General features: G+C 45.5%; 2 protein-coding genes across 6 annotated transcripts; one reads left to right on the forward strand and one right to left on the reverse strand.

Annotated features, from left to right (window-relative positions):
* Positions 1-6,900: 6,900 nt before the first annotated feature.
* Positions 6,901-78,630, forward strand: VWA7 (von Willebrand factor A domain containing 7). 5 transcript variants are annotated; one of them, XM_030197434.1, is made up of 17 exons: positions 6,901-7,230; positions 35,824-36,066; positions 42,187-42,468; positions 43,485-43,581; positions 44,126-44,248; positions 46,459-46,654; positions 47,780-47,949; positions 49,676-49,788; positions 49,877-49,993; positions 50,357-50,545; positions 51,913-52,054; positions 68,762-68,914; positions 71,036-71,128; positions 75,416-75,690; positions 75,829-75,965; positions 76,421-76,586; positions 77,382-78,630. In XM_030197434.1, the coding sequence occupies exons 2-17, from the start codon at positions 35,839-35,841 to the stop codon at positions 77,757-77,759; spliced, it is 2,859 nt and encodes a 952-aa protein (XP_030053294.1). In that variant the 5' UTR covers positions 6,901-7,230; positions 35,824-35,838; the 3' UTR covers positions 77,760-78,630. The 5 variants fall into 5 exon arrangements, with proteins under 5 accessions (XP_030053294.1, XP_030053295.1, XP_030053298.1 ...); XM_030197435.1 differs by having other exon boundaries at positions 6,901-7,226; XM_030197438.1 differs by having other exon boundaries at positions 6,901-7,125.
* A 921-nt stretch (positions 78,631-79,551) lies between these two features.
* Positions 79,552-110,247, reverse strand: SAPCD1 (suppressor APC domain containing 1). Its single transcript, XM_030194735.1, has 5 exons — positions 109,863-110,247; positions 97,978-98,114; positions 87,610-87,744; positions 85,973-86,078; positions 79,552-79,622 (listed from the first exon to the last, which is right to left on the reverse strand). The coding sequence occupies exons 1-5, from the start codon at positions 110,245-110,247 to the stop codon at positions 79,552-79,554; spliced, it is 834 nt and encodes a 277-aa protein (XP_030050595.1).
* Between the last annotated feature and the right edge of the window lie 5,459 nt (positions 110,248-115,706).

A 115,706-nucleotide genomic window follows, 5' to 3' on the forward strand; every position in this document is an offset into this window, starting at 1 on the left:
TACCACCAGCCATAAACCTAGCGGTAAAGAATTTGGGTGGTAAAGACCTACGTGTGCCAGATGCCACTTAGAGCGTGTCCGCTACATGGGCCAGAAAATAAAAAAATACTTTTCAGACACGTGTATCGGACGCATGCCAAAAATGAAATTACTGTAAGAGCCACACGATAACTCCAATGTGGCTCCTATGCAGCTTAGCAGGGCCACCGAGAGGGGGGGGACAGGGGGGACAAAAGTCCCGGGGCCCGGGCCTCCAGGGGGGCCCCGCCCTCTGTCACTCCCAGAACTAACCTTAAGCCTCCTTTCACTTTGCAGCAAGCAGCAGCAGGTCAGGCCACTCCTTCCTTCCATGTCCCGCCCTTGCCCGACGTAACGTCCGCGAGGGCAGGGCACGGAAGGAAGGAGGAGAGGTGTGCCCTGCCGCTGCTTGCTGCGAAGTGAAAGGAGGCTTAAGGTTAGTTCCGAGGGCCCAGCCCAATAGCGGGTGGAGGGGGGACCGGCGACCTCGGGTAGGTGGGCGGTGGGGGGCCCGGGGGCGGCCTTGTCCCTGGCCCAGCTCCAGCTCTCGGCGGCCCTGCAGCTTAGTAAAAGGAGCCCTAAATTTGCACCTACAGGGTGAGGCAAAAAAAAATGTAACCACCTAGAGTTGTTTTTTTTTTTGTTACTGCTTGAAATTGTACAGCTTTATTTGTTGTTACTATCTATGTTTATTTGCTGAGTGGAATGAGATTATTTTTAAACACAGCCAAGTTACAGAATTTTTAGTGTGGCCACCCAGTGATTTTCACGTGTTCAAAAATGTTTGCACTGTAAAACTCAAAGTACAATACAGGGGAATCCTCTACGATGACGAATCACAGAAGAAAAAAGTAGAGGCTGGCTAAAGATGATTCACCACTGGAGACTTGAATCCAACAGTCTTTAACAGTCTGCCCGCCTCGTCTTCCGCCAGGGTCGCTTTACTCATACTACCCCTCTCCTCAAGTCGCTTCACTGGCTCCCTATCCGTTTTCGTATCCTGTTCAAACTTCTTCTACTAACCTATAAATGTACTCACTCTGCTGCTCCCCAGTATCTCTCCACACTCGTCCTTCCCTACACCCCTTCCCGTGCACTCCGCTCCATGGATAAATCCTTCTTATCTGTTCCCTTCTCCACTACTGCCAACTCCAGACTTCGCGCCTTCTGTCTCGCTGCACCCTACGCCTGGAATAAACTTCCTGAGCCCCTACATCTTGCCCCATCCTTGGCCACCTTTAAATCTAGACTGAAAGCCCACCTCTTTAACATTGCTTTTGACTCGTAACCACTTGTAACCACTCGCCTCCACCTAACCTCCTCTCCTTCTTCCTGTACACATTAATTGATTTGATTTGCTTACTTTATTTTTTGTCTATTAGATTGTAAGCTCTTTGAGCAGGGACTGTCTTTCTTCTATGTTTGTGCAGCGCTGCGTACGCCTTGTAGCGCTATAGAAATGCTAAATAGTAGTAGTAGTAGTCTTGCAACAGAACTTTTTTGCAAGTTCTGTTCCCGCAGTGGTTGCAAGTCTTGATCCATTTGAGTTTTTAGTTTCAACACATTTCGAAAGGTGACAGCTTCGCCTTCCTGCAGAGCAGCGGCTCCGTGCTTTCATCCGGAGTATATCATTTGACCCCTGATGTAGGCGTGGCCCGTGTCGGGTCCTTCTTTTATTTATATCAATAAAGACTGTTGGATTCAAGTCTCCAGTGGTGAATCATCTTTTTTCTTCTGTGCACTGTAAAACTACCATTATTCGAAAAAAAGAAAAGAGGTACCAGGTTACTGTTAATGACGTCACAGTGACGTAGACTTTTTGTCTGGGAGGCATATCACAAGCTCCACCCATAACCGCAAACAATCCCCAAACTCAAAGAAGCGCTGCAGATGATCTGGGACAGCCTGCCACAGGGAACTGATGGACAGGGCTGTTAAGAACTCCCCAAAGCTGAGGGTGGACACTTTAAGCATTCACACACTGACTGCAAAATTCTGACACATTGTTAAGTGTATTGTCTGAATGACGTTATTTTACTGTGTTTTAGCTCAAACGTTTTTAATGCGCAAAAATCACTAGGTAGTAACGCTAAAATGTCAGTAACATCAGCATAGCTTAAGATAAATAAATGTTGTTTAAGAGTAATACGTAAGTCTGATGACTAAGTACATAAAAATTACTCTTGGAAATTCAAAGCGGTTGCTGAGAAAACTGGAAAAAAATTGTAAGGAGGTTGCTTTTGTTTTGCCTTACGTGGTAGTTCATTATGCTGAGGTTTATGATCTTCGCTTTTGCCTTTCCCAGTTCTTGCACCCCTGTCCCCCTCCACCTGGTTTTCTTTTAAACCGCATCCTTATCGCTCTCTTCTTTGTAAAATGTCCTTTCTCCCCCTCCTTCCCTTTTCCAGCTTGGCTCCGCTCAGCTCTGTGGTTTTCAGTAGCAGCTGCTTATGAATATCTCATGAGGGCTTCGCTCACGCCCTCTGTCTCTCTCTGCTACCCATTCTCTCTCCATGCCACCTGCACTGCGGTGGCACCTTCCAGCGGATCAGCCAGTAACAAAAACAGCAGTTCAACAGCCTTGGGGAAAGGGGGAAACCCTGTGGCTGAGCTGAAAATGAGGTCTTTCTCCCTCCCCTCAGCTTCTCATTCTCTGCAAGGTGCATATATAATACAGAGGAGATGAAAGGGTTATTCCTGAGCTGAGGGGGGAACACCCCTGCTATTTTATATCGCACAGTCCCTGTGAGGTTCCCCGACAAGGCACCGCTACATAGGAGCCAACTTTTCAAAATTATTGGGGGTGCTAAGCCCAATGGAAATAACCCCTCCCTGGACACATACAAGGAATTTTCTCAATATTGGGGGTGCTCAAGCACCCACAGCACCCACAGAGTCGGCTCCAATGCCGCTGCTTTGCAGGGCCGCCAAGAGACTGGGCCGGTCCAGGGCCCCACTGTCGCCCCCCCCCCCTCCGAGGCCGCCACGCCGCAGTCCCCGGTCTCCACCCGCCCACCTCCGGCCCCGTTGACAGCCCCCCTCCATCCGCCACTGAGCTGGGCCCCCTGCATTCAAATCACAGCGCCTTGCCTCCGTGTGAAAGCGCAGCAGTGGCAGATCGCCTCCCTTTGGGCCTTCCCTCCCTGTGTCCCACCCTCGTCTGATGTAACTTCCGCAAGGGCGGGACACAGGGAGGGAGGGCCCAAAGGGAGGCGATCTGTCGCTGCTGCGCTTTCACACAGAGGTGAAGCACTGTGATTTGAATTCAGGGGGCCCAGCCCAGTGGTGGATATTCAACGGAGCCGCGGGTGGGTGAGACCAGGGACTGCGGCGCTGGGCCCCCCTTGGAGGCCCAGGCCTGGGGAATTTTGTCCCCCCTGCCCCTCCCTCGGTGGCCCTGCTGCTTTGCTCTACTGTACTGGTTCAGAGTGGAGGTGGAAAGCACTGGTGATCCAAGTCATAAGAATATAAGAGAATCCATAGTGGGTCAGACCAATGGTCCATCTAGCCCACTAGTATCCTGTTTCCAACAGTGGCCAATCCAGGTCATAAGTACCTGGCAGAAACCCAAAATGTGGCAACATTCCATGCTACAAATCCCAGGGCAAGCAGTGGCTTCCCATGTCTGTCTCAATAGCAGACTATGGACTTTTCCTCCAGGAACTTGTCCAAACGTTTTTTTAAACCCAGATACGCTAACCACTGTTACCTCATCCTCCGGCAAAGAGTTCCAGAGCTTAACTGTTCGTTGAGTGAAAAAATATTTCCTCCTATTTGTTGTAAATGTATTTCCATGTAACTTCTTTGAGTGTCCCCTAGTCTTTGTACTTTTGGAACGAGTAAAAAATCGATTTATTTCTACACCACTTAGGATTTTGTAGACCTTCTCAACCCCCTCCTGGAAGCACAGTCTGATTTTCAGGATTACCACAATGAATATGAATGAGAAAGATTTGCATTCAATTTGTCTCCAGAATCTGCAGGTTTATCTAGAACATAAGAGTAGCCATACTGGGTCAGACCAATGGTCCATATAGCCCAGTATCCTGTTTCAAACAGTGGCCAAGCCAGGTCACAAGTACCTGGCAGAAACCCAAATTGTGGCAACATCCAGAACCCCAAAGAGTAACAAGATTCCGGAATCCCCAAGAATAGCAAGATTCCATGAAGAATCTCAGAGTACCAACATTCCATTCTACCAATCCCAGGACAAGCAGTTGCTTCCCATGTCTGTCTCAATAGCAGACTATGGACTTTTCCTCCAGGAATTTGTCCACACCTTTTTAAAAACCCAGATATGCTAACCGCTGTTACCACATCCTCCGGCAAAGAGTTCTAAAGCTTAACTATTCATTGAAAATATTTCTTCCTATTTGTTTTAAAAGTATTTCCATGTAACTTCCTCGAGTGTCCCCTAGTAAAAAATCGGTTTACTTCTACTCATTTTACATCACTCAGGATTTTGTAATAATCTTGAAAACCCGAGTGGTTAGGTGTGCCTCCAAAAGAGGGTTAAGAAACACTGCTCTAGGGTAGGTGCTAGCTCTGGGGGTGCATGGGTACCCCGATATTCTTAATTCTACTTTATTAGATGTGGAGCACTAAAGTCAAAACTTAGTGCATGCCTTTCTGCTAGTTAGTGTTCTGTAAGAGGTGATTTACCCGTGTTCCAGCCACCTAAAACCATTTGGTTCCTTATTGAACGTGTGCTGAGTTGAGCACCCCCAATCATTTTGAAATTTGGCTCCTCTGGCCCTAGGTCAGGAGTCCTCAACCCAGCCCTGGTTTTCAGGATGTCCACAGTGAATGTGTATGAGATCTATGCGTATGCAGTGGAAGCAATGAATGCAAATAGACCTTGTACATATTCATGGTGGAAATCCTGAAAACCAGGCTGGGTTTTTATTTATTTAGTTATTAGGATTTATTTACAGCCTTTTTGAAGGAATTCACTCAAGGCGGTGTACAGTAAGAATAGATCAAACATGAGCAATAGGCAGCTACAGCAGTAAAAATATTCAAACAACAATACAATAGTATGGCATGGCATGGTGTACTACTTGCAATGAAGAAACTATGCTTGGAATAAACTTCCTGAGCCCTTACGCCAAGCCCCCTCCCTACCCATCTTCAAATCCTTGCTCAAAGCCCACCTCTTCAATGTTGCTTTCGGCACCTAACCTTTATACCTGTCAGGAAATCTAGACTGCCCCAATTTGACTGACAGTACATTTGTCCTTTAGATTGTAAGCTCCTTGAGCAGGGACTGTCCTTCTATGTTAAATTGTACAGCGCTGTGTAAGCCTAGTAGCGCTTTAGAAATGTCAAGTAGTAGTAGTAGTAGTAATGACAACACAATATGTACTAGAACATTATAATCGGTAGTGAGGGGTAAGACAAAGTTGTAACATATAGATGAGTAAGAAAGTAGGAGGGTTGTGGACCTCATACCGGGTCAGACCAATGGTCCATCTAGCCCAGTATCCTGCTTCCAGCAGTGGCCAAGTCAGGACACAAGTACCTGGCAGAATCCCAGCTAGTAGCTTTAGCTGCTTAATCTTTGACGCCAACAGTGGTCTTTTTTTTTTTTTGCTTTATTGCTGACTAGTAAAACATGCCCGTTTCTTGCGGCAATGAAACGGGCGCTAGCACGGTTTCCGTCCGGACCTCCCCCCTCCCTACTCCCCCCGTCGGCGTTCATCCGCCATTGTTGTGGACCTCGGCACGCCACCTTCAATCTGCTGACATTGCTCCACCCTCGACGTCATCACGTTTGACACAAGGGCGGGGCCCCAACACAGTGTTTCGGTGGCTTCACCACCACGAAGGCTTTGAACTGGAAGGAAGTGCCCGGAGGACCTGACAGTGACGTCAGTGTCCTCAGAACATTGAGGGTGAGTTTTATTATATAGGATGCTAGATTTGGACAATTCAACAACATCTTTGTTCTTGAAGATACGTTCCACAGAGCACTTGTGACCCCCCCTGAGGCAGGCGGCTCTCTGCCGAAACATGGTCCCGTGTCAGGTCTGTTTACTGTTGGTGCTTTGTCAACAAAAGTGTGTTTTTATACCTGTTGTATTGGAAGTTTCTTGGCCATCCCCTATGTGTCTCTTTTTTTGGCATTTTTACCAAAAGGGGTTTATTTTCTCCTTTTTTGGTTGATATTTTGAATCCCAGATAGTAGCAAGATTCATGTTACTGATCCTAGGGCCAAGCAGTGGCTTTCCCCATGTCTCTCTCAATTGCAGACTATGGACTTTTCCTCCGGGAACTTGTCCAAACATTTTAAAAACCCAGATACACTAACCGCTGATACCACATCCTCTGGCAACAAGTTCCAGAGCTATTCCTTGAGTGAAATAAAACAAACATTTCCTCCTGTTTTAAAAGTACTTCAAGGACTGGATTTGAGAACCCCTGACCTAGGGGAACTTCAACCTTACACACCTTTTCAATGAATCTTTAGGCCCCCTAGCCTGAAGCAGCCCCCAAGAGTTTGATAATTCAACTGTCATGGTCACCTCAAAAATTCCTAAGGTTAAAATATGTGCTGATGGTTCTTTGAATTTGTTTGTCTGTGTCAGGGATCTATTGGTTTTGCTTTGACTGTAGCTGCTCGCCAGGAGCTGCCACCCGTGACCCCACTGCATGGCTCTGCACTTCCGAGTGTATTAAACCTTAGCTGCTCCTCACCCACTCAGTGCTGTAGCCTGACGGGATCTCCCTGGAGCAGGACCTAGGGCAGGAATTTGACCACATTGCTCCCCCCCCCCCCCCCCCCCCCCGCCCCTTTCACTCTGCAGGCAGCTATCCAGGATTGTCACATGATATTGGCAGGTAGACCTTGGCCGTCTCTTCTCTCACAAGCTCATGATTTTCCAGCCAGTTCTCGATGTAATTATAACAGCAGAGACGGGGAGGGAGCAAGTGCCTGAGGCCTTTTATTTATAGAGCAAGTGAGGGAGAGGACAGGGAGGGCTGTGCACAACAGAGAGAAGAGGAAGGCACCAGGATCTGGGGGTGGGAGGAAGAGAATGAGGAGAAGGTATATATTACCTGAAGGTACCCAGGAGACTGCTAGGATTACCCAGTTCTCTCCTGCAGGTGAGAATTCCTGAGTCACAGGCAAGGGAGCCACTGCAGGGGTGCCTGCCACGCACAGCTGCCTGTTCTGTCTGAAATTCTGTCTCTCACTGCGAGAAAAGGCAGGTAAGCCAGCAATATTTATTTGTTACATTTGTACCCCACATTTTCCCACCTTTTTGCAGGCTCAATGTGGCTTACATAGTACCGTGAGGCGATAGCCACCTCCGGTAATGAAACAAATACAAAGTGATGTTATGGCGGTCGAATGAAATTCATGTGTTACAGACACATTAGGGAGTCATAGAGAAAAAGAGTTATATAGTGGTTTCCTTGTGTTGCAGGGTTCAACGCACTTAGGTTGAATGTATGTGTGTTTGTATACCCCATACACTCCTTGATGTTATCGGAGCAGTAGGGCTGGCAAAGGAGCTTTCCTAGCCATGCACCAGCAAATTCAGCTGTAAACTGTACAGTAGCAACATTTCTGGACATTGAATGTGAGCGTGTGCTCGATGCAATTCTTAAAAAAAAAATTGTTTTTGTGACTCAGTGATCTCCAAGGGGATCTGACAGTCGCTGCGGGATGGGGAGGGTGATGTGGGACTGGGTGTAGCTTGTGCGCCTAAAGTTGTTTCTTGTAGCTGCTGAGGGGTACAGGGAGTGTATGTGGGGTGAGGTAATGTGCCGTTGGATAATGAGTTGCACACACCTCAATCTTATACTCCGCCCCTCCCCCCCCCCACACGCACTCCTTGCCCCATAACCCCCTCATCTTTGGCTGGAATGGATCGGGGACCCTCGACAGCCCCATCTGCCCTGCCGCATCCATCTAAGAGTCATGCTAATGGTCGCTCCTCAGATAGGAGCCCCTTTTACTAAGCCGCTTTAGGCGTGAACGTGCCCCCCCTAATGCACCTTAAAATGGAGAAGCTTGGGGCATGCTCCAGTGTTCCGTGGTAACTCTCAAATATGTACACACTAACCACACATTAAAAAAAAATTTCAGGGGTGGAGAATGGCCCTTCCTGGGCTAACCAGTTAGCACATCTTAATTACCTCATGCCATAGAACGTGGTAAAGGCGGTTAGCTTAGCGGAGTTTTAAAAAGGTTTGGCCGGCTTCCTAAAGGAAAAGTCCATAGACCATTATTAACTTGGACTTGGGGGAAATCCACTATTTCTGGGATAAGCAGTATAAAATGTTTTGTACTTTTTTGGGATCTTGCCAGGTATTTGTGACCTGGATTGGTCACTGTTGGAAACAGGATGCTGGGCTTGATGGACCTTAGGTCTTTCCCAGTATGGCAATACTTATGTACTTATGCACACATGACAATTTTGCCAAATGGCTGCACACTAATGGCAACATTAGCACATGACACAAACCCTCAGAAAACAGTAGACTATCACAAGCGAAATAATAACAATTGTTTTTGTTTCAAAGGACAAAAGACCTCATATGGCTAGCAAAATTATTGCATCACCGACAGGCAAATGAATCATAGTACATAAACGCCCAGCTGTACTCATAGGTCAAAAACTCCCCTTATTTGGAAGTGTCCAGTGTTAATGTCAACAACAAAGCACTACTTACCTTCACGGTTAGTCCCGGCGGGGATCTCCATTTCACCAAGACAGCTTCCTCAGTTGACTGTTGAAGAGTTTACCGACACCCCGAACATGGAAAGTTATTGAACCTAAATAATGGTGTAACATTACTGTAGCAGCATTTTTGATTCATCCCCTGAGGAAGCCATCTTGATGAAACGGAGATCCCCGTCGGGACCAACCATGAAAATAAGTGCTCATTGTTCTGAGGCTTGTTTTTGATAATACTTGAACTATAAAATTGGGCAGAGTGGAGAACTCTTTTGTTAAAAAAGATTTTAAGATAAAAGAAGATATAACATTTAAAAATATTGCATATTGTTGTGGACACTGGACACCTTCAAATAAGGGGAGTTTTTGACCTATGATTAAAGCTGGACGTTCTACGATTCATTTGCCTGTTGGTGATACAATAATTAAACAAAAACAATTGTTGTTATTTTATCATCCTCACTTTAATATTCCCTTAGCTCATTTGTCCTAATTACATTGTAAGCTGTGTCGAGCAGGGACTGTCTCTTCATGTTCAAGTGTACAGCGCTGCGTACGTCTAGTAGCGCTTTAGAAATGATAAGTAGTAGTAGTTATTGTCATGGTTGTGATACAGGGCCGCCAAGAGACTAAGCCGGGCCCAGGGCAAGGCTGCCCCCAGAGCCCCCCTGCCCCACCCCCCGAGGCCGCTGCTGCCCCCCCAATCACTACTCAGGCCACCGCTGCAGTCCCCGGTCTCCACCCGCCCACTCCCAGCCCCGTCGACAGCCCCCCTCCTTCCGCCACCGGGCCCCCTGCATTCAAGTTGGCAGCACTCACCTCCATGTCAAAGCGCAGCAGCAGATTGCCTCCCTTCGGGCCTTCCCTCCCTGTGTCCCACCCTCACAGAAACAGGAAGTTACATCAGATGAGGGCGGGACACAGGGAAGGAAGGCCCGAAGGAAGGCGATCTGCCACTGCGCTTTCACACGGAGGTGAGGTGCTGCCGATTTGAATGCAGGGGGCCCGGTGGCAGACGGAGCCTAGGGCGGGCGGGTGAGACCGGGGACTGTGGTGTTGGGCCCCCCTTGGAGTCCCAGGGAATTTTGTCCCCCCTGCCCCCCTCTCTGCGGCCCTGTTGTGATAACTTACTGTTTTCTGATGTTTTGTGTTTTGCACTTTGATTGATTCAGTGGTTTTATCATTTTTTTGTTAACATTAGTGCATGACCATTAATACAAAAAAATACAAAAAAAGGCATTTTTAAGGGTGCAGTAATAATGGCCTTGGTGCGTGGGGAAGGACTCATGTAAGGACATGCTAAGGTCACCTTTTACCACAATTTAGTAGACGGGATCCCTTAGATTGTAAGCCTTCTGAGGATGGGAAATTACTTAGGGGTCCTTTTACTAAGATGCGCTGAAAAATGGCCTGTGTATTGGACGCGCGCAGGTCCATTTTTCAGGGCATCTGCAAAAAAGGTGATTTTATTTGGGCCGAAAATGGACGTGCGGCAAAATAAAAATTGGCGCACGTCTATTTTGGGCCTGAGACCTTACCACCACCCATTGACTTAGCGGTAAGGTCTCAAGCATTAACCAGGTAGTAATCGTCAACACGCATACACTGCCAATTATCGCCTGGTTAGCGCCATGCGGTAGAAAATCAAAAAATATTTGCGGATGCGCGTAAGAAATGCAATTACCACCAAGGGCATGCGGTAGTTTATTTATTAGGATTTAATACCGCCTTTTTGAAGGAATAGACAATTACAGCAGTAAAAATATTCAACTAACAATACATAGTAGAACATTATAATTGATAGTGATGGGTAAAGGCAAAGTTGTAACATATAGATGGGTAAGAAAGTAGGAAGAGTTAGAAAGTAAGGTGACCAATTTGAAGAAAGTTGCACATGAGATCAGAGAGATGGTTAAATATTATCTCAGCTAGGCAGTGGCGTACCAAGGGGGCAGTGGGGGCGGTCCGCCCCGGGTGCATGCCGCTGGGGGGGTGCCGCACGCGCCTGTCCGTTCGTTCTATGCTCCCTCTTCCCCGGAACGAACGAAGGACAGGCGCACGCGGCACCCCCCCAGCGGCGTGCACCCGGGGGGGGGGGGGAGTTCTTTTGTGGGGGGGTGTCCTTTCGCCGGGGGGGTCGCGCTGCATCTGGGGGGTGGTGCGCATCGGCGATCCGCCCCGGGTGTCAGCCCCCCTAGGATTGCCACTGCAGCTAGGGTAGGAGTGGATAAATGTGCAGCCCGTGTCACTCCTTGTGTGTGTGAGTGAGACTAACAAGTTAGTTACTTCTTCCAGTAGAGATAGTCTTGTGTTAAGCGGAGCCTTTCAGGGAGTGCATTCTAGAGTGTAGGGGCTACTCCGGAGAAGGCTCGCTTACTGGTATTACATTGTGTAACGTCTTTTGGAGAGGGTGTGGTTAGTGATCTTCCTTGAGAGGACCCTAGTGTACAGTAAGAAAAGATCAAACATGAGCAATAGGCAGCAGTAAAAATATTCGAAAACAATACAAAGTATGGCATGGTATACCAGTGGCGTAGCCACAGGTGGGCTTGGGTGGGCCAGGGCCCACCCATTTATGGCTCAGGCCCACCCAACAGTAGCATATGTTTAGTGGTACCTGGTGGGAATCCCAAGCTCCGCCAGCTGAAGATCTTCCCCTGATTGTAACGAAAATGCTACTGTCCATGACACCGGCACCTGCGCATGCTCAGTTTTCAGTGCATGCCTGCTGCCAAGGTAGAAAGAAGCGTTTTCCCACCAGCTTAGATAATCTTTTTTTTTTGGGTGGGTGTGTGTGGGGGGGGGGGGGGGGGGGGGGGAGAACACTTGGTGCCCACCCAATTCTTGCCTAGGCCCACCCAAAATCTGATGTCTTGCTACGCCCCTGTGGTATACTACTTGCAATGACAACAGAATACGTACTAGAACATTATAATTGGTAGTGAGGGGTAAGGCAAAGTTGTAACATATAGATGAGTAAGAAAGTAGGAAGAATTAGGAAGTAAGGTGATTGATTTGAAGAAAGTTGCACATGAGGTCAGAGAGATGGTTAAATATTATCTCAGCTAGGGTAGGAGTGGATAAACATGTCCCGCTGCAGTATGTGCAGCCCGAGTCAATCCTTGTGTGTGTGTGTGAGTGAGACTAACAAGTTAGTTACTTCTTCCGTTAAAGGCTTGGTTGAAGAGCCAAGTTTTCACCTGCTTCCTGAAGTACAGATAGTCTTGTGTTAAGCGGAGTTCCAAATTGACGCACATTGGACGCGCCTTAGTAAAATGGCCCCTTACCGCACCTGAATGTAGCTTGTCTTGTTCTACAACTGAAAAAGGCCTGAGTTAAATTTAAACAAAACAAAAAACAATAACAACAAAAATCCCTACATGTTAAAAATACCCCTCTACCTAGAAAACAAAATAAGGTTGCAAACGTTGATTCTCATGGAGGTATGTAGAATGGAGGCCTAAGATAATGGGTGAGAGGTTCTGATTTGCGAAGCGAGGAGTCTGCCTCAGAGTCCCTGCTTCTTGGGACTGCTCAGACCCAGACCGGCCACGGAGGGCCAGTGACTGCTACTGGCACCCTTCAGGCTGCGATGGTTACTTCTAACCTGTGGTCATGCCACTGTGGATGCAGGATAGCATACCTGGAAAAAAAATGTTGTCAATGTTGAAAAGAGTCCAAAATTTAAACACGCACCTCAGCAGGTCCTACTGGTGGTCCCTGGTGTCCTGTGGCACCTACCCCCTCCAGGCTTGCTGGCTCATATTCTGGGTAATTCTGGTTTTTGACCTGGGAGCTGCTAGCTGCTGTTTTCTCACATGCAGGAGACCCCCAACAGCTTCCTCCTCCCCCCCCCCCCCCCCCCCAATTTGTGGCTTTGACTGGATGAACCGAGGCTTCCCACGGTCTCCCTCCACAGCACAATTTAACCACCTCTGCTCTGGGCTCTGTGTAAATGGCTAAACACTTGTGAAGGAGCCATGGCCCACCCCTGTACACCAGTGCCTTGGCCTCCAGAGGGAGGGGCCCTTGTTTTCATATCTTCTAGAAGAATTAGGAAAGCTTTGTGTCTGTGGAATTCGCTGGAGGTGATGAGGGGGCTGAGTGGCACAAGCCAGCTGAACAAGAACACTGAATGTTGAATTCGTTTCCTTATGGCATAAAGTGGTGCTTGTTATTATTTGGAAACCTGTAGATGATCTTATTAATAAACTACATTTAATATACTGCAGTTCCAGCTGTTGGAGGAAGACGGGTGGAAAAGACCTTACGGGGTTATAAATAAAGGGACACTCTTCCCTCAGAACCAGTACTAACCCAGTGTCCCAGTATGGTGTAAGGGACAATCTTTCCTCAGAACCAGTACGGACCCAGCATGGGGAAAGGGAAATGGGACTTGATATACTGCCTTTCTGAGGTTTTTGCAACTACATTCAAAGCAGTTTACATATATTTAGGTACTTATTTTGTACCAGAGGCAATGGAGGGTTAAGTGACTTGCCCAGAGTCACAAGGAGCTGCAGTGGGAATCGAACTCAGTTCCCCAGGATCAAAGTCCACTGCTAACCAAGAGGCTACTTCTCCACTAGCAACATTCCATGTAGAAGCCTGCCCTTCCAGATCAGCAATGCAGCCGCACAGACTTCTGTTTCTGTGAGTCTGACGTCCTGCACGTATGTGCAGGACGTCAGACTCACAGAAACAGAAGCCTGCCCTTGCAGGCCTGCGCGGCCACGTTGCTGATCTGCAAGGTCAGACTCACAGAAACAGAAGCCTGTGCGGCCACGTTGCTGATCTGCAAGGTCAGACTCACAGAAACAGAAGCCTGCCCTTGCAGGCCTGCGCGGCCACGTTGCTGATCTGCAAGGTCAGACTCACAGAAACAGAAGCCTGTGCGGCCACATTGCTGATATGTGCAGGACGTCAGACTCACAGAAACAGAAGCCTGCGCGGCCACGTTGCTGATCTGCAAGGTCAGACTCACAGAAACAGAAGCCTGTGCGGCCACATTGCTGATATGTGCAGGACGTCAGACTCACAGAAACAGAAGCCTGCGCGGCCGCGTTGCTGATCTGCAAGGTCAGACTCACAGAAACAGAAGCCTGTGCGGCCACATTGCTGATATGTGCAGGACGTCAGACTCACAGAAACAGAAGCCTGCGCGGCCGCGTTGCTGATCTGCAAGGGCAGGCTTCTACATGGAATGTTGCTAGTGGAATAGCAACATTCCATGTAGAATGCAGGAAGACCTTAGGAATTTGGAAGAATGGACATCCAAATGGCAGATGAGATTTGATGTGGACAAGTGCGAAGTGATTCACATTGGGAAGAACAGTCCGTCATAGTTAATTGATACTGGGTTCCACCCTGGGAGTCAGCACCCAAGAGGGAGATCTGGGTGTCATCGTGGACAGTGCGCCAAGGTCTCTTCTGCTCCGTGTGTGGCGGCAACCAAAGGTGGAAACAGAAAGCTGGGAATTGCGGGGAAGGGGATGGAAAATAAAACAAAGAATATTATAATGGCTGTATATCACTCCATGGTGTGACCACACCTTGAATATTGTGTGCAATTCTGGTCGCCGTATCTTAAAAAAGATGTAGCAGAATTGGAGGAGGTTCAGGGAAGGGCAACCGGGATGATTAAGAGGATGGAACTCCTCTCATATGAGAAAAGGCTAAAGAGGTTAGGGCTCTTTGGAAAAGAGACGACTGAAGGGAGCTATGATAGAGGTCTACAAAATACTGATTGGTGTAAAATGGGCAAAAGCAAATCGATTTTTTTTACTCTTTTAGATTGTAAGCTCTTTGAGCAGGGACTGTCCTTCTATGTTTGAATTGTACAGCGCTGCGTAACCCTAGTAGCGCTTTAGAAATGGTTGTTGTTGTTGTTGTTCAAAAAGTACAAAGATTAGGGGACACTCAGTGAAGTTACATGAAAATACTTTTAGAATGAACAGGAAGAAATATTTTTTTCACTCAATGAATAGTTAAGCTCTGGAACTCGTTGCCAGAGGCTGTGGTATCAACGGTTAGCGTATCTGGGTTTAAGGGAGGTTTGGACAAGTTCCTGGAGGAAAGGTCTGTGGTCTGCTATTGAGACAGATATGGGGGAGCCACTGAATGTCCTTAGGATCAGTAGCATGAATCTTGTGGGCTAGATGGACCACTGTTCTGACCCAGTATGGCTATTCTTATGGGACACTATATTTTAAAAGTTCCTATGTTCTGTTAATGCGTGATGATGTAACTTACGATATTATATTAACTGTGTGTTATATTTATGTATTAATCTTTGATGTGTTTACTATATGTTAAAATGCTGTAAATTTTCTTTGGGCATGGAATGGTAGTATTACATGTAAACAATTTCACCTGGGAGCAATTTCTCCAAATGGGTTTTTTCATACAATAATAGAAATGAATCTCACTCCTAAGCCAGGTGAATGATCTCAGTCTCTCAAATTTAGTGCTAATGTGTGCTGTAAAACTTGCATCATTCCAAAGAGAGCGTCCCTCTTGAGTTCATAAGATGTGACCAGTATAGCAACCTATTCAATTGTGTTTGGAAATTCTTTTTTTATCAAGCTCGTGGCACCCAAAGCAATGGGAAATATTTTGATATCTTTCTGCTACATTTTCTTGGTCTCAGACTATATTTCTTGGTACTAGTGGATCTTCTTTTCTCCATGCGATTCACAGAGACTAACACCTCTATGACTAATGCCATTCTTGTGTCTTTCTCTTTTACCACTATGTCTGGTTTTCTTGCATCCAGGTTTTTATCCCTCGGGATGAGATGTCCTAGGTGATTATAACCTCTTTATTTCCCACATTTATTTTAGGGTCATGAACCCGAAGCTTTTCCGGAACAGTGATGTTGTAACGTTTACAATGAATGAAACCGATGAGGAAGCCATGATGATCTCTTTTAAAAGTTAGTTGCTGACCCTGGTTGATGCCAGATCTGGGACTTTGAATTAACAAAGTGTCCTCGGAGTTTCTTTCCACTGGGGAGGCTCCAGAGAGGCAGCTGAAGAAGACTGAATGTTTAGTCTCCCTCCAGCCCATCCTTTATTCACATCATTTATTATTTCTGAATAGTAACATAGTAAATGACGGCAGATAAAGACCTGAACGGTCCATCCAGTCTGCCCAACAAGATAAATTCATTTTACATGGTATGTGATACTTTATACCCGAGTTTGATTTGTCCTTGCCATTCTCAGGGTACAGACCGTAGAAGACTGCCCAGTACTGTTCTTGTACTAAGTTCTGAAGCTAACGTCGAAGCCCCTTAAAATTTACACTCTAGCCCATCACTATCTATTCAGTCACGATCAGGGCGTAGACCATAGAAGTCTGTCCAGCATCGGTTTTGTTTCCCAATTACCAGCGTCGCCACCCAATCTCCGCTAAGATTCTGTGGATCCATTCCTTCTAAACAGGATTCCTTTGTGTTTATCCCACTCATGTTTGAATTCCATTACCGTGGAGAGATAGGAGGTGGGAGGAAGAGAAGCTGGTGAATTAGCGTCTGAAGGCAGGAAAGTCTGGGCCTGGAGCGGGGAGAATGAAAATGTGTAGTTCGGTGAGAAGTGTGAACACGTGAGAAAAAGTGTGTTTATGTGCACAAGAACATATGTATGTGTTAATGTGTATTTGAGAATTGTACTCATGTCTGAGGGTGTGTATTTTATTTATTTATTTATTGCATTTGTATCCCACATTTTCCCACCTATTTGCGGGCTCAGTGTGGCTTACAATATATTGTGAATGATGGAAATACAATTTGTTGCATTATGATTATGGGTTACATTGTGAAGAGTTATGGGAAGACAAAGTCAGAGTCAAAATATCATTTGGGGAATAGAACAATGGAATGTAACAATGGGGAATTGACAGGACGATAAAACAATAGCAGGAGGGTAGAGTTTTAAGTGTGGTGAAAATACGGGGGAAGAGAACTCAGAAGAGAGTGTACTGATGCATTTCTATTAGTTGTTATGTGCGTTCATGTGTGTGTTAGGGATAGATGTGCTTTTCCACTGCCGTATAAAGGAAACTGATTACAATGATCCAGATACCACTAGACTGGGATTTCTGATGATGATCATTACAGCAGCACCCTCTTGCCGCTGCATCTTTTCTTTCTGCATACCTAACTCCGTAGGTTACCTCTTGTAATTTGGTATTCTCTCTAGTTGTATACGAAGTTTTGTTTCTCAGGCCTTAGGTGTAACTCTTGCCACGCCCCAAGCACGGAAAGTGTTCTGATCCTGTGAGAAGCCCAGTGACTGTTTTCTTTTAAATTCCTCTGTTGATGTTTGACCTTGTCATCTATCACCACATAGCAAAAGGTTGTTCACATGCTTTACGTGATAGAGAAATGAAACTGTGGTCTAGTTTGCTTTGGGCCTCACATGCTATGCAGAGTGCGGAGGGGGAGTCATGACAGAGGTCAGTTTCTCAGCTGGAGAGCTTCCTTTCTTTGGAAGTCGTGTGGTCAATGGTGGGCCAGACAGTTTGTTCTCAGCTGGCCCTTTTGTGGCGAAAGAACCGAACACTTCAGTTCTCTCTTATAGAAAGCCCATTGTGATGTTCAGGGTATTACATACAAAATCATCTCCAAAAGCTCTGCCATCCTTTTAAAGATATTCTTATTGTTGGGTTCTGTTTTTTCATGCTTGGATTCTTGTACAGCATTTGTGTTTCTAGCTTCCCTCTGTATTTTTTGCTTCTCCTTCTCTCTTGTCACCCTCCTTTTCTCTATCTATTTTATTTTTGTTACATTTGTACCCTGCGCTTTCACACTCATGGCAGGCTCAATGCGGCTTACATGGGACAATGGAGGCTTAAGTGACTTGCCCAGAGTCCAGTGGCGTACCAAGGTGGGGGCGGTCCACCCCGGGTGCACCCCGCTGGGGTGTGCCGCGCACCGGTCAGCGTCGATCGTTTCTATGCTCCCTCTGCCTCGGAACAGGAAGTAACCTGCTCCGGGGCAGAGGGAGCATGGAAACGATCGACGCTGACCGGCGCGCGGCACCCCCCCCAGCGGCATGCACCTGGGGGGGTTCTTTTGCCGAGGTGGGGGGGTGTCCCTTTGCCGGGGGGGTCGCGCTGCACCCGGGGGGCGGGGCGCATCGGCGATCCGCCCTGGGTGTCAGCGCCCCTCGGAACACCACTGCTAGAGTCACAAGGAACTGCCTGTGCCTGAAGTGGGAATCAAACTCAGTTCCTCAGTTCCCCAGGACCAAAGTTCACCAAAGCCTGCCCTTGCAGATCAGCAATGCGGCGGCGCAGGCTTCTGTTTCTGTGAGTCTGACGTCCTGCACGTACGTGCAGGACGTTAGACTCACAGAAACAGAAGCCTGCGCGGCCACGTTCCTGATCTGCAAGGGCAGGCTTCTACATGGAATGTTGCTAGTGGAATAGCAACATTAACATTCCACGTAGAATCTCAAATAGTAGCAACAGAATCTCAATAGTAGCAACATTCCATCTAGAATCTCCAATAGTAGCAACATTCCATGTAGAATCTCCAATAGGGAAAGGGAAATGGGACTTGATATGCCGCCTTTCTGAGGTTTTTTGCAACTACATTCAAAGTGGTTTACATATATTCAGGTACTTATTTTGTACCAGGGGCAATGGAGGGTTAAGTGACTTGCCCAGTGTCACAAGGAGCTGCAGTGGGAATCAAACTCAGTTCCTCAGGACCAAAGTCCACCACCCAAACCACTAGGCCACTCCTCCACTCCACTCCTCTATAATCTCTTCTTTTTCTTTCTGCATTCAATGTGATGTTTTCCTGAGGTTGGTCCTGTTGCTTCTTTGATACATTGCTAGGCTAAAATAGAAGTGAGACATTTTGTTTTGATTGGGTGGGGAGGGAGCATAGTTCAGTACCTCTGTGGTAGCTGGATCATTCTTGGTATTCTCTGCCGACTTCAGATTGAAATGAAATTCAAAATACAGCAGTTGTACTGATATGCTGCCCTGCTGAGTCACGAATGAAGGGGAGATATCTGCAGCTTTTTCAGACTGCAAAATGAAATCTTTTTGGCTCAGCTGAGCGAATTTAGATAGTGAACAAATGCTGCTGAACTTTGTGGAAGCAGAGGATATGGGAAAGAGAGCCTCAAATAAAGGCTGGGGTGGGAAGGAAACTAGGGGCCGGTTGCACTAAACCTAACGAGCCAGCAACATGGTTTTTAAACTAGTTATAGCTGGTTTAGCGAGCAATTAGTAAAACGAGACATGCACAGAAGAGTTCTCCAAGCCATTTTCCTGTCACAGTAGCAGCTAACGAAAACGGAATGCAAAGCTATTATAATGAGCTAATTACTATTATAATGTGTATGCAAGGCGATGCACAGCCGTTTCCGACCCCATGCACAAAAGCAGTCTCTACCTTTACCATGTAAATTTTAATGGGAGGTCTGGAGCTGTCGTTCTTCATTGTCGCAAGTAGGAGAAGGGGAGCAACAATGCAGGGAAGATGGAGCACAAAACAAAAGTACACCGGTTTACACCCAGTTTCTTTGTGTGTATGAAAGCCGTACCATGCTTCTTTTTCAAATGACATTTTACTGGCAAGAAATTGGGGGGGGGGGGGGGGGCAGTACCGAAATGTAAAGTATAAAAGTAATGTTGACTTACCAAAAATGCAAGGAAGACAAGTGTCCATCAAACAGCGTCTGTGGGAAACAGCATCCCCCATGCTAGAAGCACAACAGAGAGGGGCTAAACCAATTGGACAGTGTCAGCCTGGGATGTCCCACCCACTCACTACTGGAGTGGACACCAGGAAGTTCGGATCCAATCAGTTCACAGCTCTAGAGTGATGTTATCAGAGAAGCCCTGCAGGGAGGAGGAGTTGGGATAGCAGCCAGCCAATGAGAGTCCATCTTCAGGGACATGGGCGTTCTAGGATGTCAGCCGGCCAATAGAAAGAAGCAGCAGGAACAGCTGGGGGGTGGAACCAAGCCCTGATGCTGATTCCTCACAGAAAATGAGAACCGAGAGCAGCAGAGAGGTTTTTCCCACTTTTTAGCAGTAGCGGGAGGCAGGGAGCCCCAATACAGGTCTGCCCATCCAAAAAAACAAAAAGCGCTTTTGTGCTTGCAAAAAAAAAAAAGGGGGGGTCCATCTACTGCTTTCATAGATGCAGCTTGTCTGCGTGTATGGGAGCCATCTGTAGCATGCACAGAGCAGCCACGCATAGCGATTGACTGTTCTGCGCATGCTCAGCTCACCAGCTGGCTTCCCCTATATTGCATGCAAGTGAGCTGGGTCGCAAAAGCGACGAGCAGCTGATTTGCATGCGATTCTCTTTGTGAATCCCTCTGTGTTTCAGAATCGGTAAATTTTTGCCGATTTGGAAATATAGACGGATTCTTAACGGGACCTTTGCGCATCTGGGCCTAGGGCTGGCAACAGGCCAGTCCAGTCTGGGTTTTATCTTCATGCTTGGTGATACACTATGCCTTTCTGAAGACATGGATGGAACAAGCTGTCATCCCTAGAAATAATGGGGCAGAGCTTCAACATAAGAGTGACAATTACTCAAACATGAATTTTCTTTTTCAGATCTTGCCCATTGGGGATGGCGTTTGGATGTAAGGTGGGGAGATGGGTGGAAAACTGGACTTCTGTAGGTGGTGAATTGAATCGACCAACCTTTGTTTAAGGGGTGGAGAAGAACCAAAATAGCATTATCTTTGAAATGATTATTGGGAATTGATTGCCCAGTCTTGGACTCATTGGGAGGGATGACTAAGTGAGCACTGAAGGAAGGAAACATGCAGTTCATGGGGAGAGTCATCTTACTTAACAGATATTCTTAGATTCTATATTCCACTGCAAGTCGGAAAGGGCAGTTCTGTGCATTGGCGCTTAAATTTAGGTACCAAGGGGGAAATTCCATATACAGCGCCAAATGTTAGGTGCTACTTTGGCATGGAAAAAGCGTTGTAACAGATGCAAGGTGTTGAAACAGGACAGAAACAGCAAATACGCACGAAAACACACTTACACGCTGATTTAAATGCTAAACCCCTTTGAGAAAAGCTGCACTGGATCCCAAAATCTTCAAAATCTGCACTTTGATCCACAAAATTATCTACGGCGTAGTCCCAGGATACATGACAGACCTCATAGATCTACCAACCAGAAACAGATAGTATCATCATGATCATACCTAAACCTATATTACCCAAATTGCAAAGGGACTTCAATACAAAACAACTTAGCTTCTCCTACATAAGCGCACAACTATGGAATAGACTCCCAAAAGCTGTGAAAACAATCCATGACCACCAACTCTTCAAAAAGGCCTACCCCACCGATCTCCCGTAAATCCCCACACCCAGCAACACAGCACTACCAATGATCGCACTGGACAATATACAGTCTTCACTCCCTTTGACCCTCATGGTGCCTGATACACACCTACCTCATTCGACCACAATTTAACCTTGTATTTGTTATCAACCAACTTGGCGAACGCCATTACGGGATTATGTAAGCCACGTTGAGCCTGCAAAAAGGTGGGAAAACATGGGGTACAAATGCAACAAATAAAATAGCAACATTCCATCTAGAATCTCCAATAGGGAAAGGGAAATGGGACTTGATATACTGCCTTTCTGAGGTTTTTTGCAACTACATTCAAAGTGGTTTACATATATTCAGGTACTTATTTTGTACCAGGGGCAATGGAGGGTTAAGTGACTTGCCCAGAGTCACATGGAGCTGCAGTGGGAATTGAGCCCAGTTCCCCAGAATCAGAGTCCGCTGCACTAACCACTAGGCTACTCCTTCACTAGCAACATTCCATGTAGAAGCCTGCCCTTGCAGATCAGCAACGCGGCCACGCAGGCTTCTGTTTCTGTGAGTCTGACGTCCTGCACATACCTGCAGGATGTTAGACTCACAGAAACAGAAGCCTGCGCGGCTGCGTTGCTGATCTGCAAGGGCAGGCTTCTACATGGAATATTGCTAGTGGAATAGCAACATTAACATTCCATGTAGAATCTCAAATAGTAGCAACATTCCATCTAGAATCTCCAATAGTAGCAACATTCCATGTAGAATCTCAAATAGGGAAAGGGAAATGGGACTTGATATACTGCCTTTCTGAGTGTTTTTGCAACTACATTCAAAGCGGTTTACATATATTCAGGTACTTATTTTGTACCTGGGGCGATGGAGGGTTAAGTGACTTGCCCAGGGTCACAGGGAGCTGCATTGGGAATTGAGCCCAGTTCCCCAGAATCAGAGTCTGCCACACTAACCACTAGGCTACTCCTCCACTAGCAATATTCCATGTAGAAGCCTGCCCTTGCAGTTCAGCAACGCGGCCGCGCAGGCTTCTGTTTCTGTGAGTCTGAAGGACTTGATATACTGTCTTTCTGAGTTTTTTTGCAACTACATTCAAAGCAGTTTACATATATTCAGGTACTTATTTTGTACCAGGGGCAATGGAGGGTTAAGTGACTTGCCCAGAGTCACAAGGAGCTGCAGTGGAAATCAAACTCAGTTCCCCAGGATCAAAGTCCACTGCACTAACCACTAGGCCACCCCTTCACTCCAGACCGTCCCCTCCAAACCAGTAATAACCCAGTGTCCCAGCATGGTGTAAGGGACACTCTTTCCTCAGAGCCAGTACTGACCCAGTTTCCCAGTATGGTGTGAGGGACACTCTTCCCTTGGAACCAGTAATAACCCAGTGTCCCAAGATGGTATATAGGACACTCTTCCCTCTGAACCAGTACTGACCCAATGTCCCAGCACAGGGGTTGTAGGATCTCCTATTGTGTGGGCCATTCTTTGTTTAGAAAAGTGGTGCAGAAACTTTTCTAAATATATAAATAGATGGTCTTGGGGGGTGCTCTTCACTCCCTTCCCCCCTTCATAGTGGAAGAATGTTCCTTCCACCGTGCTGGGACACTGGACCACTATGAACTGTGCTTATGAAGTGGGGAAGGAAGGGAAAGGGAATTGGGACTTGATATACTGTCTTTCTGAGGTTTTTTGCAACTACATTCAAAGCAGTTTACATATATTCAGGTACTTATTTTGTACCAGGGGCAATGGAGGGTTAAGTGACTTGTCCAGAGTCACAAGGAGCTGAACAGGCTGCACAGTAAGTGCTGGGCTGAAGTAACGCCCCTCCTGCCCTTACCCTGAAAGAGTGAAGGTGGAGGTCCCTTGTGGAACAGAGCTGCTGTCCCTTTAAGGCTTCAGGGAGGGGAGGGGACCTGTGCATGTGTATCCCAGTACATTTGTACATGCTCCAGTGATAAAGAACAAGTGCATGAGGGTGGGGCTGGCTGCGGAGATAAGCCTAAGGCGACCCTTTCTGCCCCATTGCTGGCTCTGTTATGCTTTGCTGACTGGTTTGAGAGATCTGGGTCTGCAGTGTTGTTGAAGGCAAGGTACGGGGTATCTCCACTTCTTCTTTCAAAGAAATGTCAGCGTAAGAATAGGGACCTAGCAAGTTAAGTGTGAACTTTATAGAAAAATTGTTATTTAGCACTTGGGGGCATTACTTTAAACAATACAGTCGTGCTATGATTATATGCCTGGGCTTCTTTTGAAGACCAGTGGGTCTGTGTTTGTCCCTTGGAAACATATGAGCATGTCCCTATATTAATATGAAATACATTTTTTGGAATGATCTATGAACGTTTATTGTCAGCACTATGTGTTACTTCTTTGCATTAGATAGGACTCGGAACTGTACAGGGTAAATATAGGGGCAGGTGCTGGGCAAGGTATTAATCTGAGTCTCCACCCTTTGTAGCACCTGCATCTAAGCATTTACCCATACATTGTGCTATCTCTGTGATTCTTGGTACCATACATTGTAAGCCGCACTGAGCCTGCTACCGAGTGGGAAAGAGCGGGTATAAATGCTATAAATAAATAAAATATTTCCAGCCCCTGTGCTCTCTGCATTTTGCTGGAATCTCATTCTGTATTTTCAGCCTCTGCGCTCTTTCCATTTTGTTGAAATCTCTTCCACTATTCTTGAATCAGCTATTTTGGCATCCAAGATGTGCCGTAAAACTTGCAGCCTCCAACCACTGCTCTCTTGCACAGAAATGCTGGGCAGGGTTGGCGTTAGAGGGTAACAACTGAGGCAACAGCCTTGGGTGCCTATGCCTGAGGGGGCCTCACACATGCCTGAAGGTGGGTCTCCAGGGCACCCTTCACAATTTTTGCCCTAAGGCACTGCATGTCAAACAGGGTCCTGATGCTGGAAGTGCCATTTGAAAGTATTGTATGGTGTTTTGTGCAAAAGTCCTGTTCACCATGCCCTTGTTCCAGCCCTTTTTCCTCGCTATTTTCAGTCCTTGCACTACACATTTTACCATCTGGAGTAGAGAGGTGTGGTAGCTGTGTTAGTCCACTTTTAAAGGTAATCAATAGAAATAAAACATGGAAAAGAAAATAAGATGATACCTTTTTGTATTGGACATAACTTCATACATTTCTTGATTAACTTTCGAAGGTTGCCCTTCTTCCTCAGATCGGAAATAAGCAAATGATGGTAGATGACAGTACATATAAGTGAAACAGCAAAGCATTCCAGTGACAGTCTAACAGGATGGGGGTGGATAGGTGAGAGATAGGAAGAGTTGGGTGGATGAGGGACAGGGAGATATGCATGGAGATAGGAGGGTGACAAAGCAGTACAATTTTATGGTTTATAATGGGCTAGAAAACCTAGATCTTTGTTAAGTCCTGTCTGGTGGGTGTCAAAATATTTAATCTCACCTATCCACCCCGATCCTGTTTGACTGTTACTGAAATGCTTTGATGTTTCACTTATATATACTGTCATCTACCAACATTTGCTTATTTCCGATCTGACGAAGAAGGGCAACCTTGGAAAGCTAATCAAGAAATGTATGAAGTTATGTCCAATACAAAAAGGTATCATCTTATTTTCTTTTCCATGTTTTATTTTGTTTGATTTCTGTTGATTACATTTTATCAGAATCTCCAGTTGTCTTGTTTTCCAGCTATGATCACTTCCGAAAGCTCCAGCCCTTCTCTGTAAGATCTTTTATCTGTCTGGTAGAAAATATTTAACTTTTCACTGCTTGCTTCTGAAGCTTCACCAGTCCACTGACAGCGTATTTCCAGCTCCTCTGTCTGTACTGGTTTATCTCCCATCCCATGCCTGTGACACAACTAAAGTACATTTCAGCAAAAGCCAAACTCTTTATTCCTTGTCATTTTCTGGACTTTGGTCTGAATCTGCTACCTAAGAAAGAAGGTTACTCACATGAAGCATTTAAAACAATTTGCATACCTTGAAGCTCATTAGCATATGAATACACCTTAATTTACATATGAATAAGATGGTTCACAGTACGGATGCTGTAGCTTGGGGAAACGAATAACTGGGTCTTTCATGAATGTGGGAGACGGCAGAAAACACAAGTCCGCTTACAGAGTTCTTGCTTTTGTCCCATGGGAGGTTGTAACACAGGGGCCTCAGGACTTTTGCAGGGTCCCTGCTGTCTTCTTTAAAATATCTTGCAGGCCCTACATAAGTATTGCCACACTGGGATAGACCAAAGGTTCATCAAGCCCAGCATCCTGTTTCCAATCCAGGTCACAAATACCTGGCAAGATCCCGAAAAAGTTTAATACATTTTATGCTGCTTATCCCAGAAATAAGCAGCGGATTTTCCCCAAGTCAATTTAATAATGGTCTATGGACTTTTCCTTTAGGAAGCCGTCCAAACTTTTTTTAAACCCCGCTAAGCTAACCACCTTTATCACATTCTCTGGCAACGAATTCCAGAGTCAGAGCATGAAGTCCACTGTGTCTCATCAGGGACCCATCTGGGGCATTTACCCAGCTGATCCTAAGGGGAAGATCCTTTTTCTGGTTGCTCACTCCTGAAGTAAGAGATGGGCTCATCTCCCAGTGCCTTTTCAAACCTCTTTTCACACCCAGCTGTACTCTTCACCTCATCCTCCGATGACAAATTCCACATCTCTCTTGTATATTGACTAAAGAAAATGAAGAGATTGCAGAATACTGTGACAGGGATTGTGGAGAGGGCTCACAGGTTTGATCATGTTACACCTCTGTATTTATGTTATCATTGGTTACCGGTTGTTTTTAGGGTTCATTTTAAATTGATTGTGCTTACACATCAAATTTTTTATGATCAGGTACCTTCCTCCCTTTCTGCATTATTAATACCGTATGCTCCTGGACGCATTTTGCATTCCATGGATTCTTTGCAATTTGAAGTTCCTTCTTTAAGTAAGCTAGTTTGGTTGTGACTAGAAAGGGACCATTTTCTTGTGTGGCTCCTGTATTGTGAAATGCACTCCCACAATCTTTGCGGGCAGCACAGTCCCTTAAGCATCTTTTACATAAGAACATAAGCATTGTCATACTGGGACAGACCGAAGGCCCATCAAGCCCAGCATCCTGTTTCCAACAGTGGCGAATCCAGGTTACAAGTACCTGGCAAGATCCCAAAGCAATACAATACATTTTATGCTGCTTATCCTAGAAATAAGTAGGGGATTTTCCCCAAGTCCCTCTTAATAATGGCCTATGGACTTTTCTTTTTAGGAAGTTTACCAAACCTTTTTTAAACCCTGCTAAGCTAACTGCTTTTACCACATTCTCTGGCAACAAATTCCAGAATTTAATTATATGTTGAGTGAAGAAATATTTTGTCTGATTTGTTTTAAATTTACTACTTTGTAGCTTCATTTATTTATTTATTAGGATTTATTTACCGCCTTTTTGAAGGAATTCACTCAAGGCGGTGTACAGTAAGACTAGATCAAACATGAGCAGTAGGCAATTAGAGCAGTAAAAATATTCGAACAACAATACAAAGTATGGTACGGTATACTAATTGCAATGACAACACAATATATACTAGAATATTATAATTGGTAGTGAGGGGAAAGGCAAAGTTGTAACATATAGATGAGTAAGAAAGTAGGAAGAATTAGAAAGTAAGGTATTGATTTGAAGAAAGTTGCATGTGAGGTCAGAGAGATGGTTAAATATTATTTCAGCTAGGGTAAGAGTGGACAAACATGTCCCGCTGCAGTATTTGCAGCCCAAGTCAATCCTTGTGTGTGTGAGTGAGACTAACAAGTTAGTTATTTCTTCCATTAAAGGCTTGGTTGAAGAGCCAAGCTGTCACCTGCTTCCTGAAGTAGAGATAGTCTTGTGTTAAGCGGAGCCTTTCAGGGAGTGTATTACAGAGTGTGGGGGCTACTCCGGAGAAGGCTCGCTCGCGGGTATCACATTGTGTAATGTATTTTGGAGAGGGTGTAGTTAGTAAAAGTCCTTGGGAGGACCTTAGTGTCCTTGGCGGTGTGTGGAGGATCATCCTATTCAGATACTCGGGGCCATTTCCTTTCAGGGCCTTGAAGATCAGACATAGAGTTTTAAATTTAGCCCTGTATTGTAGTAGCTAATGAAGTTTTTGCAAAAATGGTGTGATGTGGTCACGTCGCTTGCAACCTTCTGTGAGTCTTGCTGCTGCATTCTGAATCAACTGGAGCTGGTGCAGGCCCTTTGTAGTGAGACCATTGTATAGTGCATTGCAGTAATCCAGTCTTGATGCTACCATGGCATGCACAACTGGGATAAGATTTACCTTCTTGATGTAAGGAGATACTTGATGTAAGGAGAGAGGCAGCGTAGCTGTCGCAAATAGTAGAAGCAGCTCTTGAAGGTTACTTGGATTTGGGGAATCAGAGTAAGTGTTGAATCTAACTGTATTCCAAGGTTCCTGACTTGTGATTTGAGGGGGAGTTCATACTTCCCAAAAGGGATTTTGATGTCAGGTATGTATCCACTTGTGTTAGGGACCCAGAGAAGCTCGGTTTTAGTGTTTGTTGTGTTTAGCCCATTCCATTCTTGAATTGATGTTAGACAAGTGATCAGTTTATTCAAGGTTGTAGGTAAGTCAGGTTCAATGGGTATGAGTAGCTGCACATCATCCGCATAGATGTAGAACTGAGTGTCCATTGACCGAATCAGCTGAGCTAGTGGCTTGAGGTAGATATTGAACAGAATAGGTGACAGTATCGATCCTTGTGGTACCCCGCAGGTCAGTGTCCATGGTGGTGATGAGTTGCTGCCTGTCTGATAGATAGGATCTGAACCAGGCAAGTACTGTTCTATTGATACCTGTTTCTGTCAGTCGTGCTAGCAAGATATCATGGTCCACAGTGTCAAAAGCTGCTGAGAAATCTAACAGTACTAACATCGAGGCAAATCCCTTGTCTCGGTTTCTGTGAAGATCATCTAGCAGGGATATGAGGACCGTTTCTGTTCCATAACCAGGTCTGAATCCAGATTGGCATGGATCTAGCCAGTTACTCTTGTCTAGCCATTGATTAAGTTGAACGCAGACTGTTTGTTCTAGGAGTTGGATACTGGCCTGTAACTTTCAAGTTTGTCCTGGTCAAGGTTGTTTTTCTTCAGCAGAGGGCGAACCACTGCCCTTTTTAATGCTGTTGGTAGTTGCCCATTAGAAAGAGAGGTGTTCACAATTTTTGTGGCGCCTTCTACAAGGCCCATACTTGCCTGCTGCACTATCTTTGATGGGCAGGGATCGAGGGAGCAGGTAGTTGGTCGAAGGTCTCTTAGGATTTTGTCAAGGCTCTCCTCTGTCATTAGGTTAAAAGTGTTCCATCTTTCTCTGTTAGGAGGGAGCGAGTTTGTGCACCCCTGGTTGACTGGTTGGGCACTGGGTGGGATTGCCTGTAAATCCTGGTGGAGATTTTTAATTTCGTTGGCAAAGTATGCAGCAAAATCATTGCAGTTCAGTTTAGACTGGGCAGGCTGGTTTTGTTGTGGGGGTTGCAGTAGGCTGTTTACTATACTGAACAACTTCTTGGTTGGATTGGCAGCCTATGCAATGCATTGAGAGAAATACTGTTTTTTTGGTTGCTGTTAAGGCTTGGCAGTGCTTTGCCCTGTGCTTCCTGCAGTTTAGCCTGTCTTCATCCAGGTGAGATACTGCTCTCCCTGAGGGTTAGAAGGCTTGATGCTGAGTGCCTGTTGATGTTAAAGTTTGTCCTATTTGCTGATTCTTTTAAAATATGATTTCACTTTTATATTATGAATTGGAGTTCTATTCTTTTTCTTGTTTTCAATTTTTAATTGTACACCACTGTGATGTCTTGTGAACCTCGGCGGTATATCAAGTTTAATAAACTATAAATTATAAATACTTTGATCTCCTTATACTAACTTATGGTAAGCACTAGCATGTGCGTGCCACAGCTAAAAAGGGCTCACCACGGGACATGCTGAGGCATCCCGCAAACCACACACTAAATTTTATTTTTTTTTTAAATATTTTTATTGAGAGAATTTTTCAATTACAACAAATAAAGAGTCAAAACATAAAGCAAATTAACTATGCCTTCCATGTCTAACAAAAGAGATGTATATATGCATAAATCCATAAAAACAACTCACGACATAATTAATTTCCGTAAATTATTGAAACGCAATCTATTCAAAAAAGCATACCACAATTAATTCCATCCTAATTTAACAGTAAACAAATTCACACTTGATCCACACAATAACGTAACTCTATTTTCCTAATTGTCCATACTAATTTTATCATAATTTGAAGTTTATATTCCTATTGTTCATGGCAATTTACCACGTCTGAAGTTTTACCCATTACCTTTTTATTTCTTATTATGAAAATGAACTTCCTATTTGAATACTTTAACCCACTCAGTCTCCTTCACCTTAACTATGTATTTCTCTTTTCCGAAATTGGTGATCACCATTACAGAACAATTGTAAGCCACATTGAGCCTGCAAATAGGTGGGAAAATGTGGGATACAAATGCTACAAATAAATAAATAAATTACAATATATAATACGTTCATAGAATGAAACATGAGATTATAGGACGTTTAACCGTGGTTCTTAGCTTGAGTTTCAAGGCAAAAAGAGTCTGGAAGGGCCCAGATTTTCGAAGTCAGTTTGGTCCGATGGTGTTTATAGGCCAATAGTGTTTCATATTTTCTGATCATACATATATAACTCCACCATTCGTTAAATTAATTTTTATTTTTCCACAAAGGGGGCAAAGATTGAGCAGAATTCATGTGAGAGTCCTTTACCACCTAAAAATTAGGTGTCAGTAAGTGCTCATGAGCTAATTTTATTTAATGGCAACATCAGCACATGGCCATTAATTAAAAAAAAAAAAAGAAAATCGGCCATTTTCTGGCTGCATGGCCTTAGCATGCAGAAAAGACACACATAAGGGCACATTAAGGTTACTTTTTTGCTCAGCTTAGTAAAGGAGCCCTTTGAACTGGAAATTTGGAAATGCTAAAGCAGCTAAAACGGCTAGGGCTCTTCAGCTTGGAGAAAAGACGTATGACAGAGGTCTATAAAATAATGAGTGGAGCGGGTAGATGTGAATTGTTTGTTTACTCTTTCCAAAAATACTAGGACTAGGGGGCATGTAATCAAGGTACAAAGTAGTAAATTTAAAACAAATTGGAGAAAATATTTCTCACTTAATGTGTAATTAAACTCTAAAATTTGTTGCCAGAGAATGTAATAAAAGCAGTTAGCTTAGCGAGGTTTAAAAAAGGTTTGGATGGCTTCCTAAAGGAAAAATCCATAGACCATTACTAAAATGCACTTGGGGAAAATCCACTACTTATTTCTAGGATACACAGCATAAAATGTATTGTACTGTTTTGGGATCTTGCCAGGTACTTGTAACCTGGATTGGCCACTGCTGGAAGCAGGATGCTGGGCTTGATGGACCTTCAGTCTGTCCCAGTATGGCAACACTTATGTTCCAACTAAATTTGCTACCTGTTACATTCATGGTGGTCCCCTAGTCCTGCTTCTGTTTGAAAGGGTGAACAACTGTTCCTTAATTACCGGTTCCCACCCACTCATGATTTTGTTAGACCTCTGTCGTATCAGCCTTAATGTACACACAGGAGTAAAGGTCCTGCTGAGGTTTGTCTGGATTTCGAGATTATGCCAGAATGAGGAAACTGGTTAGAGAAAGATGAAAGAGATCCAATAGATGAGTTCAAGGTGAGCAGGAGATATAGTTATAGTTTTATAGCTTATTAAAACTTACTATAACGCTCAAACTGACGATGCAGAGCTGAGCACTGTACAGGCTAAACACTGACATGGGAAAGGAACTCCAAATTAAAATAGGACAGGAACTCAGTCACACAGAAGTAGGAATGAAATAGGGAGAGAAATGTGGATTATGGATAGAGTAAAGAAGGGAAGGGGTATAGTGGACTCATGTCAGACGATCCAGGGGTTCAGCTTTAGGTGTTATAGGCTTGATTAAAAAGCCAAGCTTTAAAGTCCAATTTGAAGCTCTTAAATGACAAGTTACAACGAATTGAAAGAGGGAGGCTGTTCCATGTAAAAGGTCTACACCCAAATAAATGGAAAAAGGAAATCAAAACACAGTAGCAATATTAACTCTTAAGATTCCTATAAGCAATGTGCCAAAAACTTATCAGCAAATGCATATTTAAGACATGTATGTGTTAGGGGAAAAAGAACTCAAGGGCTCTCATGGATCTCAATAAAGAAACCATGGAAGAACCTCACATTTGCATCACCATCATCGGTCCAAAAACCCCTTATTTATACTATACACATAAACTCATATAAAGCATGCATGAATTCTTACTAATATATAATGCTCAATCACAATTGCTCTTACTATTGCTACAGTGACTGTAAACACTTATCTTATGGGACAAACCTGATGCTAAACGGAGCCGTCCATTTCGCCTCAAAGGTTTCATCTGGAGCAAAAAAACTGTCACAACACATATTATGGACAGAAGAACCACCAGCGTATCTTATAAGTGGCCAGAACGTCACCTGAAACCAAAAAGTCCATGTAAGCCTAAAGAAACACCAAATGTATATAAATATAAAAGCATTGGACAGAAAATATATATACACAAAATCACCAAAACAGCCTAAGATAAAAATTACTTACAATTGCCCCTCTACAAGTTGTTGGTGAGGCCCCACTTGGAGTATTGTGTTCAGTTTTGGAGGCCGTATCTTGCTAAAGATGTAAAAAGACTGGAAGCGGTGCAAAGAAAAGCTACAAAAATGGTGTGGGATTTGCGTTGCAAACCATACGAGGAGAGACTTGCTGAACTGAACATGTATACCTTAGAGGAAAGGAGAAACAGGGGTGACATGATACAGACGTTCAACTATTTGAAAGGTATTAATCCGCAAATTAACTTTTTTCGGAGACGGGAAGGTGATAGCACTAGAGGACATGAATTGAGGTTGAAGAGGGACAGACTCAGGAGTAATGTCAGGACATATTTTTTCACGAAAAGGGTGGTAGATACGTGGAATGCCCTCCTGCAGGAGGTGGTGGAGATGAAAACGGTAATGGAATTCAAACATACGTAGCATAAACACAAAGGAATCCCGTTTAGAAGGAATGGATCCACGGAATCTTAGCGGAGATTGGGTGGCGACGCCAGTAATTGGGAAGTGAAACCGGTGCTGGGCAGACTTCTACAGTCTGTGCCCCTTAAAATTTACACTCCAGCCCATCCCTATCTATTTAGTCACGATCAAGGCGTAGACCGTAGAAGTCTGCCCAGCACTGTTCCTGTACTAAAAGTTCTGAAGATTCTGGAATCCTAAAGACTTACAAGATTCCGGAATCCCAATTAGTAGCAACATTCCATGTAGAACCCCAAAGAGTAACATAGTAAATGATGGCAGATAAAGACTGTACGGTCCATCCGGTCTGCCCAACAAGATAAACTCATTTTACATGGTATGTGATACTTTATACCCAAGTTTGATTTGTCCTTGCCATTCTCAGGGCACAGACCGTAGAAGTCTGTCCAGCACTGGTGTGTGTGTTTGGGGGGGGGGGGGGGGGGTAACGTTCTTTCCATCCTAGCCCATTGGGCTGCTGCTATTCCCCCCCCCCCTTGCCCAGCACCACCGTATTTTAAAAATAGAGGCCGAGACTTCCTGCGGAAGTCTTGCGAGACTGTTGAGACCCACAAGACTACTGCAGGAAGTCTCAGCCACCATTTTGAAAGCATGGTAATGCCAGCAGGCAGGGGAATAGCAGCAGAGAAGCAGGCAGAAAAGAACATTCCCCCCCCCCCCCCCCCCCGCAGAGGCCACCAGAGTACTAGGACCGGGGCAGCGGGGCCGGCAGTTGCGGTGACAGGGGCGGCAGGGGGGTGTCTGGCAGCAACCGGGCGGCGTCCCAGACCACCCTCAGTCTGCCCCAGGTGCCACCTCAGGCCCCTGCCTCAGTTGGCCTAATGGTAGGGCCACCAATGCCTTAGGTACAGATCTCCGGTGCTATGTACTGTTGTATACATGACTCCCAACTCAGAGTGCCGTTTATAGAACAGCGATCACCGCTCATTTTTTTCAATGCCCAAATTTGGGCGGCATTTACTGAATTTACGCCTTATCACATTTTCTCACAGTGCCTAAACTTTTGGTGTCCTTTTTTGAGAACTGACCGCACTGTAGCCTACCTTCCTGATTTCAGAACAAAAGAGAAGCTGTTGGCAAAAGCGAGAAAAGCAGGCTCGATAATACAATAAGCTTGAAATATTCCCGTTACTCTGCTGAGAGGAAAGGAATTTCACAGAGGAACCATGTTTGTGAGATCTGCTTAATTCAAAGATAATGGGGATTCCCGTTTGATCTGATTTTTACTGCCAAGGGAGTAACAAAAGAGTACAGTCACCAGAGGATGCCTGGAAAGCTTTACTTCAGCTGAAGACAGATGATATACCGGGAAGAAGCAAAAAAAACTTGTGGCCAAACATCCACCACCACAACCAACACCTCAGTGGCAGAGGGTTGTGAGAGATAAAAGGCTTAAACGTCTTTCAGACCGCACCTCTCAGAAAGAGACAGTGGCACACCAGTAAAAGGAAACACGATTGTACTAATAACGTACTTGGTGATTATAAGTTCTCTAGGGAGGTGTGTAGTTATTAAAGGAGAACTTTGGTTGTTTTATTTATTTGGATTTTGCTCACATCTTTTTCAGTAGTAGCTCAAGGTGAGTTGCATTCAGGTACGCTAGACATTTCCCAGTCCCTGGAGGGCTCACAATAAGAACACTAGAGTAGCCATATTGGGTCAGACCAATGGCCCATCTAGTCCAGTATCCCGTTTTCCAAACAGTGGCCAAGCCAGGTTACAAGTACCTGGCAGAAACCCAAATCGTGGCAACATTCCAGAACCCCAAGGAGTAACAAGATTCCGGAATCATAACGAATAGCAAGATTCCATGAAGAATCTCAAAGAGTAGCAAGATTCTGGAACCCTAAAGAGTAGCAACATTCCATGCTACAAATCCCAGGGCAAGCAGTGGCTTCCCCCTCATCCATCTCAATAACTATGGACTTTTCCTTCAGGAACTTGTCCAAACCTTTTTAAAACCCAGATATGCTAACCGCTGTTACCACACCCTCCGGCAAAGAGTTCCAGAGCTTAATCTAAGGCGCTTAATAATCAGCTGGTGGCGATCAGTGTTTTGATGATTTCCACTGGTGTTATCCCTGGAAATTCAATGTCGGGCTGTGTCCAGGCTCTGGCATTGAGGCCCTGATGCTCAGAACTCCCACAGTAAGCGCAGAAACCATACCGCTGGAACAGCACGGAAAACTAGCTTGTGAATGCTTAAAGGAAATGATATTCAAATTAGATGAGTGTTGTAAAAGCGAAAGCAAAGGGGAACATGCTTGGCATATGCGCAGGAGAGTTTCACCATAAGCCCAGCTCCTGTGTACATGTGCCAGGCAAACCCGAACGTGAAGTACGTGTTAGCGTCTGTTTTCTGAGCCTTTAACTATAAGCTTTTCAATTTTTTTTAAAACTTGGAAGGCTTATTTTTAAACTCAGGAAGCAGGCGCCGATGTGTGCTTTCATTTTCGGCTTTGCTCGAGCACATTTGTGTTTCTCTACTGGCGCTTAGGGGCTTGTAAGGGCTTCAAAATGAAAGAGAAACCAGCAGATTTATGCAAAGGGAGGGTGCGTCTTAGAATCGAGAAAATATGGTATTATTTTCCATATGAGAAAAAAAAATAAGAAAATGGTAAAGTATTCTTTGCCTCTAAAGAGTGACAGCAACATCAGAAGGGGAGATATGATAGAGGTCTATAAAATACTGAGTAGAGTGGAACAGGTAGATGTGAATCGCTTGTTTACTATTTCGAAAAAAACTAGGACTAGGGGACATGCAATGAAGCTGCAAAGCAGTAAATTTAAAATGAATCGGAGAAAATATTTCTTCACTCAATGTGTAATAAAAGTCTGGAATTTGTTGCCGAAGAATGTAGTAAAAGCAGTTAGCTTAGCGGGGTTTAAAAAAAGGCTTGGATGGCTTCCTAAAGGAAAAGTCCATAGACCATTATTAAAATGGACTTGGGAAAAATCCACTGCTTATTTCTAGGGCAAGCAGCATAAAATGTATTGTACTTTTTTGAGGTCTTGCCAGGTACTTGTGACCTGGATTGGCCACTGTTGGAAACAGGATGCTGGGCTTGATGGACCATGGCAATACTTATGTATTTATTTAAGAGTTTTCTAGACTGGACCATATTTTTTGTTTACTTAATGTAGCTCCAGGCCAATCTGCAATATATATTGATTCTTGCCATATATGGACTTGTAATTCACACGTCCACACTTATCAATATGGACGGATTAGTCTATAATCCTGTCCCGTGACAATTACGTTTAATTGTAGTGCCTCGCTCTGTTGACTTTTGATTTGAAATCATTTCTTGACTGATTTTGATTTGAAATCACAACTGGCTTGCTGATTTTGATTTCGAATTCATTTTGAACTTAGTGATTTTGATTTTGATGTGAAATCTTTGTCAACATGATTTTACCCCACACTGTGCTTATGTGCATAACTCTCAATTATTGCCATCAATTGTGTGTGTACGTGTTAAAATACAAACACTGTTGGTGCTACAGCTTATCAAATTGCTTTTTTGGTCTTTTAACATAGTTTAATTGTTGATCTTTTCTCTTTCTTTCTTCTCTCTCAGATAAATGCATGCAATATGGCACATTCCCTGGCCTGGATCCTCCCTCTCCTTTGGGTCCTAGTGCTGCTTCCTCGGGGGACCCACAACTTCTTCCCCAACTTCTGGTCCAAAGTTATTTCCTTTTCGTGGGGTTCGAGGACACACCAGGACATCACAGAGGAGGCAATACTGAATGTGACCCTGGAACTCCTTCTGGACATGCCCCATCCCCTGGGGAAGACCCTTAAGAAGGAGGACTTTGTGGTGAGTACTGGGCAGAAGGGTTGTGGCCTGGAAAACCCAGATCTGCTAAGTCTGCCACATTCAGTGGTTGACTTCCGCTGGGGAGCCAAAATCTCCCACTCAGCAGCCTCCCCCTCTGTCGGCAGCAGGAGATGCTTTAATAAAAAATCATCTCCTGCTGCTGCGGGACCCATGATACATAGTAACGTGGTAATATAGTAGATGACGGCAGAAAAAGACCTGCACGGTCCATCCAGTCTGCCCAACAAGATAAACTCATACGTGCTACTTTTTGTGTATACCTTACCTTGAATTGTATCTGCCATTTTCAGGGCACAGACCATAGAAGTCTGCCCAGCACTAGCCCCGCCTCCCACCACCGGCTCTAATACTACTACTACTACTACCCTGCCACCCAATCTCTGCTAAGCTTCTGAGGATCCATTCCTTCTGAACAGGATTCATTTATGTTTATCCCACACATGTTTGAATTCTTTTACCATTTTCATCTCCACCACCTCCCGCGGGAGGGCATTCCAAGCATCCACCACTCTCTCTGTGAAAAAATACTTGCTGCCATTTTTTTTGAGTCTGCCCCCCTTCAATCTCATTTCATGTCCTCTAGTTCTACCGTCTTCCCGTCTCCGGAAAGGTTCATTTGCGGATTAATACTTTTCAAATAGTTGAACGTCTGTATCATATCACCCCTGTTTCTCCTTTCTTCCAGAGTATACATGTTCAGGTCAGCAAGTCTCTCCTCATACGTCTTGTAACGCAAATCCCATACCATTCTCGTAGCTTTTCTTTGCACCGCTTCAATTCTTTTTACATCCTTAGCAAGATACGGCCTCCAAAACTGAACACAATACTCCAGGTGGGACCTCACCAACGACTTATACAGGGGCATTAAAACCTCTTTCCTTCTGCTGGTCACACCTCTCTCTATACAGCCTAGCAACCTTCTAGCTACGGCCACCGCCTTGTCACACTGTTTCATCGCTTTCAGATCCTCAGATACTATCACCCCAAGATCCCTCTCCCCGTCTGTACATATCAGACTCTCACCACCTAACACATACGTCTCCCGTGGATTTCTATTCCCTAAGTGCATCACTTTGCATTTCTCCACATTGAATTTTAATTGCCAAACCTTAGACCATTCTTCTAGCTTCTGCAGATCTTTTTTCATGTTTTCCTCTCCCTCCCGGGTGTCCACTCTGTTACAGATCTTAGTTTCATCTGCAAAAAGGCAAACTTTACCTTCTAACCCTTCGGCAATGTCACTCACAAATATATTGAACAGAATCGGCCCCAGCACCGATCCCTGAGGCACTCCACTACTCACCTTTCCCTCATCCGAGCGAATTCCATTCACTACTACCCTCTGGCGTCTGTCCATCAACCAGTTCCTAATTCACCACGTTGGGTCCTATTTTCAGCCTGTCAAGTTTATTCCAGAGCCTCCTGTGGTGAACTGTGTCAAAAGCTTTGCTGAAATTTAAGTAGATTACGTCTATAGCACGTCCATGATCCAATTCTCCCGTCACCCAGTCAAAGAATTCAATGGGATTCGTTTGGCACGATTTACCTTTGGTAAAACCACGTTGTCTTGGACCTTGCAACTTATTGGCTCCCAGCAAATTCACTATCTTTTGATTCAGCATCGCTTCCATTACTTTTCCAATAACCAAAGTGAGGCCTGTAGTTTCCAGCTTCTTCCCTATCATCACTTTTGTGAAGAGGGACCAATCCCACAGAACCTCTCCCGTCTCCAAGGATTTATTAAGCAAATCTTTAAGAGGACCCGCCAGAACCTCGCTGAGCTCCCTCAATATCCTGGGGTGGATCCCGTCCAGTCCCACGGCTTTGTCCACCTTTAGCTTTTCAAGTTGTTCATACACACTCTCTTCAGTGAACGGTACTCTATTCATTCCATTCTCATTAGTGCTTTTGCCAGTCAATCGCGGTCCTTCTCCAGGATTTTCTTCTGTGAAAACAGAACAAAAGTATCTATTTAGCAAATTTGCTTTTTCTTCATCATTATCTACATAGCGGTTTACAGCATCTTTCAGTCTCACAATTCCCTTTTTAGTCATTCTCCTTTCACTAATAAACCTGAAGAAATTTTTGTCACCCCTCCTTACATTTCTAGCCATTTGTTCTTCCACTTGCGCTTTCGCCAGACGTATCTCTCTCTTGGCTTCTTTCAGTTTCATCCAGTATTCTTCTCCGTGTTCGAACTACAAAATCTCACAACCTTGTATGGTATTGCCCCTGAGCTGTTGGCAAGGTTTCTCTTCATCTGTGATTGAAATTATAAAAACTGCAAAGTAGATTGCGATTATTTCTAGCTACAACTGCCTAGTGGATTTACATGATTACGGGATTATCATTGGCGATACGGTGGTGTCCGTGTTAAACAGTGGATTCATCAATACAGAAGCATTTGGTTTTTCCTCCTCTGTTTTAGAACCCTGTAAACGCTCTTCTTTCAAACACTGATGGACAATTTATCATCAGAATGGACGTGATTGTATACCAGTCCAGAGCATTGATGTATTATGAGAGGATTTATTCAGCATTGGAGGAAATGAACAGAATGTGGGTTTAAATTTAGGATGTAACATATGCATTGATTATTTATTTATTAATTACATTTGTATCCCAACTTTTCCCACTTATTAGTTGGCTCAAAGTGGCTTACATAGTTCCGGAGAGGTGGTTACAGACTCCGGTGTGAACAAATACAGTATAGGGGTACTATTACAGTGACAAGTACAGTAAAGAAGTATCGGTAAATAGGTTGGGGTAATTCAGACAAAATGTTAGGGTGTGATCATGCGTCAGGGTTGAAAACTGTCCGTTTCCTGATTAAAATGCCATATTTCATTATTCGGTGTTTATGTCAGATACTGTGGGGCAGTGGCGTTCCTAGGGGGGCTGACACCCGGGGCGGATGCCAATGCGCCCCGCCCCCCCAGGTGCAGCACCCCCCCCCCCCGGTGCAGCGCGACCCCCCCCCCCCGGTGAAAGGACATCCCCCCGCGAAAGAACTCCCCGCCCAGGTGCACGCCGCTGGGGGGGTGCTGCGTGCCTGTCCGTCGTTCGTTCCATGCTGTTCCGGGGCAGAGGGAGCATGGAACGAATGACGGACAGGCGTGCGCAGCACCCCCCCAGTGGCGTGCACCCGGGGCGGACCGCCCCCCCCCCCCCCCCCACTAGGAACGCCACTGCTGTGGGGTATGCCTTCTTGAACAGGTGAAGTTTTAGTTTTTTTTGGAATTCTATATGATTTCTCGTAGATTTCAGGCGTTTTGGTAGAGAATTATTTATTTATTTATTTGTTGCATTTGTATCCCACATTTTCCCACCTTTTTGCAGGCTCAATGTGGCTTACATTATGTTGCAATGGCGATCGCCATTTCCGGCATGAGAAATACAAAGTTAGTATTACATTAAAGTTCATAAATGTTAAAGTACAGTATAAAGTAAATTAGATAAACAGTTCATATCGGTATAAGAGATAGGGGGTAAAACATTCATGTGCATTGGTGACAGATTAATTAAAGCAATCAGAAGAAGAGAGTTCAATTTTATCTGGTTCTATTAGAGTTTAGATTATAGGTGACTGATGATGGGTCATTATGGAATGTCTTCCCGAACAGTACAGTTGTTTCACTAAGAAATTTTTGTTGCACATTTACGTTTACCCACCTATTGAGTACCGAAGGTCAAGTGAAGAGAACGCACCATTGACCAGAGGAATGTACGAGATCAGCCCCAAGCTAAGTACTCATTTAAACTAGTTTGTCATTTTGAATGTCAATGAGTTATAATTCAGAGAAAACTAGTATATAACTTAAGGAGAGAGGGAGGGCTGAAGTGCAATGATGTTGTAATTATATTTATTACATACACCTCATCAGCTGACCAGCCGGGGCAAATAGGTGTCTTACTGAGCACTTTAAAACATTAGTAACACTATATGATTTAGATCACAGCAGATAGAAAAAACATTAAAAAAATAAGGAAGTAATTAACAACAGTTAAAATTTAATGCCAAGAAATGTAGAGTGATGTACTTGGGGTGCGGAAACCCAAAAGAGAGATACCGGATAGAAGGGGAGAGATTAGTAAGCTCAACTCAGGAGAGAGACCTTGGGGTGTTGGTGTCGGAGGATCTGAAAGTGAAGAAACAATGCGACAAGGCGACGGCCATGGCCAGAAGGATGCTAGGCTGCGAAGAGAGGGGCATAACCAGCAGAAGAAAGAAGGTTTGATGCCCCTCTACAAGTCGTTGGTGAGGCCCCACCTGGAGTATTGTGTTCAGTTTTGGAGGCCGTATCTTGTTAAAGATGTAAAAAGACTGGAAGTGGTGCAAAGAAAAGCTACGAAAATAGTATGGGATTTGCGTTGCAAACCGTACGAGGAGAGACTTGCCGACCTGAACATGTAAACCTTGGAGGAAAGGAGAAACCAGGATGACATGATACAGACGTTCAAATATTTGAAAGGTATTAATCCGCAAACGAACCTTTACCGGAGACGGGAAGGCGGTAGAACTAGAGGACATGAATTGAGGTTGAAGGGGGGTAGACTTAGGACTAATGTCAGGAAGTATTTTTTCACGGAGAGGGTGGTAGATATGTGGAATGCCCTCCCGCGGGAGGTGGTGGAGATGAAAACGGTAATGGAATTCAAACATGCGTGGGATAAACACAAAGGAATCCTGTTTAGAAGGAATGGTTCCGTGGAATCTTAGTGGAGTTTGGGTGGTGACGCTGGTAATTGGAAACAAAACGGGAGCTGGGCAGACTTCTATGGTCTACGTCCTGATTGTGACTGAATAGATAGGGAGACTTCTACGGTCTGTGCCCTGAGAAACGCAAGGACAAATCAAACTGGGGTATATATATATAAAGTATATCACATACCATGTAAAATGAGTTTATCTTGTTGGGCAGACTGGATGCACCATACAGGTCTTTATCTGCCGTCATTTACTATGTTACTATGTTAATTTGAAGAATAGTTATAGTGTAGCTCCCAAAACATTTATTTGTTTGTAAATTGCCCCTGACTATACGATGCCCCTTGTTACTTTGCCTTCTCGCAATTCAATCTTTCATGCAAGAGACTACCTGCGTCTTTATTTGCCTAGTAGTTTATAAATCTATATATTCGGATACTTTTTCATATCAAGGTACTAAAGGGTGGAATTCCTTGCCGAAAAATATAAGATCCCAACATGATTATTTGGTTTTTCATAAGTTTTTAAAATCTTTCCTGTTCAAAAAATTTCTGTCAATTAATCCTGCTGCCTAATCTCCCCCTTCCATTCTCCCCATTATGCTTTATTATTGAGGGGTCCTTTTACTTAGGTGCGCTGAAAAATGGCTTGCGGCAGTGTAGGTGCGGGTTTTGGGCACGCAGCAGTCCATTTTTCAGTGCGCCTGTGAAAAAGGCGTTTTTTGGGGGGGTTTTTTGCCAAAAATGGCCTTGCGGCAAAATCAAAATTGCCGTGCGTCCGTTTTGGGTCTGAGACCTTACCGCCAGCCGTTGACCTAACGGTAAAGAATCCAGGTGGTAATGACCTACGCGCATCAAATGCCACTTGGCGTGCGTCCATTATGCACGTCAGAAAATAAAAAATATTTCAGATGCGCGCCAAAAATGAAATGACCGCAAGAGCCACGCGGCTTAGTAAAAGGGCCCCTGAATTCTTTATATATTTACGATTCTTTCCTTATTGATATGTGTGGGTTTATGTATTTTGTTTCATATTTTGTCATGACTTCTTTTTAGCTTGTTAGCCACATTGAACTCGAAATTGTACAGTACAAATGTCATAAATAAATATGACAGCAGGAGTTGATGTTTTATTAAGGCGCCTCCTGCTGCCTGAGGGCGAGGCGGCTTGAAGTCTGTCAGGGAGAGGAGTGCGTGGGTCTGGGGTCGTGACTGGGCAGAGTGGGGAGGAGCTGGAGCATGGCTTAAAATCTCCCCCTCAAAGCTTGAGCCCCTTGGCAGTTCTGCAAACCTGTGACGTTTAGAGAAAAATGGGGTTGTGATATTTAGAAGTCGATGACGCTGGGGTCATGGTCCGTAGAGATGCAGCCTGACCACCACCTCTGTTTGCAGGGCCGAACACTGGTGCCGGATGACCTCCTGCGAGCTTATCGTGGTGCAAAGGCCTCGCCGAAGCCTTTCCGTGCGGCGCTGATGGAAGTTGTAAACGCCAATGCTGCCATGGACTTCCTGAGCTCTACCCGCAACAATGCTGCCCTGCATTTCGACTCCGAGAACATCAGGACAGCCAACCAGTGGCTACTGCTGACCCGCAAAGAGATCCTGCAGGCTGCGAGGGCTGAGAACTATGAGGTGGCCCGTGAGAGGCTGGGATGCCTCCTGCATTCATTACAGGTAAGACAGGACCAGCTGTAACCTTTATCTTGTCTTCCTCTCTTCAATAGTCCCAGTGGCGTCACGAGGGCAGCTGACACCCGGGGCGGGTCGCCGCTGCGCACCCCCCCCCCCCGGGTGCAGCGCGGCGCAACCCCCGCCCCTCCGATAACATACCTGGAAGGCGGTGAGGGGCGGGCGGGAGAGACAATCCGCTGAGTGCACGCTGCTGGGGGGTGTCGGCGCCTCGCTGGTTCCCTGCTCTCTCTGCCCCGGGGCAGAGAGAGCAAGGAACCAGCGAGGCGCCGACACCCCCCAGCGGCGTGCACCCGGGGCGGACCGCCCCACCGCCCCCCCCTTCCTACGCCACTGAATAGTCCCTTTCCTCATATGTCCTATCTGTCTGTCCTACCCTTATCCCTTGTTTGTCCTGTCTGTCTGTCTGTCTTGATTTGGATTGTAAGCTCTTTTGAGCAGGGACTGTCTTTTTCTTCATGTTAAATTGTGAAGCGCTGCGTACGACTGGTAGCGCTATAGAAATGATTTATAGTAGCAGTAGTAGTGTATCGCAGCTGTCATCCAGCAACTGTACCTGAGTATGAGAGGGGTGACTGAGAGGGAGGAGGCCCTGTTGCCTCAGCCTCCCAGTAGGCGAGACAGTACCCCAAAATTGTGAGGCTGTTCTAGAGAGTGTGGGTTCCCCCTTCCATGTGTCCCTTTGATCTGAAGCTGAACCAGGGATAGAGATAACTCTTTGATATTGGGTGGGAATGCTTTCGTGACTGTGGGCAAGTCACCCCTCCATTGCCCCAGGTACAAAATAGTACCTGTATACATGTAAACCGCTTTGAATGTAGTTGCAAAATACCACAGAAAGGCAGTATATCAAGTCCCATTTCCCTTCCCTTTCCCTTTCTTCTCTTTCATGCTCCATTTCCCTCTGTCTACTACTACTACTACTACCATTGTCTCTCTCTCTCTCTCTCTCTCTCTCTCTCATGTGCTTTCTTGTTATTTCTTGCTTTTTCCTGTCTCAGGATTTTTACAGCCACAGTAACTGGATAGAGATGGGATACAGGAAGGCCCATCCTGACCTGGTGACAGTAGGAAAAGACATCTCCTCCATTGCAGATGGTATGATGTGAGATCTTCAGTCATTCTGGTAACCTGTTCACTCCCAGGGTGACCACAGCTTGCCAGGGCTGGATGAAGCAGGGTGTGAGAGGTATCTCCTCTCCATGCTTCTCTTGTCCAAGGTTGCCTCCATCACATGCACCTCTGATGCGTCTAGTGCTAGCCCCTTGTCTCCACGCTGAGCTTGTGGGAGCAAGGGGAGGCCATTTCATGCCGTTCCACAGACATTTCTGGCATATTCTAAGATGCTACACATTGACAGCAGGGGGTGATGGCTGTGGGGCTTGCTGTGTTTTCTGTTGCTGGATTTGTGCTGATGGGCGTTTTGCCCATTCTTGGGTCTCTGTGCATGATGTCTGTTGCTGTGTCTTTGTGGCCAGTGTTTTGGGGCATTTGTCCGTTTGTGAAGGGGATGACATGCTTTTATGGGCAATGCCTTGACGGTGTGTACTTGTGTTCTGGTGTCTGTAGGTGACTCCACAGGGTGTTCTGAATTTTATACCAGCTCTCTTCCCCCACCCCCCCCCAACTTATTTATCTCCAGCACAGGAACACACCTGCAGTGACTGCTCCGAATGGACCTGCAGGGACAACATCCTACCCAGTCTGAACAAGAGACGACGCCTGACAACTGGCTACTATGGATCACACCCCAAGAAGCCCCTAGGTGAGTGCCAGCAAAGCTGACTCTCAGTCCTTTCCTCATCTGTCTCTCTTCAGGAAGCCCTCATAGTTCAACCTCTCTCCTTTCGTCCTGCTCTCCTTAGGAAGCTGTCATGCCTGCCTTTGAATTTAATGTAACTGAAATTGAAGTCTTCTACAGGAAAAATCCACAGATGGCAAATCCCCCAATAATTTCATTTCTTTTATATGTCCTTGTCTGCACAGTGATTAAGACATCAGTCATTTTAATGTAATGGTTAATTTTTACTTTTATTCATATCATTTATCAAATTACAATTCATATAATATGGAAAACTTTCAGACATTTTTAAGTATATTTCTCAAATATGTTATCATTATCACATTTTTATATATGCCTGGATGGGTGTATTGGTATTTTTGTATTCGTTTTATTTCTTAGTTTTAATTTTTATTGCCGTTGTGTCTTTAGATTATTTTGGATGTTTTCATAAAATTGGAAAGAAGGTTTTGTTTTTAATTGTTAATTTTCTTTGTGTCACCTATATAATTGATGTACATGGTTTTTTATATTTGCAAATTTTGTTATATATATACATAAGTTTGTATATACCTTGATATATTATGTTTCTGTTTGATTTTAGACCCCTGAAGAAGGCCAGTTGGCCGAAACACGGACCGTGTAGGGTCTTAATAAAAGATTTTTTGGTGCTCTTACTCTTTGCGATTTGTATCTGGTCTATCTTGGTTATCTTCCGTTCTTTTTGTTGTTTCTTGTGGTTTTTACGGGAGACTTGGACCTTCCTTTCGTTGGTTTGAATTTAACGTAACTGAAATTGAAGTCTTCTACAGGAAAAATCCACAGACGGCAACCTGTTCAATGTGGATAATGATAAATCCCCCAATAAGAATAACAGAAAGTTTCCATCCAATACAATCCTATTTTCCCTCACTTACACATAATAGATTCATACATTCACCCTCACACTATTCCCGTACTTCATTCTCCCCTGCCGCTCCCTCAACAAACAAAAGACGCCGAACATAGATATGTTTTAAAGCCTAAAACCTGAACTGCAATGTTTAAGGCTGATGAGATCCATCTTAAAAAATGGTCCGAAGGTAAAGGGCCATGGATTTGATATACCGCCTTTCTGTGGTACAACCAACGCAGTTTACATTTATTATAGAAACATCCAAATCTCAAGGGGGCGTATCGGAGGCGTGTTCGAGGCGGGACTTGGGTGTTCCTAAGACTTGGATGTCTTTGAGCCATAATGGAACAAAGCAAAGTCACCCAGCACTAAAACTTGGACGTTTTCACCCAGACCTGTTTTTATCACGAATAAGGCACAAAAAGGTGCCCGAAATGACCAGATGACCACTGGAGGGAATCAGGGATGACCTCCCATTACTCCCCCAGTGGTCACTAGCCCCCTCCCACCCCTTAAAAACCATGATTAAAAATATTACTTGCCAGCCTCAGATGTCATACTCAGGTCCATGACAGCGCATGCAGGTCCCTGTAGTAGTAGGTGCAGTGCACTTCAGACAGGTGGACCCAGGCCCATACCCCCCCCCCCCCTACTTGTTACACGTGAAGGAAACAGCGAGCCCTCCAAAACCCACCAGAAATCCTCTGTACCCACTTATAGGTGCCCCCTTCACCCGTAAGGGCTATGGTAGTGGCGTACAGTTGGGGGTAGTGGGTTTTGGGGGGGGGGGGGTTGTGGGGCTCAACACACAAGGTAAGGGAGCTGTGTACCTGGGATCATTTTATGAAGTCCACTGCAGTGCCCCCTAGGATGCCCGATTGCTGTCCTGGCATGTCAGGGGGACCAGTGTACTACAAATGCTGGCTCCTCCCATGCATAAATGGCTTGAATTTGGACGTTTTAGACTTGGATGTCTTTGCATTCGAAAATGGCCAAAAATCAAAGACGTCCAAATCCAAGGACATCCATGGTATTTTCAAACACAAAGATGGACGCCCATCTTTTTTCGAAAATGACCTTTTCCCCGCCTCTGAATTTGGACGTTTTACAAAGTTGTCCAAATTCCAACGTAGGCGTTTCTTTTGAAAATGCCCCTCGAAACCACCTTTAGTATCATAACAGCAAGAGATTGACAAGAGAAAAAGGATTGGAATCCAGAGCTTTTAGACCGACAGAGAAGAGAAAAGCAAAGATCAGTCAGTGTCATTCCTGCTCTGTCTCTCTCCTTCTCCCAATCCAGGGAAGTGTAGCCATGGCGGATACTTTGATGACAGCGTGAAGGACAGCGCCACAGGTGGCATCAACAAAGACAGCAAATCCGAGATCTTCTCCCCACACCACTATCTCCATGCCGAGGCTGCCAGGATTGCCAAGGAAGCATCGGTGAAATTCCTGCGCGAACTGCGAATCCATCTGGGCGATAAGCACTTCTTAAGGTACCCCTAGGGCAGGTCTCCCTTCTGCTTATGTCAGTTCTAGCATGAAGAAGAGGACAGGTTCCCTTTAGTGGCGTGCTTAAACAAGGTGTGTCGGTGGCGAACGCACACCCCTGTCAGACACAGCCCCCCGCCCCACCTTAAAATCATGTCTGCAGTACCGCAGTCTTCACACAGGCCATGGGCAGCCCATAAGTGCAGCTGCCTGGGTGAAGAGTGCAGCAAGAGGGTCCCAAGAAACAGCAAGGCAAACGATCCACAAACTCCAAGATGGAAAACAGAAAAGCAGATCAGTTGTAGATATATATAAATTTTATTGATGGTGTTTTATACAAGAACATTGCCCGACACAGGCCATGTTTCGCCCAGCAGGGCTTCGTCAGGGGCTATTGAATGTATACTGTATTGTAGGATGCTTGTGTAAATGTCGTTGTTTATTCCAACAATTGATGATCGTCAGCTTCACCAAAATCATGAAAAAACCCCAGCATGGGTCGTAATCCTACAAATGAGGAACGACCTGGAATCTGGGCAACAGCCACACACGTGAACAGGAACAACGTGAAAAGTCGGACCCCCCCCCCCCCCCAAGGAAGCCTGTCGAGCATCGCAGTACAGAAGAGAGAAAACGTGGAAGACTTAAGAGTTATCAAATCCCTTCTCCTATCCTTTGTAGATCCCGCCACTAATCCAGGTCGTTCCTCATTTGTAGGATTACGACCCATGATTTTGGTGAAGCTGACCAACATCAATCGTTGGAATAAACAACAACGTTTACACAAGCATCCTACAATATAGTACATTCAATAGTCCCTGACGCAGCCCTGCTGGGTGAAACACGGCCTGTGTCGGGCAATATTCTTGTATGAAACACCACCAATAAAGTTTACATAGATCTACTACTGATCTGCTTTTCTGTTTTCCATCTTGAAGAGTGCAGCAGACAGGATTTTAAGGTACAGGTGGGGGGGGGGGGGGGGGGGGGGGGGGAGGGAGACACAGGGTGGTGGTGCTACAGGGAGGGGAGCAGCATGGGGAGGGGGGAGACGCAACCCCTGTAAAAATTTTCTTGCTACGCCCTTGTTTTTTAAAAAAATAATAATTCTGCATTTGCTTTGTCCACAGACTCCTAGGGCTGGGGTCCGGCTCAGGGCTGAGCTTTGTCATCGACACAACAGGGAGTATGGGAGAGGAAATCACAGCAGCCAGGCTGCAGACGCGGTCTATCATCGACCAGCGCCGCAACACTCCAGAGGAGCCCGATTTCTATATACTGGTACCATTCCATGATCCAGGTACATTACTACTACTACTTATCATTTCTAAAGCGCTACTAGACGTACGCAGCGCTGTACACTTGAACATGAAGAGACAGTCCCTGCTCGACAGAGCTTACAATCTAATTAGGACAGACAAACAGTACAAACAAGAGATAAGGGAATATTACAGTGAGGATTATAAAATAAGAGTTCTGAACAAGTGAATAAGGGTTAGGAGTTAAAAGCAGCATCAAAAAGGTGGGCTTTTAGCTTAGATTTGAAGACGGCCAGAGATGGAGCTTGACGTACCGGCTCAGGAAGTCTATTCCAGTAATATGGTACATACAGTTCTCTCCTCCCAGCTCTGAATCAGAAGCCTCTCTGAGAGGCCAAAACAGAAAGCCTAAACCTGTGGTTACCGTGGGTTGAGCACAGTTGTACGCACCGAGCAATGCAGAGAGGGATTGAGCGCGAGTGTTAACTTAGGCCGCACGTTGCATTAAAATGAATGCAGATGAAGCCATTGCGCATTCCACAGCAATGCGAGGAGGAAAATGGAGGCTTTTGATATGCAGTTACTGCGAGAATTATTTCTCCAATTCCAGGCAGGGCCGCCGAGAGGGGGGACAAAATTCCCCAGGCCCGGGCCTCCAAGGGGGGCCGGGCGCCGCAGTCCCCTCCACCCACCACCGGGCCGGGCCCCCCTGAATTCAAATCATAGCGCCTCACCTCGACCTTGCTCCATGTGAAAGAAGCGCAGCAGCGGCAGTCTGCAGATCACCTCCCTTTGGGCCTTCCCTCCCTGTGTCCCGCCCTGCTGCGCTTCTTTGACACGGAGCGAGGTCGAGGTGAGGCGCTATGATTTGAATTCAGGGGGGCCCGGTGGTGGACGGAGGGGGGCGGCAACGACGACGACCTCGAGGGGGGGAAGCCTTGCCCCAGGCCCGGCCCAGTCTCTCGGCAGCCCTGAGTCCGGGGCCGTGTACAAGAGTTTGCAGAGAGGATTTCATATCAGTTTTTGAGCCGAACTGCCAGTTGTGTCATGTTTTGCAAGCAGAAGGAAACCCCTGAAAGTTTCAGTGGCAGACAGGAGGTAATAGACATTATTCATATTGGGCCGAATAGTGATTTAAATTCAAATGCGAATAATCCAGGGCTCTACTGTGCTAAATCCTACTGAAATAAACACTTGATCTCTGATTTCACATTGCTTCTTGTATTATTTGTTCTGTTAAAACTCAATGCTCGTTATTCGTATTCAGTCGAATAATATTTTCATTATTCATATTCGGCCAAATAGTGAAATATGCTATTCGGTACAGCTCTGGTCTGAACTAAACTGAAAGTGAAAGCACATTAGTATCTGTTCTTCTTGCCTAGATATGAACTTTGCAAAAATTGTTCACACATCAAAGTTTTGTGAGGCTCATATTTAGGTGCAAGATGCTTTTCTATTTTTGCTTAGACATGTGCACAAGAAGCTGCAGATTCCACAAAAAATTGTGCGAATTTCCCCCTCCCCCGATTACAACGCAAGTTCTGCTTGCATAAAATTAAATTTAACTACAATTAGCTTTCTGCATGGTGCTGTCAGCATTACCCTGGACCATAACTGATAGATGCAATAAAAATGCTTCACCGCACGGCTTTCTGCATCAGCCCCTGAAAGCCACAGGACTCCCAGCAGCCACAGACATCTCTAAGAAATGAGGTCCTGATAAAACATCTTATGCTCTCTTTATGCCCCGTGTTATCATTCCAGACTTTGGACCTGTCTATAAAACACGAAACCCCGATGTATTCTGGGATATGCTGAGCAACCTGACGGCCCTGGGGGGAGGGGACGAGCCAGAGATGAGTCTCTCTGCCATCCAGGTACAAATCTGAATGCTCCTCACCCTGATCTCAGAACAACTTGTTCTCCTGATAACCTCTTCTTTCCTTGTGTTCCCTCTCCATTCAGTTAGCCCTCCTGAACACGCCTCCCCACTCTGAGATTTTCGTCTTCACTGATGCATCCTCTAAAGACGCTGAGCTGGCAAACTCTGTGGAATCTTTGATTCAGGAGAGAAAGTCCAAGGTAAAATGTTTGCAATGTCACTTGTCTATAGGGTACTGCAGAGTGGCAATGGATTAGTTAGCTGGGCATGTGTTCTCCATGTCACAGTGTAATGGTATCACATGAGCTGTAAAATCCCTCCAGAATCTCTGATTTAATCAAAACATTTGTGTTGTGTAGACAAGATTGTTTTTTGTTGTTTTTTTCTGAGTATGTATGTCTCTCTCTCTCCTTCCCCTTGTGTTTCTCATACTAACACAGTAAATAACTGCAAATAAAGACCAATTCACCATCCAGTCTCCTCTTTTTACCTTTCCAATTTTATCCTTCTCATTCTCATTCATTTTAGTTTGCACCAATCTTTCGCCTTTTCTCTCTCCTCAGGTCTCTTTCCTGATCACAGAGGACCCCTCTCGGGCCCCTGGCCGGGGACGAAGGGAGGTCCTTTCCCCCCACAGGTTTGACCTCTATGCCTCCCTGGCCCAGAAATCTGGCGGAGAGATAATATTCACGAACAACCACGACATCCGGGAAGTCTCTTCCATTATCCAGGACTCCACCAACTCCGGCATGGTAAAAACCTCTCCCCCTAGCCATCACCAGTCCACAGGACTCCATCACCCCTCTCCCAGAACCCACCACCTCCAGCCCAGTTTTGCAGTCCTCCTCTTTCCTTGCGCCCAGACTCAAGCACCTCCAGCTTGGTACAACTCCCACCTGCCCCCTCCAGACTGCAAACTTTCTGGCATGGTATGACTCCTCAGTACCCCTCCCCCCTCCCCCAGCCTCCAAGTCGGACTTTCTCCTCTGTCCCAGAGCCAGTGTAAATGTAGTGGGCACCCATGGCGAACCTTCAGCATTATACCCCTCCCTCCTGAATTAATTTTCAGACCTCTATCTGCAGCTTCCCCAAGACTTTGATAATTAAACTCAACAATCATGATCGTCATATAAACATCACATATAAAAGCAGGTTCAAGTATGTGTTTAATGTGCTGATAGTTCTTCGAGTTTCTGTGGCTGTCAGGACCTATTGTTTTGCTTTGACTACAGCTGTCCGCTGCTGCCCTAGGCTACTACCTTATCTTGCCTAATGGGGGGGCCCGGCCCTTCTCCATCCCAGTCAACCTGGGACTCTGTAATCCAATGCTGAGTTTTCTCATGCCTTTTCTTTGGATTTGCCTCCTTCCTGCTCAGAACCACAAGCCCTAGGATGCACAGAGCCAAATGCTGTAAAAAAATAACTTGGCTAGGGCATCAGATACTAGTGACATGCACAGGGTCTACAGTCAGCTGATTCAGTCCTGGTTTTCTGATTTTCTCTTCAGAAGAGCAGCACAGAACTACAACTCCCATGATTCACTAGGGAAATAGCACCAGGACTGGATTAGACTTGATCTTGGAGTGAGAGGATACTTCCAGGGTTAATAGGCAGGGCTGGCATTAGGAGGGTGCAACCAGGACAATTGCTTTTGTCCCCCCAATGCTAGACAAGATTTTGGGGCCCTCTTCCAAATTTCTTCCTTGAGCTCCAGCTTGTCTAACACCAGCCCTTTTAATAGGAGAGGCACAAATTACATCACATCCTTGCTGCTGCCTGATTGGCCCATTTTATGTACCTGTCTGACATCATAACCAGTGTGGCCCAATCAGAGTACATAAGTATGACTTATCTGGCAAAGTGCAATATGAACATTAACTGAAGTGGTGGGATACTGACTCAGGAGTCAAAGCCTCCTGGGTCCAAAGTATTATTGGCTATGAGGTTCCTTCTGGGGGAAGGGGGTAGCTGTGAGGAATGGGGGAGAGAGTTTGGAGGGGTTTGTTGCTGTAATTAGCTTCACATGTTGATGTTTTCAAGTATCGATGGTGTATGTTGATCAGAAAAATTTCAATAAAATTGTTTGAATAGTGAATTTTAACTGAAGTGTTTCCTTCAGATTACTCTGTTCCATGTTCAGAAGAAGGAGCCTGGCCCCAGGGACTGGAAGACTTACAACTTCCACTTGGACAGCCTGCTGGAGAGGGTCAAGATCCACATCCACGGAGACATAGATGACTTCCAGATCATTGGTCCAACAGGTAATGAGTGAAAAAGTGAGATGGGACCTACTTTTTTGACTGATTTGGCTCCCTGCTGACCTGGTATACTGCAAAGCTAACTTAGCTGAGGAAGACCAGGCTGTGTGTGGGTTTTTTTTTTCACATTGATATTATTCCCCATTTACTTGTGGCAGATATTTTCAGATTAAAATATTGTTCCTTTCTGATGTTAAATTCTCTTCATTGCCAAACTGAGTGAACAACAATTATAGCTATAATTGTTCTTTTTACATACCAACCATCAGGCAAAAGACTGCAAAAACAACCCCCAGATACAAAACTACACCCCCTATCCCCCACCTCCCTTTAATCTCACTGCCTTGTTCCACAGTCTTTGCAAGTATATCAAGATACATTGTTGGTATAACAATACTTTTACGTATTCAATAACAGATACAGTGGGGGAAATAAGTATTTGATCCCTTGCTGATTTTGTAAGTTTGCCCACTGACAAAGACATGAGCAGCCCATAATTGAAGGGTAGGTTATTGGTAACAGTGAGAGATAGCACATCACAAATTAAATCCGGAAAATCACATTGTGGAAAGTATATGAATTTATTTGCATTCTGCAGAGGGAAATAAGTATTTGATCCCCCACCAACCAGTAAGAGATCTGGCCCCTACAGACCAGGTAGATGCTCCAAATCAACTCGTTACCTGCATGACAGACAGCTGTCGGCAATGGTCACCTGTATGAAAGACACCTGTCCACAGACTCAGTGAATCAGTCAGACTCTAACCTCTACAAAATGGCCAAGAGCAAGGAGCTGTCTAAGGATGTCAGGGACAAGATCATACACCTGCACAAGGCTGGAATGGGCTACAAAACCATCAGTAAGACGCTGGGCGAGAAGGAGACAACTGTTGGTGCCATAGTAAGAAAATGGAAGAAGTACAAAATGACTGTCAATCGACAAAGATCTGGGGCTCCACGCAAAATCTCACCTCGTGGGGTATCCTTGATCATGAGGAAGGTTAGAAATCAGCCTACAACTACAAGGGGGGAACTTGTCAATGATCTCAAGGCAGCTGGGACCACTGTCACCACGAAAACCATTGGTAACACATTACGACATAACGGATTGCAATCCTGCAGTGCCCGCAAGGTCCCCCTGCTCCGGAAGGCACATGTGACGGCCCGTCTGAAGTTTGCCAGTGAACACCTGGATGATGCCGAGAGTGATTGGGAGAAGGTGCTGTGGTCAGATGAGACAAAAATTGAGCTCTTTGGCATGAACTCAACTCGCCGTGTTTGGAGGAAGAGAAATGCTGCCTATGACCCAAAGAACACCGTCCCCACTGTCAAGCATGGAGGTGGAAATGTTATGTTTTGGGGGTGTTTCTCTGCTAAGGGCACAGGACTACTTCACCGCATCAATGGGAGAATGGATGGGGCCATGTACCGTACAATTCTGAGTGACAACCTCCTTCCCTCCGCCAGGGCCTTAAAAATGGGTCGTGGCTGGGTCTTCCAGCACGACAATGACCCAAAACATACAGCCAAGGCAACAAAGGAGTGGCTCAGGAAGAAGCACATTAGGGTCATGGAGTGGCCTAGCCAGTCACCAGACCTTAATCCCATTGAAAACTTATGGAGGGAGCTGAAGCTGCGAGTTGCCAAGCGACAGCCCAGAACTCTTAATGATTTAGAGATGATCTGCAAAGAGGAGTGGACCAAAATTCCTCCTGACATGTGTGCAAACCTCATCATCAACTACAGAAGACGTCTGACCGCTGTGCTTGCCAACAAGGGTTTTGCCACCAAGTATTAGGTCTTGTTTGCCAGAGGGATTAAATACTTATTTCCCTCTGCAGAATGCAAATAAATTCATATACTTTCCACAATGTGATTTTCCGGATTTAATTTGTGATGTGCTATCTCTCACTGTTACCAATAACCTACCCTTCAATTATGGGCTGCTCATGTCTTTGTCAGTGGGCAAACTTACAAAATCAGCAAGGGATCAAATACTTATTTCCCCCACTGTATATTAAGATATTCAATAAGGTACTCCTTCCTCTGTAAAGTAAAATGATCCAAAAGGGCTCCTGAACCCTTTGGAAGCCCTCCAGCTTCCAGGCTGTTATTCATCAACAGACATTGTCTCCATTACCATCATCTGGAATAACTGAATACGCTACTGAGTCTTATTAAGTCAGAGCTTCCCAAATGGGGTCACAAAGCCCATATTTGGGGTCATGACCGGGGTGGGCTCTCCATAGTTTCATGAATATTCTGCACCTCCGGGGTGGTGTCACAGTCTTATTTAACTGGTGGAAGCTGGAACCCCTGAATGCAATGCTTATCAATCTTTTTTGTGGCTGTGATTCTATGATTGCAGTCAAGTTGCATCAGAGGGAAGACTGTGGGGCCAACATGAGTAGTGTGTATTAGTTGCTGTTCGCTGCCAGTGAAAAGCTGCTATTTAAAAGGTATGCAGGGGAAGGGGGATGTTTGAGAGACCCTATGAAATGCAGGCGAGAAAGGGAGAGAGCAAATCACTTGTGGGACAAGGCGGAGTTCTTCTGGCCACCCATCTTGGGCCCAGGCCCACCCAAAGTTGGGTGTCTGGCTATGCCATTGGCCCTAACGTAGCATATCCCAACCCTACATGTCATAATTTTAATGTTCAATATTCTTAACTCGGTATGTGATGACAGATAAAGACTTGCATGGTCCATCCAGTCTGCCCAGTAAGGCGCCAAGATCCACTCCTGCCACGCCATCCAGGTTACACCGTCACAATCAAATACTGCATCACAAAAAATGCAGTCACACAGTCATGGAAAAGTGGTGTCGTAATTCTGGATAATCACATTTATTGTGAATACTAGAATAAGGGGCCCTTTTACTAAGCCAGGTAGGCGCCTACACGTGCCCAATGCACGCTGATTTGGAACTACTGCCCAGCTACCGCTTGGCCCAGGTGGTAGTTTCATTTTTACGCACATCCATTATGCGCCCCATTAAATTTCTGGCGCACGGTGCTAACCGGGCAGTAATCGGCAGGGCCACCGAGAGACTAGGCCGGGCCCGGGGCAAGGCCGCCCCACCTCCACCCCCCCCCCCCCCCCCCCCCCCCGCTGCTGCCGCCCCCTGTCGCTCCCCTCCGCCGCTGCAGTCCGCGGTCTCACCTGCCTGCCTCCACGGCTCCGGGCCCCCTTCATTCAAAGTGGCAGTTGCAGATCGCGTCTCTTCTGGCCTTCCCTCCCTGTGTCCTGCCCTCATCTGATGTCACTTCCAGTTTCCGCACGGGCGGGACACAGGGACGGAAGGCCAGAAGAGACGTGATCTGCAATTGCCGCTTTGAATGAAGGGGGCCCAGAGCCGTGGAGGCAGGCAGGTGAGACCGGGTACTGCAGTGCCGGCGGCCTGACCCCGACGCCAGGCCCCCCTTGGAGGACCGGGCCCGGGGAATTTTGCCCCCACCTCTCGGCGGCCCTGGTAATCGGCATTGTACGTGCGCTGACGATTACCACCCGGTTACCACTAAGTCAATGGGTGGTGGTAAGGTCTCAGGGCCAAAATAGACATGCACCAATTTTCATTTTGCCACACGTCCATTTTCGGCCAAAAAAAAGGCCTTTTTTGCAGGCACACTGAAACATGGACCTGCGCACGTCCAATACACGCGTCCAAACAGCGCAGGCCATGTTTTAGCGCACCTTAATAAAAGGACCCTAAACCAGCCATCCAACAATGTTGCAAACTGACATTTCACTCACTATTTATTTATGACATTTCTATCCCACATTATCCCGAGGAGAGCTCGGGTTCAATATGGCTTCCAAACACTATAGAATAATACATAATATGAAAAAGTAGCAGATCAAATAGTACAACATTATGCATTGTAACATCATAGACTAAACAGATAAAGTAAGGAATGACTAATCAGAAACACAACAATTTTATGAAACTGATTGATTGACCTGAGCAAAAGATTAAGTATTAGATGTTCTGGCAAGTAAGTTATATTAGAAGAATGAATGAAAAGGGGTTTAATTTTCCAAGGTAGGGGTTATTAAAGAGGATACGATTCGGGGAGTAAGTGTCAGATGTTGAATCAAATTCAAACAGAGTTCGTTGTTTTGTTGAAGGCAGAACTAAAAAAGTAAGTGTTCAATAAACTTGAAAATGACATATAGCCGTTAGTGTGTTGAATTGGTTCAGGTAAGTTTTGGTGCGTTAGTGTGAGGAGAAGTTTGCATTGTGAATTGTTTTGTAGATTACATTCTTATTTATTTATTTTATTAACTTATTCATGACATTTATACCTCACATTAGCCCGAAATAGACTCAAGTTCAATGTGACTTACAAACAAACGACGAAGTGAATAAAACATAATAATGTACAAAATACAGGGCTTTTTTTGAGGGGGTACTTGAGGGTACTGAGTATCGGCACCTTTTCCATTGTCAGCTAAAACTGACCCATGGAACCCATGTTTTAATGATAGAGCTCAGGTTCTACACACCAATTCTATCTTGTCATAGATTCCGTGACTGGTTGCAGGGGGCCTGGCTATTATGGGGTGGATCCCTGCAGTGATCACCCCACTCCTGAAGGGTGGCCTAGCATTTGAGTACTGGCACCTTGTTTGCTAGAAAAAAACACACTGACAGAATATAACACACATTACAATAAGTTCAAGAAGCAAATTAATCAATCAGTTTGGGAAATGTAAGGTGAGATATTCTCTGGATGACAATTCAATGAGGTCATTCATATAAGACAGGGACATGCCGTACAGGATTTGGTGAATGAGAACACATAATTTGAATGATCAACTATCAACCCTTAAGTGAATATGACACAAAAAATGCACACTTGTTCTTGATCTGTCTCTGCTATATTCGGGTCACAGAGTGTAGAAGTCTGCCCGGCACTGGTCCTAATTCCCAATCACTGGAGTTGTCGTCAAAGCCCACTCCAGCCCATGAGAACGTAAGAATAGCCATACTGGGTCAGACCAATGTTCCATCCAACCCAGTATCCTGCTTCCAACAGTGGCCAATTCAGGTCACAAGTACCTGGCAGAATCCCAAATAGTAGCAAGATTCAGGCTACTGATCCCAGGGACAAGTAGTAACTTCCTCATGTCTATCTTAATAGCAGACTATGGACTTTTCCTCCAGGAACTTGTCCAAACCTTTTTTTTTCTAAATCATCCTTTTTATTCAGACAGTTCAATAAATTTTCACAATTAAAATACAATACAACTTAATATTCAGTCTGCCTGAATTTTTTGGAACATTTCTGAACACAACTGTTCCCCCCCTCCCCCCCTCCTACCCTCTATCCCTATTCCCCCCCCCCCCCCCCAAATCCCTTCAAGAGTTCAAGATTTTGCTTCTTGCCACTGGTGTGAGAGTGTCCCAAATTGGAGACCAAGTGTGACAAAACTGATCACCTCTCTTAGAAGCTAAGTCTCTTATACCTTTCTTTTCGATGGCACAAGCTTGAATCATTGCGGATCTCCAGTGTGCAATACTCGGTTGATCTGTTACCAACCATAGTTGCAATATGACACGTTTTGCCATTAATACTGTCCTCTTCAAGAATGCCGTGAGTCCTGCCGGCGCAGGCCGCTGTATGTCAAAAAGATCAAACAGTTGCTTAGGAGTTGGTTTCCAAGTGTAGTTCCAAATTTTGGAGACATGTTCGCTCAATTCCGTCCAAAAGGCTTTAACTGGCGCACATGTCCAATACATGTGCCCCAAGTGGGCCATATCCTCCTTACATTTTGGGCAATTGTCCACTTCTCGAAGCGTGGCTTTATATGCTCTGTGCGGTGAGACGTGTAACCGAAGCAGAAATTTATATTGTAGTTCCCACCAGGTAGCATTGTCCGTGACTGAAGTTATAGTTTTAAGACATTTATCAATCTGCTCCGGGTATAGATTACTCTGCAATTCCTCATTCCAGGCCTGTGCCACCCGGTGACAGTCAATTTGTTGCAAAGAGTCCCTCAAACCCCGATGACAATAGCTCAGGGGCACTCGTGACTGTGCCTCAAGACCCAATATTTCACTCAGTTTTTCCCAGGCAACATTTTTTAATGATTCTGCCGGTAAAGAGCTTACATAGTGTCGTAATTGTGTATATGCTAACCAGTCATTCACACCCAAACCATACTCTTCCTTCAAGTCTTCAAATGATTTTAATGTCCCTTGTTCAGTTACCACATGGAATAAGTACCTAATTCCCATATTAGCCCACCTCTGGAAAGGGACCAAATCTCCACCCGCCGGAAAAGCCAAGTTACCTTTTAGAGGCAGTAAAGCCGAGGTCTTGGCATCCACCCGCAGGATCCTGCCTATCCATCTCCATGCGGCCCTCAAGGGTAAAAGGATCGGTCGGTAAGGGCCCAACCCCGGTAATTCTCTGGGGGGCGCATGGAGCCAATAAGAAAATTGCATTTTTCCCAGAATTGCCACCTCTGCCTCTGTACAAGAGAAAAAATTTGTAGAGCGGAACCAGTCGGACAGATGTCTCATACTGCTGGCCAGGGAAAACAATTTTATGTCTAGGAGTCCCAAACCCCCCTTTATACGTGGTAACAGCACTCTACCAAATGGCAGACGGGCCCTCTTTCCCTGCCATAAAAAATATGTCAATTTTTTTCGCAGCCACTGTGCATCTCGGGGCCTCAGATGGAATGGCAACATTTGAAATATGTAAGTCCACTTTGGGAAGAGAACCATATTATAAAGCGCTATACGTCCCAGTAAAGAAATCGGGAGTGCCTGCCACCTCTGCAAAGATTCCACCGCACGTTCCTTTAACGGCCCCATGTTAAGTTCATAAAGTTCCGCTAAATCTGCGGGAATATATACCCCCAAATATTTGATACTAGAGTGTGCCCATTGAAAAGGGAAGTTCCCCTCCCACTGCAATCTAATGTCCGACTGTATAGGGAGAGCCACGGACTTATGATAGTTCAAGGTGAACCCTGTCAAAAAATGAAACTCGTCTAGGTTCGCCATTAAGTACCGCACCGACGAGGCAGGCTTAGTCAATGTCAAAAGGATGTCATCGGCAAAAGCCAACACTTTAACCTCCAGCGATGGCATGGCTATCCCCACCACATCCGGGTCTCTTATGATCGTTCTAAGCAGTGGTTCTAGGTATAATAAAAACAGTAATGGCGATAAAGGGCAGCCCTGCCTAGTACCCCTCTGTAACTGAAATGGGGCAGATTGAAGCCGATTTGTAACTACTCGAGCAGAGGGGTTGCTATATAGTGTTGAGACCGCCTCCATAAACCAGCCTCCTACACCAACATGTTCCAGAACCTGAAACAGGTAAGCCCATTGCACCTTGTCAAACGCTTTTTCAGCATCCAGGCTCACCAGCATCAGTTTCTCTCCCATGGCCTGACTGCGTGCAATAGACAGCAGCACTTTCCGTACATTCACCGTTGCCTGGCGACCCCTAACAAAACCCACCTGGTATTTCCCAATTAAAGATGGTAAATGCTGGGCAAGCCTGTCTGCCAAAACTCGGGCCAAGATTTTTATATCCACATTTAATAATGATATGGGTCTATAGGCTTCTAACTGGTCTGGGGACTTACCCGGCTTAGGAATCAGTGTGATAAGTGCTTCATTTTCACCGGGCGAAAACCATCCTCGTTCCACCACCGCCTCGAAGTATGATATTAGGGGCCTAATCAACTCCAGGCCCAAAATTTTATAATATTCACTCGAAAAACCATCTGGGCCCGGAGCCGACTTCAAAGGAAGGGACTTTACCACCCGTTGAATTTCCTGCGCCTTTATGGGGAGTGCTAGGGAATCACAAACTCGCGGCTCTAACCGCGGCATACCTGCATCTTCAAGGTAATCTTGTATAAGAGGGCCCTGATGTTCCCCCGTTTCAGAATATATCTCTGAAACACGTTTACAATCTCAGCTGGCTGCGAAAGCCAGGACCTATCTTGCAATTGAATATATGAGATAAATGAATTTGTTTTCTTAGTTCTAGCTATTTGTGCTAATAGCCTACCCGACCTATTTCCATATCTTTGGAAATTAAGCCTCCTAGCATAAAATAAACTCTGATATTTTTCATGAATCATTGTGTTTAGTGCTACCAAAGCTGCTGCCATGTTTTCTTGGTTTTCCTTAGTTGGGTTAGCTATGTGTCGCTTCTTTGCAAGCTTGTATGCTGATTCTAAACGTATAATGCCCGTCGCTAAGCGCTTTTTACGGGCGCTCATAAAGGCAATGACCTCTCCCCGAAGGACCGCCTTTGAGGCCTCCCAAAATATTGTTGGCGCCACATCAGAATGTGCATTCGTCTCTACATAAAATTGCCAGCGAGTTCTCATATGATCTACAAATGCTGGATCTTGGTATAAATAGGAGGGGAAGCGCCAGTATCTACTACCAGACCCTCTGACATCTAAGTCCAGCTCTAACCCAATTACCGCATGATCTGAAATCTCAGTGGGACCTATGAAAGCGTTCCTTACTCTAAAAAACCAGGACTGTGCCAACAAAATATAGTCGAGCCGGGACCAGGTAGCATGTACTTTAGACTGGTGAGTATAATCCCGGGCATCAGGGTGCAGCAAGCGCCAAGGGTCGACCACATGCAGTGCTCTACACAAGGCCGACAAACCTTTCCCGCGGCCCAGTGCTGCTATAGCCCTTGGGGAAGACCTATCCAGCTCTGGATCTATGACTTGGTTGAAATCCCCCGCCCATACCCATGGGGCATCCGCATATTGTAACCCCAGTGCTATTAAAGATTGAAAAAACTGCGGGCAATAATTGTTTGGGCCATAAACCGCGCAAAGATAAAACTTTGTTCCTTGATAATTAAAGTGCACCAGCGCTACCCTCCCCTCCTTATCCCTAAATATCAGTTTGGAATGACAAGGGATACCTTTTTTTATCAAGACAACCACTCCACTTCTTCTGTTCCCAGAGGAGGAATAGTGACATTCCCCCACCCACTGCTGACAAAGTTTTGCATGCTCTTCATCAGACAATTTTGTCTCCTGGAGACAGGCAATATCCGCCCCATGCGCCCTCAATTGCGATAAAATTTTATATCTCTTCACCGGGGAGGTGATCCCTGATACATTCCAAGAAAGGATGTTCAGCCTAGCTCTACCCTGCATCTCTAAAAATTAAGAATTGAACTATCCCAAGTCCTCCCATCTCATACAACCCCGGGAGCCCAGCCTCCCCCAAGATTGTCTGCCTCCAATTACCAGACCTTTGATTATCCTTTCCCCCACCTGCCATCCTCCCAGCAAGGACAACTGCCAACCTTTCCACTCTCACTTCCAGCACATTCATACCATCTTTCCCTTCCCTAACCCCCCATCCCCCTCCCCCCCCCAACCCCCCCTCCCCAAAACCATTCTTGTACACCATCTTGGTGTTACTCGGTCACTCATCTGCTAGGGACCCCACTCCCCGCATTCAAGTGTATATCACTATTATTCAACATCACATACCCTGTATAAATGTCCTGTAAAACTGTCCAATATCTACTCCTCTGTACGGTAGAATCAACCCCAAACTGGCGGGTTGGCAGTCCTCATGGAGTAGGAGCCTGGTCATCAATATCTCTGTTTATAAAGGCTGCAGCCAGCTTCTCTGACTCAAAGCTATGCCATTTCCCATTCCTGTGGATTTTGAGGACAGCTGGGTAAGACAATGAAAAACGAATCTTTTTTTCCACTAGGGTTGTGCATACTGGGTGGAATCTTCTTCTCTTTTCCTGTAACCCAGCCGAGTAATCTGGGAAAATCAGAATCTCATGTCCTTCAAATGTTAGATTGCCCCGCTTGGACTTAAATCCCTGCATGATTTCTTCTTTGTGGATATAGTTATGGACTTTAAGAATAACCACACGTGACTTCCTTCCTTCTTGATATCGTCCCAATCTATGGGCTCTTTCAATGCTGAGGCTTCCCCTACTGTCTGACAATGCAAATTCCTGCTGTAGCCATTTTTCCAGGGCAGGCCCCAAATTTTTTTCCATCACAGTCTCGGGAATGGCCACCAGCCTCAAATTGGAGCGTCTCACTCGATTTTCTAAGTCATCGATTTTCGCTGCCTGCATGCTGACCTGTTTTTCTAACTCCGTGAGCTTCGGTTCTGTAGCCTGCCACGTGTCTTCCATATCCAACACACGCTGTTCCAGCGTTTGGGTGCGCGTCGCTAACCCCTCTATAGTGGCGTCCAATTTCCCCAGATGGATCTCTAGGCTGTCGATTGTCCAAACCTTTTTAAAAACCCAGATACAGTAACTGCTGATACCACATCCTACGGCAACGAGTTCCCGAACTGCTTAACTATTTGTTCATCACCGATTGCATGACAGGAAACCTTGCTGACTACTGCTGACATACATCACATACAAATTAAGCTCTTTTCTATTTTTACTGTATTTCTTCTTCTTCTTTTTTGTTACATTTGTACCCTGCGCTTTCCCACTCATGGCAGGCTCAATGCGGCTTACATGGGGCAATGGAGGGTTAAGTGACTTGGCCAGAGTCACAAGGAGCTGCCTGTGCCAGTAATTGAACTCAGTTCCTCAGGACCAAAGGCCACCACCCTAACCACTAGGCCACTCCTCCACTCCATGGTTTTATTAAAGTTTTATTGTAAACTGCTGAGATAGTAACGACCGATTGGCAGTCTTATCAAATAACGGAAACTTGGAACTTAGAAACACATTAATCTATTGCAGTCATTTTTGTATGGAATACTTAATGTGGCAATAGATAAGCTCTTATTAAAAATGTATAGTGAATTTTGCATAACACTATACTAACTGGCAGGCCTTTTAAACCACTAATTCTTTTAAGTACCAAGATAGAACCTGAGATGCTAAATAAATCTCTAGACCCACTTGGATGCTCGGTCACTGAAGTTCTACTCTGGTAATGAATTGAAAAAGGGATCGATGAAAATATGCCATACGCGGTTTACCCGTTTTCTAAACCTAGAGAGGAAATCGGCTCTTGAGTTACTGCTGCCCTCAGATGAGCTGATGGAAAGAATTGTTGGATGGAAACAGAATATTCCAGTATCAATGTCTGAAAAGATTTCATCTGTCCTGGTCGTAATGAACTTTAATGCAATACCACTTTGTATTTCTCATTCCAGAAATGGCGATTGCCATTACGGCATAATGTAAGCCACATTGAGCCTGCAAATAGGTGGGAAAATGTGGGATACAAATGCAACAAAGAAAGAAAGAAAGAAAGAAAGAAACATAGTAAATGTCGGCAGATAAACACCTGCACGGACCATCCAGTCTGCCCATCAAGGTGCACCTTCCACTTCATGATTTAACAGTAGTATACTTAGGGGCTCATTTTCGAAAGAGAAAAACATCCAAAAAGTGTCATAAAGACACATTTGGACAAATTTGTTCTCAAAATGTCCAAATTGCTATTGTGGAAACCTGTTTTGCAGATGTTTATCTAAGCAGTTCACCTGCAGTGTGTTCAGATCACAAGGGGGGGCGTGTTGGGGGTGGGATTAGGGTGTTCCTAACACTTGGACGTTTTGCAGTCATAATGGAACAAAATGAAAACGTCTAGGGCTACAACTTCAACGTTTTGGTCTAGAAGTTTTTAGGACGAATAAGGTATAAAAAGGTGCCCTAAATTTGTATCCCACCTATTTGCAGGCTCAATGTGGCTTACATAGTACCGTAAAGGTGTTCGCCAATTCTGGTATGAACAAATACAGTAATGTTGTAGTAGAAAAAGGTTCGTGTGTACAGACACATTAGGGAATCGTAGAGAGGAAGAGTTATTATATGTCCATTACGAGTTTTGGTTTCGTTGTGTTGCAGGGTACAGGCATGTAAGTTGGGTCGGTAGGGTATGCCTTTTTGATCAGGTTAGTTTTTAATGATTTCCGGAAGTTTAGGTGATCATACGTTGTTTTCACGGCTTTTGGTAATGCGTTCCATAATTGTGTGCTTATGTAGGAAAAGCTGGATGCATAGGTTGATTTGTATTTGAGTCCTTTGCAGCTTGGGCAGTGGAGATTTAGGTATGTTCGTGTTGATCCTGTTGTGTTTCTGGTTGGTAGGTCTATGAGGTCTGTCGTATATCCCAGGGCTTTGTCGTAGTTAATTTTCTGAACCAGGGTGCAGATTTTGAAAGCAATACGTTCTTTGATTGGGAGCCAGTGCAGTTTTTCTCTGAGGGGTTTGGCGCTTTCGAACTGTGTTTTTCCAAATATAAGCCTGGCTGCCGTGTTTTGAGCGGTCTGAAGTTTCTTTATAATTTGTTCTTTGCATCACACATAAATTCCGTTGCAGTAGTCTACATGGCTTAGTACCAATGATTGTATCATGTTGCGAAATGTTTCCCTCGGGAAGAATGGTTTCACACGTTTGAGTTTCCACATTGAGTGGAACATTTTCTTTGTTGTAGATTTCACTTGGTTCTCTAGTGTGAGGTTATGGTCGATTGTAACACTGAGAATTTTCAGGCTGTCTGAGATAGGGAGGGTATAATCTGGGGTGTTTATGTTTGTGGGTTTGTTCGTATTGTATTGGGATGAGAGAATGAGACAGTGTGTTTTTTCTGTGTTGAGTTTTAGTTGGAATGCGTTTGCCCATGAGTCCATGATATTCAAGCTGAGCTTGATTTTGTTGGTGATTTCTGGTAGATCACTTTTGTAAGGAATGTATATTGTGACCATAGGAAGGAATCAAGGATGACCACCCTTACTCCCCAGTGGTCACTGACTCCCTCCCACCTTCCAAAGATGTAAAAGAAACAGTACGTACCAACCTCTATGACAGCTTCAGATGTTATAGCCAGTTCTATTAGACCAGCAAAGAGGTCCCTGGAGTAGTCTAGTGGTCGATGCTAGAAAGGGGACCCAGGCCCATATCCCCCATTATCCAATGTGTTTTTTTTCTATTATTATTTGTGTTCCTTTCTTAATTTATATTATTGTAAACCACTTTGATGGATACGAAAGGTGGTATATATCACGTTTTCTTAAACTATTAAACCTGTGTACACTTGTGGTGGAAACTGTGAACCCTCCCACACTCACCAAAACCCTACTGTACCTACACATAGGTGACCCCTTGCAACCATAAGGCCATTGTAGTGGTGTAAAGTTGGGTCCAGTATGTTTTTGATGGGTTTTAGAGGACTCACTATACAATATAAAGGACCAATGGTGAGATGTGTACCTGGGAGCTTTTAGGAGACGTCCACTGCAGTGCCCACTAGGGTGCTCCACTGCTCTCCTGGGATGTTTATGTGGCCAGTTTACTAAGAATGCTGGTTCCTCCTACATCCTAATGGTTTGATTTTGTGTGTTTTTCCCTCGGACCTTTTTTTTTTTTCGCAAACGGTCAAAAAAAAGATACAGCTACATCTAGAAAAGGCCATTTTCGAAACAAGAAGATAAACGTTTTGCCGGTTCAAAAATAGTCATATTTGCGATTTGAATTGTAGACATGTTGAGCAAAGTGTCCAAAACTGGATTTAAACGTCATATCAAAAATGCCCCTGTTTATCTCCATTTCTCCCTGACAATTTTGGGGCACAGAGTGTAGGAGTCTGCCCAACTCCGATCCTACTTTCCAGTTACTGGTCAGTGCCCACTCCAACTTTGTTCCTGATCTGTTTTTTTGCCCTTTACAGGATCCAGACCGTAGAAGTCTGCCCTTACATTGGTCTCACTTCCAAACCTCTAAAGCTACCGTCAAAGCTCACTCCAGTTATGAGGTCATTTAAGTTTTGCTTTAATTGGATTCCATCCTTTTTCTATATATTGTTCCTCTGTGTTTATCCCACGCATTCTTGAATTCCATTACTGTTTTCATCTTCTCAACCTCCCTGCACGAGGACATTCCAGGCATCCACCACCCTTTCTGTGAAAACGTATTTCCTGATATTGCTCCTAAGTCTCTCTCACTCTGGAACCTCAACTCATAACCTCTAGTTGTAGCACTTTCCTGGCCGCTTAAAAAGATTAGTTTGCATATTTGATACCTTTTAAGTATTTAAACATCTATATCACATCCCCCTATCCCTCCTTTCCTCTAGGGTATACATATTCGGGTCTCCAAGTCTCTTCTGATTGTCACTTTTTGCCCAGATTCCCTTCTCCACTCACTCCTGAAAAACTTGGCACTGCATAACTGGGGGAAAAATTCATTACCTTCTATCGGTAAAAAGAAAGAGATTCTAGGAAGTCCTTTAAGTGGAGAAAAATTTTCTTTCCTCGACGTGTAATTAAACACTGGAATTCATAGCCAGAGAATGTGATAACGGTGGTTAGCTTAGCGGGGTTTAAAAAAGGTTTGGCCGGCTTCCTAAAGGAAAAGTCCATAGACCATTATTAAAATGGACTTGGGGAAAATCCACTGCTTATTTCTGGGATAAGCAGCATAAAATGTTTTGTACCCTAATAAGGTTGTTTCAAGAGTTGCTAAATGCCCACGCATTGCATGGAGTAGCAGTTTGTTTGAGGATAAGGTGGCAGAGCTGCAAGGGCCCAAGAAACTTCAGTCAGTACCTTGAAAGTGTTTCGTTATGGGCTGCGAGCACAGCGTATCGAAACCTTTGCTTGCAACAAAGTACATGGTTAACTGGGTCACAGCCCCATTCTGCATCCTTCACTGGTGCAATGATCTCCACCCACCATAAAGTAGTGTGGTTGCTGTGTTAGTTCACTTGAAAGTATAGAAATAGAGGTCAATAAAAATAAAACTAAAAAAATGTATAAGGTTATAACTTTTTAATTGGACTAACGTATTACAGTTTTTGACTAGTTTTCAGGGGCTAAAACCTCCTTCCTTAGGTCAAGGCAGAGTGAGCAAAACATGACAGTAGTAGAATATATGAGAATCATAGATTCACTGCAGTGGTAGTCTTAAGGGGGAGGCAGGGAGGCATTGAGAGCCTGATAGTGATGTATTTGGACAGACCTCATTCTCCCTCAGGGAGCCTCCAAGATGTGTATGTCTCCTTCACCATTCTCAATCCCTCCCTTCAGTCAGGCAGTCTTCGCACTGCAGGGAGAAAATGTACTGGGTCGGACTGACCATTGGAACAACAGGGCAGTGCCTGGGGGCCCATAGCAGTAGGGGGCCCACTGTCCTCTAGTCTTCATTTAATTTAATCACTTTTGATAGGTGGTTAGGGGCCTATGATCCTTATTGCCCAGGGGCCTAGACCACTCTCAGTACGTCCCTGGCATGATGTACTGTCCTTAGCATAGGCTGAGATTTTGTGCTTCCTGTTCGTTAGCTGTGTAGCTGGAAGGAGATCAGTCAGCAGGTAGGCAGTAGAGTGGAAGCAGGGATTGTGACATCAGTGGCAGCTAGAGCAGTGTTTTTCAAACCTCCAGTCTATGCACTGCCATAATCATTCTTGTAGCTGCCTGAGTGCCATTTCTCTCTACCATGATCTGTCTTGGGGTAGGGGAGGGTACCATAGAGTAGTGGGTTTCAACCAATGCATCACCAAGAGGTGGGAGGTGGGTCACCAAAAATTGGGCAGAGACAGAAAGCCTGTGCTTTTCTTAACCACCTGTGCTTGCAAGCTGGGAAGAGCAGAGAACCAGGGAGTCAGGTACTTTAAATCCCCACAACTGCTACCTATTTCTGCTGTCCCACTACCTCCAATGATAACTGGTGTCACAAGCCCCAGCTGGATATGTTGCAGGACAGCCGTCCATAGGTTCTGTTTTGAGATAGAAGGGGGGCAGACTCAAGAAAAATGTCAGGAAGTATTTTTTCACAGAGAGAGTGGTGGATGCTTGGAATGCCCTCCCACGGGAGGTGGTGGAGAAGAAAACGGTAACGGAATTCAAGCATGCGTGGGATATACGTAAAGGAATCCTGTGCAGAAGGAATGGATCCTCAGAAGCTTAGCCAAAATTGGGTGGTGGAGCCGGTGGGGGGAAGAGGGGTTGGTGGTGGGGAGGCGAAGATAGTGGTGGGCAGACTTATACGGTCTGTGCCAGATCCGGTGGTTTGAGGTGGGACTGGTGGTTGGGAGGCAGGGAATAGTGCTGGGCAGACTTATACGGTCTGTGCCAGAGCCAGTGGTGGGAGGCGGGGCTGGTGGTTGGGAGGAGGGGATAGTGCTGGCCAGACTTATACGGTCTGTGGCCTGAAAAAGACAGGTACAAATCAAGGTAAGGTATACACATGAGTTTATCTTGTTGGGCAGACTGGATGGACCGTGCAGGTCTTTTTCTGCCGTCATCTACTATGTTACTATGTTTTTTGGGATCTTGCCAGGTATTTGTGACCTGGATTGGCCACTGTTGGAAACAGGATGCTGGGCTGGATGGACCTTTGGTCTGTCCCATTATGGCAATACTTATGTACTTATGGTTTACATAGTCTTCATCACACAATCCTCATGTGCTTAACCAGGGAATGATGTTTAATTGGAGTAGGTTTGATCATGTAGGGGTTGATAGTCAAAACAATTTTTAATTCCTTACTGTTTCTTTAACTTGGCCAAGAGTGTCACAATGACATCATTTGCATTGTAGTGTCTGATTGGTCCACTTGTATGTCTGTGAATGTGTGTGTGTGACATCATTGTCCAACTGAGTCAGCATATTTGTCCCCAGAGCAAAGTGATTCTTAAAGAAATAAGAAGATGTTGAAATTTTCCTCTGCTTTAACTCCTGGTTTTTCCTTTTTTTTAGGCAAGAGACAGGGAAGAAGCATGACCACGGGGCCCCTGGGGGTGATTCAAAATGTTGGACGCTTCTCCAAAATGTCCCTCAAGTCCCCCGTCCATGTGGGTCACTGGAAGGTGGAGATACTCACTCAGGGAATACACACAGTTCATGTTCAAGGTGAGGAAGGAGGAGGAGAGGCACAGAAAGAGGAATCTCTCAGATTAGCCGTTCAGGAAACCTGTATGTGCAGTAATGATGTCATCAGCGGCATCACTAACAAACAAAATGTCTGCCTTCCTGGCAGGCTGAGTGGAGAAGAAAACTGAGTTCAAGTTTTAATAATGGGGAATAACATGAATTTGACCGTACAGGGTCCTAGTCCAGAACAAAAAAATGTTATTTGTACAACACACAGGATCACCTGAGCTGGTTAGGTCTCCTTTAATGTGGATTCAGTTCAAATCTTTCTCAGTAGTTCAAGATGAGTTAGATTCAGTAACAGTAGGTATTTCCCTGTCCCTGGTACACTCATGATCCTGAAAGGCAATTCTGTAACTGGGTGCATTCAGCTAGTGCAGTTTGCACATGTTCTTATGCTATGGTATGTAATTGCAAGGGAAGTGTACATGTGAGTGGAGCGTGGCAGGGGAATGGGCAGGTCTCCGACTTACAAGTGTAACTTCTAGAATACTATACTATAACAAAGTGTATGCTGTCTATACTGTGACAGATAAAAGCAGTTAGCTTAGCAGGGTTTAAAAAAGTTTGGACAAGTTCCTACAAGAAAAGTCCATAAGCCATTATTAAGATGGACTTGGAGAATCCACTTCTTCCTAGGATAAGCAGCATAAAATCTGTTTTATTCTTTTGGGGTCTTGCCAGGTACTTGGATCTGGGTTGGCCACTATTGGATACTGGGCCAGATGGACCTTCGATCTATCCCAGTAGTATGTTCTTATGGGTCAAGCTAGCCGATCTCTTAAGGAACTAACACAGTAAACGACAGAAGATAAAGATCCACACGATCCATGAAGTCTACCCAACAAGGTGGCCAGAGCCACACCCGCCACTCTATGAAGGTTACATGCATAAACAATGGTTGGCAATTTGCCATCATGTCACCCATCTATAGGCAGCTGGCAGCCCAGCCTATAGGATCAGAGCTTGTGCAGGTTGCAGGTTTCTCTTATGCAGCACATAAGATCAGAACCACAGAAAGTGGCAGGTCTATTTTACACAGCGCAAGGGATCAGAGCCCGACCAAGGGCAGGTATCCTTTACTCATCATACTGAATCACAGCCAAGACAGCAGTTGGGTATCCTTTACATAGCACACAGAATCAGAGCCCCAAACAGATGGCAGGTATCTTTTACATAGAGCATGGGATCAGAGGCTGAAGAGATAGTAGGTCTCCCTTACAGGGCTCAGTGCCCGAGAAAGTGCCAGGTATCCTTTTTCCAGTGCTCAGGATCATATCCTAAGCAGGCACATGTCTCCTTTATGCATCACATTGGTTCATAGCCTGAGCAGACGGCAAGTCTCCTTTGCACATTAGACAAGATAACAGCCGAAGAAAGTGATCAGTTTCTTTTACACAGCGCATGGGATCACAGCCCCAGGAAGTGGCAGGTCTCTTTTACACAGGGCATAAAATCAGAGCCTGACCAGGTGGCAGGTGTCCTTTACACAGTGCATGGGATCAGAATCTAAAGAAATGGTAGGTCTCCTTTACCAGGGTTCACACCCTCAAAAAGTGGCAGGTATCCTTTCTCCAGTGCATTAGCCAAAGCAGATGGCAGGTATCCTTTATAAAGAGCACATAGGTTCATAGCCTGAGCAGATGGCAAGTCTACTACTACTAATCATTTCTATAGCACTACTAGACATACAGAGCACTGTACACTTTATATGCAGGTACTTTTTCTGTCCCTAGAGGGCTCACAATCTAAATTTTGGTATCTGGGGCAATGGAGGGTTATGTGACTTGCCTACGGTTACAAGAGCTGCAGTGGGAATTGAACCCAAGTTGCCAGGATCAAAGCCTGATGTACAAACCGTTAGGATACTCCGCTCCTTAGGCTACTCCTCTAAGATCACAGATCACAACTGGTGAAAGTAATTGGTCTCTTTTACACAGCGCTTGGGATCAGAACTCGACCAGGTGGCAGGTGTCCTTTACCCAGTGCTTGGGATCGGAGTTTAAGCAGGTGGCAGGTCATCTTCATGCAGCACACAGGATCACAGCATGAACAGATGGCAGGTGTCTCTATGTAGTTCTGGTGTCCTCTCTTTTGCAGGTGAGAGTACCTTGGACTTCCTCCATTACTTCGCAGTCTCCGTGAATGGGTCTCATCCAGGACTCTTCCAGCTCAGCAGCCAGCCAGTCACAGGTATCCAGAGACATGGCATGAGAAATGGCCTTCTGTTCTCTTGTCCCATATGGCACCCTGTAGTGCTCTATTTTGTACACACTTTTCAGGCCTGCTGTCCTGTATTTGATGTTCCCCGGTCTCAACCCCCTCCCCCCCCCCTCCGCTTCATCAGGGACCTACTGCTGGGTATTGTATGACCAGGCAGAGACCTGGGGGTTCAAAATCAAAAAACAGCCAAGAAACTTGAAGGGACTATTCCCTTTGATTTAGAAATGCATACTTGGACCGTACAGGTCTTTATCTGCCGTCATCTACTATGTTACTATGTATTATCATGTTTTAGCTTGTTGAATGTATATTTACTGCTCCTCTTGTGGGAGATAAAAATATTTATATTTACACGAAAAATGGATTGTTCTCTGATACAACTAAAATAGACTTAGCAGGTCTTGGAAATAAGCCCTTCAATTATTCAGCTACCATTCGTTTAGCCATGAAGTCTAATTTAGTATAGCAAAAGAGGCTGTGACCGTCACCGGTTTTATGGATAGTCAGGGATATTCAGCTGTCCAAAATTAAACCAAATAGTAGGTGACGGCTATTGCTGCTATGTGTAGGCCCGGTGGCAATCACTATTGTCTTTATATTGCATGCCACTCACTATCCCCCGAGTTCTAAATATTGCTCTTAAAATTGCGTATGCTCATCAGAGATCCGTACACAAATAAATTGACTAATGAGCTTGGAAACATCAATAATTATGGGGCCCTTTTACTAAGGGACGCTGAAAATGTCCTTTCGCTGTTGTAGACGCGTGCGTTGGACGTGAGCAGGTCCATTTTTCAGCGCGCCTGCAAAAAAGGCCTTTTGTTTGGCCGAAAATGGATATGTGGCAAAATAAAAAATTGGCGTGCGTCCAGTTTGGGCCCGAGACCTTATTGCCACCCACTGACTTAGCAGTAAGGTCTCACGCATTAACTGGGTGGTAATCATCAGCGCACGTACACTGCTGATTACCACCTGATTAGCACCGCATGGTAGAAAATAAAAAATATTTTCTGCTGCATCTATCGGATGCGCGTAAAAAATGGAATTACCGACAGGCACGTGTAGCCGGGCGGTAGTTCCAAATTGACACGTGTTGGACGCTCGTAGGCACCTATGTGCCTTAGTAAAAGGGCCCCTATGTGCAAATGACTGATTATTGATGTTAATTGACAGTCTTAAAAATTTGCATGTGCATCTCGTTGCGCACTATTCTATGGAGCACAACACCTAACTTCAATCGTGCATATCTGAAACAGGAGTGCGGCAGGAACATGTAAGGGGCGTTCCAGAAAGTTGCACACGGACTTACAGAATTTGCCTGAAGTTCCTCGGATTCTATATAGCGCGCCTAGAGATCTGCGCCAAAATCCAGGCAGATTCTGTAACAACTTAATTGGCATAACTTAATTGGCTTAACAATCTAATTAGTGTAGGTAACAGCACTTAAGAAGCAACAATGAGCACCAATTGTCAATAATTGGAATTTGCACGCACAACTCACTAACAGGCACATTTTCAAAAGAGAAGGGCGCCCATCTTCCAACACAAATCGGGAGATGGGCGTCCTTCTCAGGGTCACCCAAATCGGCATAATCGAAAGCCAATTTTGGGCACCCTCAACTGCTTTCCATCGCAAGGATGACCAAAGTTCCCGGGGGCGTGTTGGAGGCATAGCGAAGGCGGGACTGGGGCATGCTTAACAGATGGGCGTCTTCGGCCGATAATGGAAAAAAGAAGGGCGTCCCTGACGAGCACTTGGCCGACTTTACTTGGTCCATTTTTTTTCACGACCAAGCCTGAAAAAGGTGTCCGAACTGACCAGATGACCACCGGAGGGAATCGGGGATGACCTCCCCTTATTCCCCCAGTGGTCACCAACCCCCTCCCACCCTAAAAAAAAACACTTAAATTTATTTTTTTTGCCAGCTTCTATGCCAACCTCAAATGTCATACCCAGCTCCATGACAGCAGTATGCAGGTCCGTGGAGCAGTTTAAGTGGGTGCAGTGCACTTCAGCTAGGCAGACCCAGGCCCAACCCCCCTACCTGTTACACTTGTGTTGGTAAATGGGTGCCCTTCAAAACTCACCCGAAACCCACTGTACCCACATGTAGGTGCCCCTCTTCACCCCTTAGAGCTATGGTAGTGTTGTACAGTTGTGGGGAATGGGTTTTTGTGGGGGGGGGGGGGGGTTAGGGGGCTCAGCACCCAAGGTAAGGGAGCTATGCACCTGGGAGCAATTTGTGAAGTCCACTGCAGTGCCCCCTAGGGTGCCCAGTTGGTGCCCTGGCATGTCAGGGGGACCAGTGCACTACGAATGCTGGCTCCTCCCACGACCAAATGGCTTGGATTTGGTCATTTCTGAGATGGGTGTCCTCGGTTTCCATTATCGCTGAAAACCGGGGACGACCATCTCTAAGGTCGACCTAAATGTTGGGATTTGGGCGTCCCCGACCGTATTATCGAAACGAAAGATGGACGCCCATCTTGTTTTGATAATATGGGTTTCCCCACCCCTTCGCCGGGATGTCCTTAGAGATGGTTGTCCCCGTTCGATTATGCCCCTCCACGTGCACTCTGTAATGCACTGGGCCTAACTTCTAACATGCACAGACAAAAAGGGACGTGGTTATGGGCAGGGGAATGGGTGTTTTGTGGGTGTTCTGAAATTTATGTGCGTAGTTGTAGAATATGGCCTTCTACACCTAAATCTATGTGCCAGAATTTACGCCATATTTTCATTGGTGTAAAAGGACACGTGTAGTTTTAGGCGCTAGGATATCAACTAATCATATTGTATATACCGCACCTAAATCTACACATCGCTTATAGAATACGCTTTAGGCAAAATTGTTTTCCGTGCGGATTTTTTAGGTGCCAATTATAGAATCCCCCCCACCCCAGTGTGCCTAAGCTGGGTGCCAGCATTTACATCTGCTTTTAGCGGGCAGAAATGCGGTGCCCAAATTTAGACACTGGATACGTACCGAACACTATTCTTTAACAGGCATACTCCCTTAGGAACCATTTTACAAAGTGGCGGTAGGAATACCGCATGTGTAGTACATGCCAAATCGACACTATCGCCCAGCGATAATTTTGAAGTTTTTGCATGCTATTGCCCGTGGTAGAAAATAGTTTTCTGTTTTCTACTGCAGGGGGGTTTCCTGGAGTTAATCGGCAGCTACATTGGTGCATGCTACATGAGTACTGTGAGTGTAGCAAATGAGCCCTTACCGCTAGGTCAATGGGTGGTGGTAACGGTTCAGGCAGGGGCGTAGCTACGTGGGGCCACGGGGGCATGGGCCCTCGTAGATTTGGCCCTGGCCTCCCCTGCCAACGACCCTCTCAAACCCCCTCCCGCCACCAACCCCCCGCCGCCGTTGGGTACCTCTGCTGGCGGGGGACCCCTACCCCCGCCAGCAGAGGTCCTCTTCTCCGGTGCGGCCGCGTTGCTGACCTGCAAGGCTTCATTCTGTTTCTGTGAGAAAGACTGCAGGACGTCAGACTCACAGAAACAGAACGAAGCCTTGCAGATCAGCTAGCAACGCGGCCGCGCCGGAGAAGAGGACTTCGGCTGGTGGGGGTTGGGGTCTCCTGCCAGCAAAGGTACCCAATGGTGATGGTGACAGCTGGGGAGGGTTGGTGGCGGCGGGAAGGGGGTTGTCAAAAGGGTTGGCGACAGGGGGGGGGTCAAAGTTGTTGTTGGTGGTGGTGGCAGTGCCGGTGGGGGGGGGGGGGGGGTCAAAAATGGCGGGGGAGCTAAAATGTGCCCCCTCACCTCGCTCTGGACCCCCCCTCCCGCCAAAGTCTGGCTACGCCCCTGGGTTTAGGCAGTAAATATCCGTGTGCTACTTTTAAATTTAGCGCACTATTTATTTGCCCATTAAAAAAAACTTCTCCCCAGCCCCGGTAAAATACAGCCCAGCGCACGCCCAAAACATGCACCCACACTACCGCAGGCCACTTTTTACCATGGCTTAGTAAAAGGACCCCTTATGGAAAACCATGTAACGCTCCATGTTTTTGGCGCTGACTGAATTCCCTCCTATATGAATAGGGCTGTTTAAATATCTGGAATCTATTTAAACGCCACAACTAGCATTGAAAAAAAAGAAAACGTTGACTGTGGTGTTTGAATATCGACCCGTACATTTATTAGAAATGAGTTTCTGAAAGAGTATCTTGTTTCTCAGAAGTTTTTTGTTCAACGCCTTGTTGCCTCACATCCCCTCCATGTTTTCTTCCCCTCCACAGGCACCGGATTAGACACGATGCTGGTTGTTATGGCAACAGGATTAGCTCCAGCAAGCCCTGCCCGGCTGGACCTGGTAACTCTGGCTGGGCCGGACGGGGAGGTACTGGACAGGCTGGCACTGCAGGATACCAATCAAACGGGGCTGTACGTGGCAGAGCTCGGCAAAGTGCCCTCCGGGGCGTTCTCCATCCTGGTCAGTGGCAGGGATGGGGAGAATCGACCGCTGCTGAGGTCATCACCTCAGGTCAACACCGTTGTTGAGTCTACATTGGAGGTGAGAGGGGTGACGGATTTCTCTGTTGGATAGTGGGGCATGCCACTTTATCTGCCTGTGTCTCAGTTCTAATCCCCGGCTCTGTCGTGACTGTGTTATCTCCTGAGATAATTAATGTAGCTGGCCTATTGCTTTCAGATAATCAGCAGTACCTCGTTGATACCTGGATCTCAGCATAGCGCCCTCTTAAGGCTCACCAACTATGGCACGCCGGCAGACTTCACCCTGAAGCTGAATTGCGAGCAAGCCTGCACCGTGAATTCCTCTCATTCCAGGTATGGAGCTTTCATCCCTCCGTTCACACTTGTAGGATTCACAGCCTATGCGTTATCAGCCAGTCGCTGGGTTTGTGGCTTGTGTTTGTGTACAGTATGTCTGTGTGTGGGTGAGTCACACACTCATATCACATTTCAGTGTGTTTGAGGGAAAGTTTTTATTGTGCCTTTAGAAAAGGAAGGCTATCTAAAACTTATTTTTGTTTCTGCATGTGTGCACCACTGCTTTTTGACTCCCAGTTTGGATTTTCTCTGTTTTCTAGTGTAGATTTGAGTACTGCAGAGAGGAACTGGAGTTGGACGCAAAGGCTGTATTGTTTCTGTAGTTAACCGGATCTGTATGGGCAGGGGTGGGGATGGGTGGTGCTGCTGTTCAGCAGTACAGAAAGGTGCAAGATCCTTTTTCTCATTTTAACAACCTGTCTTGTGTCTCCATCACTTTCTCTCCTCTTTAGAGCCCATGTGGGTAGGAATGAGACAGTAACGGGAGAGATCTCTGTGCTGGTTTCCCAGGACACTGAGCCAGGCTCCACGGTGTTGCTGACAGTACAGGCAGATTCTGCAGATGCTGCTCAGACAACTTTCGCTTTCCTTCAGCTCATGGTCACTGAAAGCCCCAAGGTTAGAGGCTTCAGTTTCATTCATCTTCCTCTGTCCTCAATGCACTGCAGGTGACAGTTCCTAGGCCTCTAAACAACCCCTCAAGGACATGGGGTTTTAGGAGTAGCTTAATGCTTAGTGCAGTGGCCTGAGAACCTGGAGAACTGGATTCAATTCCCACTGCAACTCCTTGTGACTCTGGGCAAGTCACTTAACCCTCTATTAACCCCAGGTACACAAAGAAGTACCTGTATATAATATGTAAATCACTTTCATTGTAAACACATAAAAGTGGTATATCAAATTTCCTTTCCTTTCCCCGTTTAAGCAATCTATAAGGGGTCCTTTTATGAAGCCGCATAGGCGTCTATGTGCATTCTACACGTGTCAATTTTGAGCTACCACGTGGCCTGGGTGGTAATGTCATTTTTTTTTACCCGCGTCCACTAAGCGCGACGGAGATTTTCTGGCATGCGACGCTAACAGGGCAGTAATCGGAATTGTACACGCGTAGACCATTACCGCCCAGTTAACGCATGAGACCTTACCGCTAGGTCAGTGGGTGGCGGTAAGGTCTCAGGCCCAAAATGGATGCACACCAATTTTTATTTTGCCGCACGTTCATTTTCAGCTCCTCCCCCAAAAAGGCCTTTTTTGCAGGTGTGCTGAAAAATGGACCTGCGTGCATCCAATACATGCGTCTACACCAGCGCAGGCCATTTTTTGGCGCAACTTAGTAAAAGGACCCCTAAGAGATGAATTAGCCTCTGTATTTTCTAAATTGATTAATAATACTGTGATCTTTTTATTCCTCAGCACATAAGAACATCTCCTACAACCTGTTCTGTGATCTCCCTGGAACACAACTGCAGTGGCCTCCCTTCCCACTGTGGACATGAATTATGGACCGTGGCTGCAAGGGTGTGGGATACAGTGGGTGTGCAGATTGCATCGGGAAGAGGGACCGTGTCCTACAGCTCAGAAGGCAGCATGGGGAGAGCCGTGTACACGGCCGACTGCTGCTCCCCGGAGACGGACCTCGTTTTCACCAATCAGCTGGGAGGCACCAGCCTTTGCCGGCTGGGGGTCGCAGTGCCCTCCCCTGCTTCCTCTTCTGTAGGGGATTTGCCCCTCCCCCGATGGACACTGCTTACACTGTTGTTAATTATGTTTTGGAGGGTTCTGAAGGCATAAGGGAGGCCAACTGGTTTTTCCTCATATATGCCAGGGGGTAGGTCAAAGAGGGGAAGAAATGACTTGAGTGGATGTCACCTCACCTCACTGTACACTGCTCAGATTAAAACCTGGATTGTTCACGTCAAAAAAGGGGATTAACCAATTTGTCCCCAAAATCTTGCACTCAAAGGTCAAGCTGGAAGAACACTGGGGCTAATGGCAACTGGTTTGTAACATGTGGTTGGCGAAAGTTTTTTTTTACATTGTGATGGAACAGGGTTGAAAAAAATTAGCTGGGATGGCGGATGCCAATTTTCATGTCTTCATCTGTGATACAATCCCACCCTCTAATGGCCACTGTGTGTATAGCAGCTGTTTCCCCACTGACTTTTGATTGTTCCACAGAATTTAATTTACACCAGTGGCTAATGGAGGCATGCTGCTAGGGGTGAGCTGTAAAGAGGTACCCCATTCACCCTTGAGCTGTGGTGTGTTCCTGCAGCTGCCCAATGGAGCTAGTAGGCAGGAAGAAACTAAGACTGAGAGAGAATGTTTCTAAAAATGAATCTTCTCAAAGTACAGAGGTTCTGCCATCACAACAGGAGGATGGAGAAACTAGACGGTAACTCTTTAGGGAGTAATTCCCTCCAAATGTGACCCCTCTCTGATATGTTCAGGAAGGTTTCAGCTTCTAGGTCGTTACACTGCATGCACAGTAGGGTGTCTCTGGGATTCAGAAATTTTTTGCAATGATCCCCACAGGCGTTGACCGTAGAGGGAAATGAAACAGAACCAAATGGTCCCAAACCTTGCTGTGAGCCACAGGAGAAGGGGGCTAGGGAATGGGAAGACATACCCCACCCCTTCCAATAAAAAGTTATTTTTGGATGCTGTGTCCCTTCTTCTCATTAAGGACCTGGGACAGTAGGGTGGAATGCATTTTTGGAGGTACTGTAAAAGTGATTTTGAAGCTTGCCTTAGGATGTAGCTGTTCAAATACCCTCCTGGATTCTGTTGTACCTGCTACAGATGCTCCCCTTTCCAGAATTTGTCACTTTTCTTTCTCCCTTACAGCGTATTAACCTTCCCTGCCTCATTAACCCTGGCCTGCAGTGTACACATATGTCTCTTCCAGCCACATCAGAAAGAATGCACATGAAGCCCATGGAGCTTTGGTCTTCACTCAGTCCTCAACAGGCATACCAGCAGGTCAGGTTTTCAGGATATCCCTAATGAATATGCATGAGAGTGATTTGGAAGCCTAGCATCAGGGCGTTCCTGGGGGGGGGGGGGGTGGGTGCGGTCCGGCCCAGGTGCACGCTGCTGGGGGGGGGGGGTGCCACACACCTGTCGGCTCCGCTCATTCCGTGGAGCATGGAACGAGCGAAGCCGACGGGTGCGTGGCACCCCCCAGCAGGTAAACATGCACCGGGGGGGTGGTCCTTTCGCCAGGGGGAGGTGCCCTTTCGCTGGGGGGGGGGGGGGGGGCGCATCGGCGATCCGCCCTGGGTGTCAGCCACCCTAGGAACGCCACTGCCTAACATCCTTTTGGTTGTGGCCACCGCCTTGTTGCTTTGTTTCATCCATTGTATGCCAGTCTCTCTCATGCATATATAAGGGACATCCTGAAGACCTAACCTGTTGGCCTCTAACAAATGCAAATTTATTTCATATATATTCATTGTGGTAATCCTGAAAACCTAGGTGCGCCTCCAGAAGAGGGCTGAGAAGCATAGAGATGCCACGTTTTTGTCCAGTCCTGGTTCTGAACTTGCATCCCAAAGCAACGTGGGATTTGTAGTCCCTGATCCTACTCACTGGAATCAGTGCTGTAAGTCCTATGATGTACCAGGATGGAGTGGTCAGAAATCCAGGACTGTCCTAACATCTCCAGCCTGGAGCTGGGTAATCTGGCATCTCTGGAAGCACTGACATAGACAGAGCAAGCTATACTGCACATGTGTATTCACGTATGTTAATACATGTACATAATAATGTATAATCCTTTTGAGAAGACAGGCAGGCAATGTAGAAATGATGCCACATAAAGCTCAAACTGGCCTGTCCAGTCTGCCCAAAAGGATTTGTCCACTTTGGGTAGATACACACGAGTTAGAAAAGGTATAGAGAATGGGTGGTGAAAATGATAAAGGGGATGGAATGACTCCCCTTTGAGGAAAGGCTAAAGTGGTTAGGGCTTTTCAGCTTGGAGAAGAGACAGCTGAGGGGAGATATGATAGGTCTATAAAATACTGAGTGGAGTGGAACAGGTAGACGTGAATCACTTGTTTATTCTTTCCAAAAGTACAAAGACGGGGGGGGGGGGGGGGGGGGGCATGGAATGAAGTTATTAACTGGTAAATTTCAAACAAATAGAAAATTATTTCTTCACTCAATGTGTAATTATGATCTGGAATTCATTACCAGAGAATTATGCAGTTAGTAAAAGCAGTTAGTGTAGCAGGGTTTTGGACAAGTTCCTGGAAGAAAAGTCCATAAACCATTATTAAGGTGAATTTGGAAATATGCACTGCCCATTTCTGGGATAAGCAGCATAAAATCTGTTTTACTCTTTTGGGATCTTGCCAGGTACTTGTAACCTGGATTGGCCACTATTGGAAACAGGATACTGGACTTGATGGACCTTTGGTCTGTCCCAGTACGGCAATGCTTCTGTACTTATGTGTCCCTCATTCGAGCTTTCAAAGTTGCCCAGCTGGGTTTTTGTTATGGTGTAAGAGTACCAGCCAGAAATGTTCTACTTATGTTTGAATGTTGTCTGGAGGTTATGAGGGCAAAACATTAACACTGCAACTCCTGTTTAGAGCCCACATCAGGCCTTTCATAGGGAGAAGAAGAACCCCAGCTACAGTGTCCGCTGCTGCCCCATTGCATTCTAGCAGAGCTGCCAAGGGGGCCTACTTTTTCTGCTGGAGATTTAGGACATGCCCCCAGCTCTGCTTACCCATAGCTCTGTCTATCCCAATCTTCAGCTCCAGCCTTTCCCGCCCACAGCTGTGCCCTGGAACATAAGTCACCTTACCGTCCTGCTGCGGCAGCAGGAGACGCCTTAATAAATCATCATCTCCTGGTGCCCTGGGATCTATCCCACACCTCTTATGAGACTGGTCCAGCAGCAACATAGTAGATGACAGCAGAGAAAGACCAGCACGGTCCATCCAGTCTGCCCAACAAGATAAATTCATATGTGCTACTTTATATGTATACCTGACCTTGATTTGTATCTGCCATTTTCAGGGCACAGACCATAGAAGTCTGCCCAGTACTAGCCCTGCCTCCCACCACCGGCTCTGCCACCCAATCTCCGCTAAGCTTCTGAGGATCCATTCCTTCTGAACAGGATTTCTTTATGTTTATCCCACGCATGTTTGAATTCTGTTACCGTTTTCATTTCCACCACCTCCCGTGGGAGGGCATTCCAAGTATCCACCACTCTCTCCGTGAAAAAATACTTCCTGACATTTTTCTTGAGTCTGCCCCCCTTCAATCTCATTTCATGTCCTCTAGTTCTACCGCCTTCCCATCTACGGAAAAGGTTCGTTTGCTGATTAATACCTTTCAAATATTTGAACGTCTATCATATCACCCCTGTTTCTCCTTTCCTCCAGGGTATACATGTTCAGGTCAGCAAGTCTCTCTTCATACGTCTTGTAACGCAAATCCCATACCATTCTTGTAGCTTTTCTTTGCACCGCTTCAATTCTTTTTACATCCTTAGCAAGATACGGCCTCCAAAACTGAACACAATACTCCAGGTGGGACCTCACCAACGACTTATACAGGGGCATTAAAACCTCTTTCCTTCTGCTGGTCACACCTCTCTCTATACAGCCTAGCAACCTTCTAGCTACAGCCACCGCCTTGTCACACTGTTTCGTGGCCTTCAGATCCTCAGATACCATCACCCCAAGATCCCTCTCCCTGTCCATACATATCAGACTCTCACCACCTAACACATACGTCTCCCGTGGATTTCTACTCCCTAAGTGCAGTATAGTACAGACAGAGAGGGTAATACAGTATACAATCAGAGAAACCAAAAGAAAAAAGCAACACTGGGCCTTCAAGAATGGGACAACAGGAGTACTTTATTAGCCAAAGACCCGACACGGGCCGTGTTTCGGCGCCAAAAAGGCGCCTGCCTCAGGGGTCACTTTACTGAAAATGTATCTGGGCTCTTGAAACAGCAGTCTCTTAAGCCGGAATGATGTACTCACTTCGTTTCTTCACCTGGTCAGTCCTGGCTGCTAACAAAAGGATGAATTTTAGAGCGCTCTGAGGCTGCCCACCAACAAGCCCGCAGCTTTGCTTCTCCGCTCTCCCGTACCCCCATCTCCCGTCTGTGACACACACAACTCGCTCGCTGTGAAGCGTCCCGCCTTGCCGGAAACAGAAAAGTTGCGTCCATACATATCAGACTCTCACCACCTAACACATACGTCTCCCGTGGATTTCTACTCCCTAAGTGCATCACTTTGCATTTCTTCACATTGAATTTTAATTGCCAAACCTTTTTCATGTTTTTCACTCCCTCCTGGGTATCCACTCTGTTACAAATCTTAGTATCATCTGCAAAAGGGTAAACTTTACCTTTGGAGGAGTAGCCTAGTGGTTAGTGCAGTGGACTTTGATCCTGGGGAACTGAGTTCAATTCCCACTGCAGCTCCTTGTGACTCTGGGCAAGTCACTTAACCCTCCATTGCCCCTGGTACAAAATAAGTACCTAAATATATGTAAACTGCTTTCAATGTAGTTGCAAAAACCTCAGAAAGGTTGTATATCAAGTCCCATTTCCCTTCTAACCCTTCAGCAATGTCACTCATAAATATACTGAACAGAATCGGCCCCGGCACTGATCCCTGAGGCACTCCACTACTCACCTTTCCCTCATCCGAGCGAATTCCACTAACCACCACCCTCTGGTGTCTGTCCGTCAACCAGTTCCTAATCCAGTTCACCACGTCGGGTCCTATCTTCAGCCTGTCAAGTTTATTCAAGAGCCTCCTGTGGAGAACCGTGTCAAAAGCTTTGCTGAAATCTAAGTAGATTACGTCTATAGCACGTCCATGATTCAATTCTCCAGTCACCCAGTCAAAGAATTCAATGAGATTCGTTTGGCACGATTTACCTTTGGTAAAACCATGTTGTTTTATTAAGGGGGCTGTTCTGGGACATTGTAGTGATAAATCAATAATATATACTCAGGGCCAGAGCAAGTTTATTTGGCATCGTAAGACAAAACCTTTAGCCTTGCCTCTCCCCCCTCCAAATTAACTTTTAGGCTCCCTAGCCCCACAGAAATCAGAATCACCCCAACACCACCCTTCATTCTAAGAATGATCTGTGTAAACATGGCGGCAGATAAAGGCCTGTACGATCCATCCAGTCTCCCCAACTCATTATATAAACTCATTATATATGGTATGAAGTGTTACACCATTTGTATACCTGTTCTTGATTTATCCTTGCCGTTTACCGTAGAAGTTTGTCCGGCACTGGCCTTGTTCTAAAATTCCTGAAGTTGTTGTCAAGCACCCGAAAAGCACCACTCCAACCCATCCAAATCTACTCGGCCTCCATCAGGGCACAGATCACAGAAGTCAGCCCAGCACCGGCTTTCCTACCTAATCACCCCTAAGCTTCTTTGGATCCGATCCTTCCAAACTGGATTCCTTTGTGTTTGTCCCATGCATGTTTGAATTCCATTACCGTTTTCATCTCCACCGTCTCCCACGGGAAGGCATTCCAGGTATCTACCATCCTCTCAGTGAAAAAATACTTTCTGATATTATTCCTGAGTCTGCCCCCTTTCAATTTCAATTCATGCCTTCTAGTTCTACCACCTTTCCGTCTCTGGAAAAGGATTGTTTTGCAAATTCATACCTTTCAAATATTTGAACGCCTGTATCATATCACCCCTGTTTCTCCTTTCCTTCAGTGTATACATATTTAGGTCAGCAAGTCTCTCCATGTACATCTTCCTGCCTAAAACTCCTTACCATTTTCTTCACTTTTCTCTGAACCACTTCGTCTTTTTACATCTTTAGCAAGATACGGCCTCCAAAACTGAACACAGTACTACAAGTGGGGCCTCACCAACGACTTGTACAGGGGCATCAACACCTCCTTTCTTCTGCTGGTTATACCTCTCTCTACGAGCCAAGCATCCTTCTGGCCGTGGCCACTGGCTTGTCGCACTGTTTCGTCACTTTGAGATTTTCAGACTCCATCACCCCAAGGTCCCTCTCCTAAGCCGACCTTACCAATCTCTCCTCTCCTATCCGGTATATCGCTTTTGCATTTCTGCACCCCAAGTGCATCACTCTGCACTTCTCAGCATTAAACTTTAAAAGACCATTGACCATTTTTCTAACATTTGGAGATCCCTTCTCATGGTTTCTATTCCCTACAGGTGTCCACTCTATTGGCTATCTTCGTGTCATCCGCAATAAGGCAAACTTTTCCTTCTAACATAATCGGCCCCAGCACAGATGCCTGAGGCACTCCAGTATACACCTTCCTTTCCTCCGAGTGGATTCCATTTACCACCACCCTCTGCCGCCTGTCCCTGGCAGTTTTCAATCCAGTTCACCACTTTGGGTCCTAAGTTCAGCCCTCTCAGCTAATTCATGAGTCTTCTATGAGGAACCGTATCAAAGGCTTTGCTGAAATCCAAGTAGATTACATCTATCACACATCCTTCATCCAGTTCTTTGGTCACCTAGTCAAAGAAGTCAATCAGATTTGTTTGGCAGGATTTTCCTTTGGTAAAGCCATGTTGCCTCGGATCTTGTAACCTGTTGGCTTCTAGAAAGTCCACTATCCTTTCCTTTAGCAGCGACTCCATTATTTTTCCTACCACCGACATGAGACTTACTGGTCTGTAGTTTCCCCACTTCTTCCCTGTCTCCACTATTGTGAAGAAGGGCCACATCCGCTCATCTCCAATCCCTTGGTACCTCTCCCATCTTTAAAGATCTATTAACCCATTAGTGCCCAATGTTCCCATATTTGTTCCCACATATGGGAACATTGGGCACTAATGGGTTAAATAAATCCTTAAGAAGTCCCACCAGGACTTCTCTGAGCTCCCTCAGTATCCTGGGACGTATCCCATCCGGCTCCATAGCTTTGTCCACTTTCAGATTTTCAATCCATTTATAAATGCTTTCTTCCATGAATGGCACAATATCTACTCCATTCCCAGATATACTGTCTGTCACCGACCGCGGTTCTTCTCCAGGATTTTCTTCTGTGAACACCAAACCGCTCAAAACACGGCAGCGATTTGAAAGCGCAAAACCCCTTTGCGAAAAACTACACTGGCTCCCAATCAAAGAATGCATTGCTTTCAAAATCTGCACTCTGGTCCACAAAATTATCAATGGTGAAGCCCCGGGATACATGACAGACTTGATTGACCTACGAACTAGAAACACATCCGAATCGACACAAACGTACCTAAATCTCCACTACCCAAGCTGCAAAGGACTCAAATACAAATCTACCTACGCATCCAATTTCTCCTACATAAGCACACAACTGTGGAACGCATTACCAAAAGCCTTGAAAACTACGTACGACCACCTAAACTTCTGGAAATCACTAAAAACTAACCTGTTTAAAAAGGCATACCCTACCGACCCAACGTAAATGCCGATTTCTACAACACACCAATACTAAAATACGTAAAGGACATAACACAACACTTCCGTTGAATGTTTCCCCAATGCGGCTGTGCCACATGAACTCTATCTTGCCATCATCACTTTGTATTTGTTTACACCGGAGTCTGCAAACGCCGCTCCGGTACTATGTAAGCCACACTGAGCCTACAAATAGGTGAGAAAATGTGGGATACAAATGTAATAAATAAATTCTCCACATAGATATTTTCAGTATCTTTCAGTCTTGCAATTCCATTCCTATTTTTTCTCCTTTCCCCAATATACCTAAAAAAGGTCTTATCACCTCTCTCTCCCATGCACGATCAGTTTAAGTCTAACTGCGCATGCGCAGGAGAGCCAGCATTGGCGGCCTTGAACTCTGATTTCTGCCCACCCCTAGGACAAATGTTAGACATGGCAGGACCCAGGGCAGAAACTTCAGCTTCAGGAAAGCTCGGAGCTTTCTGTGACATGGGAACTCTTACTGCCCAGCCCTGCCCACCTTTCTCTTTTTCTCCTCTTCTGGTTTCCTGTGAGCAGCACTAACCTTTCCCGAACATGAAATAAGGTGGCCAAGACACTGGTTCACTTCCTGGATCTTGGTCAAAAGGAGGCAGCTGTGGCTTGTGTAGCATTCAGAGAGAATATTCTGCAAGGGAGAGAGGGAGTAGAGAGCAAGAAAGCAATTGGAGAAATTAAGAGGAGCTCTGATCCCATGAGAAGCATAGTAACACACAGGAACATAGTAGATGACGGCAGATAAAGACTTGCACGGCCCATCCATTCTGCCCAACAAGATAACGTACAATATGATGTGATTTCTAGGGCACAAACTAAAACAGTCTGCTTGGCACTGGTCCTGTTCCCCAACTACCACAATGTGTGGCATTAATAAATCCCAGATGCGCACCCTTTCCACGCATGAGGCTATGCACGCACACGCTGAACATGAGAGTGGCTGTGTGTGTACATACATGGAGTGGAGCAGCAGCCTAGTGGTGAGCACACCAGGGAAGCTGAGTTCAAATCTCACTACTGCTTTTTGGGCAAGTCACTTAACCATCCATTGCTTCAGGTACAGAATTAAAAGGCTATTCTATAACTCTGCAGGATGCATTTATAACTACAGAGAAAAGTGCCTTAAGTAAGGGTGTGTATAAGTGGGATATGGATATGGGAAATGGGACTTGATATACTGCCTTTCTGAGGTTTTTGCAACTACATTCAAAGCGGTTTACATATATTCAGGTACTTATTTTGTACCAAGGGCAATGGAGGGTTAAGTGACTTGCCCAGAGTCACATGGAGCTGCAGTGGGAATTGAGCCCAGTTCCCCAGAATCAGAGTCCGCTGCACTAACCACTAGGCTACTCCTCCACTAGCAACATTCCATGTAGAAGCCTGCCCTTGCAGATCAGCAATGCGGCCGCGCAGGCTTCTGTTTCTGTGAGTCTGACGTCCTGCACATACCTGCAGGATGTTAGACTCACAGAAACAGAAGCCTGCGCGGCCGCGTTGCTGATCTGCAAGGGCAGGCTTCTACATGGAATGTTGCTAGTGGAATAGCAACATTAACATTCCATCTAGAATCTCCAATAGTAGCAACATTCCATGTAGAATCTCCAATAGGGAAAGGGAAATGGGACTTGATATACTGCCTTTCTGAGGTTTATGCAACTACATTCAAAGCGGTTTACATATATTCAGGTACTTATTTTGTACCAGGGGCAATGGAGGGTTAAGTGACTTGGCCAGAGTCACAAGGAGCTGCAGTGGGAATTGAACTCAGTTCCCCAGGATCAAAGTCCACTGCACTAACCACTAGGCTACTCCTCCACTCCACTTAAGTGGCTTAACGAGCTCAATGACTTCATTAACGGGGTGCCAACAACCACTTACTGATGCTAATTGGCACTCATTAATATTTGCACGCACACATCTGGCTGCATGCTATTCTATAAGGCAGAGCGCCTAATTCCCAAATCACATCTCTCGAAAGGGGGGGGGGCAGGGCCATGGGGAAAGCATGGGCGTGTCAGGGACGTAAACCTGGACCTCCACTGCTTGCCCCAATCCCCTGATAAAAGCCACTGCCCACATCTGGAGAACATGCCCTAGATAAAAGACCATCCACTGCATCCACACACACGCATGCATATGATATGTGATAGCATAATTACGCCGCAGGACTCCGTGTGCCATCTGTCCTGTGCCTGGAGAAGCTTCTGGCAGTACCAGTCTCGGGCTTTCTCCACCATCTCCAGCCCCTGCAGCAATGCATCTCTCTCCTGCTCCAGCTCCTTCATCTGCTTCAACTGGGGATTGAGAAATTCAAAAGTAGTCAGTAAGTAAACCTCCGCAGGACTAGTGACTGCTCATCTTTTTTACCCACCACCAATACATGAGTTACATATCATATGAAGGATATAATCCTGTTCCCCTCATTAATTCTGTGCATGAGTTACACCTTATCACTCAACACAATACGTTCAAACCCACAACCTTAATCACCCCAGAACATTCCCTCCCCACCTCAAACAGTCTGAAAATACTTGGCGTTACAATCGACCCCAACCAAGTGAACTCCATAACAAAGAAAACGTTCCACTCAATGTGGAAACTTAAACGCATAAAATCTTTCTTCCCGAGGGAAATATTTTGCAGCTTAATACAATCAATGGTACTAACTGCAAACTACTGCAACGGAATCTATGTGGGATGCAAAGAACAACTCACAAAGAAACTCCAGCCCCGCTCAAAACACAGCAGCCAGGCTGATATTTGGCAAACTGCGATTCGAAAGTGCCAAACCCCTCCGAGAAAAACTACACTGGCTTCCAATCAAAGAATGTATTACCTTCAAAATCTGCACCCTGGTCCACAAAATTATCCACGGCCAAGCCCCAGGATACATGACGGACCTCACAGACCTACCAATCAGAAACATATCCAGGTTATCCCGAACATACCTAAACCTCCATTACCCAAACTGCAAAGGACTTAAATACAAAGCAACCCACGCATCCAGCTTCTCCTATATAAGCACACAACTATGGAACGCATTGCCAAAAGCTGTGAAAACAACCTACGACCATCTAAACTTCAGGAAATCACTAAAAACCAACCTTTTCAAAAAGACATACCCCACCGATCCAACATAAAGACCTACATCCTGCAAAACAGCAAAACCAAAGCTCGTAATGGACAATATATTACCTTCCTCCCCTCGATCCCCATTGTACGTAAAACACTTGTACCATTATTCAACCACTATATCACCTGTATTTGTTTCCACCGGTCTAGGCGATCGCGTTCACGGTACGATGTAAGCCACATTGAGCCTGCAAATAGGTGGGAAAATGTGGGATACAAATGTAACAAATAAATAAATAAATATAAACACCCACTGCCTGCTCTATGCCCAGTACACAAGTTATGTCATATAACTTTATTGAAACAAACACTTCTCTCTCTCTCTGCCATGATCGCTTGCAGAGTCTCTGGACCTGTACAGACAGGCCCCGGGCTTAGACCGATGCTGGGAAAGGCTATTTCATGTGCAGTTCTCACCCAGGTGAAGAAGCAGAGGGCATCCTGGCCGTGGAACCTGCCCTGGAAGGGGAGGATGAGGGTGGTGTATGCCGTCTGGATCACCATGTGGAGCCGTGAAGGGCGGCGGTGGGAACAGTGATTCTGGGTGTGGATTCAGACACCGAAGTTGCTCAGGATTCCACAGGGGGGGTGTGGTGGATGCGGAGAGCGCCAGCAAAGGGAGACTGGCCCATTGCTTCAGGGGAAGTTTGTGCAGAGGAGAGAGAAAGCTGTTCCATGAATTCTTTGATCCCTCCTTTTTCTCTGTCTCTCACTGTACTACTACTACATATCAATGTTCCACTCAATGTGGAAACTCAAACGCGTGAAACCATTCTTCCCGAGGGAAACATTTTGCAACCTGATACAATCAATGGTATTAAGCCATACAGACTACTGCAATGGAATTTATGTGGGATGCAAAGAACAACTCATAAAGAAACTTCAGACCGCTCAAAACACAGCAGCAAGGCTCATATTTGGAAAAACGCGATTCGAAAGCGCCAAACCCTTCCGGGAAAAATTACACTGGCTACCAATCAAAGAACGTATAGCTTTCAAAATCTGCACCCTGGTCCACAAAATTATCTACGGAGGAGTCCCGGGATGCATGACAGACCTCACAGACCTACCATTAAGAAACACAATCAGATCAACTCGAACATACCTAAATCTCCACTACCCAAGTCGCAAAGGACTCAAATACAAATCAACTTATGCATCCAGCTTCTCCTACATAAGCACACAACTGTGGAACACATTACCGAAAGCCGTGAAAACAATGTACGACCACCGGAAATCACTACCCTACCGACCCAACTTAAGTGCCTAAACCCTGCAACACAACGAAACCAAAGCTTGTAATAGACCTTGTACAACTCTTCCTCTATCCGATTCCCCTACATGACTACAACACAGGAACCTTGGAGTGGAGGAGTGGCCTAGTGGTTAGGGTGGTGGACTTTGGTCCTGGGGGACTGAGTTCGATTCCCACTTCAGGCACAGGCAGCTCCTTGTGACTCTGGGCAAGTCACTTAACCCTCCATTGCCCCACGTAAGCTGCGTTGAGCCTGCCACGTGGGGCACATTTTTGTGGGGTACAAATGTAACAAAAATGAAATTCAACCACATTACCTTTTTGTATTTGTTTCTCTACTAGAGTACTACGTAAGCCACATTGAGCCTGCAAATAGGTGGGAAAATGTGGGATACAAATGTGACAAATAAATAAATAAAATTCGATAGCGCTAAAAACGTACACAGCACTTGTTCCACAGAGCTTTTCATCTATTCGATACAGACAAACAGGACATACAAGGGATTATGGAATTACTTATTGTGGGAATGATTAAAACAGACATGGGCCCTGAACAGGTGAATAAGGTTAAGAGTTAAAAGCAGCCTCAAAAAGGTGGGCTTTTAGCCTAGATTTGAATATGGAGGAGTTCCATGTACCGACTCAGGAAGTCTATTCCAGGTATAAGGTGCAGCAAGATAAAAGTTACCGGGGAGGGGTGTAGGGAGAGATATTGAGGAACTGCAGAATGTACTTGCGAGTCAATAAGAGGAGTTTGAATTGCATTGGAAAGCAGATTATAGGGAGCCAATGAAGTGACTTGAAGAGAGGGGTTTATGGGAGTGTAGCAACACTGAAAGGTCATGCAGCAGAATTTTGAACAGGTTGAAGGGGAGAGAGATGGTTTAGTGGGAGATCTGCAAGGAGCAAGTTGCAGTAATCTAAGTTAGGGGCTTAGCCAGACCTCTCAGTGGGAGGGGGCCAGAGCCCGAGGTGGGGGGGCACATTTTGGTCTGCTACCCCACCGCTGCCCTCTCCTGCTGCTGCTGCCTCACCGCCACAAATACCGTGGCTGGCGGGGGTCCCCAGCTGAAGCCTTCATCCAGCGCCGGTCTCGCTGCCACCGTGTTGCCTGCCCTGCTCGCTCTTCCCCTCACGTCCTGCACGCTCCTTTTAGTGAAATTTAGCACGCTCAGTTTCACTAAAAGGAGCCAGCAAAATCAGGGGCCCAGAAGAAATTTGGGGGGGCCAGGACCCCATGGCCCCACATAGCTATGCCACTGATCTAAGTGTGAGGTGATAACAGTGTGGATACGGGTTCTGGTATTGTGTTCAGAAAGGAAGGGACAAATTTTAGTGCTGCTATAGGGAAAGTGACGTCAGGATGTCTGATCTGTGCAGAGAAAGAGAGAGAGGAGTCAAAGATAACCCCAAGGTTATGAGCTGACCAGAGTGTTCTCTATAGAAATAGAGAATGGGGAAGAGGAGAGGTGGGTTTAGGGGGAAGGTAAGAAACACAGAGCCCTGTTTACTAAGCTGCACTAGAGGCACAACTGACTGGAAAACATTCAATTCAAAACACAACTTTACTTGTCTCAACTTCCAAAGAAGCCTAAATACCTTAGAAAATAACAGAAGAGTCACATGATATTCAAAAGTAAGATGCTTATGCAGGAAAATCCTCAACTGAGGTTCCAACTTGTATCTTAATCCATTAACTCCGACCTCATCTTCGGAATATGGCCTACGCAGACGACTGATTAGTGGTGAACCACTTTGACAGCTATTTCACTGGCAGTATATCAACAAAGACTAAACTTGAAGCATACAGTCCGTTCTTGCTATTCGCTGGAATTAGGTTCCTAGAAAACCCAGTGAATAGAGAAAACAGGAATTCTGAACCATTGATCCTATGGGGAAAAGGGGGTTTGGTTCCTGTTCGACCCTGTTCACTGTGCACTTTTGCTACCTAACACCATAAACTCGTCATTTCATTTACCTTTCTTGTAAAGAACAGCTTAATTATGCTATTATGCATTTTATAAATGTATTTTATACATCGATTTTTTTTGTAAAAGTACAGGTCTTTTGTAAAAGTCTTTCGGTGTAACAATATTCACACACAGCTCTATGAATATCTTCATCCTCATGGGGCACATTTTCATTTGCACTTGCACTATACTCTGCATGGCCGAGAATAAGTGAAAATGCCCGTGAATAGCGAAAATGGGTCATACTTTATTTTGCATGAATAAGCGAATCCGTGAATATGGAACACTTGGATAGTGAGAACGCACTGTATGCACCAAACCCCTTTCTGCTTTGTAAGGCCAGTAACATGCAAGCACATCCCATGGTAACCATGCACTTCAGCATAGCCGCTGAGAGGAGGGGCAGGGGGGGACAAAATTCCCCGGGCTTCCAAAGGGGGCCCGGTGCCGCAGTCCCACCTGCCCTCCGTCGTCGACCGTCTGCCACCGGGCCGGGCCCCCTGCATTGAAATCACAGCGCCTCTCACCTCCGTATGAAAGCGCTGCAGGCAGCAGGGCAGCAGATCGCCTCCCTTTGGGCCTCCTTCCCTCCCTGTGTCCCGCCCTCGTCTGATGTAACTTCCGTGAGGGTGGGACACAGGGAGGGAAGGAGGCCCAAAGGGAAGCGATCTGCTGCCCTGCTGCCTGCAGCGCTTTCACACGGAAGTGAGAGGCGCTGTGATTTCAATGCAGGGGGCCCGGCCCGGTGGCGGACTGAGGGGGGCAGACGAAGGGGGGGTGGCGGCAACCTTGGGGGGGTGGAGGGGGGAGCGGCGGCAGCGAGCTCGGGGGTGGAGGGGGAAGCGGTGGCGGCGACCTCGGGGGGGGGGGGGGGGTGGAGGGGGGAGAAGCGGCGGGGGCGTCCTTGCCCCGGGCCCGGCCCAGTCTCTCGGTGGCCCTGCACTTCGGCTTCTTGTAGCTTTCTGCACCAGGCCCCTCTGTCTCTCTCTCTCTTGTAGGCCACAGGGTGCTGGGCAGCTGGTTCACTTCAGGCACAGGCAGCTCCTTGTGACTCTGGGCAAGTCACTTAATCCTCCATTGCCCCAGGTACAAATAAGTACCTATATACAATATGTAAGCCGCACTGAGTGGGAAAGCGTGGGGTACAAATGTAACAAACAAACAAACAAAAAATACCTCTCCTCTGCCACTGGGGATGAAGTGACAGTAAAGGAAGGTAGATAAAGCCACTACTCTAGGTGAACCTTCAACCTTACACCTCCCCCAATTAACTTTGAGACCCCAAATCTTCCATGGACATCATGCTTTTAAATATTAAACTTTGATGTGCGTGTATGTGTATCACATAACTAAGAATTGCCATATTGGGTCAGACCAATGGTCCATCTAGCCCATTATCCTGTTTCCAACAGTGGCCAATCCAGGACACAAGTACCTGGCAGAAACCCAAATAGTAGCATCATTCCATGCAACCAATCCTGGGGCAAGCAGTGGCTTCCCCTATGTCCATCTCAATAACAGACTATGGACTTTTCCTCCAGGAACTTTCCAAACCATTTTTAAACCCACATACGCTAACCACTGTTACCACATCCTCTGGAAAGAGTTCCAGAGTTTAACTATTTGTTGCGTAAAAAAAATATTTCCTCCTATTTGTTTTAAAACTCAATGTCTACTTCTCACTTCCCATTATAGCACAAACAACTACCCCACCATAACCACACCATACTGCACACTTCCCATTTCAGAAAATCTGAAAATTCTTGGAGTCACTATTGATCGAAACCTCACACTCGATACCCACATGAAGAATACAATGAAAAAAATGTTCTACTCGATGTGGAAACTTATAAGAATAAAACCTTTTTTCCCAAGAAACATCTTCCGCACCCTAGTACAGTCATTAGTGATAAGTCACCTGGACTACTGTAATGCTCTGTACGCAGGCTGTAAAGAACAGACCATTAAAAAATTCCAAACAGCCCAGAACACCGCAGCCCAACTCATTTTTGGAAAAACTAAATACGAAAGTGCGAAGCCCCTAAGAGAGAAACTGCACTGGCTCCTGCTCAAGGAAAGAATTGAGTTCAAGATCTGCACGACCGTACACAAAATCATTCACGCAGATGCCCCACTCTACATGTTAAACTTAGTGGACTTACCGCCCAGAAACACCAAAAGATCAGCCCGCAAATTCCTCCATTTGAACTTCCCCAGCTGTAACCACTTGTAACCACCTGCCTCCACCTACCCTCCTCCTTCCTGTACACAATAATTGATTTGATTACTTTATTTTTTGTCTATTAGATTGTAAGCTCTTTGAGCAGGGACTGTCTTTCTTCTATGTTTGTGCAGCGCTGCGTATGCCTTGTAGCGCTATAGAAATGCTAAATAGTAGTAGTAGTAGTAAATACAAACAGGCATATGCTACTACCTTTGCGTACAAAAAGCACACAGATATGGAACGCACTACCCATGGCCCTGAAAACCATAGACAATTTAACCAGCTTTCGCAAATCTTTGAAGACACATCTCTTCAACAAAGCCTACAAAAGACATCCTTAATGAAACAAATAATTCCTTAAACCACTCGTGCTTCAAAAAACACCTCTCACACGACCTTACCTAACACTAAATCCTCATCCACCTTCAGTTTATTATCGACTGTATTATAGGTGGGAAAATGTGGGATACAAATGCAATAAATAAATAAAAATAAATATCATAATAACACTCTGTAAGCCACACTGAGCCTGCAAAAAGGTGGGAAAATGTGGGGTACAAATGCAATAAATAAATAGAAGTATTTCCATGGAACTTCATTGAGTGTCCCCTGGTCTTTGTAATTTCCGAAACAGTAAAAAATTATTCATCACTATTCATTCTACACCACTCAGGATTTTGTAGACCTCAATCATATCTCCCCTCATCCCTCTCTTTTCCAAGCTGAAGAGCCCTAACCTCTTTAGCCTTTCCTCATATAAAAGGAGCTCCGTCCTCTTTATCATTTTGGTCGCTCTTTGAACTTTTTCTAATTCTGCTATATCATTTTTGAGATACAGCGACCAGAACTGAACTGAGGTCACACCGTGGAGCGATACAGAGGCATTACAGTATTCTTGGTCTTATTTGCCATCCCTTTCCTAATGATTCCTAGCGTCCATTTTTGGCCACTGCTGCACACTGGGCGGAAGATTTCAGCATATTGTTTACAACGACACCTAGATCTTTTTTCTTGGGTGCTGACCAAATAATAAGAACAGTTTCCAAAAGTCATTTACTCAGGTAAACATACGTATTGACAGTTGTTTGAGTTGTCTGGCTGTCATGATCTATTGTTTTGCCATAACTGGAGCTGCTCCCCCTCCCGTCAAGCTGCTACCCTAGGCGACCACCTAATCTTGCCTAACTGTTAATCGTGTATATTTTTTATACCGTTTCATGTTAGTCCTATTATTAGGTCTCAATTTGCCATTTGCAAACAGAATTTTAAGTTTTATGTTAAACTGTACCTGCTGTATAACACCTTGGGTGAATCTCTTCATAAAGATGGCTAATAAATCCAAATAAGTAAATAATGGGCCAGCCCTATGTGGGTTCATTGTGGAGATACTGAACACCTGACTGACTGTGGGGTACACAGGGTTGGGTATGGAAACGGTGCTTTTAGGGGCCCTTTCACTAAGCTGCGGAGGCGCTACGTGTGTCCTGTGTACGTCAATTTTGAAATTTAAAGAAGTCTTTATTAAACACTCAGAGACACTTTAAAAAAACCAAGAATATAACACTTACAACAAAAGACAAATTGGAAAACAAACAACATTGAGTGGAGGAGTGGCCTAGTGGTTAGGGTGGTGGACTTTGGTCCTGGGGAACTGAGGCAGGGCCGTGCCAACACGATAAGCGAGGTAAGCATGGCAGGAGGGCGCCATCCTCTGGGGGGCGCCCCGCCTCACCATGCTTACCTCGCCCTCTTCTCCCCAGATCCTTTTCCTTTTTTTTTTTGTTTAAATTTACCTCTGTCCGGCGGCATAGCATCAGTGAGAAGGAGGCAGCGCTCTCCCGCCCTGACGTGTCTACTAGTCTTCCCTTCGCTGTGTTCCGCCTTCTCAGAAATGACGTCAGAAGAAGGCGGGACAATTAGCGAAGGGAAGAAGACTAGTAGACACGTCGGGGCGGGGGAGCGCCGCCTCCTTCTCACTGACACTATGCTGCCGCCGGACAGAGGTAAATTTAAACAAAAAAAAAAGGATCTGGGGAAAAGAGGGCGGGCAGTGTAGCGATCGTTTTCAGGGGGGAGCGGCGCAGTGCCAACGGGGGGGGGGGGGGGGCGCCGGAGACCCTAGGCACGGCCCTGAACTGAGGAACTGAGTTCCATTCCCACTTCAGGCACAGGCAGCTCCTTGTGACTCTGGGCAAGTCACTTAACCCTCCATTGCCCCATGTAAGCCGCATTGAGCCTGACATGAGTGGGAAAGTGCGGGGTACAAATGTAATAAAAATAAATAAATAAAATTTTCCCAAAAGGAAGCAAGTCCCAAAAGCAATTATCTGTACACAACCTAGAAACTTCCATAATTTGTAAGGAAACAAAAACTCAACCCACTCAAAAGAGAGAAAAACACCCCTCAACCCCATCATATTACCCCTTAAGCTTCTGCAGACTATAATTAAAAAGACCAATGTGAAGTAAAAGGTTCCCAAACCACCTCCCACTTAGATAAGGTTTTACCACTAATAGCTCTCAACCTTTCCATTTCACAAATATACCACAACTTATTTAAGCACTTAATTCAAGAAGGGACCTGAGGGGACTTCCAAGAAGCAGCTAGTGTAACTCTTGCAGCCGACATGGCATGACGGACCAACAATGACTGAGGCATTGTAAGTCCTGGAGGTTTACTAAAAAACAGAAAATATTCGGGGGACCACTTAATAGGTTTGGAAAGCCAACCCTGGAGTCTATATTGATTTGCTTTCCAAAAAGCACGTACCTTAACACAAGACCACCAGAGATGCCCCATAGTACCCCTTTGACCACAACCCCTCCAACACAGAGGGGATAATGTTGGAAACATATGATGCAAACGAACAGGACTCAGATACCACCTATATACAACTTTCATAGCATTTTCCTGAAAAGGAATAGAAACGGAAACCCGCAAAGATGCAGTTTCCAAACTTGTCCATGCATCAGCACCCAATGTAAACCCCAGCTCCTGATGCCAATGCAAACGATGTTCAACAGGAGGCCGCATCTTACCACGCTGATATGCATACAAACAAGAAATAAGACCTCGTGAATATTTTGAATCCTCACACAAATCTTCCAAAAAAGAATCCTCCCTCATCACCTGAGCTTTAATTACCTGTGATGAAAGAAAATGTTGAACCTGGGCATAAGCAAAGGTATCCCACACAGAAATCGAATAAGTGTCCACCAGCGTATCGAAAGGCACCAACTTGCCACCCTCAAAAAATTGTCCTAAAGTCTGCAATCCCGCAGAAAACCACTTATGAAAGGGGCCCTGCCCTAAATCTGGCGGGAAAAGAGGATTATGGATAACAGGAGATAACCTGGAAAGAACCAAGCCAGGTTTATCAAATAATCTATCCCAATAATACAAGGTAGTCGCAATTGAAGGACACAAAGTACATCAAAGTGCGTCAATTTTGAACTACTGCCAGGCTACTGTGTGGCCCGCCCAGTAATTTCATTTTTCACACGCGTCCACTAAGCACGATGGAAATTTTCCGGTGCATGGCGGTAACCAGGCGGTAATCGGCATTGTACATGTGAGTACACCATTACCGCCCGGTTAATGCGCGAGACCTTACCGCTAAGTCAATGGGTGGCAGTAAGGTCTCAGGCCCAAAATGGACACGTGCCAATTTTAATTTTGCCGCCCGTCCATTTTCGGCCCCCCAAAATAGGCCTTTTTTGCAGGGGCGCTGAAAATACAGGCGTCTACACCAGCGCAGGCCATTTTTCGGCGCACCTTAGTAAAAGGACCCCTTAACTGGTAACGTGTGTCAGTGTGCCCAAAGCTTTTGATTTTAACTAGAAACACCTCTGTGTGTTCAGAAGCGGTAAGTCTACTCAGCTGCATTTATCTTTGCCGATATGGCCCATTCCCTGGGATTGATGAGATGTTGCTGTTCTGACTTACTGTGGTGTAGTTAATCCCATGGGTGAGGGTGTGGCGCCGGGGCTCCTCTCCCCGGCGAGGCCGGTGACGGCTGCAGGCTGGAATGAGGGGGCCGCTGATGCTGTGGGAACGGGTGAGGCTCTTTCTCACCAGGTCACCTGTACAGGGGAGGAGAAAAAGAGATCAATCATACATGGTTATCACTAATACATGCAATCTAACAGGTATCTAGCAAGTAAAGATATTTAGAATAAAGACATCCGTTCGTATTATAACTCATGTTATTGGAACACCATCTACTCGGGTATTTCATGTGCTTCCCTTCATCGTTTGCAATCAGTGCAAAACACTGCCCTGCAAATATTTACTCATGTGAAAAAATTTGACCTGATCACTCCTCTGTTTATTCAGAGCCACTGGCTCCCCATAAAATATTGTATCCAACATAAACTTTTTGGCCATGACACATAAAATACTTTCTGCAGGTATTCCGTCATATCTGTTCAATGTTATAGATCAATATGCACCCCCCAGACTTCTCAGATCACGTAATGATCGGAGATTACGTTTCCCTCGCCGTCCGTTGCTAGATTAGACTCCACTAGACAAACAGCCTTCTATTGTACAGCTTCCTGCTTTTGGAACTTGCTTCCTACTTCAATCTGTCTTGAACTTTCATTTCCCACATTCAAGGTAGCTTTAAAGACCTACTTGTTCAGATCTGCTTTCGTTGTTGGGCACTGGGTAACTGTGGTCTTTATTCTGATCTGGATGTATGTGTGATTGTGGTGTTACTTTTTAAGTATTTTCGTGGATGACTGATGTTGCATTTTTTTTCTCTATCCTATTAGAATTTTGGAGGGTTTTTTTTTGTTTCATTAAATTAATTTTTATTTATTCTGAACTACTATGCTGCACTTTTAAATGAATGGTGGTATATTAAATACATTTTAACCATAACCATAACTCATGTGTTATAAAAGACCCCTTACCTTCATGAAAAAGGCAGAGATGCCAAGTTACATAAGAACATAAGAGTAGCCATAGTGGGTCAGACCAATGGTCCATCTAGCCCAGTATCCTTTCCAACAGTGGCCAAGCCAGGTCACAAGTACCCTGTAGAATCCCAAATTCTGACAACATTCCATGTTACAAATCCCAGGGCAAGCAGTTGTTTCTCATGTCTGTCTCAATAGCAAACTATGGACTTTTCCTCCAGGAACTTGCCCAAACCTTTTTTAAACCCAGATACGCTAACAGCTGTTTCCACATCCTCTGGCAAAGAGTTCCAGAGGTTAACTATTTGTTGAGTGAAAAAATATTTCCTTCTATTTGTTTTAAAAGTATTTCCATGTAACTTCCTAGTCTTTGTACTTTTGGAACAAGTAAAAAGTCAATTTACTTCTACTCGTTCTACACCACTCAGGATTTTGTAGATCTCAATCATATCTCTCCTCATCCGTCTCTTTTCCAAGCTGAAGAGCCCTAACCTCTTTAGCCTTTCCTCATAAAACGGGAGTTCCATCCCCTTTATCATTTTGGTCGCTTTTCTTTGAAACTTTTCTAATTCTGCTATATCTTTTTTGAGATACAGTGACCAGAACTGAACGCATTACTCAAGATGCTGTCGCACCATGGAGCGATACAGAGACATTATAGTATTTTCAGTCTTATTCACCATCCCTTTCCTAATAATTCTTAACATCCTGTTTGCTTTATTGGCTGCTGCTGCACACTAAGCATAAGATTTCAGCGTATTATCTATAACGACACCTAGATCTTTTTGGCCAATCCTTGGAGACGTTTTGGCCAATCCTGGTTTGAACTTATATCCCAAAGTTATGTGGGATTTGTAGTACCTGATCTGCTCAGTGCAATCATGTGTGTGGTTTTAATATTTGGGACACGTGTGTGGATGCAGGAGTGTTCATCAGTGGGTCTTTGGGGGAACTGACTTTGAGATATAACCAATCCAGCCATTTATGTTAGAAAATCAGTAGTATCTGTTCACAATTTTTTGAGCTTGACATTCAAATGCATTTATCCAGATAACAGTGCCTGCTGTTCTGAAATGTGCCACTGACTGGGGCCATCCGTCAACTTTCAGCAGCTGAAAATGATTACCAGTGGCGTAGCCAGACCTGGTGGTGCAAATTTTGGTCTGCCGCCCCACCACTGACCCTCCAAACTGCCCTGCCACTCCCCACTAAAAGGAGCGTGCAGGATGTGAGGGGAAGAGAAAGCAGGGCAGGCAATATGGCTGCGCCAGAGACCGGTGCTAGACAAGGCTTCAGGTGGCGGGGGTTGGTGACCCCCTCTATCAAAACCAGGGCCCCAGAGGAAATTGGGGGAGCCCAGGCCCCCATGTAGCTATGCCACTGATGATTAAAGAAGGCCGGCGAGCTGCATAGCGAGCAGCCGCAAATAACATGGCGGCTGCCTCACGGTAGCTCCCTGGCTCGCGCAGTCCTCCGGCTTCCCCACCTAAGATGGAGTGATGTCACAGGAGACACCGGCAGGGATTGGCGGGGAGGCCGGGAGGGGGTGGGACCATGGCCTGTCGGTGCGAAATACAAATAAAGGGCTGCCGAGGAGGCAGGGAGGCCTCTTTGGCGGCAAGCAGCAGAACTTTTATGCGATGCACCGGGTAGCAGGCTAAGCACCTAGCTGGCTCAAATTGGCAGGTGAAATGCCGGACGGGGGCGTAGTACAAAGCAGACAGACATGTGGCCACGCTGGAGGCAGACGTATGGCTGGCCAACACATGGAATGTGCTCCCCAGCTGGAAAGGCATGGCAGGGAAGGAAAGCCTCTACAGCATAGAACTTAGGGCTCGGGTGCTTCCTAGGGGTTATGGTGATGTATTTTAATAAAGCTGCGGCCATTTATTCCCAAAAGAAAACTTGCTTTTGACAGAGTCATTGTGTGTCATGTGTGTGTGAGACGGGGATGAGAGCGTGTGCAGCCTGCCTATGTTACAGTCCACCCTGGTGCTTGCCAGTTAGCAGAAAAAGTCAGTCCCTTAACCGATTAACTATCTGGATAAAGTTAGGACATTAAGGACTCCTTTTACTAAGCTGTGGCAAAAAGTGGTCTGCGGTAGTTTGGGTGTGTGTTTTTTTGCCAGGCCAATTTTTACAACGTCTGGGGAAAAGGGCTTTTTTTCAATGGGCCAGAAAAAGGTCCTGTAGTAAAACTGAAACCAGCACGCGCCTACTTACGGTCTGAGCTCTTAACGCCGTTCATTGAACTAGCAGTAATGACTCAAGCGCTACATGCATGGTGACTTGGTAGGAAATTAAAAAATTATTTGTCCCGGCAGTGTGGGTGTGCGCCAATTCCGGAATTACCACTGGGGGGGGGGCACTAGCCTGGCGGTATTCTCGTTTTGGCGCACGCTGCACGCGCTTAGAGCCTATCGTGCCTTTGTAAAAGGGCCTCTATGAAAGATGTCCTAAAAGGTTCAATATCACCACTCCCTGGAAAGTGGAAGCAGTCATCCCTCTATCCAAATATTGGCATTGAATATCTGGATTTTTTTTTTTTGGGGGGGGGGGGGGGAGAGGTTATTTCCTGTTTCTAATTACTGAAACAAGTTAGGAAGGGAGGGGAAGGAGAGAATAGTGATATATTAAAACTCTAGGGTTTCCCTGGGGAAGAGAAGATTGCTTGTCATCACCTAAGCCCTCAATCAGGCCTCACCAAACCCTCCTCAACCACTAGGAAAGAAGAGTAGGTTTCACCGCTGGGCTTGGTATAAGAGAGAAATCTGTGTCCTGAATAGGATAAAATAAATTGATAAATCCTAGAGCTACATGTATTTTTTCTTTACGATCTTTTGACAACTTCTCTTCTCACCCAATTTTCTTCCTTTAGGGCCCCTTTTTACTAAGCTGTGTAGGGGCCTACACGCGGCCAACGCGTGCCAAAATGGACTTACTGCCCAACTACCGTGTGGCTCTTGCGGTAATTTCATTTTAGGTGCACGTCCGAAAAATAATTTTTATTTTCGGACGCGTGTAGCGGATATGTGCCAAGTGGCAACTGACGCGCGTAGGTCCTTACTGCCCAAATTCTTTACCGCTAGGTCTATGGCTGGCGGTAAGGTCAGAGACCCAAAATGGACGCACAGCAATTTTGATTTTGACGCACGTCCATTTTGGGGGGGGGGAGGCCTTTTTTACAGGCGCCCTGAAAAATGATGCTGCATGTGCCCAGAACCTGTGCCTACACTACCTCAAGCCACTTTTTTTTTTGTTACATTTGTACCCTGCGCTTTCCCACTCATGGCAGGCTCAATGTGGCTTACATGGGGCAATGGAGGGTTAAGTGACTTGCCCAGAGTCACAAGGAGCTGCCTGTCCTGAAGTGGGAATCAAACTCAGTGCCTCAGCTCCCCAGGACCAAAGTCCACCACCCTAACCACTAAGCTACTCCTCCACTTTTCAGTGTGCCTTTGTAAGAGGACCCCTTAGTTCTTTCTTGACTGCTTAAACAAAGTCAAAATGGCGTCAAGCTTTTTTGAACTGAACGCCATGTGACCTGATGGCGGTTTGACTCCTGAGAAAGCAAGATGTGAAACGGAGGTGCTCTGTTGAGCAAACCAATGACAGCCATACTAAAATTCAGATAAGTGTCCTTGGACCTTAGAGTTCCTGCTAAGGAAGATATTTGCAACATTACTTTATAAAGAGAAGAAAAAGAAAAATAAGAAAAAGAAAAATAAGAAAAAGAAAAATAAGAAAAAAAGAATTAATAAAGAATTACCAAAATTCATCTAACGGAGGTTTTTATGACTGATGAGGAAGTTTGCACGGCAATTATAGTTGAAAGTATACAACAATAAGTCTTTTCCTCCATTTTATGTGATAAGTAAGTTAAATGGGACTTTGTATATTTGCTGTGTTTGGTGCTTAGAAGTTTCTCATTAGCAAGATTTATGTCATATTATTGATACCATTTTACATCCATAATAAAAATACAACACATACAACTTATGATCAATTAAACACATTACACACAAACATAAAATCATTTAAACCAATCTTCTAACTTAACATTTAAACAGTCCATCAGAACTCATTAAAACAAATGAGTTTTCACAGCCTTAAGGCAACTTAACAGATCATTAGTGGATCTCACCGCCAGAGGCAGCTTATTCAAAACTAATGAATAAGAAAAAGCTCATTTTCAGCTGGAAAAATCTTGCAGAAAGTAAAAGAAAATGTCTCTCACACTGAGAACGTAACAACCATTTTGGTGTATATATTGGTAGCTTTTTATTGGAACCATATCAGGAAAAACCTTAAAAGCTAGTACCAACATCCTAAAAATACACCGTTTAATGATAGGAAGCCAGTCTAATGATAGAAAAGAGGGTGAAATATGATCACACAATGCCAAATTTTTCAAAAGCCAAATTGCCGAATTCTGAACCCACTGAAGCCTCTTCAAGCTCTTACTAGGCCACCTCACAAACAGAGCGTTACAATAATCTCTGCATGAGATTACATATGCGTACAATTGAGCAAAATCTGACTCAGAGAAATAACCTCAAATCATAGTAACATAGTAAATGACGGCAGAAAAAGACCTGCACGGTCCATCCAGTCTGCCCTACAAGATAAACTCATATGTGCTACTTTTTGTGTATACCTTACCTTGATTTGTACCTGTCCTTTTCAGGGCACAGACCGTGTAAGTCTGCCCAGCACTATCCCCGCCTCCCAACCACCAGCCCCGCCTCCCACCACCGACTCTGGCACACGTATAAGTCTCAAATCTTACGCAGTCGGCACAGAAGATAAAAAGAAGAAGAGACCAGTTGAGAAATATGGTTATCAAAAGTTAATCCCGCACACAAAAGTACACCCAGACTACGAAGCTGGTCCTTTCATTCTGGTTTTCTGTTCTACTTATTTATTTTTTCCTTATCCTCTTTTCCTTTATTCTTCTTGTTTTTCTTTCTCTACCCTGTGCTGATTTCTAGTTTTGTTTTGTTTTCTTTCTTCACGGTTCCCCTTTTGTTTTCATTCTCTGCCTTTTTTTTGTTCTTTCCTTCTCTAGTCTCCTTTCCTCATTATCTTTTGTTCTCTTCTCTCCCTCTTTCTGGTTTATTCTTGCCCTTGCAGGGCACTGGGGCTCATCTCCCTGGAGGGACACAGGCTCATTCTCCATATGGTCTAGGAGTGATGAATGTGAATGAGGACTAGGCCATTAACACGGTCCTTCCTTCAGTGCCTCTGAGATGGGAGGAGGGAATTCAGGCACATCACAGCTGTACAATTGATACAGAGATTAATTGCTTTCAAGCACCTTACACTCAGAAAGAATATTTAACCCACCAACCTTCAATATTTTACAGTGAGGTAAACTTCAAGTCCGTGGTGCATTTATACAAACATTCTGCCCTCATATCTTCCTGGATGGTTTTTTTTTTCTCCCAATATATTCTGTCAGTTGCAATTTTGAGGCTAGTAATAAAGAAGGGTGAATAGATTTTTTTTATTATGGCCACCTAGTGCCCTCACTAGAGATTATCATGCCCTGTGCTGACACAGCAGGGTGTTCCTCTTCCCCTCCCCCTCCTTTTGGCAAGTGGGATGGAGGGGTAGCCTAGTGCTCAGCACAGATAGCTGAGAATCCAGGGTTCCATTTCTGAGAGGCCTACGATCCAAGCAAAATAAATCTGTGTGGACGTTTTTGTTATTACTCTGTAAACCTTGTGGGTAAAAGTACACATTGAAACTGGACTATTGCCTCATATATAACAGGGAGATGCTTGGACAGGGCTGTATTCATGCTTTACAAACATCATCGTGCTGCCTGCATGGGGCTTTGATGAAGATCTGCTCTGGAGCTCTCTGTACCGTATTCATGGGTTACGTGTATCAGTGTGACATCTGCACTGGGGGTCTGGTAAAGGTGCACACTTCAGCTGTCCATGCTGTACCTCATGCTTTCAGTTTATCATTGTGATGCCAGCATAGGACTCTGATGAATAATTGCTCTTCAGCTGTCCATGCTGTTTTCATGGGTTGAGGGGCAGAAGTGGAGCCAGGTTGAAGGTGCGGGGGGGGGGGGGGGGGGGGAGCGAAAGCGGCATGAGAGTGGACTTCCGCAGGCACTGGCGCACGTTTTAAATGTAACACGGGTGAAAGATACATGCTGGCGCTGGCGGAACTCCATTTGGGGGAGCGGCCGCTCCCCTGGAACCCCCCCTAGCTACACCACTGTTAAGGGGGTAAAAGCCCCACGCAGTAGAAAATATTTCTACCGTGTGTTTTGTGCACGCGTCAAAAATGTGGTATCCAGGCGGTAGTTCCAAATTGATGTGTGCTGGACGTGCATAGGTGCCTATGTGCCTTAGTAAAAGGGTCACTAGATACCTAGAAGCAGCACGCTGAGCGATAAGGGACAGATTCTATATAAGGATGCTAAAAAATCCATGCAGTAAACATTTCTGCCTGAGTGTATTCTACACGCCTCCATTTACACCAACGAAAACGTGGCGTAAATCGCTGCACGCAGATTTACACATATTGGGCCATATTCTGTAATTACGTGCGTAAAGTTGGGAACACCCACAGAATGCCCATATGCATGCCCCTTTGAACTGCGTGCTTTAGAACTTAGGCGCAGTTCATTACAGAATACGCTTAGTGAGTTGTGCGTGTAAATTCTAATTATTGTCAATTAGCGCTCATTATTGCTTGTGAAGTGCTGTTATCAAAGCCAATTATTTATTTATTGCATTTGTACCCCACATTTTCCCACCTATTTGCAGGCTCAATGTGGCCTACATAGTACCGTGAGGTGTTAGCCACCTCCGGTGATGAAACAAATACAGAGTGATGTTGTTACAGAACACTGGAGAATCAAGAGAAGAAGAGTGATATATTGTTCATTGCAGGCTATGGCTTCGTTATGTTGCTGAGTTCAGTTACTTAAGTTGGATCAGTAGTGAATGCCTTTTCGAACAGATCGGTCTTTAGTGATTTCTGGAAATTGAGGTGATCCTGCGTTGTCTTTATGGCTTTCGGTAATGTGTTCCATAGTTGCATGCTTATGCACGTTGTTATAGAATTCGCCTGGATTTTGGCACGGATCTCTAGGCGTGCTATATAGAATCCGGCAGTAATCGTATAACAGCCTTTAGTACGTAGGGTGACTGACTATACACCCATTCTGCACCTGGACTAGCTTGCTACACATACTGTAACTTAGATGGGTTAGTTATCTCTTGTTTAACTATACAAAGAACTTGCCTTGATTTTAGCCAACCATCAAATTATCCCAACTGACTCTACCATCCATCTTGTTCCCATTATATATCTGCTCTTGGTCCTTCAGCTATACGGTAAGCCATATTGTAGAAAATCTTTACTACTACTAATCATTTCTATAGCGCTATCAGACATACGCAGCACTGTACACATTATATGCAGGTACTTTTTCTGTCCCAGGAGGGCTCACAATCTGTTGTATCTGCTGCAATGGAGGGTTAAGTGACTTGCCCAAGGTCACAAAGAGCTGCTGAAGTGGGAATCAAACCCAGATTGACAGATCAAAAGCCCACTGCACTAACCATTAGGCTACTCCTCCTTTAACATTATATCTATGTTAGTTGAATGCTCTAATGCTGCTTATTAGGTGTATCATTAATATTATGCTAATATTGTATTATATCTCTGGTATTTGAAGTCCAGTGCTGTTAATTGTGTATATTTTTGATACTGTTTCATGGTAGTTCTATTATTAAGTTTCAATTTATATATTTTTAATTGATAGGGTTAATTGTTTTTTTTATGGTTTTTTTTTTTTTGTTGCTTATTTACTGTAAAATATTCCTGGGTATGCCCAGTCTCTTGCTTTGTGAGCCATACTGAACTCTGGAGGTATGTGTGGGATACAAATGTCATGTCATGTCATGTCATGTCATGTAACATAGAGGGGCATTTTTGAAAGAAACATCCAAGTTGCAATTTGGACGTCTGTGCAAACCAGTGAAATCCAGGGGTGGGGAAACCCGTATTTTCAAAAAAAGATGGACGTCCATCTTTTGTTTCGAAAATACCGTCAGAGACCTAGATTTGGACATCCTTGGATCTGGACGTTTCTGACTTTTGGTGATTTTCGAAACCAAAGACGTCCATGTCAAAAACATCCAAATGCAAGCCATTTGGATGTGGGAGGAGCCAGCATTTGTAGTGCACTGGCCCCCCTGATATGCCAGGACACCAACCGGGCACCCTAGGGGGCACTGCAGTTGGCTTCATAAATTGCTCCCAGGAACATAGCTCCCTTACCTTGTGTGCTGAGCCCCTCCAACCCCCCCCCCCCCAAAAAAAAAACCCACTACCCACAACTATACACCACTAACATAGCCCTTACGGGTGAAGGGGGGCACCAATATGTGGGTACAGTGGGTTTGTGGTGGGTTTTGGAAAGCTCGCTGTTTCCTCCACAAATGTAGCAGGTGGGGTGGGGGGTATGGGCCTGGGTCAGCCTGTCTGAAGTGCACTGCAGTACCCACTAAAACTGCTCCAGGGACCTGCATGCGCTGTCATGGACCTGAGTATGACATCTGAGGCTGGCACAAAATATTTTTAAAGATGTGTTTGAGGGTGGGAGGGAGTTAGTGACTACTGAGGGAGTAACAGGAGGTCATCCCCAATTCCCTCTGGTGGTCATCTGGTCATTTTGGGCACCTTTTTGTGCCTTATTCGTTAAAAAAAAACACGTCTGGGTGAAAACGTCCAAGTGTTTGTCAGAGACGTCCTTGCTTTTCAATAATGGGTCAAAGACGTCCAAGTATTAGGCACGCCCAAGTCCCGCCTTTGCTATGCCTCCGACACGCCCCCTTGAAATTTAGATGTCCTTGCGACGGACTGCGGTTGGAGACATCCAAAATCGGGTTTTGATTATACCGATTTGGACGTCTCTGTGAGAACGTCCATCTTCCGCTTTATGTCGAAAGATGGACGTCCTTCTCTTTCGAAAATGAGCCCGGTAATGTACTAAGGGGTCCTTGAACCAAGCTGCATTAAAAAGGGCTTCTACAAAAGTGATGGGGGCCTTTTTTGTACGTATTGAGGGCCATTTTACCGCAGTGGGTAAAAACGCCGAAAAAGACATAGCCATGTGGTAAGATTGCTCTTACTGTGTGGACATGCAGGGGTGGGGGTGGAGCACTTACTGCCATGTGGTGCTGCCCGATTACTGCCGGGTTAACACTGTGCTAAAAAATAAGGGTTGATTTTCCCTAATGCGGGAAATGGCGCACGCCAGGACTGGAGCTACCGCCTGTGTTGGGCCAGCAGTAGCTCCAGATTAGCGGTAAGGCTGCATTGAGCTTACCACCACTTTGTAAGGAGTGGCCTAGTGGTTAGAGCACTGGTCTTGCAATCCAGAGGTGGCTGGTTCAAATCCCACTGCTGCTCCTTGTGATCTTGGGCAAGTCACTTAACCCTCCATTGCCTCAGGTACAAACTTAGATTGTGAGCCCTCCTGGGACACAGAAATATCTACTGTACCTGAATGTAACTCACCTTGAGCTACTACTGAAAAAGGTGTGAGCAAAATCTAAATAAATAACAGGGCCTCTAAATGAGTTGCAGATGTCATTTACAAACAAGTGTGGACCAGGCATTCCCTGTATGCTTCTACAAGCGTGCAAATGGGTGCTTGAATTTAGGTGTTAAGTTATAGAACGAAGGGGTAGGTGTATCAGTGTGATGCCTGCACAAGGTTCTGGTGACAAACAGCACAGCCAATCCTCCAATTCCACTTCCTTATGGCAGGACACAGCAAAACACTTTAAAAACTGAAATATTTCCTCAACGATTGAAAAGAAATGAGAGAAAAAGAGAGAAGGATCTTTAAATTAATAGCTGACCAAAACAGGTCATGAAAGAAGGTCCTCATTACTGAATCTTATGGGATAAAGGAGAAAGGACTGGAGAAAGTAAAGAGATAAGCTGGAATGTGTCCCTCAGAAACACCAGACCCTGTCAAAGTCCTAGGATGCCCCTTCCCACTGGTGATCCCAGCACATAATCCGTTTAGATTATAACAGCAAATCCTTGGTCTAAGTGTATCAACAGCAGCTCCGTGCTGCTAATGCTCCTCTCCCCACACTGCACGATTCATCAGTACCAGCCCTTTTGAAGCCAAATGATCAGGCAGGGGAACAACTCAGATTAACAAATAGCTAGGGAGATTTCATAAAACTACCAAGTGCCCAGTTTATGTCAGAAAAGGGGAAAAGATAGAAATGGCTAAAATAAAAAGTGCCCGACTTTCATGCGCATGGCTACTGCAGGGTGACAATAGAATAGCAAGTGAAGACTGTGTTTTCCCTCTTGCTGATGCCATTGGCAGTAGGGCAGTTGCCACTTGAAGGCATCACCTAAGGGGAAACAGAGTAACATAATATACACATCACCAAAAGGAGTTTAACACAGCCCTCCCTCACCCAAGGGATCTTCTTTATAAAGCAACTTTTAAAGAGGGAGGGATAAGGGTGACAAAACAGGCTGAGGGAGGCAAAGAAAATTTAATATGGAGACCAGATTAGGACCTTAACATTCATCTATCAAATTATATTATCAAAGACGCCTAGTTGATTGTTCTTTCTCTTAAGGATTCCCCATGTCTATCCTGTGCCTTCCCAAATACTGTTCTTCTCTATGCCACCAATGGAGCAAATTATGGAACAAGAAGCTCCTATTAGCTAACACATACTACATTATTATATGGGAACACATCCTGAACTTCATCTTCTATTGTCACTATGCAGTAACAGAACCAGACTTTAGGAAAGTAGAAAAGGTCAAAAGCGCTCAATCCACTCTGCCCAGTCCCTTCACAGCTATTGCCTCCCTGGTAAAACAGAAGATATTTACCATCCTTTCTGCTCTTTGGGCTGCCCCGGGTGAGATGAGCTGACATTTCTCCATCCTCAGCTGAACTTCCTTGGCCTTTCCCCCTCTCCCCCTGCTCATCTAGCAGCAGGGCGAGCTTCAGCCCTGCCACTAAGCTGGGGAAGGTTAGGTAGCCTCCGTTGGGTGCAGACACATGCCTGAGAGCATCCAGCACCCCCTCAGGAGGTGGGGTGACCCTTGAGTCCTGGCAGAGCCCCCAGCGACTCTCAATCTCATGCATATGTACCGCTCCTTGCTGCTCCTCATCCAGGATGTTGAAGAGAGTGTGAAGGCTGCGTAGGAAAAGTCCAGGGAGACCAGGCTGCTGGGTGCGGGGATCTGGGGATATCAACAGCACAGAACTCATCCCTTTGGATACTCGCCCAAGTCCCTGGATCTCTGGACCTCACCAGCTGTTTCTCTTTACTCTCAGAGATTTGTGGAGCTTCCAAGAAGCGTCTGCAAGATTTCAGTGGGGGAGAAGTTATCCTGTTCGCTTCTGTAGTATGTTTTAAAAATAAGCAGAAGAGCACACATATGTAGTCTGCTGCCCGTTCCACTCCCTGTCGCACACTGCCCACAATAGCAGCTGCAGGGACCTACAGTGACACACATGCACGCATCCCCACCCTTTGGAGCCCAGGGGAGTCCCCAAACTGCAAGGTTTCAGTTGCATGGGCTCTCATGCTAATTAATCTCCTCACTGCAAGGACCCACCTCCTGTTCTGTACCTCATTTTCTCTGTTTCCATGAGGCTGGTCTTTGAGCTGTTTTTTTTTTTGTCCTGTCATTTTCTCTCTTTCTCAACTCTCCCCTGTCTTGTGTCATCCCACAATAACCTGAAAGCAACCCTTGCGTTCCTCTTTTCATCCCGTTTGCCTCTTTCTCCTTTTGTTCTTTGTTGTCCCCTTTCTTTTTATCTTCTGCTTTTTTTAATGTTTATTTCTCCCTAGTGTTTATGTTCTGCCTTCTCTCTTTGGGATGTTCTCTTCCTGCTGTAGCTTTGCCCTCTTTTCTTTTTCCTTTATGCTGCTTCCCTCCCCTCCAATCCTTTTTCTCTCTCTCTCTCATTTTGTTTTCCTATTCATCCTTTAACAGCCTCTTTCCCTCTCTATGTCTCTTTGTCCTTCTCTCTATTTCTCTTTCTGCCTATCAGACAATTAAACTGCAAACACAGCCTGGTGACAAAGTATATATATATTTGCAAAGGGACAAAGGGGTCATGGATTTGATATACTGTCTTTTCTGTGGTACAGTCAAAGTGGTTTACATTACATTATATGCAGGTACTTTGTCTGTGTCTTGTGGGTTCAAAATCTTTGTACCTGGGGGCAATGGAGGGCCATGCAACCTTCCCAGGGTCACAATGAGCTGCTCTGGGAACCAAACCCAGCTGCCCAGGTTCTCAGCTCACTGCATTAACCATTAGTATCGAGCCAACATTAAAATATATATTTTTACTGACTCTGTACTATGCATCTTGTCCCCATCTTTCTCCCTCAGCTATATAGTAAGCTGTATTGTAGAAAAGCATTAGTATCATAGCAATGTTATTTGAATGTTCGACTTGTGTGCTTATTGGATATTCCATCGCTATTATGCTTACATCGAATATCTCTGTTATTTGAATTTCAGTGCAGTTAAATGTGAATATTTTTGATCCTGTTTCGTGGTAGTCCTATTATTAGGATTCAATTTGCTGTTTTCAAGTTTTCCTTTTTCACTGTATTTATGTTTATAAGTGTTCATTTTACTATTGCTACTACTACTACTATTATTTAGCATTTCTATAGCGCTACAAGGCATACGCAGCGTTAAGCTGTTAACAAAATTGTAAGTTTGATGTTAAACTGTATCTACTGTACACTGCCTTGGGTGAATCTCTTCATAAAGGCGGTTAATAAATCCCTATAAAATTAAAATAAAGTAAATATTTAATGTCACTACACACACAGGTGGCCGCAGTGAAAATACATACAAAATGGTGACTGCCAGTTATTATGTAGAGCAGGGCTTCCCTATCACTAAAACATCTTAATAGACAGCTAAGAAATCAAGAGGAACACAATTTTTGTTTTTAAATCTCAGGGGAAAAAAATTATCCTTGAGAAAAAAATTACAGAAGGCCTACCTACCAGTGGCGTAGCTATGTGGGGTCATGGGGGCCTGCCCCCCCCAAATTTCCTCTGGGCCCCTGGTTTTGCTGGCAGGGGTCCCCAACCCGCACCAGCTGAAGCCTTGTCCAGTGCCAGTCTCCGGCGCCGCCTGCCCTGCTCTGTCTTCCCCTCACGTCCAGTACGCTTCTTTTAGTGAAACTAAGCATGCTTAATTTCACTAAAAGGAGTGTGCAGGACGTGAGGTGAAGAGAAAGCAGGGCAGGCAACGTGGCGGCGCCGGAGACCGGCACTGGAGAAGGCTTCAGCTGGCGGGGGTTGGGGACCCCTGCCAGCCAAGGTATTTGCTGCGGCAGTAGGTGGGGAGCGGCAGGGCGGCAAGGCAGTGGGGGGTGGCAGACTAAAACGTGCCCTCCACCTTGTGCCGGGAGGGCACCTTGCTGCTCGGGGGAGGGGAGGCAATGAGTCAGATCGCAGCAATGGCGGGGAGCAAGAGGAAGCACCACGGAGCCTCTGGAGGCGCGGGGCCCTGTGCGACCGCACCTGTCGCCCCTGCCTAAGACCGGCCCTGATGGCGTGTGGCAAACCCACATGCCGACTCACTGCAGGGCCCTTTTCACCACCGTTTGGTAAGGAGCTAAGAAGGAAAACAGCAAAATTCTTGATTCTGACAAAAAAACAAAACAAAAAAGTAAGAGGGCTGGTGAAAAAGAAACTGAGACTGGTTACAGAATCACAGTGATAAGAGAAAGCACTGAAAAGTTGTTCCACTTGGCATGTACAATCAGGTGGACCCACTCATGTAACATGAACCAGCATGTCTTTTACTTATTTATTAGGATTTATTTACCGCCTTTGTGAAAGCATTCACTCAAGGCAATGTACAGTAAGAATAAATCAAACATGAGCAATAGACAATTACAGCAGTAAAAATATTCAAATAACAATACGTCAACACAATATGCAGTAGAACATTTTAACTGACAGTGAAGGGTATAAGCAAAGACGGAACACATAGATAGGTAAGAGAGTAAGAGGAGTTGGAGAATAAGGTGACTAATTTAAAAAAAGGTGCACATGAGGTCAGAGAGATGGTTAAATACTATCTCGGGTAGGAGTGGATAAACATATCTCAATTATACAAGTCTAGAAATAAGGCACAACAGAGGACAGCACAGTGCCTTATCACACGAATGCCAGGGAGGAAGATATGGCCCCATTCCTGTTTCCCAGCATTCTGCTATCTTCCCTGTTCCTCGGTACTTTGAAACATTCTTGCCACGGTTCCTGTTACGATACCCTTCGGGTATTTAAAAAATGCCTGTGTGTGCTGACACATTGGACGTTTCTGAAGTTTATGTGTGCTAGTAAAGATCCCTAACCCCTCTGATAGACAGGTACAAACAGTTTTCTTTTCTTGCTCTGGGTTAAAACCATGCATTCCCCCCCCCCCCCCCCAACATCTTCTAACAAAGCTAAGTCTCTCATTGTATAGATCCTTGCCTCTCCCTCCTCTCTGGGGTGAAGTAGGGGAGGGAGGGAGGAGGTGATACAGATCAGGTACCTTAATGGTGGGAAGCTGAAAATCTCTGATGGGCTTGAACCCTGCTTGTGCACCTTTTTCCCTGTCCTGTATTGGAATTTCTAAGCCCTAGGGGGACTCAATCTCTCCCCCATGCCCTTATCCCAGGCCCTGAGCAATGCAGTTGCTAAATTGTACTAAATAAAAGTAGGGTGTAGAGTAATTTCTTTTCTAACTAGGGATGAATATGTACAATAACTTCCCTCTCGTCAACGACTGGCATTTTTATGTAATGGTATATAAAATGATGGTTGCAAATCCAAGTGGCTGAGAGGGCATTTCTATAAAGGAGAGCTTATACGGAATGCCTATTTGAAGCCCATTGTATAAAGGAAAGTGGGCAGCTTTGTAACCAGGTATCCGACATTCAGACCGTGGGAGTTAGCCTGGCTAACTCCTGTGGTTGGCGGTGATGCCAGATATTCAATGCCAGGCCATTTCCGGTGACTGGCACTGAATATCCGGTTTATTTTTGGCTACTAAGAACACAGCTGGCCGTTCATATTGAATCTCTTCATAAAGGCAGTTAATAAATCCCAATAAATAAATAAGATATTCAGTGCTGGACAACTAAGTTAATAATGTCCATAGACAGACCTGCTATTCACATGGCCAGATTTGGCTGCCAAACTTAGGGGTCCTGTTACTAAGGTGCGTCAAAAAGCGGCCTATGCGTGTATTTGACGCACGCAGGTTCATTTTTCAGCGCACCTGCAAAAAAGGCCTTTCTTTTTTGGGTTGAAAATAGACATGCAGTAAAATGAAAATTGGCGCACATCCATTTTGGGCCTGAGGCCTTACCGCCACCCACTGACTTAGCGGTAAGGTCTCAAGCGCTAACCAGGCATGGTAATCATCAGTGTGCGTACAATGCCGATTACCGCCTGGTTAGTGCCATGCGCTGAAAAATTTCCTGCACATCTACTGGGCGTGTGTACAAAATGAAATTACCGCTCGGGCTGCGTGGTAGTTCCAAAAGGACCCCTTAGCTAGCAATGAGCTGAAAATTGGTGGATAGCTGGTTATATCATGCAATATATGTGCTAAGTGCTAACTGGGAATATTCAGTGGGAGACAGCCGGCTATTTCTCGCTGAATAGCAGTGGATAGCTGATTAAGAACCATTTAACCGGCAAGGTGCTGTTCCTGGCTGGTTAAATGGTTTTGTATATCGGGGGAACTGTATCCCCCCAGATTCTGTATATGTGAATGCCCACCTGCCAATTATATCTACGAAAGGCATACTTGCAGACCCCTGACGAAGGCAATGCTGAAATTTTGCCACACTTTTGAGAAAGCATCGGATATCCTACTGCTCCCTTTGTGTTCCTGTATTTAGATATCTCTGTAGGCCTTTTGACAATTTATGTTCATGTTCATTTTCACCTGAACACAGTGCTGTATGCATTCATTCACTTGGTTAAGGTCATACAGAGTGGTATAATCGAATGGGGCGCCCAAGTTTTCATGAGGGTGTCGGGGCAGGGAAACCCGTATGATCGAAACAAGATGGGCGTCCATCTTTCGTTTTGATAATACGGTCGGGGACGCCCAAATCATGGAGGTCGACCTTAGAGATGGTCGTCCTTAGGTCGTTTTTGAGATGGTTGTCCCCGGTTTTCGGCAATAATTGAAACCAAGGACGCCCATCTCAAAAACGACCAAAACCAAGCCATTTGGTTGTGGGAGGAGCCAGCATTGGTAGTGCACTGGTCCCCCTCACATGCCAGGACACCAACTGGGCACCCTAGGGGGCACAGCAGTGGACTTCAGAAAAAGGTCCCAGGTGCATAGCTCCCTTACCTTGGCTGCTGAGCCCCCCAAACCCACAACTGTACACCACTACTATAGCCTTTAGGGATGAAGGGGGGCACCTACATGTGGGTACAGTGGGTTTCTGGTGGGTTTTGGAGGGCTCACATTTACCACCACAAGTGTAACAGGTGGGGGGGGGGGGGGGGCTGGGTCTGCCTGCCTGAAGTACACTGCAACCACTACAACTGCTCCGGGTGCCTGCATACTGCTGCGATGGACCTGAGTATGGCATTTGAGGCTGGCAAAAAAGTATTTTTAAAGATTTTTTTAGGGTGGGAGGGGGTTAGTGACCACTGGGAGAATAAGGGGACGTCA

This window comes from Microcaecilia unicolor, chromosome 3 (assembly GCF_901765095.1).
Source record: "Microcaecilia unicolor chromosome 3, aMicUni1.1, whole genome shotgun sequence".
Lineage (NCBI taxonomy): Eukaryota > Metazoa > Chordata > Amphibia > Gymnophiona > Siphonopidae > Microcaecilia > Microcaecilia unicolor.

Coding starts and splice junctions, on each gene's coding strand:
- SAPCD1 (XM_030194735.1), bottom strand. CDS start 110,247: ATGAGTTCTGTGCTGTTGATATCCCCAGATCCCCGCACCCAGCAGCCT. Junction 86,079..87,609: donor GGCACACGGAGTCCTGCGGC/GTAATTATGCTA, acceptor TCTCCCTTGCAG/AATATTCTCTCTGAATGCTA. Junction 79,623..85,972: donor TTCATGTTCGGGAAAGGTTA/GTGCTGCTCACA, acceptor TGGAGATGTTAG/GACAGTCCTGGATTTCTGAC.
- VWA7 (XM_030197433.1), top strand. CDS start 8,868: ATGAAACGGAGATCCCCGTCGGGACCAACCATGAAAATAAGTGCTCAT. Junction 44,249..46,458: donor ACACCCCAAGAAGCCCCTAG/GTGAGTGCCAGC, acceptor CTCCCAATCCAG/GGAAGTGTAGCCATGGCGGA. Junction 75,966..76,420: donor GTGAATTCCTCTCATTCCAG/GTATGGAGCTTT, acceptor TCTCCTCTTTAG/AGCCCATGTGGGTAGGAATG.